Source organism: Phyllobates terribilis, unplaced genomic scaffold (assembly GCF_046119375.1).
Source record: "Phyllobates terribilis strain yellow unplaced genomic scaffold, ASM4611937v1 Scaffold_1__5_contigs__length_1240528914, whole genome shotgun sequence".
Taxonomy (NCBI): domain Eukaryota; kingdom Metazoa; phylum Chordata; class Amphibia; order Anura; family Dendrobatidae; genus Phyllobates; species Phyllobates terribilis.
Genome location: NW_027362761.1, coordinates 787,483,521 through 787,627,699, shown reverse-complemented (window position 1 = coordinate 787,627,699; position 144,179 = coordinate 787,483,521). Strand labels below are relative to the sequence as shown.

The 144,179-nt window shown below is 46.6% G+C and overlaps 1 protein-coding gene across 1 annotated transcript; it reads right to left on the bottom strand.

Annotated features, from left to right (window-relative positions):
* Positions 1 to 80,314: 80,314 nt before the first annotated feature.
* On the bottom strand, positions 80,315 to 136,680 carry LOC141151177 (flavin reductase (NADPH)-like). Its single transcript, XM_073637034.1, has 5 exons — positions 136,595 to 136,680; positions 107,910 to 108,053; positions 88,299 to 88,500; positions 87,462 to 87,626; positions 80,315 to 80,545 (listed from the first exon to the last, which is right to left on the bottom strand). The coding sequence occupies exons 2-5, from the start codon at positions 108,042 to 108,044 to the stop codon at positions 80,385 to 80,387; spliced, it is 663 nt and encodes a 220-aa protein (XP_073493135.1). The 5' UTR covers positions 108,045 to 108,053; positions 136,595 to 136,680; the 3' UTR covers positions 80,315 to 80,384.
* Between the last annotated feature and the right edge of the window lie 7,499 nt (positions 136,681 to 144,179).

Genomic DNA, 144,179 nt, shown 5'->3' with positions numbered 1-144,179 from the left:
GACCGAGCCTGTTCCTGGCTGGAGTGGGAGGGGGGAGGAACATCCCATGTAGTGTAGGGGCAGATAGGGGGAGCAGTCTGGGTAGTGGTAGGAGCTCATTGGGTGCTGGTCACCTGAGCTCACACATAGAGGGATATATAAGGAGGGCACCAACTTAGAATCAGGGTCAGTCAGTCAGCTGCAGAGGACAAGTCAGATGCAGAGAGCAGGAAACAGCAGCCCTGGAGAGAGAGAGAGTGGAGTGAAGAAAGACCCAGAGGGGGACAAAGAAGGGACCCAAGAACCCAAATAAGAACACCGGGTGAGGAGTCAGCAAGAGGGTACCGGAACCCAAGCTGGTGGGGGCAAAGACATTCCCCAGCCAGAGACCGGAGACCGTGGGCAGTGTCTGTCACGGTCACCCACTACATTCACCCTGAAGGCACACCACAGGAAGGGTCAGGGAACCTAAGGCCAAAGGTTGCCCAACAGAAGGCCCGAGGGAGCTGGACTTAGGTGAATCACTGGTGGGGACGGCTGAAGTAAGGACAGAGGGAGAGCTCAGGGCCACGCTCCGGACTTGTTTGGGGGTTGGCCGGATCCAGGACCTGGTGGACGCAGCACGGCTCGGGAGGTCACTTGGAGCTAGAGTGACCAGGAACATCTGCAGTAAGTAAAGACCCTTAACTGCACTACCCGAGTCTGTCATCATTACCGGCTGCACCGCACCACCACAACCCCCATCCTCTGCGCCTGTCCCCTCTGAGGCTATACCCCTCCCGTTGGGGGTTATCCCACCAAGCTGCGCATCCACCATCAGCCTCAGCGGACCCTGCTGCAGCGGCGGCCACAGTGACCGCATCACAACGGGTGGCGTAGTCGACACAACGAACTTTAATAACATCAGTAAAGACTGCCACATAACCCTGAGCTTGACGCCCTGGGCACGGGACCGGGTCACAGCCGCTTGGAGACTACAACCCCCCATCTGATCCGGTGCCGGGTATTCCCCTCAAAAAGGAATATGTCCCAGGGGGCGCGTCAGATACACAGCTGATAGTCCTACTGAATAGACTGTTCGAATTTGTATTATGGCAAGAAAAAAGCAGCTAAGTAAAGAAAAACTAGTGGCCATCATTACTTTAAGAAATGAAGGTCAGTCAGTCTGAAAAATTGGGCAAACTTTGAAAGTGTCCCCAAGTGCAGTTGCAAAAACCATCAAGCGCTACAAAGAAACTGGCTCACATGAGGACCGCCCCAGGAAAGGAAGACCAAGAGTCACCTCTGCTTCTGAGGATAAGTTTATCCGAGTCACCAGCCTCAGAAATCGCAGGTTAACAGCAGCTCAGATTAGAGACCAGGTCAATGCCACACAGAGTTCTAGCAGCAGACACATCTCTACAACAACTGTTAAGAGGAGACTTTGTGCTGCAGGCCTTCATGGTAAAATAGCTGCTAGGAAACTATTGCTAAGGACAGGCAACAAGCAGAAGAGACTTGTTTGGGCTAAAGAACACAAGGAATGGACATTAGACCAGTGGAAATCTGTGCTTTGGTCTGATGAGTCCAAATTTGAGATCTTTGGTTCCAACCACCGTGTCTTTGTGTGACGCAGAAAAGGTGAACGGATGGACTCTACATTCCTGGTTCCCACCAAGAAGCATGGAGGAGGAGGTGTGATGGTGTGGGGGTGCTTTGCTGGTGACACTGTTGGGGATTTATTCAAAATTGAAGGCATACTCTACCAGCATGGCTACCACAGCATCTTGCAGCGGCATGCTATTCCATCCGGTTTGCGTTTAGTTGGACCATCATTTATTTTTCAACAGGACAATGACCCCAAACACACCTCCAGGCTGTGTAAGGGCTATTTGACCAAGAAGGAGAGTGACGGGGTGCTACGCCAGATGACCTGGCCTCCACAGTCACCAGACCTGAACCCAATCGAGATGGTTTGGGGTGAGCTGGACCGCAGAGTGAAGACAAAAGGGTCAACAAGTGCTAAGCATCTCTGGGAACTCTTTCAAGATTGTTGGAAGACCACTTCCGGTGACTACCTCTTGAAGCTCATCAAGAGAATGCCAAGTGTGTGCAAAGCAGTCATCAAAGCAAAAGGTGGCTACTTTGAAGAACCTAGAATATAAGACATATTTTCAGTTGTTTCACACTTTTTTGTTAAGTATATAATTCCACATGTGTTAATTCATAGTTTTGATGCCTTCAGTGTGAATGTACAATTTTCATAGTAATGAAAATACAGAAAAATCTTTAAATGAGAAGGTGTGTCCAAACTTTTGGTCTGTACTGTATATATATATATATATATATATATATATATATATATACATACAGTGGTGGCCAAAAGTATTGGCACCCCTGCAATTCTGTCAGATAATACTCAGTTTCTTCCTGAAAATGATTGCAATCACAAATTCTTTGGTATTATTATCTTCATTTAATTTGTCTTCAATGAAAAAACACAAAAAGAATTGTCCTAAAGCCAAATTGGATACAATTCCACACCAAACCTAAAAAAGGGGGTGGACAAATGTATTGGCACTGTTTGAAAAATCATGTGATGCTTCTCTAATTCGTGTAATTAACAGCACCTGTAACTTACCTGTGGCACCTAAAAGGTGTTGGCAATAACTAAATCACACTTGCAGCCAGTTAACATGGATTAAAGTTGACTCGACCTCTGTCCTGTGTCCTTGTGTGTACCACATTGAGCAAGGAGAAAAGAAAGAAGACCAAAGAACTGTCTGAGGACTTGAGAAACCAAATTGTGAGGAAGCATGAGCAATCTCAAGGCTACAAGTCCATCTCCAAAGACCTGGATGTTCCTGTGTCTTCCGTGCGCAGTGTCATCAAGAAGTTTAAAGCCCATGGCACTGTGGCTAACCTCCCTAGATGTGGACGGAAAAGAAAAATTGACGAGAGATTGGAGAGAGTGGATAAAGAACCTCGACTAACATCCAAACAAGTTCAAGCTGCCCTGCAGTCCGAGGGTACAACAGTGTCAACCCGTACTATCCGTCGGCGTCTGAATGAAAAGGGACTGTATGGTAGGATACCCAGGAAGACCCCATCTCTTACCCCGAGACATAAAAAAGCCAGGCTGGAGTTTGCCAAAACTTTCCTGAGAAAGCCTAAAACGTTTTGGAAGAATGTTCTCTGGTCAGATGAGACAAAAGTAGAGCTTTTTGGGAAAAAAGCATCAACATAGAGTGTACAGGAAAAAAAAAGAGGCATTCAAAGAAAAGAACACAGTCTCTACAGTCAAACATGGCGGAGGTTCCCTGATGTTTTGGGGTTGCTTTGCTGCCTCTGGCACTGGACTGCTTGACCGTGTGCATGGCATTATGAAGTCTGAAGACTACCAACAAATTTTGGAAGAATAATGTAGGGCCCAGTGTGAGAAAGCTGGGTCTCCCTCAGAGGTCATGGGTCTTCCAGCAGGACAATGACCCAAAACACACTTCCAAAAGCACTATATAATGGTTTGAGAGAAAGCACTGGAGACTTCTAAGGTGGCCAGCAATGAGTCCAGACCTGAATCCCACAGAACACCTGTGGAGAGATCTCAAAATGGCAGTTTGGAGAAGGCACCCTTCAAATATCAGGGACCTGGAGCGGTTTGCCAAAGAAGAATGGTCTACAATTCCAGCAGAGCATTGTAAGAAACTCATTGATGGTTACCGGAAGCGGTTGTTCACAGTTATTTTGGCTAAAGGTTGTGCAACCAAATATTAGGCTGAAGGTGCCAATACTTTTGTCTGGCCCATTTTTGGAGTTTTGTGTGAAATGATCAATGATTTGATTTTTGCTTCATTCTCTTTTGTGTTTTTTCCTTGCAAGCAAATTAAATGAAGATAATAATACCAAAGAATTTGTGATTGCAATCATTTTCAGGAAGAAACTGAGTATTATCTGACAGAATTGCAGGGGTGCCAATACTTTTGGCCACCACTGTATATATATATATATATATATATATATATATATATATATATATATATATATATATAAATACTGCTCAAAAAATAAAGGGAACACTCAAATAACACATCCTAGATCTGAATGAATTAAATATTCTCATTGAATACTTTGTCCCGTACAAAGTTGAATGTGCTGACAACAAAATCACACAAACATCATCGATGGAAATCAAATTTATTAACCAATGGAGGCCTGGACTTGGAGTCACCCCCAAAATTAAAGTGGAAAAACACACTACAGGCTGATTCAACTTTGATGTAATGTCCTTAAAACAAGTCAAAATGAGGCTCAGTATTGTGTGTGGCCTCCACGTGCCTGTATGACCTCCCTACAATGCCTGGGCATGCTCCTGATGAGGTTGCGAATGGTCTCCTGTGGGATCTCCTCCCAGACCTGGACTAAAGCATCCGCCAACTCCTGGACAGTCTGTGGTGCAACGTGACGTTGGTGGATGGAGCGAGACATGATGTCCCAGATGTGCTCAATCGGATTCAGGTCTGGGGAATGGGGGGGCCTGTCCATAGTTTCAATGTCTTCATCTTGCAGGAACTGCTGACACACTCCAGCCACATGAGGTCGGGCATTGTCCTGCATTTGGAGGAACCCAGGGCCAACCGCACCAGCATATGGTCTCACACGGAGTCTGAGGATCTCATCTCGGTACCTAATGGCAGTCGGGCTACCTCTGGCGAGCACATGGAGGACGGTGCGGCCCTCCAAAGGAATGCCACCTCACACCATTACTGACCCACTGCCAAACCGGTCATTCTGAAGGATGTTGCAGGCAGCAGATCGCTCTCCACGGCGTCTCCAGACTCTGTCACGTCTGTCACATGTGCTCAGTGTGAACCTGCTTTGCCAAGCGTCCTGCATGGTGTTGGGCTATGAGCACAACCCCCATCTGTGGACGTCAGGCCCTCATACCACCCTCATGGAGTCGGTTTCTAACCATTTGTGCAGACACATGCACATTTGTGGCCTGCTGGAGGTCATTTTGCAGGTCTCTGGCAGTGCTCCTCCTGTTCCTCCTTGCACAAAGGCGGAGGTAGCGGTCCTGCTGCTGGGTTGTTGCCCTTCTACGGCCCCCTCCACGTCTCCTGGTTTACTGGCCTGTCTCCTGGTAGCGCTTCCAGCCTCTGGACACTACGCTGACAGACACAGCAAACCTTCTTGCCACAGCTCGCATTGATGTGCCATCCTGGATGAGCTGCACTACCTGAGCAACTTCTATGGGTTTTGGTGTCCGTCTCATGCTACCACGAGTGCGAAAGCACAACCAACATTCAAAAGTGACCAAAACATCAGCCAGAAAGCATTGGTACTGAGATGTGGTCTGTGGTCCCCACCTGCAGAACCACTACTTTACTGAGGGTGTCTTGATAATTGCCAATAATTTCCATCTATTGTCTATTCCATTTGCACAACAGCATGTGAAATTGATTGTCAATCAGTGTTGCTTCCTAAGTGGACAGTTTAATTTCACAGAAGTTTGATTCACTTGGAGTTATATTGTGTTGTTTAAGTGTTCCCTTTATTTTTTTGAGCAGTGTATATATATATATATATATATATATATATATATATATATATATATATATATATATTTGCACTTTTTTTATTCCAGGGTGCAGCCAGGCCCATCAGTGCGGGCATTGTAAACTAGGGTGTCTGTTCCCAGGGGGTGCACTTGGATAGTACCGGGCAGCCCGCCTAGTCTAATAGTATGGGCGTAACTAATAGGCTGTTAGCCGGATACTGTGCACTACCCTAGTGTGAACAGCACCCTATATAATCCTTTTTTTGTGCAATTTAAATACTAAGGAGTCACCCCCTCCATGAAATGGTAGGCTGTGAGTGATTGTCTCATCAGTATTTTGCACCTGTGTAGTCGCCATCTTTATGTGGGTCTGCTGCATCCTGGCAGTGCATTTGGCTTTGAAGATCTGGGTAGGTAAACATTGCTGCCCTGTTTTGCTGTTTCTTGAATTTTTGGGGGAATTTTAATTCTTCTTAGTGTTGCTTTAGTGTTAGGAGGTTTGGTAGTAGTACTTTCTGTGTTTAGTTTTGTGCAGTACTTGGAGTCTCTAGTTTTGCCTGCTGAAGATTCCTTTATTCCCTTTTTCTTTTCTGCAGCTGCCTCTAGTTTCCTGTTAGGAGGTCACCTGTTTGTTTTTCCCCAGCCCTTAGTTCTTTCAGGGTCTCCTTCCCCTCTTCCTTTAGGTCTTCTTTTGAGTTTAGTCTAGGAAACGTCGGTGGGTCTATTCGCTAGGAATAGGTTGCCCACTCTACCCGAGGGCTTCAGTCTAGACCTAGTACAGGGACTGCTTTTCCCTCTTCTGCCCTAGTGTGGAGTTGCAGTTTCGTAACATCTGCAGCTTTGTCACCATAAAAGGAGGGGGGGGGCCCAGACTCATTTCTTGCACAGGGGCCCCGAGCTGTCAGTGTCCGCCCCTGTTCTGTTGCACAATCCGCAAGCTGCATGTCTCAGACAGTGGCTGTATGATATCAGCCAGGTATATATGAACACATAGGCAGAGACATATCACTTCATGACAGCGAGTGGGGAGAAGCCACCGGGGATCCACGTACCCGACTAGTCTGCAACGCGGTCTCTATCCCAGCTGCTATTAAAGTTTTATGTTTTTCTCTTAAACGCTACATCATTTCAGAGTCAAACATATATGGCTGAAATACAGCTTGTGCCTGATACACGCTGCTCACGGATTGGGCAGCATGTATCATGTTCTCTTTAATTAGGTTTTTTTTTTTTTTTTTTTACAGTGACATCCTATGGTGGTCAGATGCTATTTCATCCAGCAAGATGGTGGCCTCTATCAGATGTATGAATGTATGCATATTACATTAGGTATAAACGTAATGTGCACTTAATGAACCTATACAAGGCCAATATGAATAAGGGTCACTTCTAGTGATGAGCGAGCACTAAAATACTCGGGTACTCGTTGCTCGGGTCGAGCAAATTGGAATACTTGGGTGTTCGACCCGAGCAACGAGCCCAATGTAAGTCTATGGGAAACTCGAGCATTTTTCAGGCGGCTCCCCCCGGCGGTCTGCAGAGGGCCTAAAATTTGCTCGAATCGATGGGAACAGTGCTCAAATGACATGGGAACAGCATGGGGAAGACCCCTGGAAGCATTTCTGACTCCCAGGTCACTGCTGTTAACAACGTTGTCAGAGTATTACGCCACTTTTACAGACTCACAATAAAACATACAAAAACGAAACCAAAATGGATTTTCCTGGGAAATATGTTAAGGAACATCCTTTCCAGGGTAATGACTTGTATAGAAGGCAAAATAAATAACCAAAACCAAAAATACTCCTCCACAGCTTGGGCTATGTTCACACGTTGCGTTTTTGCACTTTTGCATTGCTTTCAACTAAGACAAATGCATTCACCAGGAAATGTAATTTTAACATTTTACAACCTTATCTGGCCATGTGGTGTGTGACACATCATCAGACACATGCGCACAGTGCTGAAAAGACATGGGAACAGCATGGGGAAGACCTCTGGAAGCATCTCTGACTTCCAGGTCACTGCCTAAAAGTGTGCCCATCATAAGTGATCCTTGGCGCATGCGAAGATGCCTCCCGCCATGCACCTGTTGTTGCAGACTTGCAACAATCACCGTCCACGTCCCTGTCCCGCTGCAGCGTTCGGTTGTCCCTACCCCATTCCTTGGAATGCAAGCGCAAGTATGCAGGCAGCCAGCCACTCACCCACCCACAGGCTGCAATACTATACTGCCAAATTTTTGACAGCTGCTTGCACTTGAAATGTGGCCTATTAAGCTCGTGGAGGCGGAAGCTTTTCACAATCTCATGCCGGCGGTGGCCGGGTGTCAATACTTGGTCCCCAGCCGCCACTATATTTCCCGGTATCGCCTCCGCCTTCCACAAGCACGGGTCTCACAACATTACCCGTGCCCTCCCCAGTGCACTTATTGGGAAGGACCGCCTAACCACAAACACGTGGACAGGTGAATGGGGCCAGAGACGGTACGGAGCCAGTCCACAACTTTTTTTTGCTGACAGTTGTATTTAGCTCGGTGAAAGGACTGGCATAGAGGGAAACCCTATCTACCTTGCATGTTATTTCTCACAGGAAGTCCTGTAATGCAGCTTGTTGCAGAAGCAATGGCCAGGGGCGCACATAGGAATCATAGGGCCCCATAGCAGAAGTTCTAATTAGGCCCCCCCAAAAAAAAAAAAAAATGTAAAAATGTAAATATTTGTCGGGGTCACAGAAGAGCTGATCTCACAACCTTCCAGCCTTTACATAGTAATTTTCCTCCTGCTGAAGTCCTAGATCCCTTTTTCATTGCCCATAAAGTGTGGTGCCAACAAAAGTGCCCCCCAAACACAGTATGATACCCCCATGGTGAATTCCTCCACATGCGCAGTATAATGAACCTACTGTACCCCAGCTCACCTCCCAGGGTAAAGTATGATGACACCAACACAGTATGATCCCCCAAATGCCCCACACCTCTCCACACTCCATAGAGTATAATGCACTCGCCATGGTGCTCCACACAGTATAAGACTCTCGCCATGGTCCTCCACGCAGTATAATGCACTCCCTCGTGGTCATCCATGCAGTATAATGCACTCCCTCGTGGTCCTCCACTCAATATAATGCACTCCCTCGTGGTCCTCCACGCAGTATAATGCACTCCCTCGTGGTCCTCCACGCAGTCCAATGCACTCCCCGTGGTCCTCCACGCAGTATAATGCACTCCCACATGGTCCTCCACACAGTACAATGCACTCCCCATGGTCCTCCACACAGTACAATGCACTCCCCGTGGTCCTCCACACAGTGCAATGCACTCCCCCATGGTCCTCCACACAGTACAATGCACTCCCCCATGGTCCTCCACACAGTACAATGCACTCCCCCATGGTCCTCCACACAGTACAATGCACTCCCCCATGGTCCTCCACACAGTACAATGCACTCCCCCATGGTCCTCCACACAGTACAATGCACTCCCCCATGGTCCTCCACACAGTACAATGCACTCCCCCATGGTCCTCCACACAGTACAATGCACTCCCTCATTGTCCTCCACACAGTACAATGCACTCCCTCATGGTCCTCCACACAGTACAATGCACTCCCCCATGGTCCTCCACACAGTACAATGCACTCCCCCATGGTCCTCCACACAGTACAATGCACTCCCCCATGGTCCTCCACACAGTATAATGCATTCCCCCATGGTCCTGTACGCAGTATAATGCAGCCCCCCATAGGGTAAAATGCAGCCCCCCCCCCCCCCACCCGTAGGGTAAAATGCAGCCCCAGTCCTCCAGTATTATCAGTACACACTGATTTAAAAATAAATACATACTTACCTTTCCTCGTTCCCCGCTGCTTCAGTCTCTGCATCTCACCACCTCAGCAGCTGCTAGCTCCACTGTCTGACACAGCGTGGCGCGTCATCATGCTGCTGCGTCAGACGCAGAGGAGGAATAATGGGAGAGGGAGTGTCACATGATGCTCCCTCCTCCAGGTTTTCGTGGGCCCTGGGCGAAAGAGTCTCAGTGGCCCCTTTAACACATCCAACCATTCATGCACAGATACGGCAGAGAAATATATATATATATATATATATATATATATATATATATATATATATATACAGTACAGGCCAAAAGTTTGGACACACCTTCTCATTTAAAGATTTTTATGTATTTTCATGACTATGAAAATTGTACATTCACACTGAAGGCATCAAAACTATGAATTAACACGTGGAATTATATACTTAACAAAAAAGTGTGAAACAACTGAAAATATGTCTTATATTCTAGGTTCTTCAAAGTAGCCACCTTTTGCTTTGATGACTGCTTTGCACACTCTTGGCATTCTCTTGATGAGATTCAAGAGGTAGTCACCGGAAATGGTTTTAACTTCACAGGTGTGCCCTGTCAGGTTTAATAAGTGGGATTTCTTGCCTTATAAATGGGGTTGGGGCCATCAGTTGTGTTGTGCAGAAGTCTGGTGGATACACAGCTGATAGTCCTACTGAATAGACTGTTAGCTGCTTTTTTCTTGCCGTAATACAAATTCTAAGTAAAGAAAAACGAGTGACCATCATTACTTTAAGAAATGAAGGTCAGTCAGTGCGAAAAATTGGGAAAACTTTGAAAGTGTCCCCAAGTGCAATTGCAAAAACCATCAAGCTCTACAAAGAAACTGGCTCCAATGAGGACCGCCCCAGGAAAGGAAGACCAAGAGTCACCTCTGCTTCTGAGGATAAGTTTATCCGAGTCACCAGCCTCACAAATCGCAGGTTAACAGCAGCTCAGATTAGAGACCAGGTCAATGCCACGCAGAGTTCTAGCAGCAGACACATCTCTACAACAACTGTTAAGAGGAGACTTTGTGCAGCAGGCCTTCATGGTAAAATAGCTGCTAGGAAACCACTGCTAAGGACAGGCAACAAGCAGAAGATACTTGTTTGGGCTAAAGAACACAAGAAATGGACAATAGACCAGTGGAAACCTGTGCTTTGGTCTGATGAGTCCAAATTTGAGATCTTTGGTTCCAACCACCGTGTCTTTGTGCGACGCAGAGAAGGTGAACGGATGGACTCTACATGCCTGGTTCCCACCGTGAAGCATGGGGGAGGAGGTGTGATGGTGTAGGGGTGCTTTGCTGGTGACACTTTTGGGGATTTATTCAAAATTGAAGGCATACTGAACCAGCATGGCTACCACAGCATCTTGCAGCGGCATGCTATTCCATCCGGTTTGCGTTTAGTTGGACCATCATTTATTTTTCAACAGGACAATGACGCCAAACACACCTCCAGGCTGTGTAAGGGCTATTTGACCAAGAAGGAGAGTGATGGGGTGCTACGCCAGATGACCTAGCCTCCACAGTCACCAGACCTGAACCCAATCGAGATGGTTTGGGGTGAGCTGGACCGCAGAGTGAAGGCAAAAGAGCCAACAAGTGCTAAGCATCTCTGGGAACTCCTTCAAGATTGTTGGAAGACCATTTCCGGTGACTACCTCTTGAAGCTCATCAAGAGAATGCCAAGAGTGTGCAAAGCAGTCATCAAAGCAAAAGGTGGCTACTTTGAAGAACCTAGAATATAAGACATATTTTCAGTTGTTTCACACTTTTTTGTTAAGTATATAATTCCACATGTGTTAATTCATAGTTTTGATGCCTTCAGTGTGAATGTACAATTTTCATAGTCATGAAAATACATAAAAATCTTTAAATGAGAAGGTGTGTCCAAACTTTTGGCCTGTACTGTATATATATATATATATATACACTGTGTTCCAAATTATTATGCAAATAATATTTTCTCAGATTTTCCCAAATTACCTATATGAATTGCAGTCATTGTAATTTTCCAGTCAAATAACTATTAGAGTACAATTGAAAGTTTTTTGTACAAACTGCCTATGATAACAGTATATTTTTAAAAAAATAAAACACTCAAACTGCACTCAAAATGCATGTTCCAAATTATTATGCACAGCAGAGTTTTCAACCTTTTCATTTTAATAAAGAACAAAAAAATGATCATTTTTGAAATTATAAGCATTAGCAGGTTATTACAAACTGAAATCAAACAGTTTTCAACTCAAAACTTTATTCTAGGTGATGTTACATTTGCACATAGGACCCCTTGTTCGAAAGGAGCTTCTGAACTCTCTCGTCCATTGAATTTGTCAGGTTTTGCATGGTTTCTGCTTCAATTGTTTTGCATGAGGACAGAATACCCTCCCAGAGCTGTTGTTTAGATGTGAACTGCCTCCCGACATCATAGACACTCCTTTTGATGATGCTCCAGAGGTTCTCAATGGGGTTGAGGTCAGGGGAGAATGGGGGCCACACCATAAGTTTGTCCCCTTTTATGCCCATAGCAGCCAGAGATGCAGATGTGTTATGTGCAGCATGAGACGGTGCATTATCATGCATGAAAATGATCTTGCTGCGGAATGCACGGTTCTTCTTCTTGAACCATGGCAGGAAGTGCTGTTTGAGAAACTCCACATACATTATGGAGTTCATCTTTACCCCTTCAGGGATCCTAAAGGGGCCGACAATCTCTCTCCCCATGATTCCAGCCCAAAACATTACTCCACCTCCTCATTGTTGGCGCCGTAGCCGTCCTTGCATGGGGTGTCCATCAACCAGCCATCCTCCACTCCATCCATCTGGACCATCGAGCGTTGCACGGCACTCATCGGTGAACAAAACAGTTTTGAAGTCAGTCATCATGTATTGTTTGGCCCACTGGAGCCGTTTCTGCTTGTGTGCAGTGGATAGAGGAGGTCGACAGGATGGCTTACGCACAGCTGCAAACCTCTGAAGGACCCTGCATCTTGTTGTTCGGGGGACGTTGGAGGCACCAGCAGCTTCAAAAACTTGTCTGCTGCAATGACAAGGCTTTTTTGCCGCTGCTCTTTTAACCTGACGTAATTGCCTGTAGGAAAGAGTCCTCAATTTTCCCTTATCAGCACGCACACGTGTGTACTGTGAATCAGCTACATAATTCTTGATTGTGCGATGATCAGGATAAAGTGTCTTGGCAATGTTGATTGTAGTCATGCCTTGACCTAAACACTCCACAATTTGTTGCTTCTCTGCAGCCGACACATCCTTTTTCTTTCACATTTTGGCAGAAAATGTAGGCTGCTTAATAATGTGGGACAGCCTTCTTAAGTAGTTTTGCCTTTCATTGGACACACCTGCCAAACTAATTAGCACAGGTGTCTGCAATTGCTTACAGTGATATAAAGAGCCCTGACACACATCACCATCAATGAGTTTAACTGACAAACAAAAAAATTCTTACCTTATCACTCCTAAACACTTTTTGCATAATAATTTGGAACACAGTGTATATATATATATATATATATATATATATATATTAGTACAATGCCAAAGATTTCTCTGACTTCTTACATTTCATGAGTGATATCTATTGTAAATTCTACAATAGCTCAGAAACCGGTGAATCCTCACAGCGCACAGTGCAGACCGGACAGTATAGTCCTCCATACAGTGTTATGGCACCACTAAGTCCTCCATGCAATATTATGGGCACCACATAGTCCTCCATACAGTATTATGAGCCCCATATAATGCTCCATACAAAATACTGGATCCCATATAATGCACCATAGAGAATACTACCTGGCCCCTATGTAATGCCCCATGCAGGCTGGGCCCCATGTAATACCATATGCAGGCTGGACCCCATGTAATGCCCCATGCCTCCTGGGCCCCACACAGAACCCCCACAAGCCCGCTGCATCCCCCCCCCCGGGGCCCCCGCAAGCCTGCAGCACCCCCCCAGAGCCCCCACAAGCCCGTAGCATCCCCTCCAGAGCACCCACAAGACCGCAGCATCCCCCCAAGGGCCCCCACAAGCCCACAGAATCCCCCCAGGGCCCCACAAGCTCGCTGCATCCCCCCCAGGCCCCCACAAGCCCGCTGCATCCCCCCAGGGCCCCCACAAGCCCGCTGCATCCCCCCCAGGACACCCACAAGCCCACAGCATCCCCCCCAGGGCCCCACAAGCCCACAAAATCCCCCCCAGGGCCCCACAAGCCCGCAGCATCCCCCCAAGAGCACCCACAAGCCCGCAGCATCCCCCCCAGGGCCCCACAAGCCCACAGCATCCCCCCCCCAGGGCTCCACAAGCCCACAGCATCCCCCCAGGGCCCCACAAGCCCACAGCATCCCCCAAGGACCCCACAAGCTCGCAGCATTCCCCCCAGAGCCCCCACAAGCTCGCAGAATCCCCCTTAGGGCCCCCACAAGCCCGCAGCCCCCCCCAGAGCCCTCAGAAGCCCGCAGCATCCCCTTAGGGCCCCCACAAGCATGCATTATTCCCGAGAGCCCCCTAAGATCTCCACAAGCATTAATTAAACCCACCAGACTTTAACCCCCCCAAATCCCTCACTCCCAAGTATCAAGCCCCCTCACCCCAAAAACAACAAGAAGAAAAGACATCAGACCAGCAATTAATAGAACAATCTCCTGTTTCTCAGCTTAGGATACTGACCTCCTCCTGCAGCTTCACCGGCAGCTCTGTCTCTGCATGAGACTCTGGCGTCTGGTGCTGAACTAGAACACGCCCCCGGAAATGACATCATACCTGGAAGGAGCCCATTCATTCTAGCGTCTAGGGCACGGGAAGAGATAAGTATTGTGCCGGCCGGGGCCCTGAGCAGGCGGGGGGGCCCATAGCACGCCGGGATGCCTGACGGCGAGTAAGCCCACCCCCCCGGCTGCTCAGGGCCCCGCCACTTGCCTGGGTGCAGGAGGGGGACCCAATGCGGGGGTACACAGTGCAGGAGACTGCTATGGGGCCCCCCCAGCTCACGGGCTCCATAGCTGTCGCGTGGCCTGCCGCCATTGGCGGGACGCCACTGGCAATGGCAGCCCATCCAACATCAACTCTCCCTTGTCGGTGGTGCTTTGACACACACACACATCTGTCTTTGCGCATTTAATTTCTTGAATACAGAGTTGGACAATGGCCTGATCTGTAATGCGGTTTGAGAAATAACATGCATAAGCATGGCCGATCCACATTAAACAAGCAGCCATAGAGTGTCCAGGAACCTTCCCCCACACTTTTCTTAGCCAGGGCTGCTTTTCGGCGGGGTTGGACGGGCCCACCAGAGAACCGGAGACTCCTCCGCCAGGCCCTGGCTTCTCCTTCAGGAGAGTTCATAGTGCCGAGGTGAGGCCATGGTGATGATAGAGGCCACCATCTGCTTAGTTGTCTGTTACTTGGAATGCAAGTGCAAGTATGCAGCCAGCCACCCACCCACCCACAGGCCGCAACACTAAACTGCCAGATTTCTGGGCAGCTTTTTGCACTTGAAATATGGCCTTTTAAGCTCGTGGAGGCGGAAGCTTTTCACAACCTCATGCCGGCGGCGGCCGGGTGTCCATACTCGGTCCCCAGCCGCCACTATATTTCCCGTTATCGCCTCCGCCTTCCACAAGCACGGGTCCCACAACATTACCCGTGCCCTCCCCAGTGCACTTACTGGGAAGGACCGCCTAACCACAAACACGTGGACAGGTGAATGTGGCCAGGGACGGTACGGAGCCAGTCCACAACTTATTTTTGCTGACCGTTGTATTTAGCTCGGTGAAAGGACTGGCATAGAGGGAAACCCTATCTAGCCTGCATGTCATTTCTCACAGGAAGTCCTGTAAAGCCGCTTGCACTTGAAATGTGGCCTTTTAGGCTCGTGGAGGCGGAAGCTTTTCACAACCACATGCCTCATGCCTCGTGTCCATACTCGGTCCACAGCAGTCACTATTTCTCCCGGTGTTGTCTCCGTCTTCTAGAAGCACGGGTCCCTGAACATTACTGCTGGTACTTTTCTGGGGGAATTTGCTTGCCTCCTACCAGCCTGGAATATTTCCAGCAAACTATGGTACAACGCCATGGTATTAGCACTGCCCCCAGTACCAGTAGCGAAGCCATCCCCAATTTCCTTCTCAGGAATTTTATTTGGTAGACTGAGTGGCTGCCCAAATACATTCTCTCACAAAGGAGCTGAAGATAGAGTGGCAGTAGGTGCAAGTTTCTCCAGCCTGTTAGATATTAGAGGGTGAACGGCAGCACATTGGATCAGTGGTTAGCACTGAAGACTTGCAGCGCTGGGATCCTGGGTTCAAATCCCAGCAAGGACAACATCTGCAAGGACTTTGTATGTTCTCCCCGTGTTTGCGTGGGTTTCCACCTCAGTAAAAAAGCAGCCATAGAGTGTCCGGGAACCTTTCCACACACTTTTCTTAGCCAGGACTGCTTCTCGGCAGGGTTGGACGGTCCCACCAGAGAATCCAAGTTCATGATAGCACTAACTTTGCAGCTGCTATGGGGCTCTTGAGTGGGGGAGAAAGGTTAGCCCTCAGAATCAAATTCTCTGGTGGGCATAATGTTTTTCAATCTGAAACAGCTTCTCAGTGGGAGTTGTATTTCACCACAGCCATATTCTTTAGCTCGGTGAAAGGACTGGCATAGAGGGAAACCGTATCTACCCTGGCTATCATTTCTCCGTCACCAGGTTCCGCCCATTGTCATACATGACCATGCCTGGCTGTATGTTCAGCGGTGAGAGCCACAGATCAGGCTGCTGTGTTACAGCTTTCAACAACTCTGCAGCGCTGGGCGGTTTGTCAATTAAGCATTAAGCATGTTATCTTCAGCACAGCCTGTTGCCGCTTGGCCAAGGCAGTGCAGCAGTGCTGTCAGCTTGTGACTGATGTGGTCATTTCAGAGATGGAGGAGGAGGTGCATGAGCTGAACAATGTGATTACATTGTTGTTAAATTGGTGACGCTGTTTTTTATACTAAAGAAAGATCCTATTGTTTTGTTTTTTTACACTTTTTTTTTAAGACAGATGCATTCACTGGGAAATGTCATTTTAACATTTTACAACCTTATCTGGCAATGTGGTGTGTGACACATCATCAGACATTTCGTATTTTATTTATGATGGAGGGACTCTGAAAGTCATAAAGCCTATTATTATAGGGACATCAGACGGCCCTTACTATTCTTAAAAGGCCAGCTGTCGGCCCTAGCTATTGTTAGAGAGCCATCAGCCGGCTATGCTTTGTTGTTCCCATTATTAACAAGTGGGTCTCCTATACTGTTATTGCGTATCCAGTGACTGCAAGGGCTGCCAAAAATTTGGACGCAACCCAATACCCCTTTGAAGAGACATAGAGGAGGGTCTCAGTAAAAAAAATGTTCCCATTATAAAGGAGCAGGTCTCCTATAAGTGGTAATGCCCATGCTGTGACTGCAAGGGCTGCCAAAATTTGGGAAAAACCCCACTAAGAATTTAAAGACACATGGAGCAGGGGCACAGTAACAAGTACGACATGTTCCCATTAGAAAGGAGAGAGTCTGCTATACAGTTATAGGGTATGCAGTGAGTCCAACGGCTGACAATTTTAGGAAAAACCGCACTAAGAATTTAAAGACACATGGAGCAGGGCCACAGTAACAAGGTACGACATGTTCCCATTAGAAAGGAGAGGGTCTGCTATACAGTTATAGGGTATGCAGTGAGTCCAACAGGTGACCAATTTTAGTAAAAACCGCACTAAGAATTTAAAGACACACAGAGCAGGGCCACAGTAATGACAAATTCCCATTAGAAAGTAGAGAGTCTCCCATAGTGTTGGCCTATGCAGTGAATGCAAGGGCTGCCAAAAATTTGGAGGTACTCCAATGCCCCTTGGAAGAGACGTGGAGGAGGCCCTCATAAAAAAATGTTCCCATTAGAAAGGAGCAGGCCTCCTATACTTGTAATGCCCATGCATGTGTATGGGCTGACAAACATTTACCCCTGGGGGGTATAAGTAAAGATACTGAATAAAAAAATTTTTTTTACGGGCATCATAAACACCCTTTAAAAAAATTAGGTGGGTGTTGCATCACAGACCACGGTCACCCTTGTGATATGGTGGTGGAGGATGAGGAGAAGGAGGAGGACAAGAGCAAATAGCCAAAATCAGGAAGCGTATACCCATGTGTGGGTGTGAAAAGGTGCATGGGAATACACCTCTCAAGAAAAGACACTGGATTTGAGTTTATGTTACGCTGCTATCATTCGGTGGTGTTGAGAAGTCTGGCCCAATCCAGCCCTTGTTCATTTTTATAAGAGTCAGCCTGTCAGCATTTTCAGTTGACAGGCAAATGCGCTTATCAGTTATAATTCCACCAGCAGCACTAAAAACCCGCTCTGATAAAACGCTGGCGGCAGGGCAGGCCAGGACCTCCAAGGCATAGAGAGCCAGTTCATTCCACGTATCCAGCTTGGATACCCAATAATTATAAGGCACAGCGGGATCATGGAGGACATGGTACAGTCTGCAAGGTACTCCCTCAGCATCTTCCCAAACTTTGCACTCCTTGTGAGAGTACCCCACGCCTCAGGGCCTGTCCAATGGGAGGGTCTGAGAAAACTCTCCCAGAACTTTGACAGTGTTCCCCTGCCTCTGTTGGATTGAAGTTGTGTCTCTCTCGCCTGTACTCCTTGGTTGTCCAACGAAGTGTGCCCTCTGCCGCCAGCGTTTTCAGATGGGAATTTTTTTAATAGTTCCGCAACAAGGGCCTTCTGGTACAGCCCCATTTTTGTAGACCTGTCCGCCTCAGGAAAAAGAGATATAAATTTCTCCTTGTAGCGTGGGTCTAGAAGTGTCACCAACCAGTAATGGCTGTCGCCCAAAATTTTGAGAACGCGAGGGTCATGGGAAAGGCAGCGTAACATAAACTCAGCCATGCGTGCCAGACTGCTAACAGGCAAGACTTCCGGGTCCTCACCAAGAGGATGAATGACCATGCTCTCCTCCTCCTCCTCTCTGTCCTCTGGCCATCCCCCTGAATAGACGGTATGACAGCTGTGCAGGTAGTACCGTCTATAGTGCATGAAACTAGCTCCTGTCCTTCCTCCTCCTGCTCTTCCTCATTGTCACCCAATCCACGTTGGGATGAGATGAGGCTTGGCTGTGTGTAATCACCCTGTATGGTTCATTTCTCCATCTCATCGTGCTCCGCTTGCAATGCATCCTCTTTGATTGTGAGCAGAGAGCGTTTCAGAAGACAGAGAAGCGGGATAGTGACGCTAATTATGGCGTCATCGTCGCTCACCATCTTGGTGGAGTCCTCAAAGTTTTGGAGGATGGTACATATGTCTGACATCCATGTCCACTCCTGAGGTCTTATGTGTGGAGTCTGAACTGAATAGCGACGGCCTTGTTGATGCTGGTAGTCAACAACTGCCCTCTTCTGCTCACAAATCCTTCCCAACATCTGCAGTGTAGAGTTCCAACATGTGGGGACATCACACACCAGTCTGTGAGCCGGAAGCTGCAAACGCTGCTGAAACACTGCAATGGCTGGGGAAGCTGTAGCTGACTTTCTAAAATGGGCACACAGGCGGCGTACTTTAACAAGCAGATCCGGCAGCTCTGGGTAGAATTTGGGAAACCGCTGAACCACGAGGTTAAGCACATGGGCCAGGCATTGTACGTTGTATGAGCTCGCCTCACCTCATGGCGGCCACCAGGTTCCGGCCATTGTCACACACAACCATGCCTGGCTGTAGGTTCAGCGGTGTGAGCCACAGATCTGCCTGCTCTTTCAGAGCTGTCCACAACTCTTCAGCATTGTGCGGTTTTTCACCTAAGCATATTAGCTTCAGCACAGCCTGTTGCCGCTTGGCCGAGGCAGTGCTGCAGTGCTTCCAGCTTGTGACTGATGTGGTCATTTTGGAGATGGAGGCTGAAGAGGAGGAGGAGGCTGAGGAGGATGAGGTGCAGGAGCTGTAGACCGTGGGGGCAACCCTGATTGACCTAGGGCCCGCAATCCTTGGCGTCGGGAGGATGTGTTCTGTCCCAAGGTCCGACTGGGTCCCGGCTTCCACTATGTTAACCCAGTGTGCCGTCAGCGAGATGTAACGTCCCTGCCCACAAGCACTTGTCCACGTGTCCGTGGTTAGGTGGACTTACTTGTAACTGCGTTGTTGAGAGCACGGCTAATGTTTTGGGACACGTGCTTGTGTAATGCGGGGACGGCACACCGGGAGAAATAGTGGCGGCTGGGGCCCGAGTACCAAGGGACGGCCGCCGCCATCAGGTTGCGGAATGCTTCTGTCTCCACAAGCCTAAAAGGCAACATTTCGAGCGCAAGCAGTCGTGAAATGTGAGAATTTAGTAGTGTGGCCTGTGGGGAGTTGGCTGCATATTTACGCTTGCGTTCCAAGGACTGGGGTATGGACAACTGAACGCTGCGCTGGGACAAGGACACGGACGTGCTTCCTGATGCTGCTACTTGAGAGTGTGCAACGACAGGTGCAAGGCAGGAGGTATCTTCGCATGCACCATGGACAGGGGATTGGCTTGCATCCTCAACAGCGGAAGAAGCAATGGTGCCACCCGCAGACACTGTTCCTGGACCCTGGGGTTTGGCCCACAAAGTCGGGTGCTTTGCTGCCGTGTGCCTGATCATGCTTGTGGTGGTCAGGCTGGTCGTTTTGCCACCCCCTGCTGATGCTGGCCTGGCAGGTGGTGCAAATGGCCTTTTTCGGGTTATCGGCAGAGTCTTTAAAAAACAACCAGACTCGGGAAGACCTAACAGTTGCACTGGCAACTTCTTTTGAGTTGGTGTTACGGGGAACGGTTGTCTGCCTTCTGTCTGCGGCCACCACACTGCTTCTTCCTGCCTGTTGGGGTGCTCTGCCTCCCTCCCCCTGTGTGCTGCTGTCCTCGCTCTGCATGTCCTCCTTCCCGGTTGGGTGAGTTACTATATCGTCCACCACCTCATCTTCCACTTCCACACCCTGGTCCTCCTCCTGACTTTCTGGCAATTGTGTCTCATCATCGTCCACCTCTTGTGACACTTTCCCACCGTCGCCTTCGTGTGACCGTGGCTGCTCAAATATTTGGGCATCGCTACACGCGATCTCCTCTTGCCCCGCTTCAAGTGGACCGGGCGAGAGGCCCGAGTCTATAAATGGAAAAGTGAACAGCTCTTCAGAGTGTCCAAGTGTGGGATTAGTTGTCTCTGGGTACTCGGCATGGTGGGAGGAAGGAGGATCAGGGTGAGGAATATGCGGTCCAGACTCACAGCTACTGAGACTTGACCGTGTGGAAGACAGGGTGGTGGTGGTGGCTAAGTGACTGAAAGCATTATCCGCTATACAACCAACAACCTTTTGACACTGCTCTGGGTTCAATAGTGGTGTGCTGCGGTCCCCTAGAAATTGGGACAAGAAGGTCAGGCGAGAAGATGTGGGTGTTTGTTGTGGCACAATTTCGGCTTGCCCATGGCTATCACATCTAGTTCCCCGTCCCTTGCCACGTGCCTTGCCCATTTTGAATGGAGGACAGTATCTTCCACGCTCACTACAAATGACTGAGTGAACTTATATTTGAGCTGTTTGACGGAGAAAACACAGTTTTAAATACCTGGCCTGTAGGTAGGTAGTTTGAACAGCAAACTGCTGTGAATTGCTTCACTGACACACTGAAAACCTTTTTTAATGGAAGCCAGAAATGGCAGTATTTTGTGAAAACGTATATGTGTGGCGCCCTGCTGCGCATTGGTGCTACAGATCCCAGAGGGGTGCATGGATGGACTTCTCCACAAGAGGCCCTCATAGCATTCACACACCTCCACCCTACCACCTCAGACCACCAGAGGGAGCCCGGATAGGGATATATAAACTGGAGGGTGGAGTTAGGCAGGCAGTCTGTTGAGAGGAGCTCCTGCAGAAGCTAGACTGCAGTGGAGCTCAGTCAGTCCAGTCCAGACTCAGAGAGCTCGAGTTAGTGAGCCTAGGGCGTGCCGACGCCAAAAGAGCGGCGAAGCGCAGCGTGCCTGCTGCAGTGTGAAGCCTAGTGAGGGTGCCGAGTGTGGCCTAAGGCGAGTTGAAAGAGAGTTACATAGGGGGCAGAGGAGCTTTACCCGCTCACCCCAAGAACATATACCGGACACCGGGTCCGCGTCTGCAGGGATTCCTTACACCCAGCAGAAACAACCGGAACCCCTTGCGAACTATATGTCCTAGGAACACCAAAAGCTGATTATGTACCAAGGTCAGGAGTCACGGAGGCCCCAGAGACCAGGGAGTGTGAACTCCAATAGAAGGCCCTACCACCAGGTCAACAGGTGCAAGACAGAGACCAAGTTAGGCCTAGCTCCAGGCAGGTCAGAAACTTATCAAGGAAAGGCAAGGAACATAAGGCCCTACACCCGCTCACTGGGGAGAGTCCTGATATGCACCCTTCACCCTAAAGTGCCCTGGATCGTGCCTGAAACACCAGCAGTAAAGGTACTGAAGTGAATTGTCGTGTGTTTGCCTATTCTTCCTCTGACCCGGCTGGGTGCCCTCTGTCCTGCATCCCCTCACCTACGCTGCCCTGAGGCCCCACTCCACCTGTGGGGAGCCGCACCAACTAAGCTGCATAAACACTGGCCTCAGAGGGCTGTCGCAGCGCTGGTGATCCTCACCAGACACCACAGGTGGCGTCACGAACATTTCCCTATCCCATACAACTTCCCCCCTTCTTTTAAGAGTGACCCCAGGGTACGGGCCCGGGAGCCGACCACCGCGACATCCCCCAAACCCAGGCAACAAGGCCCGGGCGCCGAGTCGTCCCCATCCCCTGGGCGCGTCATATGTAATCCGTGTGACGGAGAAAACACAGTTTTAAATACCTGCCCTGTAGGTAACTGTTTTGAACAGCAAACCAGTGTCAAAAACTTTGCTGACACACTCAAAGAAATTTTTAATGGAGGCAAGAAATGGCAGTATTTTCTGACAACGTATATGTGAGCCATGTGACTGAGAAAACACAGTTTTAAATACCTGGCCTGTAGGTAACTATTTTGAACAGCAATCTGGTGTCAATTGCTTCACTGACACACTGACATTTTTTTTTAATGGAGGTCAGAAATGGCAGTATTTTCTGACAACGTATATGTGAGCCATGTGACGGCGAAAACACAGTTTTAAATACCTGGCCTCCGGGTCGGACTGGGGTGCCTGGGGCCCACAGGGGAAATTAACTGTAGGGGCCCACCTACAGCAATATGCAAATATCTGTTATCCTCTATCCCTGTTATAGTGGAGCATTGACTGGCGGCTCCTGCACATCTACTGTGCGACACTCTAACTGGGATGTACATGTTTGCATTAAAGGGCTTCTTTGGTTAAAGCTAGTGTTGAGCGAGTATGTTCTGTTAACCCTTTCGCCGAGTATGCTCGGGCCGAGCTCCGTGTAGTTACAGCTACACATTCCTCACATGTAATAAAGCTGTCAAACAGTTGCAAATCATGCACACGGGACCGATTCAAACATATCACTGAGCAGCTGTAAATACTCGGAGCTCGGCCCGAGCATACTCCGAACAGAACATACTCGCTCAACACTAGTTAAAACAAGTTATCAACGATCCATGGGCTCTACAGGATAGGTGATCACTTATTGAGCATTTGTGTCCGAACAATGGAAAACGCACCTTTCGGAAGAATGGGGAAGTTTTATCCCTGACAAGACACTTATCCCTATTTTAAAAGGCAGCGACAGGTGGGACGTCTGACCGCAGCTCTATTCATTCTCTTAGAGACTTGCAAAAAAGAGCAGCGCTCACAGCCACTGAGAGAATGAATGGATCAGTGGTCGCATCTCACATGCCGCTCCAGTCTAATGGGGAGAAAAGCTCCACATTCTGCCGGTGTGTGCAAGCAGTCAGACCCCCACCAATCAATATTATCACTGATCCTGTGGAGAGGTGATTACTTGTTTTCACCGGAGAACCCCTGTAAGTGCATCTCTGCCACTCTGGTCCAAGTATTTAATCGCTAAGGCCACGGCCCTACTATCAGTATTCGGTCAATATCCGGTCAGTATTTTTTCTCAAGAGTGGGAGCCAAAACCAGGTGATGAACAATCAGAGAAAGAGCTAATAGAAACAAGTCACCAATTCTGCATTTATCAACCATTCCTGGTTTTGGTAGCCACTCCTGAGAAAAATACTGACCAAATACTGATGGTGGGGCTGTGGCCTAATGGAAAAAATCTTTTCCTAGTTAATATCAGCGAGAACAAAATGACCGCCATACACAACACAGTCCACTATATCAACACCAATAATACCACATACAAAAGGGACAAATATCGCCACACCATGACTAGATCACATATTATCACCACATAGTGACCGAATAATACCAGATACAAGGAACAAATATGGCCACACCATGACCAGACCATATCTTACCACCCCAAAGTGACCAAATACTACAATACTGATCATGAATACAAACCACAATACAAACAACACTGTTATTACCACCAGCGACATTATACACAGGAGCTCTGTATATAGTGTCAGTGTATAGGTAATACAGTGATCACCAGTGACATACACAGGAGCTCTGTATATACTATATACACACGTGGTCAGAATTGTTGGTACCCCTCGTTTAATGAAAGAAAAACCCACAATGGTCACAGAAAAAACTTAAATCTGACAAAAGTAATAATAAATTAAAAATCTATGAAAATGAACAAATGAAAGTCAGACATTGCTTTTCAACCCTGCTTCCACAGAATAAAAAAAAAAAATTAAACTCTTGAAATAGGCCTGGACAGAAATGATGGTACCCCTGAAAATAATGTGACAAAAGGGACATGTTAAATCAAGTTGTGTCCACTAATTAGCATCACAAGTGTCTACAATCTTGTAATCAGTCAGTGGGCCTGTATATAGGGCTACAGATACTCACTGTGCTGTTTGGTGACATGGTGTGTACCACACTCAACATGGACCAGGGGAAGCAAAGGAAAGAGTTGTCTCAGGAGATTAGAAAGAAAATTATAGACAAGCATGTTAAAGGTAAAGGTTATAAGACCATCTCCAAGCAGCTTGATGTTCCTGTGACTACAGTTGCACATATTATTCAGAAATTTAAGATCCATGGGACTGTAGCCAACCTCCCTGGACGTGGCCGCAGGAGGAAAATTGATAACAAATCAAAGAGACGGATAATATGAATGGTAACAAAAGAGCCCAGGATAACTTCTAAAGAGATTAAAGGTGAACTTCAAGCTCAAGGAACATCAGTGTCAGATCGCACCATCCGTCGTTGTTTGATCTAAAGTGGACTTCATGGGAGACGACCAAGGAGAACACCACTGTTGAAAAAAAATCATAAAAAAGCCAGACTGGAATTAGCCAAACTACATGTTCACAAGCCACAAAGCTTCTAGGAGAATGTCCTATGGACAGATGAGACAAAAATGGAAGTTTTTGGCAAGGCACATCAGCTCTATGTTCACAGATGGAAAAATGAAGCATATCAAGATAAGAACACTGTCCCTACTGTGAAACATGAAGGAGTCTCTTTTATGTTCTGGGGCTGGTCTGCTGCATCTGGCACAGGGTGTCTTGAATCTGTGCAGGGTACAATGAAATCTCAAGACTATCAAGGGATTCTAGAGAGAAATGTGCTGCCCAGTGTCAGAAAGCTTGATCTCAGTCGCAGGTCATGGGTCTTGCAACAGGATAATGACCCAAAACACACAGCTAAGAACACCTAAGAATGGCTAAGAGGAAAACATTGGACTATTCTGAAGTGGCCTTCTATGAGCCCTGACCTAAATCCTATTGAGCATCTTTGGAAAGAGCTGAAACATGCCATCTGGAAAAGGCAACCTTCAAACACGAGACAACTGGAGCAGTTTGCTCATGAGGAGTGGGCCAAAATACCTGTCGAGAGATGCAGAAGTCTCATTGACCGTTACAGGAATCGTTTGATTGCAGTGATTGCCTCAAAAGGTTGTTAAACAAAATATTAAGTTAAGAGTACCATCATTTCTGTCCAGGCCTATTTCATCAGTTTAATTTTTTTTTAAATTCTGTGGAAGCAGAAAAGCAATGACTGACTTTCATTTGTTCATTTTCATAGATTTTTAATATATTATTACTTTTGTCAGATTCAAGTTATTTCTGTGACCATTGTGGGTTTTTCTTTCATTAAACGAGGGGTACCAACAATTTTGACCACATGTGTAGTGTAAGTGTACATGTAATACACTGACTCACCAGTGATGTCTCTAGGTGAAGTCCTTCATCTTCGCTTTTCTTCTTCATCTGGCACAGACGGCCATCACTTCTTCCTACCAGGAATCATCTCTGCAGAAAATAACACACAGTTATCAATAATTGGTCTCTTTTAGAGACTATTCCCACTCCCGCCCACCCCCGACTTCTACACTACACCAGTTGAAGAAAAAAAGCGATATAGTGCCGCCCTGCACAGTAACAGGACGCCTCTTTTGTCCCATCCCATGGAAAACAATTTCCTAAAAAGTAAATTATATTACAGAAGTAATAATGTTCCTAATTGGACTCTAAAATAATAATGTTCCCCACTGGCCACCATAAACTAATAAAGTATGTTCCTCAATCTGGCCCCAAACAGTAATTAAGTCCCTTGTTCAGCCTGGCACCCCCATATATCCATCCTGGCCCCCCCCTTCCCTGCATATATCCATCCTGACACCCCCCCATATATCCATTCTGGCCCCCATATGTCCAGTGTGACCCCTCCATATATTTATCCTAGCCCACATGTATCGAGCCTGCCCCCTCCCATATACCCATCCTAGTCCCCCATGTGGCCTGTTTGCCTCCCCCCCACATATCCATCCTGGCCTCCATGTTTCCAGCCTGCCCCCCCATATATCTATCCTGGCCTCCATGTGTCCAGCCTGCCCCCTCCCATATATCCGTCCTAAAGCCCCATGTGTCCAGCCTTCCCCCCCATATATTTATCCTGGCCTCCATGTGTCCAGCCTGCCCCCCTACATATCCATCCTGGCCTCCATGTTTCCAGTCTGCCCCCCTACATATCCATCCTGGCCTCCATGTTTCCAGCCTGCCCCCCCATATATCCATCCTGGCCTCCATGTGTCCAGCCTGCCCCCTCATATATCCATCCTGCCATTCCCCCCAGCATATATCCATCCTGACACCCCCCCATATATCTCTTCTGGCCCCCATATGTCCAGCGTGGCCACTCCATATATTTATCCTAGCCCACGTGTATCAAGCCTGCCCCCCACATATATATCCTAGACCCCCATGTGTCCAGCCTGCCCCCCCACATATCCATCCTGGCCATCATGTGTCCAGCCTGCCCCGCCCCCCATATATCCGGCCCCCTCATATATCCATCCCCCCACATATCCATCCTGGCCTTCATGTGTCCAGCCTGCCCCCCATATATCCATCCTGCCCCCCCTTGTGTGCCCAGCCGGGCCTCCCCCCTTGTGTGTCCAGCCAGGGTTCCCCCTTGTGTGTCCAGCCAGGATTCCCCCTTGTGTGTCCAGCCAGGGCTCCCCCTTGTGTGTCCAGCCAGGGCTCCCCCTTGTGTGTCCAGCCAGGGCTCCCCCTTATGTGTCCAGCCGGGCTCCTCCCTCGTGTGTCCAGCTAGGGCTCCCACTTGAGTGTCCAGCCAGGGCTCCCCCTTGTGTGTCCAGCCAGGGTTCCCTCTTGTGTGTCCAGCCAGGGTTCCCTCTTGTGTGTCCAGCCAGGGTTCCCTCTTGTGTGTCCAGCCAGGGTTCCCTCTTGTGTGTCCAGCCGGCTCCCGCCTTGTGTGTCCAGCCAGGGTCCCCCCTTGTGTGTCCAGCCAGGGTTCCCCCTTGTGTGTCCAGCCAGGGCCCCCCTTGTGTGTCCAGCCAGGGCTCCCCCTTGTGTGTCCAGCCAGGGCTCCCCCTTGTGTGTCCATCCAGGGCTCCCCCTTGTGTGTCCAGCCAGGGCTCCCCCTTGTGTGTCCAGCCAGGGCTCCCCCTTGTGTGTCCAGCCGGGCCCCCTCTTGTGTGTCCAGCCAGGGTTCCCCCTTGTGTGTCCATCTAGGGCTCCCCCTTGTGTGTCCAGCAGGGCTCCCCCTTGTGTGTCCAGCCAGGGTTCCTCCTTGTGTGTCCATCAGGCTCCCCCCTTGTGTGTCCATCCGGCTCCCCTCTTGTGTGTCCAGCCAGGGTCCCCCCTTGTGTGTCTAGCCAGGGCTCCCCCTTGTGTGTCCATCCAGGGTTCCCCCTTGTGTGTCCAGCCAGGGCTCCCCTTTGTGTGTCCAGCAAGGCCCCCCCTTGTGTGTCCAGCCGGGCCCCCCCTTGTGTGTCCAGCCAGGGGCCCATCCCATTCTGCATCCACTCATATACATATACATACACACACACACACACACACACACACACACACACACACACACACACACACACAGACACACAGATAACTCTTACCTTCCTGCGCTCCCATGCGGTGTCCTCCTTCTCCGGTGGCTGAGTTGCACACCTCCTTCACAGCAGGCGCATGACGATGACGTCATACGCCGGCCGGCGAAGGGAGACGCGCAGCTTCAGCTGCTTCACTGGGACGTGCGCCGCGGCGGTTCAGGTAATGAACGCCGCGTGCGCGCGACCCTGCATACACTGTGCCTGCGCTTTTAAAGGGCCCGTGCCACTTAAAACCGCAGGTTTTTTTTTTTTTCATTCTCTACTCCCCCTCTCCTCTGCAGCAGGGGGTGGGGCCCACCGGGAAAATTCCCGGTACCCCGCTAGCCCAGTCCGACCCTGCCTGGCCTGTAGGTAAGTAGTTTGAACAGCAAACTGGTGTGAATTGCTTCACTGACACACTAAAGGAAATTTTTAAAGGAGGCCAGAAATGGCAGTATTTTCTGATAACGTATACAGTACAGACCAAAAGTTTGGACACACCTTCTCATTTAAAGATTTTTTGGATTTTCATGTCTTTGAAAATTGTACATTCACACTGAAGGCATCAAAACTATGAATTAACACATGTGGAATTATATACTTAACAAAAAAGTGTGAAACAACTGAAAATGTCTTATATTCTAGGTTCTTCAAAGTAGCCACCTTTTGCTTTGATGACTGCTTTGCACACTCTTGCCATTTTCTTGATGAGCTTCAAGAGGTAGCCCCCGGAAATGGTCTTCCAACAATCTTGAAGGAGTTCCCAGAGATGCTTAGTACTTGTTGGCCCCTTTGCCTTCACTCTGCGGTCCCGCTCACCCCAAACCATCTCGATTGGGTTCAGGTCTGGTGACTGTGGAGGCCAGGTCATCTGGCGTAGCACCCCATCACTCTCCTTCTTGGTCAAATAGCCCTTACACAGCCTGGAGGTTTGTTTGGGGTCATTGTCCTGTTGAAAAATAAATGATGGTCCAACTAAACGCAAACCGGATGGAATAGCATGCCGCTGCAAGATGCTGTGGTAGCCATGCTGGTTCAGTATGCCTTCAATTTTGAATAAATCCCCAACAGTGTCACCAGCAAAGCACCCCCACACCATCTCACCTCCTCCTCCATGCTTCACAGTGGGAACCAGGCATGTAGAGTCCATCCGTTTACCTTTTCTGCGTCGCACAAAGACACGGTGGTTGGAATCAAAGATCTCAAATTTGGACTCATCAGACCAAAGCACAGATTTCCACTGGTCTAATGTAGCATCGGCGTCTCTGCCCCATGCTAGGCAGAGACGCCGTCCCTCTAACCTCCCCGCTCCTGGCGCGGCGTCCTCTAGCGCTTCTCTTCCCACTGCTTCCGGCACGCGCTCCTTCCCCGGCTGTTCCGCGTGCTCCCCCTCTCTTAAAGGGACCGCGCGCGCCGTCCTAAGGAGTCCCCGGCCATTTGCCGGAGGACCTCCCATATATAAGGCACCTCCTCCAAAATGGAGGTGCCCGAGCAAAGTTGTTTGCACTGTGTCTGATCTGTGCTTCAGCCCTCAGGTCCCGCTGCTAGCCTGGCTTCTCGTCCTGACTGCCAGCCTATTATCTGCCCGTTACCTGCCAGCTTGTTCACCTGGAGTGCTCACCTGTTACCTGCCGGTTACCTGCCTTGGCTATCTGTCCGCTCACCTGGGAGCATCCGCCTGCCTTGTCTGTCAGACTGCTTGGGAGCGCCCACCAGTTACCTGCCAGTTACCTGCCTCGTCTGTCTGGCCGCTCACCTGGGAGCACCTGCCTGTTACCTGCCTCGTCTGTCTGCCCGCTCACCTGGGAACGCCCACCTGTTACCTGCCAATTACCTGCCTCGTCTGTCTGCCCGCTCACCTGGGAGCGCCCACCTGTTACCTGCCAGTTACCTGCCTCGTCTGTCTGCCGGCTCACCTGGGAGCACCCACCAGTTACCTGCCAGTTACCCGCCTCGTCTGTCTGCCCGCTCACCTGGGAGCACCTGCCTGTTTCCTGCCAGCCTGCCTGGAGACCCTGCCGTCACTTGCTGTGACCACCTTCCTGGTAAACCTAAAGACTGCTACTTGCCCTGCTTTCTCGAACTGTGACCACCTGTCTGCTACCAGAGACTTCCGCCTGCTTGCCGTGTCCATCCGCCATACCGGTCAGTCCCAGCCATCTGACCCGTGGGAGCCACCTGCTCTCTTACAAGGTCGTCCTCAGAGTAGCACCTGGTCCCTCAGCCCGGATCCTCCCTGGTCACGGTGTCTTTAGCTGCCGTACGACCAGGGTCGGTTCGGGTGGATACTTAGTCACGCCCCTCTGGGTCCCTCCTTGCACCTCGGCACAGAGGTTCCACCACCCGGACCCGTAACAGTTTGCTCGGGCCATGGAACCCGGTGGCACCCAAGCTCCCTCGCTCTCTGACCTATACCAGGATGTCTCCCGTCAGAGATCCCAGCAGGAGTCCATCCTGAACCACCTGCGGAATGTCAACTCCCGCCTGGACACACTGACTGCTCCACCTGCAACCACCGCAAGTCGCATGACTCGCACCCCGGCAGCGCCGCTGCCCACCAATACCATGGCATCCTGCCCCGGACCCTGGCTTTCTGCACCTCCTCGTTTCGGAGGCGACCCTGCTCAAGCTCGGGGCTTCATAAACCAGTGCACCCTGCACTTTGAACTCTTGGCTCACCAGTTTATCTCCGACCGGGCCAAAGTGGCATTCATCATGTCCCATCTCACTGGGGAGGCACTGGCATGGCTTAACCCCCTGTGGGAGAGAGGGGACCCCCTGGTGTCCGACCCGTCGTCTTTCCTCACTGCTTTCCGGAGAGTCTTCGATGAACCGGGACGAAAGACCTCATCTGCCTCCTCTCTGCTACGTCTCCGCCAAGAGAGTCTCACCGCGGGCCAGTATGCCATACGGTTCCGCACCCTCGCTTCTGAGCTTGCCTGGGATAACGAGGCCCTGGTGTCCGTCTTCTGGGAGGGTCTTTCCGGTCGGATTAAAGATGAGCTCGCCGGTCGGGACATTCCTACCACCCTGGATGACCTGGTGTCGCTGGCTACCTGGATTGACATCCGGTTTCAAGAACGCACCAAAGAGACCACCCGTGAGAGAAGGTTTCCCCGCCTAGCTCCTACTTTCCAGAGACCTGTCTCCTCTTCTGTCACTCCCCGGGCGCACTCACCCGAGCCCATGCAGATCGACCAGACCAAGATGGTCAAATCTCGCCAAGACTCACGCCGAGCCGAGGGGAGCTGTTTCTATTGTGGCAGTAAGGAGCACCTGATCCGTTCCTGCCCGGAGAGGCCGGGAAACTCCAGTGTCTAGGACCACTCGGAGAGGTCGCCCTAGACAAAAGTAAGTCCTCTCCAACCCTGACTTTGTCTGTATCTATCTCCTGGGGAGAGAACCGTCACTTTGAACTCGCCCACCTGGATTCTGGATCCGCTGGAAACCTCATCTCCCGATCCCTGGTTGAGAAATACCGTATTCCCACCAAGTCTCTGGCTGAACCATTGTCAGTCGCCTCCGTGGATGGAAGACTCCTTCCGGTGACCATCCTGCTCGTCACGGAACCCATAACCCTGCAGGTAGGAATGCTGCACTCTGAGGTAATCTCCTTCTATGTGTTGCCCGGACTCTCCCACTCCCTATTTCTAGGTCTACCTTGGCTCCAGACACATGAACCCGTGTTGAACTGGCATTCCGGTGAAGTACTCCGGTGGGGGCCGCTCTGCCATAAGACCTGCCTGATTCCGGTTCATCCGGTTCGTCCTCCACCTACCCCAGCTAATTTACCCGGTCTTCCGGCTCCTTACTGGCCCTATGCTGACGTCTTCGGTAAAAAGGAAGCAGAGACATTGCCACCTCATAGGCCATATGATTGCCCGATCGACCTGGTACCTGGCGCCACTCCACCCCGTGGGCGTATTTATCCGTTGTCTGCGGCTGAAACCCGGGCCATGTCTGAGTACATAGAGGATAATCTGGCCAGGGGATTCATCCGGAAGTCTACTTCCCCGGCTGGAGCCGGATTCTTCTTTGTCCAAAAAAAAGATGGCTCGCTACGCCCCTGTATTGACTATAGAGGACTCAATCAGATCACGTTCAAAAATAAATACCCCCTTCCGCTCATCTCTGAGTTATTTGATCGCCTTAAAGGCGCCAGGATCTTTTCCAAGCTGGATCTACGTGGAGCGTATAACCTGGTCCGTATCCGTCAAGGAGACGAGTGGAAAACGGCATTTAATACCCGGGATGGACACTATGAGTACCGTGTGATGCCCTTCGGCCTCTGCAATTCTCCCGCCGTCTTCCAAGAACTGGTCAATGACATCTTCCGTGACCTTCTTTACTCCTGCGTGGTGGTATACCTGGACGATATCTTGGTCTTCTCTCCGGATCTTCCCACACACCGGAGGGATGTTCGTCAGGTCCTGCTTAGGCTCAGGCAGAACCACCTCTATGCTAAATACGAGAAGTGCCTTTTTGAGCAGACCTCTCTTCCATTTCTAGGCTATGTTATCTCCCAGACAGGCTTGCGAATGGATCCCGAGAAGCTCTCTGCTGTACTAAAGTGGCCCCGTCCGGAGGGCTTGAAGGCGATACAGCGATTCCTGGGCTTCGCTAATTACTATCGTCTCTTCATTCCTCACTTCTCGTCTCGGACTGCTCCCATATCTGCGCTCACCTGTAAGGGAGAGAATCCCAAGGTATGGCCACCCGAAGCTGAGGAGGCCTTCCTTTCCCTGAAGCAAGCCTTCTCCTCTGCCCCTGTGCTGCACCGTCCGGACTGCAACAAACAGTTCTACCTGGAGGTTGATGCTTCCTCCTCTGGAGCCGGAGCGGTGCTCACCCAAAAGTCTTCATCCAGGAGAATGGTAACCTGCGGCTTTTTCTCCAAAATCTTCTCCTCCTCTGAGCACAATTACTCCATAGGAGACCGAGAACTGCTGGCCGTCAAACTGGCGCTGGAAGAGTGGCGCTATCTGCTTGAAGGGGCTCTATACCCGGTGATCATCTACACGGATCACAAAAACCTGGCATATCTCCAAAATGCCCAGAGACTTAATCCACGTCAGGCCCGGTGGTCTTTGTTTTTTGCCCGCTTCGATTTCATCCTTCATTTCCGCCCGGCGGACAAGAAAGTCAAAGTTGATGCCTTGTCCCGATCCTTCCTGTCCTCTGACCAAGAGGAGGAGCCTATGCACATTATCAACCCCTCCAAGGTGATGAATGTGGCCTCCTTGGATTTGACTCGTCTACCACCCGGCAAGACATTCGTGGCGGCTCCTGACCGTGAGAAGGTTCTTCGCTGGGGTCATTCTTCTAAACTAGCTGGCCATGCCGGCCAAAAGAAGACCTTCCTACTCATTTCCCGGCATTACTGGTGGTCTACCCTGCATAAGGATGTGGTAGACTCCGTCTCTGCCTGTTCATCTTGTGGCCGCAACAAAGTTCCCAGACACTTACCAGCTGGTCATCTCCTGCCGCTTCCCATACCTGTTGCCCCGTGGCAACACATCGCTAAGGACTTCATTACCGATCTTCCTGTTTCTGCTGGGTGTGCTGTCATTTGGGTGGTCGCGGACCGCTTTTCTAAAATGGCCCACTTCATTCCCCTGCCTGGTCTCCCGTCTGCACCTGAGCTGGCTAAGAACTTTATCCGTCATATCTTCCGTCTCCATGGCCTACCCCTCCACATCGTGTCGGATCGAGGGGTTCAGTTCATCTCACGCTTCTGGAGAGCCACATGTAAACTGCTGGACGTCACCCTGGATTTCTCCTCCGCTTACCACCCTCAGTCCAATGGTCAAGTGGAGCGGATCAATCAGATCCTTACCAGCTATCTCCGGCACTTTGTTAATGCCCACCATTCTGATTGGGTGGACCTCCTTCCTTGGGCCGAATTCTCTTATAATAACCACGAGAACGAATCCTCTTCCAAGTCCCCGTTCTTTGTTGTCTATGGCCAGCACCCCCGGATTCTGTTTCCCGTCTCCGCCTCTGTGGACAACCCTGCCGCGCAGTCTCTTGTCAGCGAATTTTCTACTATTTGGGAGAGCACTAGGACCGCACTTCTTCTGTCCTCCGAGCGGATGAAGAGATATGCTGATAAGAGATGTCTGGATCCGCCTCAATTCCGTCCGGGAGACAAGGTTTGGCTCTCCTCCTAACATGTACGGCTCAAGATACCCTCCTACAAGTTAGGTCCTCGCTTCATCGGCCCTTTCGAAATCCTCAGGCAAATTAATCCGGTGGCCTACAAGTTAAAACTCCCAGCCACCTTACGGATTCCCAACTCCTTTCACGTATCTCTCCTCAAACCCGTTGTCTTTAACTCTTTTTCCAACAATCCAGGTACTCCCCCTGCTCCGGTTTCCGCTGAAGACGTCTTTGAGGTAGAGAGTATTCTGGCCACCAAGAGGGTAAGAGGAAAGACCTTTTTTCTGGTAGATTGGAAGGGGTTTGGTCCTGAGGAGAGAACTTGGGAACCCAGGGAGAACATCAACGCCCCGCTTCTCCTTGAAAAATTTCTTTCTGGCCTAAAAAAGAGGGGGCCTAAAGGGGGGGGGGTACTGTAGCATCGGCGTCTCTGCCCCTTGCTAGGCAGAGACGCCGTCCCTCTAACCTCCCCGCTCCTGGCGCGGCGTCCTCTAGCGCTTCTCTCCCTGCTGCTTCCGGCACGCGCTCCTTCCCCGGCTGTGTGCTTAGGGCGCGCGCACGCGCGCTCCCCCTCTCTTAAAGGGACCGCGTGCGCCGTCCTAAGGTGTCCCCGGCCAATTGCCGGAGGACCTCCCATATATAAGGCACCTCCTCCAAAATGGAGGTGCCCGAGCAAAGTTGTTTGCACTGTGTCTGATCTGTGCTTCAGCCCTCAGGTCCCGCTGCTAGCCTGACTTCTTGTCCTGCCTGCCAGCCTATTATCTGCCCGTTACCTGCCAGCCTGTTCACCTGGAGTGCTCACCTGTTACCTGCCGGTTACCTGCCTTGGCTATCTGTCCGCTCACCTGGGAGCATCCGCCTGCCTTGTCTGTCAGACCGCTCACCTGGGAGCGCCCACCAGTTACCTGCCAGTTACCTGCCTCGTCTGTCTGGCCACTCACCTGGGAGCACCCGCCTGTTAGCTGCCTCGTCTGTCTGCCCGCTCACCTGGGAGTGCCCACCTGTTACCTGCCAAGTCTGTCTGCCCGCTCACCTGGGAGCGCCCACCTGTTACCTGCCAGTTACCTGCCTCGTCTGTCTGCCGGCTCACCTGGGAGCACCTGCCAGTTACCCGCCTCGTCTGTCTGCCCGCTCACCTGGGAGCACATGCCTGTTTCCTGCCAGCCTGCCTGGAGACCCTGCCGTCACTTGCTGTGACCACCTTCCTGGTAAACCTAAAGACTGCTACTTGCCCTGCTTTCTCGAACTGTGACCACCTGTCTGCTACCAGAGACTTCCGCCTGCTTGCCGTGTCCATCCGCCATACCGGTCAGTCCCAGCCATCTGACCCGTGAGAGCCACCTGCTCTCTTACAAGGTCGTCCCCAGAGTAGCACCTGGTCCCTCAGCCCGGATCCTCCCTGGTCACGGTGTCGTTAGCTGCCGTACGACCAGGGTCGGTTCGGGTGGATACTTAGTCACGCCCCTCTGGGTCCCTCCTTGCACCTCGGCACAGAGGTTCCACCACCCGGACCCGTAACATCTAACGTCCATTCCTTGTGTTCTTTAGCCCAAACAAGTCTCTTCTGCTTGTTGCCTGTCCTTAGCAGTAGTTTCCTAGCAGCTATTTTACCATGAAGGCCTGCTGCACAAAGTCTCCTCTTAACAGTTCTTGAAGAGATGTGTCTACTGCTAGAACTCTGTGTGGCATTGACCTGGTCTCTAATCTGATCTGCTGTTAACCTGCGATTTCTGAGGCTGGTGACTCGGATAAACTTATCCTCAGAAGCAGAGGTGACTCTTGGTCTTCCTTTCCTGGGGCGGTCCTCATGTGAGCCAGTTTCTTTGTAGCGCTGGTGGTTTTTGTAACTGCACTTGGGGAAAGTTTCAAAGTTTTCCCAATTTTTCGTACTGACTTACCTTCATTACTTAAAGTAATGATAGCCACTCGTTTTTATTTACTTAGAATTTGTATTATGGCAAGAAAAAAGCAGCTAACAGTCTATTCAGTAGGACTATCATCTGTGTATCCACCTGACTTCTGCACAACACAACTGATGGTCCCAACCCCATTTATAAGGCAAGAAATCCCATTTATTAAACCTGACAGGGCACACCTGTGAAGTGAAAACAATTTCCGGTGACTACCTCTTGAAGCTCATTAAATACACATCGACCAACATACATAGCATCATGGATAGGAGATATAGAAGAAAAACAGCTTATACTCCATAACCATGAAAAAATAGCCTACTCAAAAGTAAATACAAAAACTAGAGGAGACTGAGTACATGGCATCAAATAGAAAAAACTTTATTAAGAATAAAAGAGTCACATTAAAACATACATATCTCAAGTATGTGTGAGTTGCAGAGCATGTCAAGGTAGAGAGACATATGAAAAAATGGCCATAGTCATGCTTCAGTCGTAGGGGAAAAAGGTACCTATACACATAAGTGGTCAGGAAAAAATCCTGATATGTACACCAAATGAAAAGGTCTTCCCAAATCACAGAGTTAGCCAAATCTCCATAAATGATAAAACATGGGGTGGAAGCAAAAAGTGGGTTAATTAGAGAATCAATAGCATTCTGGAAATACAACATTATATATATATATATATATATATATATAGGCTGCTACAAGCATCCAACATTAGGAAAAATAACCCAGATACGCATTGTTTCAGACATAAGTAACTCACCCGTATATATATCAATAGTAATGAAAACAGATGGGGAAAGAGCTGATATGGAGCCCGCAAGCCTCGATGCGCGTTTCGCGTGATATGCTTTCTCAAGAGGCGTTGCTGGTCCAAATACCGGCACCTTTTTAAATGTAGCGCTAAAATGGTCACATGTGCGGTCATGTGACCGGAAGAAGATGGCCGCTGACCGGAAGGCATATCTGGCGCATGCGCGGGGACCACCACAACATCCCACCCCCCGCTGCGTCCGTCAAGACAGCGGCGACGCCCCGGAAGCGCTGATAGAACAACACCCGGAGCGCCGCCGACGCCATGGAGACAGACACGCGGGACCGTAGGAGGGTAAGTAGCCCCGCGCATGCGCACCACCCACCTTCTAAGGCCATATCATACCAGCAATACATCCAAATCTTAAATAAGCACAGATCTATAACATCATAAATATTAGACATAAGAGTCAATATGAATATGCTAAAAATTCATATTTGATGAAATGCAGGGATTCACAGGCTTGGATCTCATAGCAGAGAGTGGGCAGTCAATTAGATCCATCAGGGCGGGTCAGTCATTCCTCTGTATTTTAATTCCCAGGCGCTTTCAATAATTGAGGACATCAGAGCCGGGATAGGGACCATAATTATGAAAACTAAAATCAAAAAAAAGTGAAAGAAAAAGAAGTAAGAACAGTTAAAAGAAATTTTAAAAGTGGGCAATCCACATAAGCACGCCCTGCCATTATAGGTATATATTAAATAGCAGGAACTACAGGAGAGCAAAAGAACAAAAAAAAACAAATACAAATAAACTAAACTATTAAGTCAGATGTGACACGGGGAAGATATCAAACACCCCAAAAATAATGTCACTCATCCCAATATCAATTAAATCATCAAAAGAATATATATAATAGTACATCTGAGACACAGAGCAACACCATGATGGATCATAAAAATGATGAAAAGCCCAGATTTTCGTTCAGACCCCGTGGTGCCAAGGTGTCAAGAGTGAAGATCCATTTTGCCTCCTTTTGTGCCAAGAGGCGTTTGGCATTGCCTCCCCAGGAGCCGAGGCACACTTTATCGATCCCCCGCACCTTAAGTGAGCGAGGGTCACAATTGTGAACAGCCCTAAAGTGCCGGGGTAGTGTCTTCAGCTCCCGGGGATCCGTGGCTGTCCGTGCCGCGCCAATGTCCCGCACATGTTCCCGAACTCTGATTCGAAGCTCCCTAGTAGTGAGGCCAATATATATCAGTTGGCACCCACATGTGGCAAAATATACCACATGTGTGGCGCCGCACGAGATAAAGTGGCGGATGTCAAAATGGCGGGAGCCATCAGAGTTGGGGAATGATGTACAGCGAAGGACATTGGCGCAGGCAACGCAATGGCCACATGGAAATGACCCCACCGTGGGACCGCGGGATCCAAACGGATTAGGCCGGGAGGGGACATAGTGACTGTCAACCAAAATGGCCCTCAAAGTGGGGGAACGTCGTGGTATCATAAGCGAGAAATCACCTATTCGCTCCCGCAGGGAGGGCTCCGTGTTGAGTATATCCCAATGACGAGAGAGGATCCGCTGCATAGTATCCCACTCATGATTGAATGTGGATATGTAGCGGATCCTCTCCGATTTCCCATGCTTAGGCGCAATAGATGGATAGATGAGATGATCCCTAGGGGTATTTCGGGCTCTCCTGTAGCCACGGCCAATACATCGGTTGCTGTACCCCCGTTGATGAAAACGCTCAGCCAGATCTGCGGCCTGTTTCTCAAAATTAGAGTTGGTAGAGCAGATTCGCCTCATCCTGAGGAACTGGCCAACCGGGACAGCTCTGATAGTAGAACGATCATGAGCCGAAGTGGCATGTATTAGGGAATTCACAGCGGTCGGTTTCCTATACACATCAGTCTGGATCCGACAATCATGGTCCACCTCAAGGGTGATGTCCAGAAAGTCGATCCGTGTAGAGTGATGGGCATAGGAAAGCTTGATCGCATATGTGTTAGAATTCAGTCGTAGCATAAACTCATCGAGCTCCTCCACCGTCCCCTGCCAAAAAAATAGAATGTCGTCTATATATCTCATCCATGACACGACATGGTCAGCGCCCGGTACCCCCTCGTCACCAAAAATCTCCCTCTCCCATGCACAAGGAAGAGGTTGGCGTACGAGGGGGCACAGGCCGCACCCATTGCCGTGCCACGCCTTTGGAGATATACAGTATCTTTGAAAAGAAAATAATTGTGGCAGAGGACGAATTGGAGGAGCTCAAGGATGAATTCCCTAGATGGACCGTCGAGGTCAGAGCCCCCCAGGAAGAGGCGAGCCGCAGACAGACCCAGGTCATGGCTGATGCAGGTGTACAGACTCTCGACGTCGGCCGTGACCAGGAGAGTACCGTCTGTCACAAGGGCACTGTCAACCCGCGTAAGGACATCCGTCGTGTCTTTGACATATGACGGAAGTGTACTTACTAGAGGATGGAGGTGGCAGTCAATATATTGACATATCGGGCCACAGAGTCCCTCCAGTCCTGACACGATCGGACGTCCCGGCAGGTTGAGGGCGTCCTTGTGAATCTTAGGTAGAAGGTAAAAAGTAGCTGTCCTAGGGAAACGGACCGTTAGTGCCTCAACGGTCCGTCGATCAATGATGTCATGATCACAGGCACAGACCGCAGAGTGAAGGCAAAAGGGCCAACAAGTGCTAAGCATCTCTGGGAACTTCTTCAAGATTGTTGGAAGACCATTTCCGGTGACTACCTCTTGAAGCTCATCAAGAGAATGACAAGAGTATGCAAAGCAGTCATCAAAGCAAAAGGTGGCTACTTTGAAGAACTTAGAATATAAGACATATTTTCAGTTGTTTCACACTTTTTTGTTAAGTATATAATTCCACATATGTTAATTCATAGTTTTGATGCTTTCAGTGTGAATGTACAATTTTCAAAGTCATGAAAATACAGAAAAATCTTTAAATGAGAAGGTGTGTCCAAACTTTTGGTCTGTACTGTATGTGAGCCGTGTGACGGAGAAAACACAGTTTTAAATACCTGGCCTGTAGGTAACTGTTTTGAACAGCAAACCAGTGTCAAAAACTTTGCTGACACACTCAAAGAAATTTTTAATGGAGGTCAGAAATGGCAGTATTTTCTGACAACGTATATGTGAGCCATGTGACTGAGAAAACACAGTTTTAAATACCTGGCCTCAGGGTCGGACTGGGGTGTCTGGGGTCCACAGGGGAAATTAACTCTAGGGGCCCACCTACAGCAATATGCAAATATCTGTTATCCGCTATCCCTGTAATAGTGGAGCATTGACTGGCGGTGTAATACTATTGTAGGAACTCGAGGATTCTGATAGCGTGGGGCAATGAACAAGCAGAGACGGGTTTCTTTAGTGCAAATAGTGTAAATACACTGGTAAATACACAAGAGATCTGGGAGATAATAGTAAGGCAGCTGGACTGAAGGGAAACGGAAGCAGAATACTCCAGCAAGGAAGCCAGCACCTGAGCTGGGTTTTAAACAAACGAACAGGAAGTAGGGCATACAAAAACAGCAAACTCCATCTTAACAAAGGGCAAAATCATTCACAAGGTTACCTAGAAAACCCGGAATACTGACATTACTCCCCCCCTAAAGATGGCCTCCGGACGGTCCAGGACCAGGCTTGTCCGGGTATCTCTGATGAAACTGAGCGACCTTCAGGGGAGCATTGATGTTACTTACTGGTTCCCAAGAATTGTTTTCGGGAGAGTAACCTTGCCATCTAACTAGATACTGAAGCCGGTTCCTATGAAGTCGAATCAACAATATCCTGTACCACAAATTGCTCTTCACCATCAACCAACACTGGTGGAGGGGGAGATACGATACGTCCCTGAAACGTGTTAGGAGAGACCGGTTTTAATAAAGAAACATGAAATACTGGGTGTACCTTTAAAGTCCGTGGTAGCTTCAGCCGACAGGCAACAGAGCTCACAATCCCAGTGATCTTGAATGGACCGATGAATTTCTGCCCCAGTTTCTGCGAAGGAACACCCAATCTTAGATTCTTGGTAGACAACCAAACCGCGTCTCCTACCTTATACATAGGTGCCGGTTTCCGGCACCTATCGGCCGACTTCTTGTAACGCTCCTGTGCTACGGTCAGGGTGTCCTTTAAAACTTCCAGATTACGTTGCAACACCGCCACTCTATCTTCAACTGCCGGTACCGAAATAGCAACCGGAGACCTAGGCAAAATATTTGGATGATATCCCAGATTGGCAAAAAAAGGCGTTACCTTCGTAGAACTGCTCTGAGAGTTATTGTACGAAAATTCCGCTAAAGGAAGTAGCTTCAGCCAATCGTCCTGCAAATGACTGACGTAATAGCGTAGATATTGCTCCAAGGTTTGATTTGTCCGTTCGGTCTGCCCGTTGGTCTGAGGATGGTATGCAGAAGACAAGCAAACATTAATGTGGAGTGCAGAACAAAATCCTTTCCAAAATCTAGAGGTAAATTGTATTCCCCGGTCAGAAATTATCTCATCTGGTACCCCATGCAGCCGGAAAACGTTCTGGATAACCAGATCCACTGTCTCTGTAGCAGAGGGAAGACCGGTACATGGAATGAAATGAGCAGCCTTCGTTAAACGATCTACTACCACCAAAATAGTATTTTTACCGCCAGAGGTGGGTAACTCCACAATAAAGTCCATCGAAATAGACCCCCAAGGGCGAGACGGTACAGGTAGAGGTTTAAGAAGACCAGTAGGTAAAACGCGAGGAACTTTGTACCGGGCACAAACCTCACAAGAGCGGACATAGTCATTCACATCTTTCAAACAGGTAGGCCACCAAAAAAAATGACTTAAAAATTCCTGCGTCTTCTGTACCCCCCTATGACCAGCCAATACAGAGTCGTGGACCAATTTGAGAATTCGAAGTCTCACAGCCTCTGGGACATAAATACATCGATCTCTAAGCCACACACCATTCCGAAGGACAAGATTCACGTTGTCAGGTGGAGCAGCAAGAAATACGTCACCGTCATAGGCCAGCTTGATCTCCTGCCACAAGTCCCGGTCCTGGAGCACTCCTACGAAATTGGCATCAGACAAGATGGTCTTAGAAGGGGTCCCAGGCACGGAGTCCACCGTATGGATTCGGGATAATGCGTCAGCTTTCCCATTACGTGAACCTGGGCGGTAAGAAATAATAAAATTAAACTGGTTCAAGAACAAACTCCACCTAGCTTGTCGAGGAGAAAGACACCTGGCAGACTTAAGGAATTCCAAATTGCGATGATCCGTGAGTACCACTACCTGTTGAGTTGCTCCCTGCAAATGGTGTCTCCATTCCTTAAAGGCGGAAATAATTGCCAAAAGTTCCTTATCTGCAATATCATAGTTCAGTTCAGCAGAAGATAACCTACGAGAAAAAAAGGCACACGGGTGCAGCAAACCTTTGTCTCCAGTACGTTGTGAGAGGATAGCTCCCAATGCACAGTCAGAGGCGTCCACCTCCACGATGAAAGGCAGTGCAGGATCCGGATGCATCAATATCGGAGCTGTGGTAAAACAAACCTTGAGGCGATCAAAGGCTCCCTGAGCTTGCGAAGACCATACAAACTTCTTCTCCTTCTTGGTGAGAAGAGTGATGGGACGGACAACTTCTGAAAAATTTCGGATGAAACGTCTATAAAAGTTAGCGAAACCAATGAATCGCTGTACCTCTTTAACGTTTCCTGGTACCGGCCAGTCTAAGATTGCCTGGATCTTGCTGGACTCCATATTCAATCCCTGAGGAGAAATAATATAGCCTAAAAATTGGATTTCGGAGCAATGAAATTCACACTTTGAGTTTGATGTACAAATGATTATCTCTCAAACGTCTAAGCACGGTCTTAACATGTTCCCGATGTTCCTGTAAGGAATCAGAGAAGATCAAAATGTCATCCAGGTAAATTACCACATATTGGTCCAATAAATCCCTGAAAATATCGTTGGCTAAATGTTGAAAAGCAGCAGGAGCGTTACAGAGTCCGAATGGCATCACCAAATATTCATAATGTCCATACCGGCATCTAAAAGCTGTTTTCCATTCATCTCCGGGACGTATACGGAGTAAATTATATGCCCCGCGAAGATCTAGTTTGGTAAATACTTTGGCCTGGCGAACTCTTTCCAACAATTCCGGAATTAGCGGCAACGGATACCTGTTACGAATGGTTACCTTATTTAACTCCCGGTAGTCAATGCAGGGTCTTAGAGTCCCATCCTTCTTCTTTACAAAGAATATAGGGGCTCCCGCTGGTGAAGAAGATGGTCGGATAAACCCCTTGGCTAAATTCTCATCTATATATTCTTGTAATGATTTTAATTCCGGAGCCGCCAGCGGGTAAACATGGTCGAAAGGAATCGCTGCCCCAGGAAGCAATTCTATGGGGCAATCATACGGTCTATGTGGGGGAAGTTGATCTGCCTTCCTCTTGTCACAAACGTCCGAGAATTCCTGGTAAACCAGAGGGAGAGTGGATACCTGTATTGCCTCTTCCAAGTTCTGGGTGACTGGAACCACTACCGTTGGACTGATGGTAGGACTACACTTCGGAAGGAAGGATATCTCCTTGGTTTCCCAATTGATGTTTGGATTTTGTGACCGTAACCAGGGAATTCCTAAAATTACAGGAAAATGAGGAGAAGATATTAACATGAATGAAAGTGTTTCTTGATGGTCTGGTTCCATCTTACACTCCAGAAGCACTGTCTCCCGAACTACTGGTCCAGAAACTAATGGGGAACCATCCACCGTTTCCATAGTGACTGGTGAAGCTCTTAGCTGTGTCTTTATACCATGTTTCCTGGCAAAAGAAGAATCCATGAAATTCCCACTTGCTCCAGAGTCTATCATGGCAGAACTTGGTATCCACTGTCCCTCCCACTGAATCTGAATAGGAAGAGAACAATGTGAATATTTCTCCCCTTGGTCTTTAGGGGAAGTCGGCATCAATATAGGGGGAAAAACAGCATCTAGATGTAGACTGGTCTCTGAAACTTCAGACTCAGCGTCAGTGTTGTCATAATCCCCTACTACCGCCAACACCTTGTTGGGTCGCCTGGGACATTTAGGACAATTGATAAGGAAATGGTCTGATTGACCACAATAAAAACATAAGCGCTCACGGAGACGGTATTCACGGCGTTCATTACTCTCACGTTTTTGTAGCGAGTCCACCTGCATAGGCACCTCCTCGGCCTCCCGCGAGTTTTTGCCTGTGGTTTCCCTAGACGGAAGGGAGAAATTAGTGATGCGATTTACAGCTGCCCATTTTTCTTGTCTGCGTTCAGTTAGACGGATATCAATACGTACACAGTGTTGTAAAAACAACTCAAACTCCTGTGGAGACTCTGAACGAGCTAGCTCATCCTTGATTGCACTGGACAAACCCTTTCTAAAGATTGGCAATAAAGCATTGTTATCCCAGTTGGTGTCCACCACTAACCTTTTAAATTCAGTAACATATTCTATGACTGAACGTTTCCCCTGGCGTAAGGAAAGCAAGGCAGATTCAGCGGTAGCACGGCGATTGGGATCGTCGAACATTTGTGCCATGGCTGTCAGAAAATCATCCAAATTATTTAGACGGGTATCGTGACTTTCAACCATAGGATTTGCCCAAGCCAGTGCTCGTGATGTCAACAACATAATAATACATAGAACCTTAGATCTATCAGACCGGTAATAAGAGGCATGTACATCAAAGAATAATATACATTGGTTAACAAACCCACGGAATTGACTTCGGTCACCATTAAAACGGAATGGAGGCATTTTGGGCATACTAGTGGATGATGTAGGCTCAGTAGGTAAGGCCTCCTGGACTTCTAATTTAGTACGTAGATCTTGGAGAGCCTGACCAAACACCTGTGCGTTGTGGTCAACCCGGGATTCCATGTTTCTAATCTTAATGTGTATAGTCTCTATCTCCTGCTGCAAGGAGTTAATTATGGTGAACAGTTTGTCTGCCCGTGTCTCCGTCATTGCCCCAGCAGAATCCTCTTTTGGCTGGAGTATTCTGTAATACTATTGTAGGAACTCGAGGATTCTGATAGCGTGGGGCAATGAACAGGCAGAGACGGGTTTCTTTAGTGCAAATAGTGTATTTGTGCAACAGCAATAACACCCAAAAACAATATGCAGATAACCCGTAGTGACATACAATGAAATAAGTCCAGCAATATTAAGTCTTTGAAACCTATATAGCAAAGTCGGCAAAGTTCTTACGACGGAGTCCTCACACAAATAAGATCAAAAGGAAAGTCTGACACACTGGTGACGTGGCTTGATTCAAACACTGCGGGTGTAGTAAAAGTCAGATCCAGGTATGCAGTAGCCACAGGGAAGTCCAAGAACAAGTTCACAAGTTAATCCTAGATGTGGCGTAGATTCAGGGAAGTCCAGAAACAAGTTCACATTTAAGTAATATTCCAGTAAATAGTTCCAGCAGCCCTCACCGGAGGGAGTGAACGAAGGGTTAAACAACAACACAGTTCAGAAACACAGTTCTTACCGGGTAGAGTGAGCCAAGGGTTAAATTCCAAAGTCAACAGGTTAATGATAACACAGTGAGTGTAGCTTACATAGGCAGAGAATGTCCAGAGCCATGGGCTGCTGCTGAGAAACACATGAAGATTAACCTGGTAAATACACAAGAGATCTGGGAGATAATAGTAAGGCAGCTGGACTAAAGGGAAAAGGAAGCAGAATACTCCAGCAAGGAAGCCAGCACCTGAGCTGGGTTTTAAACAAACGAACAGGAAGTAGGGCATACAAAAACAGCAAACTCCATCTTAACAAAGGGCAAAATCATTCACAAGGTTACCTAGAAAACCCGGAATACTGACAGGCGGCTCCTGCACATCTACTGTGCGACACTCTAACTGGGATGTACATGGTTGCATTAAAGCAGGGTTCCCCAACTCCAGTCCTCAAGGCCCACCAACAGGTCATGTTTTCAGGATTTCCTTAGTATTGCACAGGTGATAATTCCATCACCTGCACAGGCAATAATTACATCACCTGTGTAACTAAGGAAATCCTGAAAACATGACCTGTTGGTGGGCCTTGAGGACTGGAGTTGGGGAACACTGCATTAAAGGGCTTCTTTAGTTAAAGCTAGTGTTATCAACGATCCATGGGCTCTACAGGATAGGTGATCATTTATTGAGCATTTGTGACCGAACATTGGAAAACGCACCAATCGGAAGAATGGGGAAGTTTTATCCCTGACAAGACACTTATTCCTATTTTAAAATGCAGCGACAGGTGGGTCATCTGACTCACTGAAATTTTTTTTTTATAGAGGCCAGAAATGGCAGTATTTTCTGAAAATGTATATTTGATCCATGTGATGAAGAAAACACAGTTTTAAATACCTGACCTGTAGGTAACTATTTTGAACAGCAAACCAGTGTCAAAAACTTTGCTGACACACTGAAAAAAAAATTTAATGCAGGCCAGAAATGGCAGTATTTTCTGAAAACGTATATGTGATACATGTGACGGAGAAAACATAGTTTTAAATAGCTGGATTTTTAGCTCTGTAATATGGAAAGGACCTGGCTGTATTCTGCAGTGCCAACAAGCAAATGGCGCAGAAAAACTGTGTTCTCTGGATTGCTTTTTAAGCAAATTATGAGGATTAAGATGCAAAAAAAATTATTCCTGGCCCCTGAGACCTGGGCCTATTTCTAGAAATATAACAGCAGCAGAAGGCAGAACTGGAATGGAGTCTCTTGTCCTATGTGCACTGCAGTCTGTTATATACCCTGCCTGCTTGCCTATATACACTGCCTGCCTGATATCTCTGCAGATGGATTAGTTAGTCCTCAAAAGGACTGTTTGTTAAGATGGATATGTGTAATGTACGTTTTTTTCTCCCTACACTATTAAATCTCTCCCTGACACAGCAGCAGCTCTCCCTACACTGTCTGAGCCGGAGTGACTGTGACGAGCATGGCGGCGCCAGGTCTTATATAGACCTGATGACGCTGTGCGGCCAGCCAATCACTGTAATGCCACAACCAACATGGCTACGGCATTACAGTGCATGGCAGGCAATCCCTGCATGTTCATTGGCTCTCTAAAGAGTGCCAAACATGAAGGAGGAGACCCGAGTTCCAGCCTGAGCAACCCGGAAATACTCGCCGAGCTTGTCGAGCACCATGATGCTCGGGCGAGTACCGAGTAGTGGCGAGAGCGTTCTCTCATCACTAGTCACTTCCACACAAACGTAACAACCCAAAAAAGGGAAGTGGTGAAGCCCAAGTAATGAAAGTATAACAATCTTTATTTGAAAAACATAGTAAAAACAGTAAAACTTGAGTAAACAAGGGAGAGAAAACAGCAAGAGAAATCCCCCTACATACAGGACCTATCAGTGAATTATATTCGTGTAAGTGCAGTCCTGCACAACATTATTGGCAACCATGAAGTTTAAGTACATAATGTGAAATATCTCCTGAAAAAAATGAATCAAGTGAAACAGTTTTTTTGTATAGAACACTCATGTTAATACAAAAGAGAAAATGATAAACAATAAGTTAAAACAAAAAAAATGGGAGGGAAGAATAGAAAAACCTAAAGTGTGCTGTGTCACTGGTATTGGCACCCTTTACATTAATTTAGTATGCAAACATATTTTGACTCGCCTGTGGTAAATCACAAAAAAGATTCACCTGTGATTAATTGTCGATGCCCATGTCATATGAATTAGCCAATGAATGATGACATCAGTGTTTTAAAAAGCCACATGGTAGACCCTGTTCCTTTGTCACAATCGTGAAGACAAATGAGCTGTCTGAGAACATCAGAACTGCAATTATTACCAAACACAAGACTTCCAAAGGGTATAAGGCTATTTCCAAAGACCTTGGTATCCCAGTTTCAACAGTGCACAATGTTATTAAGAAGTTTGCCAAGCATGGAACCATTCTGAACCTCCCTGGACGTAGGGGAAAAAGGAAAATTGACAAGAGATGTCTTTGAAGGTTGGTGCGAATGGTGGAAAAAACACCACGTCAAACATCCAAAGACCTGAAGGCTAACCTGGAAAAGTTTGGGATCATGGTTCCAACAAGTACCATATGCCGCACACTAAACCAAGCAGAGCTTTATGGGCGAAGGCCAAAGAAGAAACCATTGCTGAAGAAAAGGCATAAAAAGGAACAACTGATCTTTGCCAAAGAGTATCTTGACAAACCACAATCCTTCTGGGAAAATTTTCTGTGGACAGATGAAACAAAAATAGAGCTTTTTGGCAATGCAGGGCAGTAGTTTGTTTACAGGTGGCACAATGATGCTTATAAGGAAAAGAACACCTTACCAATATTTAAGCATGGTGGAAGATCCATAATGCTGTGGGGTTGCTTTGCTGCCTCTGGTACTGGAGGCTTTGACCGTGTCACAGGAATCATGAAATCAGAGAATTATCAAGATATTTTAGAGTGAAATGTCCTACCCAGTGTAAGAAAATTTAGTTTGAGTTGAAGATCATGGTTTCTCCAGCAAGACAATGACCAAAAGCACATATCCAAAAGTAAACAGGAATGTTTTAAAATGAAACAATGGACTGTTTTAAAATTGCCAGCAATGAATCCTGACCTCAATCCCATTGAAAAATTTTTGGGGTTAGCTTAAATCTGCCATTGGGAAAAAGAACCCTGCAAACATTCAAGGGCTTGAACAAACTGCAAAGGAGGAGTGGGAGAAAATTCCAGCTGAGAAGTGCAAGAAGCTTATAGATGGCTATAAGAAATGTTTGGAGGCTGTCAGCAATGTCAAAGGGTGTGCAACCAAGTATCAATTAGGGGTGCCTGTGTTGCTGCAGATGCTATTTATTCTGTTTCTTCTTTGAAATTGCAACATAGAAGTTGAAAAATAATGTTTTATTGTTGCATTACTTTGGACTCCTAATTAAAAAATCCTGAGGATATAACTTTGGTACATTTCCATTTATTTCTGAAGCTATTGTACAGTCTATGAAAAAATGAAGGAGTGCTAATAATGGTGAGCAGCACTGTAATCTGGTAAGTATATATTACATTATCCAAATCCAGACCTCCATGGGGTATTAAATTTGATTTACATTGTTCTCAATGCATTCCACTATGTAATGAACAAAGATTTGCAACTGGAATACTTCATTCAGTGATATCTAGGAACTAGGATTTTTTTGAGCAGTGTGTATATATAGTACAGACCAAAAGTTTGGACACACCTTCTCATTTAAAGATTTTTCTGTATTTTCATGACTTTTAAAATTGTACATTCACACTGAAGGCATCAAAACTATGAATTAACACACGTGGAATTATATACTTAACAAAAAAGTGTGAAACAACTGAAAATATGTCTTATATTTTAGGTTCTTCAAAGTAGCCACCTTTTGCTTTGATGACTGCTTTGCACACTGTTGGCATTCTCTTGATGAGCTTCAAGAGGTAGGTATAATATATATACCGTATTTTTCGGACTATAAGACGCATCGGACCATAAGACGCATCCCAAATTTTAGGGTGGAAAATAGGAAAAAAATTATTTTTTATAAGATGGGGGTCCGTCTTATAGTCTGAATAAGTATCTTACCTGGGGGGGCGGTGGAGCTGGGGTCACAGGAGGCAGGGTCCTTCAGGAAGCCAGTGGAAGTGTAGGCATGCTGGTACCTGGTGGCTGGGGGCCTGGTGCCCTTGTACCTGGGGTGCTGGGGGCCTGGTGCTGGTGCCTGGCCTGGGGTGCTGGGGGCCTGGCCTGGGGTGCTGGGGGCTTGGTGCCGGTGTATTGCTGTGGTGGTGGAGCTGGATCGCAGGGCAGCGGCGGAAGAAGAGGTGAGGCGGGCCGGTATCTGGCTGGGGGCCGGGCCTGGCCGGGTACCGGGGCCGGTGTATTTGACGCACCCCCTGGGCCAGTGTTGTTTAGGGGATACCCGGAGACGGATCAGATGGGGGTTGTAGTCTCCGAGTGGCTGTGACCCGGTCCGTGCCCAGGGTGTCAAACTCAGTGTGTGGCAGTCCTACAGATGTTATTAGAGTTCTTTGTGTCGACTACGCCACCCGTTGATTTGCGGTCAAAAGGCCGCCGCTGCAGCAGGGTCCACTGAGGCTGGTGATGTGTGTGCAGCTTAGGTAGTATAACCCCCAACGGGAGGGGTATAGCCTCAGGGGGTCAGCCGTGGAGGATGGTGGTTGTGAAGGTGCAGCAAGGAGACTCAGAGGCATAAAATGCAGTTCCAGGGTTTTACTTACTGGTGTTGCTCGGGTCACTGTGTACAGCAGTGACCACCCAAGCCGTGCTGCGTCCACCAGGTCCTGGACTCGGTCAACTCCCAGGCAACTCCGGAGTGTGGTCCTGAGCTCCTTTCTGTCTCTCCCTTCTTCTGGCCGTTCCCACCAGGGATCCACCTAAGTCCGGCTCCCTCGGGCCTCTTGTTGGTCAAGCCTCCTCTGGGCTCCCTGACCCTATTCTTGGTCTGCCTTCCGGGTGGATTTAGTGGGTGATCGTGGCAGATCCTGCCCACGACCTCCGGTTCCTGGCTAAGGTGTGCTGTAGCCTCTGCCAGCTTGGGATCCGGTACCCTGTTGCCGACCCTTCACCCTATTAGCTCTCTTATGGGCTCTTGGGGTCCCCTCTGCGCCTCTGGGTCTCTCTCTCTTCTCCTCTGCTCTGCTTCTCAGGTTACACTCTGACAGACTGACGTCTCACAGACTGACAACTGACTGACTGACTGACTGACTGACCCTGATCTAAGATGGTGCCCACCTTATATACTCCCTCTATGTGTGAGCTCAGGTGACCAGCACCCAATGAGCTCCTAACTTTACCCAGGCTGCCCCCCCTATCTGCCCCTACACTACTGGGATGTTCCACCCCCCTCCCACTCCAGCCAGGAACAGACACTGTCGTACCTGCACATTTCTCTAGTGGGAGTACCATCGGTCTGTTCCCCGGAAATGGGATGTGTGTAGTGCATGCAGCCTACTAGCTCAGTTCCACACTCCATCCTTACCCGGGAGTGGAATATCACACCTCTGGGTTGAGGTGCAATACCCCTGTAGCAGCCGAATCCTCAGGGTGCTACATTCCCCCCTGGTAAATCACAGCACGTCCTCGGGCTGTAAAATATAAACATCCAAAACATACAATTTTTTTCATAAACATAAACATAGAAAACATCATATATATATATCAGCAATAAACTTTTCATATAAATAACATTCTTGTTTCTGGTTCCTCTGGTCACTGTGCAACTTGTGACTGGGTAAAGTGCGACAGTCTCTCTTGGAATAAAACAGTTCCCTATAAAACCGGTAGGGGGCGCTTTAGGAAGCGCAACTATATACAAGGGGATATGGCCGCTCTCAGTCCTCGGCCAGGTATTAGGGAGGATTGACCGCTCTCAGTCCTCGGTCAGTACGAATAGGGACACACGGGTTTCAGTTCAATTTGCTGGTCCCAACGGGGACTATATTTTAGCTAGAACAGTTCTTATACCCTGACGGGTAACTATGTACAGTCTCTCTCTACCGTACTCAACGACGGCGTCCTCCTGCTCTTTCTTGTTGGTTGGTTTCAGTTTCAGACCCGTCCGGGTCCTCTTGCTCCTCCTCACACCGCAGCTCCTCCTCCGTCAGGCGATGCACATGGAGGGCGTAGGGTCCTTTGGCACACTTGTGCCGGGTGAAGGTGACCTCGTCCCCTACGTACAGGTCACGACCTCTGTGTCCCTCCGGCAGATGGCTTTCTACGTCTCTGCGGGTCACAAAGACGTCGCCGGGGGTATGATGGTCTCTAATGAAGCCCCACCCATGCTGCATGTTGAATTTTATCACAGTCCCGGTGGCACGGGGACCATGAGCTGCACGGGGTTTCCTCCTGGTCCGGCTCTTCTGCTCCGCGCTCCTTATCTGCGCTTGCTGTTCCCGGACCCGCCTCTCTCTCCGCTCCCTCTCGAAGACCTCGAGCTGCTGCCGGCAGCACTCTGCACGCTCTGCTGCGGCCGCCCGAGTCTCCTGAGTGAACCCCATGAGGTCTTCTCCGGTGGGGTCCCACTCGAACTGTGCCTCCTCCAGCGGGGGCGAGGTCCTCTTTACAGGCTTCGGAGCCGGAATCAGGGGCTCGTCTAGGGGTCTCTCTTTCATGAGTCGGGGATGGTGAAACTCCGGTGGCCATATAAAGGGCTGCCCATCCGGGCACGTATGCTGGGCAAATAGATTTTCACCCAGGTGCGGCACTCGAGATGTTGAGGGCGCGTTGATGGTAGCGGCGCCCGGGTTGACCAGGCCTTGCGACCAGGCCTGGGGCACCTTAAAGGCCAAGGGCACCGTAAGAACGGCGGCGCCCGTGGTTACTCGGCCCTGCGGCCAGGCCGGTGGCTCCGCGGAGGTAGGGGGCGCTGTTGGTATTGCGGCGCCCGGGGGTACTAGGCCTTGCGACCAGGCCGGTGGTATTTCCTGCTTGGCCACGCTCGAGGTCGAGGCGTGTGACGTCACAGGGGTCGCGGCCGCGGTTTCCGGTTGAGGCCTAGTCGGCGGCGGTGACGATGCAGCGACGGGCACGGCAGGGGGAATTTCGGGCTCTGCGACGGGGAGCTGGGGCAGGCACGCGGTTTCCCGGCTCGGGGTAGAGACGTCCCCTTTACCTGCCTCCATCCGTTCAGCTCCCTTCTCAGCGCCGTCTCCTGCCTTCGTTCCTCCTGCGCCATCCTCAGAGGCGGTCTGTCTCCTCGTCTCGGGTGGCGTGCTCCGCTGACGGGTTCCGGTCTGCTGGGCCATCTCTCGGCTCCACTCCGCCAATGTCTCTCGCTGCACCCGGGCCATCCTCCGTGCGAGGCCCTCCAACGCGGTCCGTGCACACTCCCGGTCTCGGGGGAGCTGTGTTAGGATCTCCAGCAGGCCTTCTGGAGTGGCGACCTGCAACAGGCTCCTGACCACTGGGTCGGTGCTGCCTGACTCTCCCTCCAGACGTCTTGTCTCCGGGTGCGCTCTCTCCAGACTGCTCCAGGCGACACCCATCTTTGTTCTCTTGTTCTGTCTCCGCCCACATCGAGGGTGGTCCCGGGGCAACTTCAGTTCCAGGGGCAGTTCTCTTACGCTGATGGACACTTCCAGCATCACAGTCTCTGTTGGTGGGCGCGGTTTCCGCTTTTGGCGCCATTCTTCGACCTGGCCCACGATGGGAGGTGGCCTCTTGCCACCCTCTGGCACGCCCATAATGGCGTCCGCTCTTCCAAGGCGGGAAATCTTTGGAAATGGCGGGAAAAAGCTGCAAATGGCGGACAACCGGCGGGAAACAACCTGTGATGGGGCCCGATGGCGGGGACCCTCCGGAACCGGCGGGAGACTTCTTTTTGAGGTAACGGTGAACTTTTCTTCAGGCACGCAGTACCCGGTTGTTGCGGGCACGTAATCCTGCCGACTACGCCAAAGTTGACGCACCCCCTGGGCCAGTGTTGTTTAGGGGATACCCGGAGCCGGATCAGATGGGGGTTGTAGTCTCCGAGTGGCTGTGACCCGGTCCGTGCCCAGGGTGTCAAACTCAGTGTGTGGCAGTCCTACAGATGTTATTAGAGTTCTTTGTGTCGACTACGCCACCCGTTGATTTGCGGTCAAAAGGCCGCCGCTGCAGCAGGGTCCACTGAGGCTGGTGATGTGTGTGCAGCTTAGGTAGTATAACCCCCAACGGGAGGGGTATAGCCTCAGGGGGTCAGCCGTGGAGGATGGTGGTTGTGAAGGTGCAGCAAGGAGACTCAGAGGCATAAAATGCAGTTCCAGGGTTTTACTTACTGGTGTTGCTCGGGTCACTGTGTACAGCAGTGACCACCCAAGCCGTGCTGCGTCCACCAGGTCCTGGACTCGGTCAACTCCCAGGCAACTCCGGAGTGTGGTCCTGAGCTCCTTTCTGTCTCTCCCTTCTTCTGGCCGTTCCCACCAGGGATCCACCTAAGTCCGGCTCCCTCGGGCCTCTTGTTGGTCAAGCCTCCTCTGGGCTCCCTGACCCTATTCTTGGTCTGCCTTCCGGGTGGATTTAGTGGGTGATCGTGGCAGATCCTGCCCACGACCTCCGGTTCCTGGCTAAGGTGTGCTGTAGCCTCTGCCAGCTTGGGATCCGGTACCCTGTTGCCGACCCTTCACCCTATTAGCTCTCTTATGGGCTCTTGGGGTCCCCTCTGCGCCTCTGGGTCTCTCTCTCTTCTCCTCTGCTCTGCTTCTCAGGTTACACTCTGACAGACTGACGTCTCACAGACTGACAACTGACTGACTGACTGACTGACTGACCCTGATCTAAGATGGTGCCCACCTTATATACTCCCTCTATGTGTGAGCTCAGGTGACCAGCACCCAATGAGCTCCTAACTTTACCCAGGCTGCCCCCCCTATCTGCCCCTACACTACTGGGATGTTCCACCCCCCTCCCACTCCAGCCAGGAACAGACACTGTCGTACCTGCACATTTCTCTAGTGGGAGTACCATCGGTCTGTTCCCCGGAAATGGGATGTGTGTAGTGCATGCAGCCTACTAGCTCAGTTCCACACTCCATCCTTACCCGGGAGTGGAATATCACACCTCTGGGTTGAGGTGCAATACCCCTGTAGCAGCCGAATCCTCAGGGTGCTACATATTGCTCTGACCGGAGTTTGCAGAGCCGAGTGAGCGGCTTCCGGTGGCCACAGCCATGTTCCTGAAGCTGTGCTCTACAGGAAAATGGCCGCCGACTCGGCAGAGCATGCCCGCCTCACCTCTTCTTCCGCCGCCGCCCTGCAATCCTGCTCCACCACCACCGGTAAGTTGTGTTTGGACCATAAGATGCACCCCCCATTTTCCTCCCAAATTTGGGGGAAAAAAAGTGCGTCTTATGGTCCGAAAAATACGGTAGTCACAAACAGTGATTTCATAATTACAATCAATTTATACATAACAATAATTTTTCAATTGAAAGTGCAAAGTGCATATTTTAAAATGACATCCATATTACATACATAATGATAAATTTAGAAAAAAACATTATTTTCCTTCAGTAATACAATCCATAATTCTCATAAAGTGACAAGTGCTTTAATTAATAGTGCCAGGTGTAAGTTATAAATTACCAATACGAGGTATACGACTCACCCAACAGCAACCATGCATAATCATACTTCCTACTTCCTCCACGCTATTCTCGGCGTCTCAGATTTCGATTTGCGCATGTCTCTCATGATGCCCACATTGTTCTGTCAGATGACCGGAGCAGACTGAGTCTGCCCATATCATGACATCACTGGGCATGCGCTTTGTACTTGCGACGCTACGGTCGCCATCTTTAAAGTTGTCTTATACCACACAGAGGAATACCTTCAAATATGAATGAAATATGCGCATAATCAGCGTAATTTGTCCTATCCTCTCCTTTATACCATCGATCATATAAACGCGCACATTCTTTATATCTATATTGTCACGGACACCATACCACTTAAAAGTCTTCATTTACATATATTATTTTAAGGACGGTGTCCATATAGCAATTCCTATGTTCATAATCATAAATGAACAAAGAGATAATATATTAATACTTGACCCATCCACCCTTCCATGGAATTTCCTATCCCTTGGTTCATCCATGGAGTGAGATTATAGGGCCAGAAGAGGAACCTTCTTCAGGTCCCTACCTCCTTTCCAATCTCAGGCGATAATTGGGGTACATCATAATTCAATTCTCTCTATATATAGGAATAATGTTTTACAACATGAAGGTATATTTTTATCCTCACTTAGTGGAAACTTTAATACTTTCAACCACTATTCATATACAATGTACAAAAAAATTATTATCCATTCCCAAAGGAAATTTTCCCCTTTCCTTATATGCATGTTGCTGTAAGTTGAGTCGCCTCCATATGACTTCATAGTGAAAATGAGGGATCTGCAAGAAACAAAAAAATCCATATATAAATATATTAAAATATAAAACTCAATTATATTAAAAATACTCCAACTTCCACATACTGCATTGTTATCAGAGCAAAATCCTAAGGTGATTCCTACTGTGTTGAATTCAACATTCAATCCATTTGGTTTTAATGTATTTAAATTGTGGATCCATTCAAGTTCCTTTCTCTTTAACAATCGTATTCTATCGCCACCCCGTCTTTGCACATGGACCGTGTCTATAATTCTAAACCTTAATTGTGTCATGGTATGTGTTGGCATATGCAACAGATTAGGACTTTTTATAAGTGAAAGGAGGACTTTATACTAACCAGACAGCAGATGGCGATAGTGTGTAAAGTTATATGCTGGCTGTAATGTGGGGAGGGACGCTCTCAATTGTTGGTTGCTTTCTTACTTCCTGTTTTTTCTTTTCTTGAATGTGTTATGTCAGCAGCACACAGACTGTGTGACACTGAATTGTATCTCATGTTTATCCAGTATGAAGTAAATACTGTTTACTCAAGATATCTTGCTGATTGAAGCTCTCGTAAGTACAGTGGTGACTGTAAGAAGATGCACTCTGCGACAGATTTTGGGCCCAGACACTACAAGCCCAGGCAGCAGGATCCCGGTTTATAACCCCAGATAACGGAGCACACAGATAAGCTCTGTAAACAGAAGGAAATAAATCCAGATACAGAGTGACAAAGGAATTCATGATCCCAGCAGCTGGATATAATTACAGAGAATTCAACACAGGCAGGACATACAGGAACTGTCAAGAAGAAGAAAAACAGGAGAATATCTTCAGTACAACTCTCTAAACAAGTAACACTATATAAAGATGATGAGTAACACAGAACTGAAATTCACAGTAGCTAAACTGAATAGTGAAAATTATCAGTTATGGAAATTTAAAGTAGAGATGTTATCTAAGGATGATTTATGGGAAGTAATTGTTACAGAAAGACCAGATCAAGATAATGAGACATGGGATAAGAAGAATAGACAAGCGAGAGCCACCATTAGCTTATTAGTGGATGATGCTCAATTAATACATATAAGGAATGAAGAAACAGCAAAACAAATGTGGGAAGCATTAAGAAAACTGTATGAAAGACCTAGCTTGAATCAGAAGTTATTTTTATTAAGAAAGCTTTACAGTATGAGATTGAGTGCAAATGACGACATGCAGAAGCACATATTCTCAATGATTGAAGTGATATCACAGCTAAGATCTATTGGTGAAGACATTAAAGAAAGTCATGTAGCAGCTATATTATTGTGCAGTTTACCAGATTCGTACACAGCCTTCATAAATGTCCTTGAGACGAGACCAGAAACTGACATTACATTAGATTTTGTGAAAACAAGACTAATAGATGAATATCAGAGAAGAAAAGAACAAAGAAATGATTCTTCTACTGAAAAGGACAGTGGAAACGCTAGGACATAGACACCCTGACAGTATAAGGGAACTACAGAGAAAAGAATTGACAAAAGATTTAAAGATATCAGATTGCTCAATTACCATAACATGTGAAAAAAATCCAAAGCCACAAGGATATCTATTCCAAAAGAAAGTGAGATGAAAAGCGAAAGACCACTTGATTTGGTGCATACTGACGTATGTGGACCCATGAAAGTGACTACATCAGGAGGCAATAGATACATGTTGACTTTTATAGACGACTACTCAAGATACACAGTCACATACTTAAAATAAGAACAAAAGTGAAGTTTTTGATAAACTTGTAGACTATGTAACAAGATCAAGTAACAAATTTCAAAGGAAGCCAATTGTCATCAGAAGTGATAATGGAGGTGAATTTACAGGTCACAGAATAGAAGACTACTTAAGACAAAATGGAATAGAACACCAGAAAACTGTTCCATACACACCTGAACAAAATGGAGTAGCAGAAAGGAAAAACAGAACTCTAACAGAAATGATAAGATGTATGCTGACGGATTCCAAACTATCAGAGAAATATTGGGGTGAGGCAGCAATGACAGCTACATATCTACAGAACCGACTTTTTTCCAGAAAACTGACGAAAACTCCATATGAACTGTGGCAAGGTATGAAACCAAGTGTCAATCATTTAAAAGTTTTTGGATGTAAAGTTTTTATATTCATTCCAACAGAAAAACGTTCCAAACTTCAAAACAGATCCATGGAAGGAATATTCATTGGATATAGTGAAAATTGCAAAGGATATAGAATCCTAGATCCCAAAACAGACAGAGTTACGGTGAGTAACAGTGTGACATTCATTGAAGATTTAAATGAAGACATTATGATTTCAGTTGAAACAAAAAATGAGAAAAACAATAGTGACATAACTGAAGAAATATCTGATGAGAAAGAAGTAGAAATTAATGAAGAACAAAATACTGAAAGTGAAGAATCACAACTACAAACAGACACAGAACCAAGACGTTCAATGAGAGAGAACAAAGGAAAACCACCAAAACGTCTCTCATATAAGACAAGCATAAGAAAAATCTATAAGCCTACCTCTTGGGAAGACATATCTAAACTTCCTGAAGAAGAAGAAGCTAATAAATGGATAGAAGCAACAGAAACAGAAATTAAATCCATGCATGATTCAAATACATGGGCACTAACAGATTTACCAGAAGGAAGAAAAGCCATAGGATGTAAATGGATTTTTAAAGTAAAATACCAAACAGATGGCACAGCTGAAAGATACCGATGCAAGACTCATAGCTAAAGGGTATTCTCAAAAATATGGAGAAGACTATGATGAGACATTTGCTCCAGTTGTCAAACACACTACAATAAGAACTTTACTTACAGTTGCAGCAATGAAACAGATGGAACTGAGACATCTGGATGTAAAGACAGCTTTTTTGAATGGAGATTTAACAGAAAACATTTACATGGAACAACCTCCAGGATTCAAAGATGAAAGAAATCCAAACAAAGTTTGCAAACTACAGAAAAGCATATATGGTTTAAAGCAAGCAGCTTAAGCGTGGAATGACAAAATCACAGAAGTACTTACAAATGAAAAATTTCAAAGAAGCAAAGCTGATCCATGCTTGTACACAAAAAGGTTGATTAATAGATGGATTTATGTACTCATATACAGTACAGACCAAAAGTTTGGACACACCTTCTCATTTAAAGATTTTTCTGTATTTTCATGACTTTGAAAATTGTACATTCACACTGAAGGCATCAAAACTATAAATTAACACATGTGGAATTATATAGATAACAAAAAAGTGTGAAACAACTGAAAATATGTCTTATATTCTAGGTTCTTCAAAGTAGCCACCTTTTGCTTTGATGACTGCTTTGCACACTCTTGGCATTCTCTTGATGAGCTTCAAGAGGTAGTCACCGGAAATGGTCTTCCAACAATCTTGAAGGAGTTCCAAGAGATACTTAGCACTTGTTGGCCCTTTTGCCAAACCATCTCGATTGGGTTCAGGTCTGGTGACTGTGGAGGCCTGGTCATCTGGCGTAGTACCCCATCACTCTCTTTCTTGGTCAAATAGCCCTTACACAGCCTGGAGGTGTGTTTGGGGTCATTGTCCTGTTGAAAATTAAATGATGGTCCAACTAAACGCAAACCGGATAGAATAGCATGCCGCTGCAAGATGCTGTGGTAGCCATGCTGGTTCAGTATGCCTTCAATTTTGAATAAATCCCCAACAGTGTCATCAGCAAAGCTCCCCCACACCATCACACCTCCTCCTCCATGCTTCAAGGTTGGAACCAGGCATGTAGAGTCCATCCGTTCACCTTTTCTGCGTCACACAAAGACACGGTGGTTGGGACCAAATATCTCAAATTTGGACTCATCAGACCAAAGCACAGATTGCCACTGGTCTAATGTCCATTCCTTGAGTTCTTTAGCCCAAACAAGTCTCTTCTGCTTGTTGCCTGTCCTTAGCAGTGGTTTCCTAGCAGCTATTTTACCATGAAGGCCTGCTGCACAAAGTCTCCTCTTCACAGTTGTTGAAGAGATGTGTCTGCTTCTAGAACTCTGTGTGGCATTGACCTGGTCTCTAATCTGAGATGCTGTTAACCTGCGATTTCTGAGGCTGGTGACTCGGATAAACTTATCCTCAGAAGCAGAGGTGACACTTGGTCTTCCTTTCCTGGGGCGATCCTCATGTGAGTCAGTTTCTTTGTAGCGCTTGATGGTTTTTGCAATTGCACTTGGGGACACTTTCAACGTTTTCCCAATTTTTCGGACTGACTGACCTTCATTTCTTAAAGTAATGATGGCCACTCGTTTTTCTTTTCTTAGCTGCTTTTTTCTTGCCATAATACAAATTCTAAAAGTCTATTCAGTAGGACTATGAGCTGTGTATCCACCTGACTTCTGCTCCACACAAATGATGGTCCCAACCCCATTTTTAAGGCAAGAAATCCCACTTTAAACCTGACAGGGCACACCTGTGAAATGAAAACCATTTCCGGTGACTACCTCTTGAAGCTCATCAAGTGAATGCCAAGAATGTGCAGAGCAGTCATCAACGCAAAATGTGGCTACTTTGAAGAACCAAGAATATAAGACATATTTTCAGTTTTTTCACACTTTTTTGTTAAGTATATAATTCCACATGTGTTAATTCATAGTTTTGATGCCTTCAGTGTGAATGTACAATTTTCAAAGTCATGAAAATACAGAAAAATCTTTAAATGAGAAGGTGTGTCCAAACTTTTGGTCTGTACTGTATGTAGATGACATTTTGATTTGTTTTAAACAAGAAAGGGATAAAGAAAACATTCTAAAAATCCTGAAGCAACATTTCAAAATCAAAGACTTGGGAAATGTGAAACAGTACCTAGGAATACAGGTAGAAAGAGAAGAAGACGGAAGTTTCCTACTGAATCAAACTCACATGATTCAAGACATAACGGAAAAATTTGGATTAAAGGATGAAAAAACAGTGAAGTCTCCAATGGAAACTAATTATCTCAAAGAGATGAACAGTGAAAAAAATATGCTACCAAATAATGAAGAATACAGAACAGCAATAGGAAAATTACTGTATCTAGCGACCGTTACAAGACCAGAAATCGCAGCAGCAGTAGGAATCCTGAGTAGAAAGGTATCAAAACCAAATAAAGCTCATTGGAATGCCGGGAAGAGAGTAATGCGTTATTTGAAAGGAACTAGCAATGTTAAGCTGAAATTACCCACAAGTGATAATTGCATTTTAACAGGATATGTTGATGCAGATTGGGCTGGAGATCCAACTGACAGATGATCTACCAGTGGACATATTTTTTTTTCTCTCAGGTGGACCAATAAGTTGGACAAGTAAGAAACAGTCAATTGTGACACTGTCTTCAACAGAAGCAGAATATGTTGCCGCAGCACATGCGAGTCAAGAAGTACTGTGGTTAAGACAATTGTTGACAGAATTAGGACAACCACAGTTGGAACCAACAAAACTGAAAGAGGACAATCAAGGATGTCTTGTTCTTGCTCAGAAGGAAAGAGTCAATCCAAGAACCAAGAATATTGATGTGAAATATCATTTCTTGAGAGATCATCAGGAACAAGGAGTCTTGAAGTTAGAGTATTGTCCTACTGAAGAAATGACAGCAGACATCTTCATAAAGGCGTTGAATGCTGATAAACACCAGAGACTAATAAAAAGTTGGGTTTGATTGAATAAGTCCTTACTGTTGAGAAAGGGTGTTGGCATATGCAACAGATTAGGACTTATTATAAGTGAAAGGAGGACTTTATACTAACCAGACAGCAGATGGCGATAGTGTGTAAAGTTATATGCTTGCTGTGATGTGGGGAGGGAAGCTCTCAATTGTTGGTAGTTTTCTTACTTCCTGTTTTTTCTTTTCTTGAATGTGTTATGTCAGCAGCACACGGACTGTGTGACACTGAATTGTATCTCATGCTTATCCAGTATGAAGTAAATACTGTTTACTCAAGATATCTTGCTGATTGAAGCTCTCGTAAGTACAGTGGTGACTGTAAGAAGATGCACTCTGCGACAGTATGTCCCGCCTCCACAAAATGCTTTGATACTGGTAAGTCCATCCTTTTTTTTCTGATGGAATGTCTATGATTATTCATGCGAGTTTTAAAGTTGCACGTAGTTTCTCCTATATACCAAAGTGAACATGGGCACTCCAACAAATATATTATATGATCGAAATCACATGTAAAAAAATATTTGATATTATATACTTTCTGAGTTTTTGGATGAACAAACTGATCACCTTTTAACATAGACAGGCAGTTAACACATGAAAGGCATGGATAACAACCCTTTCTCCCCCCTACCAGTGATAAATGTCTGAGTCGTAGTTTTGAAGGGATCAATATCTGAATGTATTAATAGATCTTTAAGATTTTTATTTCTTCTATAAGAAAAAAGAGGAGGATTTTTAAATTCCGGCACATTCGGTAAACACTTATTTAGCATTTTCCAATGACTCCTGACTATATCCGCCACCTGTTTACTTTCTTCACCAAATGTTGATATCAAAGGTATTCTATCATCTTTATTACCTTTAGTCGTTGTTTTCAAAATAATATCCCTATTTAGCTCGCTAGCTTTTTTTCTCTTGTTTATTTAAGAGTTTCTGGGGATATTCTCTCATCCTAAGTTTTTTTGTTAGTTTCTGTGCACTGTTATGCAGGCCATCCTCACTACTCTCTATTCTTTTAATTCTTAGGTATTGACTAAAAGGTAACGATTCTATCATACGTTTCGGATGGTGGCTATTATACCTCAGGAAATCATTTCGATCCGTTGGTTTGACAAAAAGAGAAGTCAGTAATTTTCTGTAGTATTGGCGTCTCTGCCCCCTGACAGGCAGAGATGCTGTCCCTCTTACCGCCGGGCGCTCCTGCTTCTGCTGCTGCCGGCGTGCGCAGCTTCCTGGGCACTGTGCTTAGGGCGCACGCTCCCTCTTAAAGGGGCTGCGTGCGACATCCTAAGGAGTCCCCGGCCAATGGCCGGAGGACCTCTCATATAAAAGGCACCTCCTCCAAAATGGAGGTGCCCGTGCAAGGTTGCAGCTTTGTGTGTTAAACTCTGCTTCAGCCTTCAGGTCCCCCTGCCATCCCGATTACCAGTCCAGTCCGCCAGCCTGAGTACCAGTCCAGTCCGCCAGCCTGACTACCAGTCCAGTCCGCCAGCCTGACTACCAGTCCTGTCCGCCAGCCTGACTACCAGTCCAGTCCGCCAGCCTACCAGTCCAGTCCGCCAGCCTGACTACCAGTCCAGTCCGCCAGCCTGACTACCAGTCCAGTCCGCCAGCCTGACTACCAGTCCAGTCCGCAAGCCTGACTACCAGTCCAGTCCGCCAGCCTGACTACCAGTCCAGTCCGCCAGCCTGACTACCAGTCCAGTCCGCCAGCCTGACTACCAGTCCAGTTCGCCAGCCTGACTACCAGTCCTGTCCGCAAGCCTTACTACCAGTCCAGTCCGCCAGCTTGTCTACTCTCCAGCCCGACAGTCTGTCTACAGTCCAGTCCACCAGTCTTTCTATGGGCCATGCCCGCCTGATTACCTGGAAGCACCTGCTTGTTACCTACCATGCCTACTAGCCAGTCTACCTGGAGGCTCCTGCTTGTTACCTGCCGTGTCTGCCAGTAAGTCTACCCAGATCACCCGTCAGCCTGCCTGCCATGCTCATCTGCTGTACCGGTCAGTCCCTGCCTTCTGACCCGTGGGAGTCACCTGCTCTCATACAAGGTCTGGCCCAGAGTAGCACCTGGTCCCTCTGCTCGGTCCTTCCCTGGTCACTGAGTCGATTGAGCCGCCGTACGACCTTGGTCAGTCCGAGTTGATACCTAGTTACGCCCCTCTGGTCCCTCCTTGCACCACAGCACAGAGGTTCCACCACCCGAATCCGTAACACTTTCCATTTTCCTGTGTAATAAGAACATCCAAAAATTGAATAGATTTACGTGAGCTTACCAGTGTGAACTTAATAGTTCTATCAATCTGGTTCAAATATCCATAGAAGTCCTCCAGTTCTTCCTGTGTGCCTGTCCAGAGGAGGAAGACATCGTCTATGTATCGCCACCACACCATAACATGTGACGTTGGTGGATGGAGCGAGACATGATGTCCCAGATGTGCTCAATCGGATTCAGGTCTGGGGAACGGTCGGGCCAGTCCACAGCTTCAATGCCTTCATCTTGCAGGAACTGCTGACACACTCCAGCCACATGAGGTCTGGCATTGTCATGCATTAGGAGGAACCCAGGGCCAACCGCACCAGCATATGGTCTCACAAGGGTTCTGAGGATCTCATCTCGGTACCTAATGGCAGTCAGGCTACCTCTGGCGAGCACATGGAGGGCTGTGCGGCCCTCCAAAGAAATGCCACCCCACACCATTACTGACCCACTGCCAAACCGGTCATGCTGAAGAATGTTGCAGGCAGCAAATCACTCTCCACAGCGTCTCCAGGCTCTGTCACGTCTGTCACATGTGCTCAGTGTGAACCTGCTTTCATTTGTGAAGAGCACAGGGCGCCAGTGGCGACTTTGCCAATCCTGGTGTTCTGTGGCAAATGCCAAGCGTCCTGCACGGTGTTGGGCTGTGAGCACAACCCCCATTTGTGGACGTCGGGCCCTCATACCACCCTCATGGAGTCAGTTTCTTACCGTTTGTGCAGACACATGCACATTTGTGGCCTGCTGGAGGTCATTTTGCAGGGCTCTGGCAGTGCTCCTCCTGTTCCTCCTTGCACAAAGGCGGAGGTAGAGGTCCTGCTGCTGAGTTGTTGCCCTCCTATGGCCCCCTCCACATCTCCTGGTATACTAGCCTGTCTCCTGGTAGCGCCTCCAGCCTCTGGACACTACGCTGACAGACACAGCAAACCTTCTTGCCACAGCTCGCATTGATGTGCCATCCTGGATGAGCTGCACTACTTGAGCAACTTCTGTGGGTTGTAGACTCCGTCTCATGCTACCACGACTGTGAATGTTAGAACCCTCCTGTTTGTTTTTTTCTATCTTGTGGTTTGCGGTCATGTGACCATCTGCCTTTATATTCCAGCTCCGCCCTTCTGGCTGTGCTGGACTTCAGTGTTTGACTGTTTCTCTAGCCTGTTGCTTCTGTGCCTTTCTCTGTCTAGTTCGCTTGGTCCTCTGAGACCTCTAGTACTTTTTGTCAGTTTGTCTTTTTATGTTCTGCAACAACTTCTGTTTAGGAGGTGTCCCATTTTTGTCCCAGTCCTTAGTTCTTTTAGGGACTCCTCCCTTAATTCTATAGGTCTCTGTTCAGACTAGCCGAGGACTAAGGCGGGTCTGTTCACTAGGAACAGGCAGCCCGCTACATCGTAGGGATTCAGCTTAGTCTTACTGTAGGGACTGCTTTCCCCTATCTTTCCTTAGTACATGTTGCAGATCATAACAGTGAAAGCACAACCAGCATTCAAATGTGACCAAAACATCAGCCAGAAAGCATTGGTACTGAGTAGTGTTGAGCCACCCCCGTAGTGTTCGAGTTCGGTTCGGTTCGTCGAACACCCGTGTGTTCGCCGAACTGTTCGTCGAACTGTTCGTCGAACACCTTCGAACACCGTTAAAACCAATGGCAGGCAAACAAAAACACATAGAAACACATAGAAAACACCTTCAAAGGTGTCCAAAAGCTGACAAACTGCTCAGAAGACATAACTAACACATGGAAAAGTGACAAGTACATATAGTCATGCGAAAATAAAAGAGGTGGAGGAGTAAAAGGAGGGGGAGACACAGATATAGGCATGTCATGCCCTTCTAAAATCCAAAAAGTGAGAAGCCGACACGGCCAGTCCGCTCCTGCCCGTGCCACCTCCGTGTCGCCGGGCTTGTGCCAGAGCCGCGGTGAACCCTGATGGCCAGCCCCCCTCTCCCAATACTGGTGCCTGTCCGCTGGTGGGTCGAGCGAGCCCCCCTGTGGTGGAGGCAGCTCTAAGCTTTTTAATTTAAATTGTCTCTCTAATTTGAATAAATACACTTTAAATCCATTTACAAGGATCTATTGGAGGGCAAGTCTCATGCCAGCAGCCGCGTAATTCCAGCTCCAGTAGCGTCCACTAAAGCTGCTGCAGTTAAAAAGCTTTTATAAGGATCGAGCTCGGCTGTCCACCGCAAATCATCCTACTGCCAGTCCCAGCCCCTATGCCTTGGGGTGCCTCCTGATGCTCTTCACTGAGTATCCCGTGGTCCCGAAGCATTTCCTTTGAAAAAATGAAGTGTCCAAACTACAGGTGGTGTAGCTTGCTTAACAGCCGGGATAATCCGCTGACTAGCAGACCCTGCTACTAGGCACAAAGTATTTCCTGGGCTAGATGCAGTTAAAAATTTGTAATTAGATACTCTCATTGGATGCTGAGAAAGCATTCCATAGAGTCTCCTGGCACGCCATATATGATTCTCTTAAAAAGCTTGGGGTAGGGGTCTAGGGGACCCTTTTATAGCCAAAATCACGGCCCTGTATCGCAATACGTCACCTAGGCTGAAGATAAATGGAACTGTAGCACCCTGAGGGCTCGGTTGCTACAGAGGTATTGCACCTCACCCAGAGGTGTGATATCTCACTCTCAGGTAAGGATGTAGTGTGGATCAGGACCCAACACCTGCATGCATTACACCACATTGCCGTGGGGCAGGGCGACCAATATGCCCCTGAGATGGGCACGACAGTCCCTGTCCCTGGCTGGAGTGGGGGGAGGGAACACTGAGGAAGGGGAACCCTGTAGTGCAGGAGCAGGGAGGAAGCAGTTCCTGGGTGCATTGAGAAGGGAGTATAAAAGGTGGGCACCATCTTAGTTCAGTGCAGAGAAGTCTGAGCAGAAGTGGCAGGGAGCAGGGGCTCTGCATGAGCTCTGCTCCGGAGGCGGGCCTAGTAACAGAGGCCCAGGCCTGGAAGAGGGAGAAGGAAGGAAGAGGAGCGGAGAAGGCTCCAGGAACGAGGAACGAAGGGATCTCAGGGGTGCGGACGGGCGAGTCGCCACCGCACGCCAGAATCCACCTGCGTGGAGGGGTCAGGCCAAAGGGGGAGACCGGTCCCCGAAACTAGTGGAGGCAGGAAACGACCCTCAGCTAGAAACAGGAGGCTGTGACATTTTATGTGGCGCAGCCCCTCGCTACACCCGCTAGGAAGGCACCACATAGGGTCAGGGAAACTGGCGCCAAGTTTACCAAGAGGAGGCCCGAGGCAGCTGGACAGAAGGGTTGGTAAGAAAGGCCAGACAAAGGACACACAAAGGGGGTCCTGTGAAGCGCTCCAAAGTTATCTGGGAGTTGTCTGAGCCCCTCACCTGGTGAGCACAGTACGACGTGGGCAGCCGTTACCTGCAGACGTGGTCTGGATAATAAGAACTGTGAGTAAAGGCCCTGGACTGCATCACTGATTCCGTGTCATTACTGGTGCTGCCCTGCACCATCACCCCCATCCTCCGCATACACTGCCCTGAGGCTATACTCCTCCCGTGGGGAGTTATGCTACGCTCTGCTGCACCCACAACACCAGCCTCAGCGGTCTGCCCTGGAGCGGCGGTTCACTCTGACCGCAATCCACGGGTGGCGTAGTCGGACATTTAAACATCAAAACCACATAAATAGTTCCGCCACTGGTTTGACCGCCCTGAGCCACGGAACCGGGTTGCCGCCACGGAGACTACAACCACCAGCATCCACCAAAAAGGGTCCGGCTCGGGGTGTCCCAAGGCCCAGGGGGCGCGTCAGAACATTTTCATCACCTTTCACAATCACCAATGGGACAAGGCAGGGATGTTCTCTGTCCCCTCTCTTATACATCCTAGTGACGGAGCACCTGCTCTCATCAATTCGCCATAACCCCAATATTAGGTGGATTGAGGTGGGAGGCACCGAGTACAAGTGCTCTCTATTTGCTGATGATGTCCTAGTATAAATCACTCAATCACATATATCCATCCATGCTGTTATGGCTGAAATAGATCACTTTGTTACATGATCAAATTTTAAAATCAATGCAGCGAAGTCTGAGGCCCTCGATGTCTCCCTCCCCAAATCCATATAGGATTCCATCCAGTCCAACTTTCCCTTTGCCTGGCCCTCACAGGGTATCAAATACTTAGGAATTCCTATTCATAGAGACCTCTCCCATCTATGTTATCTTAATTTTGGGCCCTTTATTGAACAACTCCATACAGACCACGGTTGGCAAGTTAGAACTGTAAGATTCACTACGTGAACCACTGGTGTTTTGTGGAAAAGCACATGTACACTGTGTTCCAAATTATTATGCAAAAAGTGTTTAGGAGTGATAAGGGAAGAATTTGTTTGTTTGTCAGTTAAACTCATTGATGGTGATGTGTGTCAGGGCTCTTTATATCACTGTAAGCAATTGCAGACACCAGTGCTAATTAGTTTGTCAGGTGTGTCCAATGAAAGGCAAGACTACTTAAGAAGGCTCTCTCACATTATTCAGCAGCCTACATTTTCTGCCAAAATGGGAAAGAAAAAGGATGTGTCGGCTGCTGAGAAGCAACAAATTGTGGAGTGTTTAGGTCAAGGCATGACTACAATCAACATTGTGCGATGATCAGGATGAAGTGTCTTGGCAATCAAGAAGTATGTAGCTGATTCACAGTACACACGTGTGCGTGCTGATAAGGGCAAATTGAGGACTCTTTCCTACAGGCAATTACGTCAGGTTGAAAGAGCAGCGGCAAAAAAGCCTTGTCATAGCAGCAGACAAGTTTTGAAGCTGCTTGTGCCTCCAACGTCCCCCGAACAACAAGATGCAGGGTCCTTCAGAGGTTTGCAGCTGTGCATACGCCATCCTGTCGACCTCCTCTATCCACTTCACACAAGCAGAAATGGCTCCAGTGGGCCAAACATTACATGAAGACTGATTTCAAAACTGTTTTGTTCACGGATGAGTGCCGTGCAGCGCTCGATGGTCCAGATGGATGGAGTGGAGGATGGCTGGTTGATGGACACCCCACGCAAACACGGCTACAGCGCCAACAAGGAGGAGGTGGAGTAATGTTTTGGGCTGGAATCATGGGGAGAGAGATTGTCGGCCCCTTTAGGATCCCTGAAGGCGCTAAAGATGAACTCCATAATGTATGTGGATTTTCTCAAACAGCACTTCCTGCCATGGTTCAAGAAGAAGAACCGTGTATTTCACAGCAAGATCATTTTTCTGCATGATAATGCACCATCTCATGCTGCACATAAAACATCTGCATCTCTGGCTGATATGGGCATAAAAGGGGACAAACTTATGGTGTGACCCCCATGCTCCCCTGACCTCTACCCCATTCAGAACCTTTGGAGCATCATTAAAAGGAGTGTCTATGATGGCGGGGGGCAGTTCACATCTAAGCAACAGCTCTGGGAGGGTATTCTGTCCTCATGCAAAACAATTGAAGCAGAAACCATCCAAAACCTGACAAATTCAATGGACGAGAGAGTTCAGAAGCTCCTTTCGAACAAGGGGTCCTATGTGAAAATGTAACATCACCTAGAATAAAGTTTTGAGTTGAAAACTGTTTGATTTCAGTTTCTAACAACCTGCTAATGCTTATAATTTCAAAAATGACCATTTTTTTGGTCTTTATTAAAATGAAAAGGTTGATCGAAAAGTTTGGGGGATCTAAGAGTGTGGCAACCCAGTAGTCATGATTACTTCGAATTCTGACAATATGAGGGTCATGCTGCAGGTAGTGCAGCAAGAAGGCACTTATGTGTCTTGCGCATCTCGGAGCCCCAAAATTATTTTCCGGGCTAGATGCAGCTAAAAATTATTTTTAATTTTAAATCTGGTGGAGCTTATTATAGATGGCCTAATAGGATCAGTGCTGCACACTGCTACAAAGCCCAAATTATTTTCCAGTCAAGATACAGATAAACATGATTAGTAATTTGAAAGCTTAAAACGGTTGGTAGGGTGATTTTAACCAATCATCAAGCTTTTACTCTACCCAGGATGACACAGGGGTAGAAAAGTCGTTTCGGATCCATGATTTGTTCATCTTTATGAACGTGAGTCTGTCTACATTATCAGTGGAGAGCCGCGTGCGCTTATCTGTCAGCACACCACCAGCAGCGCTGAACACACGTTCAGACAGAACGCTGGCTGCGGGGCATGACAAGATCTCCAAGGCGTAAGTGGCTAGCTCCGGCCATTTATCCAGATTGGAAGCCCAAAAAGAGCAAGGGTCCAGTGACACAGTCGTGGCTTCAATGTTTACTTGGAGATACTCCTGTACCATCGTCTCTAGGCGTTGACTATGTGTCAGACTTCTTGTCTCCTGTGGCCTTGCAAAGGATGGGCTAAAAAAGTGGTGAAATGATTCCGCAAAATTGATGTTACCACCAGATACTGTGGTTCTGTTACGGTTTGAGTGCTGAACACTTGACGGTCCCACGGTTGGCAAGTTGGAACTGTGAGATTCACTACGTGCACCACTGGTATTTTGTGGAAAAGCACATGTAAGATTCTGCAACAGTCTCTGCTGATACTCCTGCATGCGTGCATCCCTTTCTATGGCAGGAATAATTTCTGCAAATTTACTTTTGTACCGGGGATCTAACAGTGTGGCAACCCAGTAGTCAGGATTATTTCTAATTCTCACAATTCGAGGGTCATGTTGCAGGTAGTGCAGCAAGAAGGCACTCATGTGTGTTGCGCATCCAGGAGCACCAAGTCCCTGTTGTGTTGGTGGCGAGGTAACAATCATGCTTCCTTCCTCTGTCCTCTCCCCCCAACCTCGCACAACAGAAATGTGATCAAGGTCTCCCTCATCTGATGAGTCTTCCATCAGTTCGTCCTCCACTTCTTCCTGGGCTCCTGCACCTTCCTCACTAGTTTGACTGCTACCATGCGCCCTGGTAAAACCATCTCCCCCACCCTCACATGCCTGCCGCCTTGGTGCTGCCGACCGTCTGGACCTTGCAGATGTTAGCCCTTCCGCATACAACTCCTCCTCCTCTACTTCCTCCACCTCCTCTTGTGCCACCACCTGACTCCGAATTCTGTTTAACATGTGCTCCCGCATGTAAATCACCGGAATAGTCATGCTGATAATGGCATCGTCAGCACTAAACATCTTCGTCGCCATTTCAAAACTGTGCAGAAGGGTGCATAGGTCCCTGATCTGAGACCACTCCTCCAGCGTGATTTGCCCCACCTCTGAATCTCGTTGGCCCAGGCTATACGTCAGAACGTATTGCACCAGGGCTTGTCGGTGCTGCCACAGTCGCTGCAACATGTGCAGAGTTGAATTCCACCGGGTAGGCACATCGCATTTTAGCCGGTGAAGTGGCAGGCCCAACGACTTCTGTAGAGATGTAAGTCGCTGAGCTGCGGGATGCGAACGGCGGAAGTGAGCACACAGCGACCGTGCCCTCTGCAGAAGGCCATCTAGTCTGGGATAGTGGGCTAAAAATTGCTGGACAACCAGGTTCAACACTTGAGCCATACAAGGCACGTGTGTGACATTGCCCCGGCGAAGGGCCGCACCCAGGTTTGCAGCATTGTCGCACACGGCCTTCCCTGGTTTCAGGTCCAGTGGAGACAACCATTCATGAAATTGGTTCTCCAGAGCTGACCACAACTCCTCAGCTGTGTGACTCACATTTCCCAGACATTTCAATGTAAAAACCGCCTGATGACGTTGAGCCCTACTGCCAGCATAGTAAGGAGGTGTGCAGGATCCCTTCTGCGCAGTTAGAAAGCTTGTGGCATGACCAGACAGGCTTTGGGTGCAGGTGGAAGACCGAGAGGAGGTTGAGGAGGCAGAAGCAGTGGAGGAACTTTGACATAAAGAGGATTGACGCACAACTCGTGGGGACGGCAAGACTTGGACAGCAGCCCCTTGTCCTGCTGTCACCATAGTTACCCAGTGCCCAGTCAGCGACATGTAACGCCCCTGTCCATGCCTACTCGTCCAAGTGTCTGTGGTGAAATGCACCCTGTCACACACAGAGTTTCTCAAAGAAGCGGTGATGTTGTGTGCGACATGCTGGTGGAGCGCAGGCACACCTTTCTTTGAGAAGTAGTGCCGACTGGGCATCTGGTACTGGGGCACTGCGACGGACATAAGGTCTCGAAAATCCTCTGTGTCCACCAGGCGGAAAGGCAGCATTTCTGTAGCCAAGAGCTTGCAGATGGTGAAATTCAACCTCTTAGCTTTCTCATGGCTAGGAGGAAATGGTCTTTTACTTGTCCACATCTGAGGGACCGAGGGCTGGCTATTGTGCTTAGACGGGGTTGATAAGGGTGTCCCCGGCAAACTGCCGGTCTGTGAGGAAGATGCAGGCGGACATGTTAGGTTGCCTTGATCCAAAGGTGGTGCTATCGATGTCGGACAGCGCTCAACACCAGCTGCTGTTACCACCTCCAAAGAAAATGATGACCTGCCAATCACGCTGGCTGTTGCGGGTAAAGAGGTGGCAGGTCTGAGCCCCAAAACAGGTGTGACTGCTGTCCCCCCAGTCACAGAGGATGAAGAGGCCGCGGATGCACAAGATATGGCAGACGGTGGTTGGCCCGGCCGGCTAGGCCGCATTGTAGCACACTGAGCTTCCCACTGCAACTTATGCTTCATGTCCATGTGCCGGTTCATGCATGAAGTACTCAAACTATGTATTTTTTGGCCTCTACTTAGCTTTTGCTGACAAATGTTACAGATAACACGAGTTGGGTCATCTTTATCAATCTGAAAAAATGCCCAGGCTATGCAAGGCTTAGCACCCATGCGACCTGAAGAGCCACCACGACTTGTGGTGAGAGGCAGAGTTGTGTTTGAGGATGCAGTTGTTGACGTGCTTCCAGTACTACGTCTCTGTCCAGGAAGGCGCAACCTGACCTCGTCGTCACTAGCATCTTCCTCCACCTCCTCTGCTGACCTCATCTCTTGGTTGACTGTGGGTTGACAGTAAGTGGGATCTCCAACCTCATCATCATCACCCTGTGTGTTATCACACCCGTCGTCCTCAGAGCCAACCTGTTCCTGCCCTGACAAAAAACTAAAGTTGTCGCTCCAATCAGGTATTTGAGTCTTATCATCGTCTTCCTCATTGTCTCCACCAACAGGAGTTACAGTTTGGGAATGAGGGTCTACATTATGGTCAGAACCTTCTGCGTCTGGTCCTGGATCCGACTCATAAAGATTCTGGGCATCAGTGCAGATCATTTCCTCGTCTGGATTCACAGAAACGCTGGAGTCGACCTCTGATTCCCAGGCTATAGTATGAGTAAACAGCTCTGCAGACTCAACCATCTGTTCTACCTCATACTCAGACGGGCAGCTGGAGATTTGGGAGCTGTGAGGAAGCAAGTGCGATTTGGGTGACACCTTTGAGGACTGGAGTATTTGTGATGTTGAAGTTGATGTGGAGGAGAGCCCACTTAAAGGAGCACTTGATATCCGTTGAAGCACCTGCTGTTTTTGTGCCTCATCTGGAATTTGTAGCGATTGGCGTGGCCGTAAGAAAGGGATCTTATCACATTGTCCGCTAAAAGAAGTAGACATTTTAGTTTGGCTGGAAGATGGTCTTTCTTCTGCAGATGTTACTGTTGCTTTAACACCTACCCCACGGACACAACCTTTTTTCCCCTTCCCAACACGTCTATTCCCCTTTCCACCAGCAGCAGGCCTTTTTCCACTCATTTTGGTGGTTAACTAATTCACAACTCTGGAGTTGTTTGCACAAAAAAACAATGGATGGTAACCGAGCAGAGCTGAGTGGCCAAACTGTGGTATTAGGCCAAAACTATTGGCTGGGTTAGATGCAGAAAAAAATATATTCAGTTTGCAACCTGATGGAGGTCAGTATAGATGGACTAATAGAGAAAGTCCGACACACTGCTACAAGGCCAAATATTTTTTCAGAGGTAGATGCAGAAAAAAATTATATTCAGTTTGCAACCTGATGGAGGTCTGTATAGATGGATTAATAGAACAAGACCCACACACAGCTAGAAGCCCAATATTTTTTCAGAGGTAGATGCAGAAAAAAATATATTCAGTTTGCAACCTGATGGAGGTCAGTATAGATGGACTAATACAACAAGTCCCACACACAGCTAGAAGCCCAAATATTTTTTCAGAGGTACTGTAGATGCAGATAAAAATTATTTTTAATTTGCAACCTGATGGAGGTCAGTATAGATGGACTAATAGAGAAAGTCCGACACACTGCTAGAAGGCCAAATATTTTTTCAGAGCTAGATGCAGAAAAAAATTATATTCAGTTTGCAACCTGATGGAGGTCAGTATAGATGGATTAATAGAACAAGACCCACACACAGCTAGAAGCCCAATATTTTTTCAGAGGTAGATGCAGAAAAAAATATATTCAGTTTGCAACCTGATGGAGGTCAGTATAGATGGACTAATACAACAAGTCCCACACACAGCTAGAAGCCCAAATATTTTTTCAGAGGTACTGTAGATGCAGATAAAAATTATTTTTAATTTGCAACCTGATGGAGGTCAGTATAGATGGACTAATACAACAAGTCCCACACACAGCTAGAAGCCCAAATATTTTTTCAGAGGTACTGTAGATGCAGATACAAATTATTTTTAATTTGCAACCTGATGGACGTCAGTATAGATGGACTAATACAACAAGTCCCACACACAGCTAGAAGCCCAAATATTTTTTCAGAGGTAGATGCAGAAAAAAATATATTCAGTTTGCAACCTGATGGAGGTCAGTATAGATGGACTAATACAACAAGTCCCACACACAGCTAGAAGCCCAAATATTTTTTCAGAGGTACTGTAGATGCAGATACAAATTATTTTTAATTTGCAACCTGATGGAGGTCAGTATAGATGGACTAATACAACAAGTCCCACACACAGCTAGAAGCCCAAATATTTTTTCAGAGGTAGATGCAGAAAAAAATATATTCAGTTTGCAACCTGATGGAGGTCAGTATAGATGGACTAATACAACAAGTCCCACACACAGCTAGAAGCCCAAATATTTTTTCAGAGGTACTGTAGATGCAGATAAAAATTATTTTTAATTTGCAACCTGATGGAAGTCAGTATAGATGGACTAATACAACAAGTCCCACACACAGCTAGAAGCCCAAATATTTTTTCAGAGGTACTGTAGATGCAGATACAAATTATTTTTAATTTGCAACCTGATGGAGGTCAGTATAGATGGACTAATAGAGAAAGTCCGACACACTGCTAGAAGGCCAAATATTTTTTCAGAGCTAGATGCAGAAAAAAATTATATTCAGTTTGCAACCTGATGGAGGTCAGTATAGATGGATTAATAGAACAAGACCCACACACAGCTAGAAGCCCAAATATTTTTTCAGAGGTAGATGCAGAAAAAAATATATTCAGTTTGCAACCTGATGGAGGTCAGTATAGATGGACTAATACAACAAGTCCCACACACAGCTAGAAGCCCAAATATTTTTTCAGAGGTACTGTAGATGCAGATAAAAATTATTTTTAATTTGCAACCTGATGGAGGTCAGTATAGATGGACTAATAGAGAAAGTCCGACACACTGCTAGAAGGCCAAATATTTTTTCAGAGCTAGATGCAGAAAAAAATTATATTCAGTTTGCAACCTGATGGAGGTCAGTATAGATGGATTAATAGAACAAGACCCACACACAGCTAGAAGCCCAAATATTTTTTCAGAGGTAGATGCAGAAAAAAATATATTCAGTTTGCAACCTGATGGAGGTCAGTATAGATGGACTAATACAACAAGTCCCACACACAGCTAGAAGCCCAAATATTTTTTCAGAGGTACTGTAGATGCAGATAAAAATTAGTTTTAATTTGCAACCTGATGGAGGTCAGTATAGATGGACTAATAGAATGATGCTATGCCCAAAAGATTTTACTTCACTAGGTGCAGTAAAAAAATTGGCATTCTATACACAGGTGGTATATCTTGCAGCACAGATAGGCTACTCCACTGACTAACACACTCTGCAATAGGCCAAAAAGGATTAGCTTTGCTAGATTCAGCCAAATGCTGTGAAAAAAACTTGCACAGCACTGGCACAGACCTGCCTGGCAAAAACTGATAGGAACTGATGTAACCTAGTCCTGAAAAGGACTCCAATTACAATTAGTCTTTACTCCCACAACCTATCTATTTAAGAGCACAGACCTGCCTGATAAAAGTCGTAGGAAATGCTGTAACCTAGTCCTTAAAAGGACTGCAATCACAACTATTCCCTACTCCCAAGCTATCTGTATATTTGTGCGAAAATTGGCTTGAAATTAACAAGGTATAGCGCACACAGCAACAGCGGTGCCGTCTAACACGCAGCTGCAGCAGTGAGAAAATGGTGGCGACGGGGAAAATGGCTTGTTCTTATAGGGCAAGGACATGTGACATACACTGCCAATGACACATGCCCTTGCTTGTGTGAAAAAAAGCACTTCGCTCCGTGTGTGCGCTGCTGATAGGCTGACAGATTGCACCTCCCCACTGCAAATGCGGGAAAGAGAAAAAAAAATGGAGATCTTCATTGTTCCTGCAGAGATCCATCCCCTGCCCCTCCCCCCACCCCGCTGTACACTCAAACTGCGTATTAACATTAATTTTCATCATTACTGAGAAAAAATCCAGTTATGATTTTGGTGCACGAACAGTTATCGAAGATAACCTCGAACAGTCGAATTTTTATCAAATTGTTCGTGTTCGCCGAACGGCTCGAACACCGCCCAAAACAGCTCGAATTTGAGATTGGCGAACAGTTCGAGTAGAACAACGCTCATCTCTAGTACTGAGATGTGGTCTGTGGTCCCCACCTGCAGAACCACTCCTTTATTGAGTGTGTCTTGATAATTGCCAATAATTTCCATCTATCGTCTATTCCATTTGCACAACAGCATGTGAAATTGATTGTCAATCAACTGCTGGACAGTTTGATTTCCTCAGAGTTATATTCTGTTGTTTAAGTGTTCCCTTTATTTTTTTGAGCAGTGTATATATATATATATATATATATATATATATATATATCTATATACATATATATATATATATATATATATATATATATATATATAGTACAGACCAAAAGTTTGGACATACCTTCTCATTTAAAGATTTTTCGGTATTTTCATGACTTGAAAATTGTACATTCACACTGAAGGCATCAAAACTATGAATTAACACATGTGGAATTATATACTTAACAAAAAAGTGTGAAACAACTGAAAATATGTCTTATATTCTAGGTTCTTCAAAGTAGCCACCTTTTGCTTTGATGACTGCTTTGCACACTCTTGGCATTCTCTTGATGAGCTTCAAGAGGTAGTCACCGGAAATGGTTTCCAACAATCTTGAAGGAGTTCCCAGAGATGCTTAGCACTTGTTGGCCCTTTTGCCTTCACTCTGCGGTCCAGCTCACCCCAAACCATCTCGATTGGGTTCAGGTCTGGTGACTGTGGAGGCCAGGTCATCTGGCGTAGCACCCCATCACTCTCCCTCTTGGTCAAATAGCCCTTACACAGCCTGGAGGTTTGTTTGGGGTCATTGTCCTGTTGAAACATAAATGATGGTCCAACTAAATGCAAACCGGATGGAATAGCAAGCCGCTGCAAGATGCTGTGGTAGCCATGCTGGTTCAGTATGCCTTCAATTTTGAATAAATACTTAACAGTGTCACCAGGAAAGCACCCCCACACCATCACATCTCGTCCTCCATGCTTCACGGTGGGAACCAGGCATGTAGAGTCCATCCGTTCACCTTTTCTGCGTCGCACAAAGACACGGTGGTTGGAACCAAAGATCTCAAATTTGGACTCATCAGACCAAAGCACAGATTTCCACTGGTCTAATGTCCATTCCTTGTGTTCTTTAGCCCAAACAAGTCTCTTCTGCTTGTTGCCTGTCCTTAGTAGTGGTTTCCTAGCAGCTATTTTACCATGAAGGCCTGCTGCACAAAGTCTCCTCTTAACAGTTGTTGTAGAGATGTGTCTGCTGCTAGAACTCTGTGTGGCATTGACCTGGTCTCTAATCTGAACTGCTGTTAACCTGCGATTTCTGAGGCTGGTGACTCGGATAAACTTATCCTCAGAAGCAGAGGTGACTCTTGGTCTTCCTTTCCTGGGGCGGTCCTCATGTGAGCCAGTTTCTTTGTAGCGCTTGATGGTTTTTGCAACTGCACTTGGAGACACATTCAAAGTTTGCCCAATTTTTCGGACTGACTGACCTTCATTTCTTAAAGTAATGATGGCCACTCATTTTTCTTTACTTAGCTGCTTTTTTCTTGCCATAATACAAATTCTAACAGTCTATTCAGTAGGACTATCAGCTGTGTATCCACCTGACTTCTGCACAACACAACTGATGGTCCCAACCCCATTTATAAGGCAAGAAATCCCACTTATTAAACCTGACAGGGCACACCTGTGAAGTGAAAACCATTTCCGGTGACTACCTCTTGAAGCTCATCAAGAGAATGCCAAGAGTGTGCAAAGCAGTCATCAAAGCAAAAGGTGGTTACCTTGAAGAACCTAGAATCTAAGACATATTTTCAGTTGTTTCACACTTTTTTGTTAAGTATATAATTCCACATGTGTTAATTCATAGTTTTGATGCCTTCAGGGTGAATGTACAATTTTCAAAGTCATGAAAATACAGAAAAATCTTTAAATGAGAAGGTGTGTCCAAACTTTTGGTCTTGGTTTTGTATATATATTTATATATATATATATATATATATATATATATATATATATGTATTGTATATACAGTGGTGGCCAAAAGTATTGGCACCCCTGCAATTCTGTCAGATAATACTCAGTTTCTTCCTGAAAATGATTGCAATCACAACTTCTTTGGTATTATTATCTTCATTTAATTTGTCTTCAATGAAAAAACACAAAAGAGAATGAAGCAAAAATCAAATCATTGATCATTTCACACAAAACTCCAAAAATGGGCCAGACAAAAGTATTGGCACCCTCAGCCTAATACTTGGTTGTACAACCTTTAGCCAAAATAACTGCGAACAACCGCTTCCGGTAACCATCAATGAGTTTCTTACAAAGCTCTGCTGGAATTGTAGACCATTTTTCTTTGGCAAACTACTCCAGGTCCCTGATATTTGAAGGGTGCCTTCTCCAAACTGCCATTTTGAGATCTCTCCACAGGTGTTCTATGGGATTCAGGTCTGGACTCATTGCTGGCCACCTTAGAAGTCTCCAGTGCTTTCTCTCAAACCATTTTATAGTGCTTTTGGAAGTGTGTTTTGGGTCATTGTCCTGCTGGAAGACCCATGACCTCTGATGGAGACCCAGCTTTCTCACACTGGGCCCTACATTTTGCTGCAAAATTTGTTGGTAGTCTTCAGACTTCATAATGCCATGCACACGGTCAAGCAGTCCGGTGCCAGAGGCAGCAAAGCAACCCCAAAACATCAGGGAACCTCCGCCATGTTTGACTGTAGGGACCGTGTTCTTTTCTTTGAATGCCTCTTTTTTTTTCCTGTACACTCTATGTTGATGCTTTTTCCCAAAAGCTCTTGTTTTGTCTCATCTGACCAGAGAACATTCCAAAACGTTTTAGGCTTTCTCAGGTAAGTTTTGGCAAACTCCAGCCTGGTTTTTTTAATGTCTGGGGGTAAGAAGTGGGGTCTTCCTGGGTATCCTACCATACAGTCACTTTTCATTCAGACGCCGACGGATAGTACGGGTTCACACTGTTGTACCCTCGGACTGCAGGGCAGCTTGAACTTGTTTGGATGTTAGTCGAGGTTCTTTATCCACCATTCGCACAATCTTGCGTTGAAATCTCTTGTCAATTTTTCTTTTCCGTCCACATCTAGGGAGGTTAGCCACAGTGCCATGGGCTTTAAACTTCTTGATGACACTGCGCACGGAAGACACAGGAACATTCAGGTCTTTGGAGATGGACTTGTAGCCTTGAGATTGCTCATGCTTCCTCACAATTTGGTTTCTCAAGTCCTCAGACAGTTCTTTGGTCTTCTTTCTTTTCTCCATGCTCAATGTGGTACACACAAGGACACAGGACAGAGGTTGAGTCAACTTTAATCCATGTTAACTGGCTGCAAGTGTGATTTAGTTATTGCCAACACCTGTTAGGTGCCACAGGTAAGTTACAGGTGCTGTTAATTACACGAATTAGAGAAGCATCACATGATTTTTCAAACAGTGCCAATACTTTTGTCCACCCCCTTTTTTAGGTTTGGTGTGGAATTATATCCGATTTGGCTTTAGGACAATTCTTTTTGTGTTTTTTCATTGAAGACAAATTAAATGAAGATAATAATACCAAAGAATTTGTGATTGCAATCATTTTCAGGAAGAAACTGAGTATTATCTGACAGAATTGCAGGGGTGCCAATACTTTTGGCCACCACTGTATATACATTGACCTTGGATATATTTGTAATGGGGTTACATTAAAAACACATACTAGTATAACATGTTGGGTGACATTTTTGTGTCTTATGTCAAATCTCCAGCTTCCAGTCAAACTCAACACTAGAAATATAATGTAATTGTTATATTTATGATTGGATGGTTTTTGCAATAGAAATGTAAAATCCTGTTTACAAAATTATATATTTGATAATTGACATAGAACCAAAGCTGAAACAGAATTGCACTTTGCATATATACCCACATGCCAGAATTGTGCTGTTCACTCAAGAAGCATGCTTTGTCTACAAAAAAAAAGTGACGAAAACCAAATCATAAAAAAGAGCAATTTGTTATAAAAAATTTATTGTGTCTGAAATGTTTAATAAACTCTAATTAATGCATATTCCTTCCCTCATTTACATTTTACAACACATTGCCACTATTGTTCTAGTCCATCTGAGGTCGTTCAGAGTTGAGAGCATAAAGCGGGAAACATCTGCTCGCGATACTATATTCGTAATTGGGTAACCTTTTTCATCCGGGACAAAATATCCTTCATTGGTCAATATTTCTTTGTCTGTAGAAAATACAAAATAATATTTAGCTTCACATATTGAAGACCCATTTCATAAACAAAAAGTACCGGTCAGCTCTTCCGGCAAGCCTGCTTTTCAAAAATTGGGTATTCCCTATACCCAACGTGTATTTTCTTACAGCTTTGTGTTGTGCCAATCCTCTGTAGGTGCAGGAAATGCAATACCTACAGTTAAATATCCAACCAAGTCAAGGAGCTCTAACTTTTACACCCTACTCAAGTGGCTCTGGAGCTGGCCAAATCACTGGATCCGACCAACCTCATTCTTCCAGCGCTTCTCCCATTCTGTAGAAGAAAAGCTTCATCTGTTTGCTTCATGGAAGAGCGCTCTGTTCAGACCGGTGGAGCAAATATGCCGCTGGTCTGAACTGTCAATCTTCCACATCACTCCGCCCCAGGCAAAGCGGTAAGCTAAAGACCAGGACCGGCATCTTCAGACCATGCCTTTAGCGAGCTTTACAAGAAAACTAATAATATTTAGCAAAATCAGAAGCTTCTCCAAAACTGAGCTGAGGTCTACTGATAAGGGAAAAGTTGCTGCCGCTATTGGCGAAAACCCTGGTTTGGCAAAATATCCTTAGTCTTGTTTCAATACTTGATATCTCCTTACTGACCAGGCTCAAAAGGGCCTTATTGACTTGTCAATTTTTAAAGTTTTTCCCTCTCCCCTTTTTCGCAGCCTAATTTTTTTTCTTTTTTCATTGACATGGCTAAATGAGACTGTTTTGTGAACGACAAATATTATATTTTAGCACTACTTTGGGGTACAAATAAATTGGCATGTACTTTATATATATATATATATATATATATATATATATATATATATATATATATATATATATTTATATATATATAATTTTTTTTTTTGCACTGCAAATAAAGAGAAAAAGCTATTTTTGGCAAAATATATTTTTTACTGCCTGACTTCATACCAAATAAGATGTTGAATTAATTCTCCAGGTTATTATAGTTATTTGGAAAACTAATCTGTGTAGCTTTTTTATACAAATATATATAAAATTATATTATACAGGAAAATTATATTGCGTATTTTGGCAATCAGAGATCATAAGAGATCTTGGGGGGATATTTTTTTTTCTGCTTTTTTCCACTGTAACTGGTGCATCCAAAGGATCCACAGTTATGGAGAAAAAACTCCCTATTATAGTGATGGCAGGTACAGGCCGATATAATGTGGGTCTGCTACAACCCAGGAGCACTACTATGCCAAGTTGGTTTTAACACTTGAGAAAGATGCCAGTCGGGCATGGAAACGTGTTGTAAAATAAAAAACGCTTCTTTATATACAGTGAGGAAAAGAAGCATTTGATACACTGACGATTTTGCAGGTTTTCCCACCTACAAAGAATGGAGAGGTCTGTAATTTTTATCGTAGGTACACTTCAACTGTGAGAGACAGAATATAAAAAGAAAAACCAGAAAATCGCATTGTATGATTTTTAAACAATTAAATTGCATTTCATTGCATGAAATAAGTATTTGATCACCTATCAACCAGCAAGAATTCTGTCTCTCACAGACCTGTTAGTTTTTCTTTAAGAAGCCCTCCAACTTTTCTTCTTAATTATCCAGAAGCATAAATGAGTAGGTCAGAAGCATAAATTAGTAGGCCAGGAGCCATACACCTTTATTTTTATGTTGACTTTTGAATTTGTGTTCTTCTTTGTTTGATCAACACAGACTATTGTTTGTATAAACCTGAGCGCTGATCACTGGAGTTGATATATGGTAATTGATGAATGGCTGTTAATTACATCTTATATCAGCTCTTACAACGTATTGTCTGCTAGTTTTGCAATACAGTGACTCAGGATCTTTGAAAAATAGATGTTTGCTAGATATGTTAAATACCATTAAAGGGTGTTTGCCAGTCAACCTTGGGGGATGGGCTGTGAATACTCGAGCCCTGTCGAATAATATCATCATCCTTTATCCTTGACCTGTGGATGTGTGAATGAAAGGACAATTTTAAACTATTTAAGGGGCATATGCCTCTGTATCAAGGAGACTTTACAAAAATAAATCCAAGAGAGACTCTTGAGAACAGGAACCAGAACACATGGCTCCATCAAGAGGAATACAGATCTGCTCCATTGACTATCAATGAACTCTCAGAGACGTTATGATGAAATTCAGGTTGGGACAATCAGGTCACCTGGCCACATACCTCACTTCTCTAATCCAGGCGGGCCAGTGGAAGGGTGAGACTCGGTAACTTGCACCATCTTGTGTATTTGCTGGGACTGTTCTCTATGTTATTGTCTTTTTGGTGGTTCAATAAAATATTGCCACACTGTTTTACCCTCACCCTGTGTTATCTGAGTAGTATTATACCCACGGGAGACCCCTTGTCTCCACATATTGGTGGCAGCAGTGGGATACTACGCAGCCCAGTGTATCTTGGGAAGCTGTAGGGGACTGGTGTCTGTAGACACCGTCCAAGGGCTCCACAACAAGGGAGGCATATAGGCAGACCGAGCAGACCATAGGTGAGGCATGCACAACAGGTTTTGGATGCTACCATGTCCAATCCCACCAGCTCGGCCTTGGGGGGAGGACTGGAGGGAATATACAGCCACAACAATAAACCGAGACTGCAGGAGCTGTGCCAGCTTTGACGATTCGAATACCTGACCACCGACACTCGGTCGGATTTGATACAAGACTTGTTCCATTGGGATGGACCACAGTCTCAAACATTACTGTTAGTAACACACTACGCCGTCATGGAGTAAAATCCTGCAGGGGACGCAAGGTCCCCCTGCTCACACCAGCACATGTCCAGATCCATTTTCAGTTCACCAATGACCATCTGGATGATCCAGAGGAGGCATGGGAGAAGGTCATGTGGTCAGATAAGGCCAAAATAGAACTTTTTGGTATCAATTCCACTCACCGTGTTTGGAGGAACAAGAAGGATAAGTACAACCCCAAGAACACCGTCCTAACCGTGAAATATGGTGGAGGGAACATCATACTTTAGGGGTGCTTTTCTGCCAAGAGGACAGGATGACTGTACCGTATTGAAGGGAAGATGGATGGGGTTATGTATAGTGAGATTTTGGCCAACAATCTCCTTCCCTCAGTTAAGAGCATTGAAGATGGGTCATGGCTGGGTCTTCCAACAAGACAATGACCCAAAACACACAGCCAGTGCAACTAGGGAGTGGCTCCATAAGAAGTATTTCAAGGTCCTGAAGTGATCTAGTCAGTCTCCATACCTGAACCCAATAGAAAATCTTTGCAGGGAGCTGAAACTCATTGTTGTTCAGCGACAGACCTAAAACCTGAAAGATCTGGAGAAGATCTGTATGGAGGAGTGGGCCAAAATCCCTGCTGCACTGTGTGCAAACTTGGTCAAGAACTACAGGAAATGTCTGACTTCTGTAATTGCATGCAAAGGTTTCTGTACCAAATATTAAGTTCTGTTTGTATCAAATACTTATTTCATGCAATAAAATGTATTATTATTATTGTATTATGTATTAATTATGTAAAAATTATACAATGTCATTTTCTGGATTTTTTTGTAAGATTCTCTCTCTCATAGTTGAAGTGTATTTATGATAAAAATTACAGACCTCTCCATTCTTTGTAAGTAGGAAAATTTGCAAAATCTTTAGTGTTTCAAATACTTATTTTCCCCACTGTATTGGATCAAAGATCCTCATTTCGATTAGCGTAGCCCAAAACTGTGAATTGTCTTTTCCTTCAATCATCCTGGTGGAGTTCATCCCCCAGACACGGTGTAGCAGCAACCGTTATTGAGCTTTCACAAGCGTTGTGCCTACTCAACTTGCTCAGGTGAGCAGATTGCCTGGTTTTAATGTATCTTTTTATAAAGGTATCACCCTATGGTTTGGTGCACTCTGTTTCCCTACAGTGTTTTAGGAGAAAATACGGTGACCATGTGATTGACGGACAGGTCCTACAGAAGCTTTGGAAGAAACTCTTGTTCACTACATAAAATTTACTGAGTGCTATGAGAAGATAGAAGCAGTTTTTCCCTGTTTCATTCTTCTCCGCTGTGATTGACAGCCAAGGACCAGACTTGCTCCTTCTAGATTTCAGGAGCTTTTAATTTACATGGTCAATTTTCAGAATATCCCTTTAAGTAGGCAACTAATTACGAATACAAATGGATAGAGATATCACTGCAGATTTACACTGTGTGCAGAATTATTAGGCAAGTTGTATTTTAGAGGATTATTTTTTATTATTGATCAACAACTATGTTCTCAATCAACCCAAAAGACTCATAAATATCCAAGCTTAATATTTTTGGAAGTTGGAGTGGTTTTTTTTTTAGATTTGGCTATCTTAGGAGGATATCTGTTTGTGCAGGTAACTATTACTGTGCAGAATTATTAGGCAACTTAATAAAAAACAAATATAATCCCATCTCACTTGTTTATTTTCACCAGGTAAACCAATATCAGTGCAAAAAATGTAGAAATAAACATTTCTGACATGCAAAAACAAAAAACAAAAAAATTAGTGATCAATATAGCCTCCTTTCTTTATGATGACACTCAACAGCCTTCCATCCATAGATTCTGTGAGTTGCTTGATCTGTTTTTGATCAACATTGCGTGCAGCAGCCACCACAGCCTCCCAGACACTGTTCTGAGAGGTGTACTGTTTTTCTTGAACGATACCGACTTCTTCCTGTACCACTGCTAAAAGAAGTTGTCTTCTAGAAACTGGCAGTAGGTCTGGGAGTTGAGCTTCACTCCATCCTCAACCCGAAAAGGTCCCACAAGTTCATCTTTGATGATACCAGCCCATACCAGTACCCCACCTCCACCTTGCTGGCGTCTGAGTCGGAGTGGAGCTCTCTGCCCTTTATTGATCCAGCCTCTGGCCCATCCATCTGGCCCATCAAGAGTCACTCTCATTTCATCAGTCCATAAAACCTTTGAAAAATCAGTCTTACGATATTTCTTGGCCCATTTTTGACGTTTTATCTTACGTTTCTTGTTCAAATGTGGTCGTTTTTCAGCCTTACTTACCTTGGCCATGTCCCTGAGTATCGCACACCTTGTGCTTTTTGATACTCCAGTAACGTTGCAGCTCTGAAATATGGCAAAACTGGTGGCGAATGGCATCTTGGCAGCTTCACGCTTGATTTTCCTCAGTTCATGGACAGTTATTTTGCGCCTTTTTTGGCCAACACGCTTCTTGCGACCCTGTTGGCTATTTGCCATGAAACGCTTGATTGTTCGGTGATCACGCTTCAAAAGTTTGGAACTTTCAAGACTGCTGCATCCCTCTGCAAGACATCTCACAATTTTGGACTTTTCACAGCCCGTCAAATCTTTCTTCTGACCCATTTTGCCAAAGGAAAGGAAGTTGCCTAATAATTAAGCACACCTTATATAGGGTATTTATGTCATTAGTCAACACCCCTCCTAATTACAGAGATGCACATCACCAGATTTACTTAATTGGTAGTTGGCTCTCAAGCCTATGCAGCTTGGAGTAGGACAACATGTATAAAAAGTATCATGTGATCAAAATACGCATTTGCCTAATAATTCTGCACACAGTGTAGTTTTAGCCACAATGCTGTTTAGACTTATTTATTTAAAAGGTAAAAGTTACTACAATTGCCACAAAAAAATATAATACAAAAGAAAGTGGAATACACTTCTCAATGCTGAAATAACAACACCAATAAGGAAACGTTGTAGAATTACAGAAATCACAGGGTGGAAAGACATGTTAATGATATGTAAATTCTGAAAACAAAAAATTTGCAAAACCTCCCGATTTATTCAGTATCGAGTACAGGCCCCACACGCAGATAAACATGCACTTCCACGTCTTGTCATGCTATCAATGAGGTTATTAATGGTTGTCTGAGGAATGTTCTGCCCTGCGGAATGCACATGGGCATGTGAATTATCAAGATCTGCTGCTGGCTGTTTGCCTTCCAATTGCCAGCCAATGACATATGTGCCAGCCAGATGTGCAGGATGGGAGACAAGTCCAGAGACGCTGCAGGCCATGGTAACACGTTTAGGCCACGCAGTCTGCTCAGGGCACCAAATCAATGTACAGTAACGTTGAGCTGTTTGTGTACCTAAAAAGAAGACTAGAGAGGTCAGCCTATCATACATTATGCCATCCTACACCATACTCTGGGGAAGAGGACCAGTGTGACATCCCTTATGAAGGCTTCTTCATGGCGTTACCCACATTGAATCCAGATGGACACCGGAGACTGGAATTTTGATCTAACCTCTTCAGTAGTGAGTTATGTTTTTGTCTTAGATGCAATTATAGCCAGAGATTGGTCTGGAGATCACATGGGCAATGCCGTGAAGAGTCCTTAGCGAGAGAATATTACACTGGTCCTACTTCAACGTTTTTCAAAATGACAATGCCAGGAAACTTCGAGCAGTTTGTATGGTCTAAACATGATACCATGGCCTGCAGCATCTCCAGACTTGTTTTCTACCGAGCACATCTGTGACATCATTGTTCGACAATCGCAGCTTCCAGCAACGGATCTTGATGATTTGCATGCCAGAACATTCCTCAGACAACCATTAATAACCTCATTGTTAGCTTGACAAGGTGTGTAAGTGTGTGTATTTCTGCAAATGGCGCTCATACTCAATACGTAAAAAATCAAGATGTTTTTGTTTCCATTTTTTAATCTATTGCATATCATTAACAGGTCTATAGAACCTGTGATTTCCAAAATTCCACGACTTGTTCTTGGTGTTGCACTTGCATTATTGACGAGTGTATATTAGCTGAATGTGAACAGAAAATACTGTAAGTTATTTCCTAACACAATTAATCAGTGGTGTGACTGATGCTGTTAGAACTGTGGATTTGGAACTTATCAAAACTTTCAACCTACCTGTCACTGGAGTATTTTGAAGTCCTGGTGGTCTTACAACTGTCCAGTTAAGATCCGAACATTCGTTTTCTAGATATTTTTCCATCTCAAACATGTTTGTGAGGACACTTTTAATTATGTTATAAAGGGTCCTCACGAAGAATGAGGCATTCTGTGCTGAGTTAACTGTTATAAAAATAAATAAATAAATATATATATTAATGTACTGAAGGCAATAAAACATGGCTCATATTTTTGTAGATTTTGATCCATTCCTGGATCACACATCAGCCACATTTACTGTATAGAACAAGCCTGCCGGCAAATAACCAGGTACCCGATGCTGTATACAGCCATATGGATTCTGTAGGTTGAAGCATGCAGCATTAAATTCTGCAGGGTAGAAAATGTCCATGATACATTTTTAGGAACATGATTTATTAATGCCTCTAACTCAGGGATGTAAAAACTCAAAACACACAGAGGGCCAAAATGAAAAACTTGGACAAATCCGCGGGCCAACCAGTATACAGTATAATGGGACCCACACAGTTCTCCATACAAAATATTGGGTCCCATATAGTCCTCCAAACAGTATAATGGCCCCACATAGTTCTCCATACAGTATAATGGCCCACAAAGGGGTGGTGGTTCTGGTGTTGCGGGCCAAATATAATCACCCTGAGGGCCAGATTTGGCTCACGGGCCAGAGTTTGACACGTGTGCTCTCACTGTACAGATGACTAGAGAACATTTCGAATGTATGGAAAAAAATAAATGTAGAAAACACTATATCAAAGGGTTTTATAAAGTGTACTTTTTTAGTAGTCAAAGAAAAATAAGCTTGTAGATACATACTGTCTGTGTACCAGGAAGTCATTGTCACCATTCTATTCACTCCAGTCTGTCGCATGGCACCCACAATGGCAGTCATGGAGTCTGTGTAACCACTTATTGATGAGAACATTTTATATGGGAATCCCAGACAAGATACAACTGCATCCTGTCCTTTGAAATGTTCTGCTAATGAGTCTACTGAAAATATATTTGCTTCTACTACCTAGAAAACAGATGAATACATATTAATAGAATGAATTGCCACAGTATAAGCATAGAGCACGTTCACACGGCACAGATTTACATACGTTGTCAAATATACCGTATATACACCACCTTGAAACTGCACATTTTTTCAATGTGTGATGACGGCCTAAGATACGCCACTGATCGCTCACAAAAAAATGTATGCAACTTCTTAAAACCGTAGTGGATTTCTAAGGTCAACTTTTAATAGTTCAGTTTTTGATGCTTTTTTGGTGGTGTATGGGGGTAGACAGGGTCTAAAGCCGAAAATCCTGAGTTGAAGAAAGGCATAGAGTCAATGTTTAGGCCTAATACAAATGACTATATAAAACCATAACATGGTGCCTATAGAGTGTATGATGCCTTTACTATACAGTACCTCCAAATGCTCCTGCTTTGTTTGTTTTTTGTTGGATGGATACTGTATGCAGTGTCATAAAATGATGGCTTTCATAAACAAAGCAGTGAAGAGCTTTTCTCCCCTACATCATGGCACCCAAAGCATTCTACAGAGGCAAACATGCAGCCTCTCTACCATGTGCATAAGGCTCTATATTTCTTATTCTTATGATTTTGGCTGTAAAATACAATGCAAAATTTCACTGTTTACATCTGAGGACAGGGAGGGAGAAAGGTAATGGTTGAGGAAGTAAGGGTGGCTAGGAATTTAGGAGGCAGCAATGATACTATCCTCGAATTTTGGATTACAAAAGGAGGAAAACCCGCGAGGGCTCAGACTTTGAGGTTGGACTTCAGAAAAGCAGATTTTAATGGACTCAGAAAGAGGGTAGTAAAGGTCCAATGGCTGGATTTTGCTAAATGAAATTCTCAGTGTACAATCAGAAACAATCCCTAAAAGAAGGAAGGATTGGATGTGATGCGCCCCCTGGGCCGTGTGTGGGGGAATGCCTGGAGCCGGGTCTCTGTGTAATGTCAGGGGTTGTAGTCTCCGTGGCGGCGACCCGGTCCCGTGGCTCAGGGTGGTCAAACCAGTGGCGGATCTATTTACTTGGTTATTAATGTTGAAATGTCCGACTACGCCAACCGTGGATTGCGGTCACTGAGAACCGCCGCTGCGGAGCAGACCGCTGAGGCTGATGTTGTGTGCGCAGCAGAGGGTAGTATAACTCCCCACGGGAGGAGTATAGCCTCAGGGCAGTGAGTGCAGATGGTGGGGATGATGGTGCGCGGGAGCAACAGTAATGACTCAGAGTCCAGTGATGCAGTCCAGGGTCTTTACTCACAGTTTTACACTCCAAGCCACTTCTGCAGGTAATGGCTGCCCACGTCATACTGTGCTCACCAGGTGAGGGGCTCGGCCAACTCCCAGGTAGCTTTGGAATGCTTTTCAGGACCCCCTTCGTGTGTCCTTTCTCTGGCCTGTCGTACCCCACAATTGACCACGTTTCTGTCCAGCTGCCTCGGGCCTTGGCGAGCAAACGTATGTTGGTGCCTTCCTAACGGGTGTAGTGAGGGGCCGTAACACGTGCAATGCCACGGCCTCCAGTTACTAGCTGAGGGTAGTTGCTCTCCTCCACTAGATGAAGGATCCGGTTCCCTTTCTTGGCCTGACCCCCCTACTCTGGTAGCGGCGGGCGTACGGCGGCGACTGGCCGGTCCGCACCCCTGGGGTCCCTTCACTCCACTCCTGGAGCCTCCTCCATTCCTCTCCTCTCCTTTCTTCTCCTCTAGGCCCAGGCCTTGTGACTTGGCCTGCCCGCGGAGCAGAGCTCGTACAGAGCCCCTGCTCCCGCCTCCTTCTCTCACTCTGCTCCCACCACTTCTCTCTGACTCTAAGATGGTGCCCACCATATATACTTCCCTATACAGTGCACCTGGGATCTACTCTCCCCACCCACACACTACCGGGTTCCCCCTTTCTAGGTGTTCCCTCCCCCCACTCCAGCCAGGGACAGGGGCAGTTGTGCTCACTCTTGTGAGCATTGTCGCCCTGCCCCCGGAAATGTGGTGCAGTGCATGTGGGTGTTAGGGTCCTGAGCCACACTCCATCCTTTCCTGGAAGTGAGATATCACACCTCTGGGTGAGATGCAATACCTCTGTAGTGACCGAACACTTGGGGCGCTACATTTGCATTTAAAAAGACCAGGATTGATGAACATAGAACTTAAACACTTGCTAAAAAGGAAAAAATAAATGTATGTCAAAGGGAAAGAAGGGGGCATATCTAAAGAAGAATATAATGCTGTCTGCAGGGAATACGGGGCAGGCATTAGAAGTAGTGATGGGTGAGCACTAAAATGCTTGGGTGCTCATTGCTCGGGTCAAGCACATTGGAATACTCGGGTGCTCGACCCGAGCAACGAGCCCAATGTACAGTACAGACCAAAAGTTTGGACACACCTTCTCATTTAAAGATTTTTCTGTATTTTCATGACTTTGAAAATTGTACATTCACACTGAAGGCATCAAAACTATGAATTAACACATATGGAATTATATACTTAACAAAAAATATGTCTTATATTCTAGGTTCTTCAAAGTAGCCACCTTTTGCTTTGATGACTGCTTTGCACACTCTTGGCATTCTCTTGATGAGCTTCAAGAGGTAGTCACCGCAAATGGTTTTAACTTCACAGGTGTGCCCTGTCAGGTTTAATAAGTGGGATTTCTTGCCTTATAAATGGGGTTGGGACCATCAGATGTGTTGTGCAGAAGTCAGGTGGATACACAGCTGATAGTCCTACTGAATAGACTGTTCGAATTTGTATTATGGCAAGAAAAAAGCTGCTAAGTAAAGAAAAACGAGTGGCCATCATTACTTTAAGAAATGAAGGTCAGTCAGTCTGAAAAATTGGGCAAACTTTGAAAGTGTCCCCAAGTGAAGTTGCAAAAACCATCAAGCGCTGCAAAGAAACTGGCTCACATGAGGACCGCCCCAGGAAAGGAAGACCAAGAGTCACCTCTGCTTCTGAGGATAAGTTTATCCGAGTCACCAGCCTCAGAAATCGCAGGTTAACAGCAGCTCAGATTAGAGACCAGGTCAATGCCACACAGAGTTCTAGCAGCAGACACATCTCTTTAACAACTGTTAAGAGGAGACTTTGTGCAGCAGGCCTTCATGGTAAAATAGCTGCTAGGAAACCACTGCTAAGGACAGGCAACAAGCAGAAGAGACTTGTTTGGGCTAAAGAAGACAAGGAATGGACATTAGACCAGTGGAAATCTGTGCTTTAGTCCAAATTTGAGATCTTTGGTTCCAACCACCGTGTCTTTGTGCGACGCAGAAAAGGTGAACGGATGGACTCTACATGCCTGGTTCCCACCGTGAAGCATGGAGGAGGAGGTGTGATGGTGTGGGGGTGCTTTGCTGGTGACACTGTTAGGGATTTATTCAAAATTGAAGGCATACTGAACCAGCATGGCTACCACAGCATCTTGCAGCGGCATGCTATTCCATCCGGTTTGCGTTTAGTTGGACCATCATTTATTTTTCAACAGGACTATGACCCCAAACACACCTCCAGGCTTTGAAGAACCTAGAATATAAGACATATTTTCAGTTGTTTCACACTTTTTTGTTAAGTATATAATTCCACATGTGTTAATTCATAGTTTTGATGCCTTCAGTGTGAATGTACAATTTTCATAGTCATGAAAATACAGAAAAATCTTTAAATGAGAAGGTGTGTCCAAACTTTTGGTCTGTACTATAAGTCTATGGGAAACTCGAGCATTTTTCAGGCAGCTTCCCCCAACGGTCTGCAGAGGGCCTAAAAATTACCCAAATCGATGGGAACAGTGCTCAAATGGCATGGGAACAGCACTGCTGTCAACAATGTTTCAGAGGTATTACGCCACTTTCACGGACTCACAATAAACCATACAAAAACGAAAACAAAATGGATTTTCCTGGGAAATATGTTAAGGAATATCCTTTTCCAGGGTAATGACTTGTATATAAGGCAAAATAAATAACCAAAAACAAAAATACTCCTCCACACCATAGGCTATGTTCACACAAAGCGTTTTTGATGCGTTTTTGCACTTTTGTATTGCTTTCAACCATGACAAATGCATCCACCAGGAAATGTCATTTTAACATTTTACAACCTTATCTGGCCATGGGGTGTTGTGTGAGACATGATCAGACACATCCTGTTTCATTTATGAAGGAGGGACTCTGAAAGTCACAAAGCTTATTTTTATAGGGCCATCAGGCGGCCTTTACTATTCTTAGAGAGCCATCAGCCGGCTATGCTTTGTTGTTCCCATTACTAAAGAGTGGGTCTCCTATACTGTTATTGCGTATGCAGTGAGTGGCAGGGATGCCCAAAATACCCCTTTGAAGAGACTTAGAGAAGGGCCTCCTGAAATAAAATGTTCCCATTATTAGGAAGTGGGTCTCCCATTGTGTTTGCCTATGCAGTGAATGCAAGGATTGCCAAAAATGTGGAGGCACTCCAATGCCCCTTGGAAGATACGTGGAGGTCAGAGGGCCTCTTGAAAACAATGTTCCCATTATTAGGAAGTGGGTCTCCCATTGTGTTTGCCTATGCAGTAAATGCAAGGGTTGCTAAAAATTGGGAGGCACTCCAATGCCCCTTGGAAGACACGTAGAGGACCTCATGAAAAAATGTTCCCATTACTAGGAAGTGGGTCTCGCATAGTGTTGGCCTATGCAGTGAATGCAAGGGCTGCTAAAAAATGGGAGGCACTCCAATGCCCCTTGGAAGAGACGTAGAGGGCGTCATGAAAAAATGTTCCCATTAGAAAGGAGCGGGTCTCCTATACTTGTAATGCCCATGCACTAAGTGTATGGGCTGACAAACATTTACCCCTGGGGGGTATACATGAACATACTGTATTAAAAAAATTTTTTACGGGCATCATAAACACCCTTTAAAAAAATTATGTGAGTGTTGCATCATAGACCACGGTCACCCTGGTGATATGGTGGTGGAGGATGAGGATGAGGAGAATGAGGAGGACAAGAGCAAATAGACGTGGAGGTCAGAGGGTCTCTTGAAAACAATGTTCCCATTATTAGGAAGTGGGTCTCCCATTGTGTTTGCCTATGCAGTAAATGCAAGGGTTGCTAAAAATTGGGAGGCACTCCAATGCCCCTTGGAAGACACGTAAAGGGCCTCATGAAAAAATGTTCCCATTATTAGGAAGTGGGTCTCGCATAGTGTTGGCCTATGCAGTGAATGCAAGGGCTGCTAAAAAATGGGAGGCACTCCAATGCCCCTTGGAAGAGACGTAGAGGGCCTCATGAAAAAATGTTCCCATTAGAAAGGAGCGGGTCTCCTATACTTGTAATGCCCATGCACTAAGTGTATGGGCTGACAAACATTTACCCCTGGGGGGTATACATGAACATACTGTATTAAAATTTTTTTTTACGGGCATCATAAACACCCTTTAAAAAAATTATGTGAGTGTTGCATCATGGACCACGGTCACCCTGGTGATATGGTGGTGGAGGATGAGGATGAGGAGAATGAGGAGGACAAGAGCAAATAGACAAGATCAGGAAGCTTATACCCATGTGTGGGTGTGAAAAGGTGCAAGGGAATACACCTCCCAAAAAAAGACACTGGATTTGAGTTTATGTTACGCTGCTATCATTCGGTGGTGTTGAGAAGTCTGGTCCAATCCAGCCCTTGTTCGTTTTTATAAGAGTCAGCCTGTCAGCATTTTCAGCTGACAGGAGGATGCGCTTATCAGTTATAATTCCACCAGTGGCACTAAAATGATAAAACGCTAGCGGCAGGGCAGGCTAGGACCTCCAAGGCGTGGAGAGCCAGTTCATTCCACGTATCCAGCTTGGATACCCAATAATTATTAGGCACAGAGGAATCACGGAGGACGTTGGTACGGTGGCAAAGTAATCCTTCAGCATCTTTCCAAACTTTGCACTCCTTGCGAGAGTACCCCACGCCTCAGGGCCTGTGCGATGGGAGGAGCTGAGAAAACTCTCCCAGAACTTTGACAGTGTTCCCCTGCCTCTGCTGGATTGGAGTTGTGTCTCTCTCGCCTGTACTCCTTGGTTGTCCAACGAACTGTGACCTCTGTCGCCAGAGTTTTCAGATGGGAATTTTTTTAATAGTTCCGCAACAACGGCCTTCTGGTACTGCCCCATTTTTGTAGACATATCCGCCTCAGGAATAAGAGATATAACGTTCTCCTTGTAGCATGGGTCTAGAAGTGTCACCAACCAGTAATGACTGTCACCCAAAATTTTGATAACATGAGGGTCATGGGAAAGGCAGCGTAACATAAACTCAGCCATGCATTCCAGACTGCTAACAGGCAAGACTTCCGTGTCCATGCTCTTCTCCTCCTCTCTGTCCTCAGGCTATCCATGCTGAACAGATGGTATGACAGTTGTGCAGATAGTATCGTCTATAGTGCAGGAAACTAGCTCCTGTTCTTCCTCCTCCTCCTCCTCCTCCTCGTTGTCACCCAATCCACGTTGGGATGAGATGAGGCTGGGCTGTATGGAATCACCCTGTAAGGTTCCTTGCTCCATCTCATCGTGCGCCGCTTGCAATGCATCCTCTTTAATTGTGAGCAGAGAGCATTTCAGAAGACAGAGAAGTGGGATGGTGACGCTAATTATGGCATCATCGCCGCTCACCATCTTGGTGGAGTCCTCAAAGTTTTGGAGGATGGTACATATGTCTGATATCCATGTGCACTCCTGAGGTCTTATGTGTGGAGTCTGAACTGAATACCAACGGCCTTTTTGATGCTGGTACTCAACAACTGCCCTCTTCTGCTCACAAATCCTTCCCAACATCTGCAGTGTAGAGTTCCAACGCGTGGGGACATCACTCATAAGTCTGTGAGCCGGAAGCTGCAAACGCTGCTGAAACATGGCAAGGGCAGCGGAACCTGTAGGTGACTTTCTAAAATGGGCACACAGGCGGTGTACTTTAAGAAGCAGATCCGGCAGCTCCGGGTAGGATTTGAGAAACTGCAGAACCACGAGGTTAAGCACATGGGCCAGGCATGGTACGTGTGTGAGCTCGCCTCGCCTCAGAGCAGCCACCAGGTTCCGGCCATTTTCACACACGACCATGCCTTGCTGTAGGTTCAGTGGTGTAAGCCACAGATCTGCCTGCTCTTTCAGAGCTGTCCACAACTCTTCAGCATTGTGCGTATGTCACCTAAGCATATTAGCTTCAGCACAGCCTGTCGCCGCTTGGTCGAGGCAATGCTGCAGTGCTTCCAGCTTGTGACTGATGTGGTCATTTCAGAGATGGAGGCTGAAGATGTGGAGGAGGATGAGGTGCAGGAGCTGTAGACTGTGGGGGCAACCCTGATTGACCCAGGGCCCGCAATCCTTGGCGTTGGGAGGACGTGTTCCGTTCCAAGGTCCGACTGGGTCCCGCTTCCACTATGTTAACCCAGTGTGCCATCAGCAAGATATACCGCCCCTGCCCACAAGCACTTTTCCATGTGTGTGTGGTTAGGTGGACTTTCCTGTTAACTGCATTGTTGAGGGCACAGCTAATGTTTTGGGACACGTGCTTGTGTAATGCGGGGATGGCACACCGGGAGAAATAGTGGCGGCTGGGGACCAAGTACCGAGGGATGGCCGCCGCCATCAGGTTGCGGAATGCTTCCATCTCCATGAGTCTAAAAGGGAACATTTTGAGTGCAAGCGGGAATTTAGTAGTGTGGCCTGTGGGGCATTGGCTGCGTATTTGTGCTTGCGTTCCAAGGACTGAGGAATGGACAACTGAACGCTGCGCTGGGGCAAGGACGTGGACATGCTTCCTGATGCTGCTACTTGAGAGTGTGCAACGACAGGTGCAGAGCAGGAGGCATCTTCGCATGCACCATGGACAGGGGATTGGTTTGCATGCACAACAGCGGAAGAAGCAGTGGTGCCACCGGCAGACACTGTTCCTGGACCGTGGGGTTCGGCCCACAAAGTCGGGTGCTTTGCTGCCATGTGCCTGATCATGCGGATGGTGGTGGTCAGGCTGGTAGTTTTGCCACCCCTGCTGATGCTGGCCTGGCAGGTGGTGCAAATGGCCTTTTTGGGGTTATCAGCAGAGTCTTTAAAAAACAACCAGACTCGGGAAGACCTAACAGTTGTACTGGTAACTTCCATCGTGTTGGTGTTACGGGGAATGGTTGCCTGCCTTCTGTCTGTGGCCACCACACTGCTTCTTCCTGCCTGTTGGGGTGCTCTGCCTCCCTTCCCCTGTGTGTTGCTGTCCTTGCTCTGCATGTCCTCCTGCCAGGTTGGGTCAGTTACTATATCATCCACCACTTCGTCTTCCACTTCCGCACCCCGGTCCTCCTCCTGACTTTCTGACAATTGTGTCTCATCATCATCCACCTCTTGTGACACTTTCCCACCGTTGCCTTCGTGTGACCATGGCTGCTCAAATATTTGGGGATCGCTACATGCGATCTCCTCTTGCCCCGCTTCAAGTGGACCGGGCGAGGGACTCGAATCTACAAATGGAAAAGTGAACAGCTCTTCAGAGTGTGCAAGTGTGGGATCAGTTGTCTCCGGGCACTCGGCATGGTGGGAGGAAGGAGGATCAGGGTGAGGAATGTGCAGTCCAGACTCACGGCTACTGCAACTTGACCGTTTGGAAGACAGGGTGGTGGTGGTGGTGGCAAAGTGTCTGGAAGCATTATCTGCTATCCAACCAACAACCTTTTGACACTGCTCCGGGTTCAATAGTGGTGTGCTGCGGTCCCCTAGGAATTGGGACAGGAAGGTCGGGCAAGAAGATGTGGGTGTTTGTTGTGGCACAATTTCAGCTTGCCCATGGCCTCTGCCTCGGCATGCACCATCACCATCACGTCCAGTTCCCTGTCCCTTGCCACGCGCCTTGCCCATTTTAAATGGAGGACAATAATCTTTCACTCTCACTACAAATGGCTGAATTTGGAGCGAAGTTATATGTGATCCGTGTGATGGAGAAACCACAGTTTTAAATACCTGGCCTGTAGGTAACTATTTTGAACAGCAAACCGATGTCAAAAACTTCGCTGACACACTGAAACAAATTTTTAATGGAGGCCAGAAATGGCAGTATTTTCTGAAAATGTATTTGTGATCCGTGTGATGGAGAAACCACAGTTTTAAATACCTGGCCTGTAGGTTACTATTTTGAACAGCAAACCGATGTCAAAAACTTTGCTGCCACACTGAAACAAATTTTTATGGAGGCCAGAAATGGCAGTATTTTTTGAAAACGTATATGTGATCCGTGTGACAGAGAAACCACAGTTTTAAATAGCTGGATTTTTAGCACTGTAATATGGAAAGGACCTGGCTGTATTCTGCATTGCCAACAAGCAAATGGCGCATAAAAATGGTGTTCTCTGTATTGATTTTTAAGCAAATAATGAGGATCAAGATCCACAAAAAATTATTCCTGGCCCCTCAGACCTGGGTCTATGTTTAGAAATGTCTAACAGCAGCAGCAGCAGACAGAATTGGAATGGAGCCTCTTGTGCTATATGCACTGCAGTCTGCTATATACACTGCCTGCCTGCCTATATATACTGCATGCCTGATATCTCTGCAGATGGATTAGTCATCAGAAGGACTGTTTGTTGAGATGGATATGTGAAATATAGTTCTGTTCTACCTACACCACCTAATAAACAAATCAAATCTCTCCCTAGCTCAGTGGCACCTCTCCCTACACTGTCTGATTGCGGAGTAGACTGCCGAGCACAGCGGCACCAGGTCTGATATAGACCTGATGACGCTGTGCAGCCATCCAATCACTGTAATGCCACAACCAACATGGCTGCCGCATTACAGTGAGTGGCAGGCAATCCCTGCATGTTCATTGGCTTTGTAAAGAGTGGCAAACATGCAGGGAGGGGACCCAAGTGTCCGCCCGAGCATCTCGCAAGTACTCGGGGAGCTCAGAGTATCTCGAGTACTGAGATGCTCGGGTGAGTACCGAGTACTTGAGAGAATGCTCGCTCATCACTAGTTAGAAGAGCTAAAGCCAGCAATGAAGTGAGGCTTTTAAGGGAGATCAAAAGCAATAAAAAAAGGATTTTGGGGGTATGTGAAAAGCTAAAGAAAAGTCAAAGATGCTATAGGATTTTAACTAAATGTGGTCAAAAATGATGTTGAGAACTTTTAAATTACTATTTTACATCTGTGTTCTCTAAGAAAGCTAATGTAACATCCAATGATCTTCACTGTGCTATCGAAGGAATAAAATAATGCACGCTATCTATAAACTGAGAGATGGTGAGGGAACACTTAGCTAGTTTAAATTAATTTAAAGCTTCTCGTCCAGGTGAATTACATCCTAGGGTACTGAAAGCGTTAGCAGAGGAAATTGCAGAACCACTAAGCCAGAATCTTTGAAAATTCCTGGAGAACACGAGAAGCCCCAGAAGACTGGAGAAGGGCAAATGTTGTTCCTATCTTCAAAAAAGGAAAGAAGATGGAGCCAGGAAATTACATGCCAGTGAGCCTTACTTCTATACCAGGAAAGATACAGTACTTGAACAAATTGTTAAACAGTATGTATGTAAGTACTTGGATAAGAATACAGTAATTAACGAGAGCCAGCATGGGTTTGTAGCAAACAAGTCATGCCAGACTAATCTAATTTCTTTCTATGATGGAATCACTGACTGGGTGTATTAGGGAAATGCATTATATATAGTGTATTTTGACTTCAGCAAAGCCTTTGATAAAGTATCTCATACTATCTTTATTGAAAAAAATGACCAAGTATGGGATTGACAAGGTTACGGTTAGGTGGATTTATAACTGGCTTAGTGATTGTACTGAAAGAGTGGTGATAAATGGTTGCACATCCAATTGGAAGAGTGTTTCAAGTAGGGTACCATAAGGCTCTGTCTTGGCCCCAGTGTTGTTCAACATTTTTATAAATTATCTAGATAAGGGAACTGAAGGTAAACTAATCAAATTTGAAGACGCTGCAAAGCTAGGAGGGATATCTAACACAAGAGTAGACAGAGAAAGGATTCGGAAGGGTATAGATAAACTTGAACAATGGGCAGCGACTAATAGAATGGAATTTAACAAGGAGAAATGCAAGATTCTACATCTGGGCAAGAAAAACGAAAATTACATCTACAGAATGGGAGGAATAGAACTAAGCAACAGCAGGTGTGAAAAAGACTTTGGCATACTAATAGATCACAGACTGCACATGAGTCAACAGTGTGATGTAGCAGCAGAAAAGGCAAAAACAGTACTGGGGTGTATTCAGAGAAGCATAATCTGGCGTAGATAGGATTTGATGGGTTCATAAATTCCTATTTGTACCTGTCATTTCATTGAAGCTTTTTTCATGGATTCATGAAGAATTAATTAGAAAAATATCCTGGTGTGCACCATCACTTTACATATTACAAAGGTATTCTCTGTGTAGGCACCATACAGTGCCACGCCAAGTGCCTATAGGTCTACAATACACAATGTTAGGGACTCTGTGTGCCACAGTACAGTCTCCATGTGTATGAAGCCTGATCCTCTTTCAAAACTACTTATCGCTTAAAAGCATTCCTAAAACTGTACTGAAGTAGCATTTAAGAGTTTTTCCCATCTAACTTTTTTATCCACATCACTTGCTTTAATTAAAAAAAATCAATATTATCTGTACATAACTCTCCAGCTCCAGCACTCTGCTCCTGCTCCCTGTGATTGGTCACATGCTGCCAAGATTAATTCACTCCTACAGAGCATGTGACACCTTTAACCAGTCATTGGGTTCAGTTACTTGTGTCATCTACATCATATCATGGCTGAACCAAATGATTAGCTGCAGCGATCACATGTGCTGTAGTCGTGATGTCACCACTGGAGCCTGTAAATCAGGCTGTGTGCCCACGATGCGGATTTAATGCGTTTCCGCGGCGCCATTTCTGCCGCGAAAACACATTAAAAACGCATGTTAAGTTGTCTGCCATGTTTCCCAATGATAATCCGCATGTGCTGTGCACATGCTGCGTAAATTTCCACTGTGGATTATCATTGCGGAAAAATCTGCAGCACAACCAATTCTTGTTTGTAAAATCGAAATCGCCGCCATTGACTTGCATTGAACTGCATAACATTTGCATGTATACATGTATGTGTGGCACCCCTGAGGGTTCAGTCGCCACAGAGGTACTGCATCTCACCCAGAGGTGTGGTATCTCACTCTCAGGTAAGGAAGGAGTACAGCCCGGGATCCTAACACCTGCATCCAACACTACACTACTCCAGACCAGCAGGAGGGGCAAGATGCATCGCTTCCCTGCTGAGCCCTGTCCCTGGCTGGAGTGGGGGGAACCAAAGTAGGGGGAACCATGTAGTGGGTGTGAGTGGAGGAAGTAAATCAGAGGAGCACTTTTTAGGAGTAGTATAAAGAGGGAAGCCATCTTGGGTGGAACATTCTAGGGAGAGTTGAGCCAGTCAGTCAGAGGAGGACAGTGAGAGGAGCAGGAGCTCTGCAGGAGCTCTGCTCTAGAGGAGGGCCTAGAGAGAGGCCCAGGACAGACTGAGGAGGAGAGGAGCAGGAGAAAGGCTCCAGGAACGTGGAAGGGACCTCAGAGGTACGGGAAGTGCTGGAGGCCACCCGTACGCCCAAATCTGCCAGGCGGTGGAGGGGTCAGGTCGCACAAAGGGGACCGGTCCCTAAACTAGCAGAGTTCTTTAAGCCTCAACTAGGAAACTGGAGGCTGCAGTATTTCAGGTACTGCAGCCACAATCCACATCTGTCTCACCAAGAAGGTAACCATAGAGGACCCAGGGGACAGAGAAGACGTCGCCCGACAAGGCCCGCGGTCACTGGATTGGGACACTAGGTGTGAGGTGCAGGGAGACGGCCAGAAGGAACACACAGAAGGGGGTCCCGCTATGTACTCTGGAGGTACCTGAGGGTTGGCTGAACCCCTCCCTGAGTAAGCACAGGACGACTTGGGAGGTTACCCTGGCCCAGGTTACTTGGAGTCTGAAAACCGTGAGCTAAACCCTGAAGACTGCACCCCACCATCTCTGTCAGTTATTGCTGAGGCACCATCACTCCCTGCACTACACTGCACCACGAGTGCAACTTCATAACAGCAACATCTACACTGCCCTGGAGCTAAGCTCTACCTGTGGGGAGCTGAACCAACTCTGCTGCATTCACACCAGCTCCAGAGGTCCTGCACCGCAGCGGCGGCTCCATATAGACGCATACCACAGGTGGCGTCACAAACTGTATATAAAAACTATAAATCCGCTGTAAATATCCCCTTTTGATTGACCGCCCTCGGTCACGGACCGGGTCATCGCCACTGTGACATCTCCCCTAGCAACGGCCGGCCCGGCACCGAGTACCCCACGGCCCAGGGGGCACGTCATCTTTGGCGTCACGAACAGGATATAAACCCACCCGTTATCACTGAGTATTGTGCGCCTAGAGACTGTATTGTATACTGAATGTGGTGCCCGCCCCAGATGAACAGGCGCCATTATGTGCGAGATAAAAGACAACAAGAAACCGCCTCCCATCTTGGGCCGGGTTCCAGAATGGCGCCAAAAGCGGGGCCCGCCCCGAGCAGCAGTGACCATGTATGTGGATGTGTCCATCGAGCTGGGGGGGCCGCCCCTAGGTGTGGCCGACAGCAAGCTGCCATGGAACTGACCCCGAAAGGGGAGAGAAGAGAAGAATCCTGGGAAACAGGGAGGAGTCTGCAGCAGTCTAGACAGACCGCACCCGGCAGGCAACATGGAGGAGAGTCTAGAGCAAGTTCCCGTCCGTGGCCTGCAGGGACCAGAAGCGCCTCCACCCTGGAGACGGCAATGGCAGAGCTATCCCTGGAGGATACCGAGTTCCTCCAGGCTGAAATCCAGGAGCTAGGCCGAAGGATGGAGAGGGCCCAGCAGGATGCCATCGCCGGCTGGAAGGAGGAGCTGCTGGGGAAGATCATGACCTGGCAGCAGCCAGCGCTGCGTTCCACCAGCAGCGCCCCAGCCCCGGAGGAGCCTGAACAGAGCCAGGAGGCAGAGGACGGCACAAGCGCGGCCGCGGGAGCAGGTAAGAAGAGACTCCCTGTCCCGGGCGCTGAGAGTGCTGAACTGCTCCTGGGCCCCCTGGCAGAACCTCCGAACCCGGGCGCCTGCTCCGCCGACCTGCTCCTAGGCCCCCTGGCGGAACCTCCGATCCCAGGCGCCTGCTCTGCCGACCTGCTCCTAGGCCCCCTACCAGAGCCACCTGCCCCCGCACCCAAGTGGGTGTACGGAAGCCCCGTCTACGACTGGTCCGCCAAATTCGAAGACCAGCAGAGACTCCCTCTGACACCCGCACCTGCACACCCGGTTACCTGCCAAGAAGGAGAAGAGTTTCGGTGGGACAACTGGGAGGGGGACCTCATGGGGTTCCCGTGGGAGACCCAGACCCAGGACCTCAGGAGGGAGGAGTACTGCAGATGGGATCTTCTGCAGCTGTAGAAAGAGCGCCACGACCGGCAGGTGCGGTGGGAGCAGATGGAGGCCCGGAACATTGCGGCCAAAACTCGGGCCTGCAAAGCAAGGTCCACCACCTCCAGTCCCCGTCTGGAGGGGATAGTGGTGAAGTTCGACCTGGACGCCGGGTGGGGCTTCGTCAGAGAGCCGCAGACGGATCGGGACGTCTTTGTTAATCGACGGGACGTCGAGCGCCATTTCCAACAGGGGCATTCCGGCCGAGACCTCTACCCCGGTGACCGTGTCACCTTTACCCGCCAGAAGGGCGAGCGCGGGTGGTATGCCCTTCAGGTATACAGAGTGGTGAAGGAGAAGAAGGACATGCCCCCGCAGTACGAGGCTGATGACCCGGCTGGGTCAGCCTGCAGAAACCAGGAGTTCCCCCGGAGGGAGCCCCACTGTTAAACTGTTTTAGTTAATTGAACTGTATATAGTTACCTGGAAAGGTACAGCAGAGACACTGCAAGTTGAAAAGTGTTGTGTGTGTTTACTTAGTTACCCGGTAAAGGTACCAAGAACTTGTAGGCTGAGGACTGTGAGCAGCCAAGAACTTAACTGTAAATAGTTGCACTTCTTAAAGTGCCCCTTATTGGTTTTATACAACCAGACAGACCTCAGAATAAAAACCCGTTTGGCGTGGCCGAAGACGTGGTCCAACACCTGGATCACCTATGTCCTGCAGCCATGCCCAGGGCCTATGTTGAGGGTTTTCGGACGGGTCCCTCATGTTGCACCTTACCCACTGAGATGGACACCCAGTTACAGATCTCACTGCAGTTTGCTGAACTTACTTGAAAAGTGATAAAAATATTTTATATGTGAAGAAGAATGTTATTGAAAATACTTTTATAATGTTTGATGTGCTAATAGAAACCAGTAACGTTTAAGAAAATGTGCCTCCCATAAAGGGAAGAAAAGTTATGATTAATCTTATATGTGAATGCATTCTAAAATTTTTGTAAGTCTGAAATACCTTGTTTTTTACTCTGTTCCAGCCCACGGACGTGCTGTATTTTACCAGGGGGGTATGTGGCCCCCCTGAGGGTTCAGTCGCCACAGAGGTACTGTATCTCACCCAGAGGTGTGGTATCTCACTCTCAGGTAAGGAAGGAGTACAGCCCGGGACCCTAACACCTGCATCCAACACTACACTACTCCAGACCAGCAGGAGGGGCAAGATGCATTGCTTCCCTGCTGAGCCATGTCCCTGGCTGGAGTGGGGGGAACCAAAGTAGGGGGAACCATGTAGTGGGTGTGGGTGGAGGAAGTAAATCAGAGGAGCACTTTTTAGGAGTAGTATAAAGAGGGAAGCCATCTTGGGTGGAACATTCTAGGGAGAGTTGAGCCAGTCAGTCAGAGGAGGACAGTGAGAGGAGCAGGAGCTCTGCAGGAGGGCCTAGAGAGAGGCCCAGGACAGACTGAGGAGGAGAGGAGCAAGAGAAAGGCTCCAGGAACGTGGAAGGAACCCCAGGGGTACGGGAAGTGCTGGAGGCCATCCGTTCGCCCGAATCTACCAGGCGGTGGAGGGGTCAGGTCGCACAAAGGGGACCAGTCCCTAAACTAGCAGAGTTCTTTAAGCCTCAACTAGGAAACCGGAGGCTGCAGTATTTCAGGTACTGCAGCCACAATCCACATCTGTCTCACCAAGAAGGTAACCATAGAGGACCCAGGGGACAGAGAAGACGTCGCCCGACAAGGCCCGCGGTCAATGGATTGGGACACTAGGTGTGAGGTGCAGGGAGACGACCAGAAGGAACACACAGAAGGGGGTCCCGCTATGTACTCTGGAGGTACCTGAGGGTTGGCTGAACTCCTCCCTGAGTAAGCATAGGACTACTTGGGAGGTTATCCTGGCCCTGGTAACTTGGAGACTGAAAACCGTGAGTAAAACCCTGAAGACTGCACCCCACCGTCTCTGTCAGTTATTGCTGCTGCACCATCACTCCCTGCACTACACTGCACCACGAGTGCTACTTCATAACAGCAACATCTACACTGCCCTGGGGCTAAGCTCTACCTCTGGGGAGCTGAACCAACTCTGCTGCATTCACACCAGCTCCAGAGGTTCTGCTCTATATAGCCGCATACCACAGGTGGAGTCACGAACTGTATATAAAAACTATAAATCCCCTGTAAATATCCCCTTTTGATTGACCGCCCTGGGTCACGGACCGGGTCACCGCCACTGTGACATCACCCCTAGCAACGATCGGCCCGGCACCGAGTACCCCACGGCCCAGGGGGCGCGTCATCTTCATGCGGATGTTGTGCGGTTCAATGCGCGGATGGTACCCGGGTCTGGAGAAGAGGAGACTCTCATCCAGACCCGGGCACCATTAGTGAAAAAAAGAATTAAAATGTAAAAAGTAAAAAAAATCATTATACTTACCTTTCCGGCGGCGTGCTCTGTCCTCAGCGTCCCGCGGTGTTCTGAAAGGACCTGTGCTGACATCATTTAGTCATGTGATGATCACTTTTTACTATTGATGCTGCATTTAAAGCAGCATAAGTTGGTCACACAATATAAATCCATGCCAGTGTCGCGTCCCCAGTGGGGCCTTACTTTCCGGGGCAATATATATGTATATCACAGTGGCTGGCCCAGGGCGGGCAGTGCGCCAAAAAAGGGGGTTTAATAATATGAAAATAAAAGTTTGTGATGCCACCTGTGGATTCTGGTAAGAGGTTACCAGTGCTGCGACAGTCCACTGAGGCTGATGTTAGTGGCAGCTTTGATGGGACGGCTCTCCACAGGTGGAGCAGGCCTCAGAGCAGTGTAGAATGAATGGGGATGGGTGCGCTGAGCGTTGTGGTGTGGTGAGGAAAGTTGGTGCCAGTAAAGAAACAGACAGAGGCACTTCATGCAGTCGTCCAGGGCTTTACTTACAGTTCTTTAAGGCAATTCACAAGTGCGCTTACAGGTGATAGCCTCCCTCATCGCGCTCCGTTCACCGGGCAGGGGTTCAGTCCTCCTTCAAGCAGCTTAGGGGTGCTTGGCAGAACCCCACTTTCAGATGTGCTTAACTTGACCTTCTTCACACTTGGTCCTTCTCACCGTTGCCCTATGCTGCCCACTCTCAGTCCCGCTCGGGTATGCTGAAGTCCTTCCTGTAAGTCGGAACCGGGACCAACCTGACCCCCTGGGGTTTCGAATGCGGCGAGCACGATCCCTCCTGTCTCCTGGCAGGAGCGGGGCATCCGGGTGCCGTCCTGCACGCGCCGTACGCCCTGGGATCCTTTTTGTAGAATGGAGCCTGCTCCCTGCTCCCCTCCGGGCCTCTATCCTGGGCCCCTGCTGTGGAGCAGAGCTCTGACTGAGCCTCTGCTCCCGGACTGTTCCTCTGCACAGCCCTCACTTAAGAACTCAACTGAACTCTCAAATATGGCTCCCTATTATATACTTACTGTATATGTGCTTCCTGTTTCTACTTCCTCCACCCACACCCACTACTGGTTCCCCCTACCTTTAGGTTCCCCCTACTCCAGCCAGAGGCAGGGCTCAGCAGAAAACTACATTGCGTCTTGCCCCTCCTGCTGGCCTGGAGCGGTGTAGTGTTGGATGTAGGTGGTTGGGGTTCTGTGCAGCACTCCTATCTTACCTGAGAGAAGGGAGACACCACACCTCGTGGTGAGGTGCAGTATCTCTGTGGCGACTGAACCCTCAGGGGCGCCACACCAATTGCATGGATTTATATTGTTTGACCAACTTGTCAAGCACTTTTCCAAGTGATGCTCAAAATCGCTTGGAAAAGTGCTTGAAAAAACACATGCGGAAATGCATGCAAAAACGCTTCACCCTGGCAGAAAAAATGCATGTAAAATCCACATGCGTTTTTTCTGCCAAGGAGATGCAGAAATGCTCAGGAAAATTTCATTCATAGCTGGGAACAGGGAAGGTGAATAAAACTGGCTTATTCATTTTAACTACAGCAGGCTGAAGAAGTTAAAAATAGATGGCCGGAAAACCCCTTTAGCACCTTAACAGCCTATGATGCACATTTTTGTCATAAGTCGCTAGGGAAAGTATGACGTGGGATTAGGACCTTCATACTAAGCAGATGCCAGCTGTGTTACATGGTTGGCATCTGCCTGTAACTGCAGTGACCGTATGTAGTCCCAATCACTGCAGTTTAAAAATGTATTTGCCCCGTCAATCTCCAAGGCCACGTGCACATGTTGAGTATTTTGTTTTTTTACCTCAGTATCTGTAAGCCAAAACCAGGAGTGGAACAGTCAGGCCAGTGAAAAGTATAATAGAAACACATCACCACTTCTGCATATCATACAGACTCCTGGTTTTGGCTTACAAATACTGATGTAAAATACTGACCAAATAATGTATGCACGTGGCCTAACAATGGCATTTAAATGACGCCATGACTCCCATCCCTCCCCGCACGACACATACATTGGGAATCAGTGGGTTACCATAGTAGTCATCTTGGATTTGCTAAATATCCAGCAAAGGAGGCAGGTCACTTGGACAAGAGTGACCTCTCCGTTAAAGACCAGAGACCCGCGGTAGGCAAATAAAAACAGAGAGAGCATAGGAGAGCAGTCAGTGCAGTGCCCACCCCACTACACTTGCAGCTAGAACTTAAGTGCTGGGTTTCTCTAAGGGCTCGTGCAGGCAACCGTTTTTTTTTTAGACCAACTGTGATCCGACAAAACATCGATATTCGGATCGCACTCGGCCATGCACGTGAATGAGGGCATGAGAAACATCAATCCATACTCGTATGAATTTTGAGTGCAGTCCAATTTCCACGGAGTGACAGAATGGAAACATTTTTTTTTTCTCCATCTTCTTCTCATCTGAGAATCGGATCACACTGTGCTCACACTCTGATCCTACTCCTACTGTTGATGATTTTGGTGCATGTTGCCCTAAGGATAGCCTTGCTCATACTTTCATACAAGGTACCATTAATTGTGATTAGAGTGTGTACAGTACCTTTAGTCTCTCATGTTGGATGGTCATTTTTCTGACATTTCTCACAAGAGCCGTTACTTCATGTCCGTCCTGCAGGGCTTGTGTTACCAGAATTGCACCTGTCTGACCGGTAGCTCCAAGAACAGATAGCTTCATTTTCAATTCCTGTTTATGATGACATTGAATATACACTGCTCAAAAAAATAAAGGGAACACTTAAACAACATAATATAACTCTAAGTAAATCAAACTTCTGTGAAATCAAACTGTCCACTTAGGAAGCAACACTGATTGACAATCAATTTCACATGCTGTTGTGCAAATGGAATAGACAATAGATGGAAATTATTGGCAATTATCAAGACACCCTCAATAAAGGAGTGGTTCTGCAGGTGGGGACCACAGACCACATCTCAGTACCAATGCTTTCTGGCTGATGTTTTGGTCACTTTTGAATGTTGGTTGTGCTTTCACACTCGTGGTAGCATGAGACGGACTCTACAACCCATAGAAGTTGCTCAGGTAGTGCAGCTCATCCAGGATGGCACATCAATGTGAGCTGTGGCAAGAAGGTTTGCTGTGTCTGTCAGCGTAGTGTCCAGAGGCTGGAGGCGCTACCAGGAGACAGGCCCGTACACCAGGAGACGTGGAGGGGGCCGTAAGAGGGCAACAACCCAGCAGCAGGACCGCTACTTCCGCCTTTGTGCAAGGAGGAAAAGGAGGAGCACTGCCAGAGCCCTGCAAAATGACCTCCAGCAGGCCACAAATGTGCATGTGTCTGCACAAACGGTTAGAAACCGACTCCATGAGGGTGGTATGAGGGCCCGACATCCACAGATGAGGGTTGTGCTCACAGCCCAACACCGTGCAGGACGCTTGGCATTTGCCACAGAACACCAGGATTGGCAAAGTCACCACTGGCGCACTGTGCTCTTCACAGATGAAAGCAGGTTCACACTGAGCACATGTGACAGACGTGACAGAGTCTGGAAACTCCGTGGAGAGCGATCTACTGCAACATCCTTCAGCATGACCGGTTTGCTAATGTGATCAAGCAAGCGCAGTGCACCTTTTCATTTAGTGGGGTTGAAATTGTGTTCTTCACAGTCTGCAGAGCTTCTTATTGCAGAGCACAAAATCTGTTTTTTTTTCTGTTGCTATTGTAATAATCAAAGCTGTGTGCACTAAAGTTTTTTTAGTGTCAGATACTATTTTAATGGAGTTGAACTTCAGGTGGTTTCAGAGTAAAAAAATATTTTTTTCCCTTGCAACGCCAAGTCCAAAAAATACTTTTTCCTGGTGAGTCCACCAAACTTTTTTTACTGTGGCAAAGTTGATCCAGTTTGCTAAAAGGCAGATCCTATTTTAGTGGCATTGAACTTGTACGGTTTCACAGTAAAAAAAAAAAATTCTCTTACTAAGCCCAGTCCAAAAAATATTTTTTCCTATGCCAAGTCATACAGTGCTATAAGCCAGCTACTACGTCAGTGGCGGGCAAAGTCAGCTGGATGCAGAGCTTACGCAGAATAACCCAAAAATATTTTTTGCTCTGAGTAAAGTGATACAGCTGGCTAGATCTGAGTTTAAAATATTTTGGAGCATATATTCTATGTCATACTGGCCTTATCCACATTCAAAAAAAAAAAATTCCTAATGTAATACAGCAGGGGACATCTCAGTTTGTTTGGAGAATATCTCGTACGTTTTATCGGCCTCATGCATAGAGTTGAGCCACCCCCGTAGTGTTTGGGTTCGGTTCGTCGAACACCGGCGTGTTCGCCGAACTGTTCATCGAACTGTTCGTCGACCACCGTTAAAACCAATGGCAGGCAAACAAAAACACATAGAAAACACCTATGTCCAAAAGCTGACAAACTGCTCAGAAGACACAACTAACACATGGAAAAGTGACAAATACATATAGTCATGCGAAAAGAAAAGAGGTGGAGGAGCAAAAGGAGAGGGAGACACAGATATAGGCATGTCATGCCCTTCTAAAATCAAGAAAGGCTGGAGTAAAAATCTAAAATCAGCCTACCAACACCCAGACGTCGTGATAAGAAAATTAAAAAAAGAAATATGTTTAGGTAGAATGGCGGTTCCATTAAGAACACTTTCCTTACAAGACGTAGTGGTATCCCCGTTGGGAGTTGTGCCAAAAACGGAACCCAATACATTCGGACTAATTCACCATTTGTCATATCCAAGGGGCAGGTCAGTAAACGACAACATCGATGTGGAACCAAGTACAGTAGTATATACTGTACATCCTTTGACAAGGCAATCAGGAGGATCAAGAAGTTGGGAAGGGTCACCCTAATGGCCAAAACAGACATTGATGCGGCGTTCCGGTTACTTACTACCTGTGCCTCCGAACAGTGTCCACCTATTGGGCTGCTTCTGGGAAGGAGCATACGATATAGATCGCTGTTTGCCCATGGGGTGGTCCAGATCCTGCTCACTATTTGAGGCGTTTAGTTGCTTCCTCGAATGGGTTGTAATGGACGTTTCTAAGGGGGCACATATTATCCATTACCTCGACAACTTCTTATGCCTGGGCCCAAAAGATTCGCCACAGTGTGAATACACGCGGTAGTCCACCTGTGAGAAGGAGAGAGCTGGAGGGAGAGCGGACACCACAGAGCCGAGGGGTTAGATGGAGAACGGAAGAAGGAAAGAGGGCGAGGGAGGTAAGGGAGTACAGTGGAAGGCCGACCTGAGCTCCCCCACATTCCTGCTGGGCGGGGAACAGCCCTGGGAAGAAAAGTTGCTTACGCATCCCTTTGAGGTTACGGGTGCAAGCGGGCAGAGGGACTACGCTGAAGTGCGATGCCGACACGGCCAGTCCGTTCCTGCCCGTGCGACCTCCATGTCGCCGGGTTTGTGCCAGAGCCGCGGTGGACCCTGACGGCCAGCCCCCCTCTCCCAATACTGGTGCCTGTCCGCTGATGGGTCGCTGGTAACATCTACAGAAGAAAGACCATCTTCCAGCCAAACTAAGATGTCTACTTCTTTTCGTGGACAATGTGATATGATCCCTTTCTTACGGACACGCCCATCGCTACAAATTCCAGATGAGGCACAAAAACAGCAGGTGCTTCAACGGATATCAAGTGCTCCTTCAAGTGGGCTCTCCTCCACCTCAACTTCAACATCACAAATACTCCAGTCCTCAGAGGTGTCACCCCAATCGCACTTGCTTCCTCACAGCTCCCAAGTCTCCAGCTGCCCGTCTGAGTATGGGGTAACACAGCTGTTTACTCATACTATAGCCTGGGAAACGGAGGTCTGCTCCAGAGCTTCTGATAATCCAGATGAGGAAATGATCTGCACTGATGCCCAGAATCATTATGAGTCGGATCCAGGACCAGATGAAGAAGGTTCTGAGCATAATGTAGACCCTCATTCCCAAACTGTAACTCCTGTTGGTGGAGACAATGATGAAGACGATGATGAGACTCAAATACCTGATTGGAGCGACAACTTTACTTTTCGGTCAGGGCAGGAAGAGGTTGGCTCTGAGGACGACGGGTATGAGAACACACAGGGTGATGATGACGAGGTTGGAGATCCCACTTACTGTCAACCCACAGTCAGCCAGTCGATGAGGTCAGCAGAGGAGGTGGAGGAGGATGCTATTGATGACGAGGTTAGGTTGCGCCTTCCTGGACAGAGACGGAGTACTGGAAGCACGTCAACAACAGCATCCTCAACCACAACTCTGACTCTGACCACAAGTCGTGGTGGCTCTTCAGGTCGCATGGGCTCTAAGCCTTGCATAGCCTGGGCATTTTTTCAGATTGATAAGGATGACCCAACTCATGTTATCTGTAATATTTGTCACCAAAAGCTAAGTAGAGGCCAAAAAATCCATAGTTTGAGTACTTAATGCATGAACCGTCACATGGATATGAAGCATAAGTTGCAGTGGGAAGCTCACTGTGCTACAATGCGGCCTAGCGGGCCGGGCCAACCACCGTCTGCCCCATCTTGTGCATCCGCGGCCTCTTCATCCTCTGTGACTGGGGGGACAGCAGTCACACATGTTTTTGGACGCAGACCTGCCACCTCTTTACCCGCAACAGCCAGTGTGATTGGCAGGTCATCATTTCATTTGGAAGTGGAAACATCAGCTGGTGTTGAGCGCTCTCCGACATCGAGAGCACCACCTTTGGATCAAGGCAACCTAACTTTTCCGCCTGCATCTTCCTCACAGACCGGCAGTTTGCCGGGGACACCCTACTCAACCCCGTCTAAGCACAACAGCCAGCCCTCGGTCCCTCAGATGTGGACAAGTAAAAGACCATTTCCTCCTAGCCATGACAAAGCTAAGAGGTTGAATTTCACCATCTGCAAGCTGTTGGCTACAGAAATGCTGCCTTTCCGCCTGGTGGACACAGAGGATTTTCGAGACCTTATGCTCGTCGCAGTGCCCCAGTACCAGATGCCCAGTCGGCACTACTTCTCAAAGAAAGGTGTGACTGCGCTACACCAGCATGTCGCACACAACATCATCGCTTCTTTGAGAAACTCTGTGTGTGACAGGGTGCATTTCACCACAGACACTTGGACGAGTAGGCATGGACAGGGGCGTTACATGTCACTGACTGGGCACTGGGTAACTATGGTGACAGCAGGACAAGGGGCTGCTGTCCAAGTCTTGCCGTCCCCACGAGTTGTGCGTCAATCCTCTTTATCTCGAAGTTCCTCCACTGCTTCTGCCTCCTCTGTCCTCCACCTGCACCCAAAGCCTGTCTGGTAATGCCACCCACTTTCTAACTGCGCAGAAGCAATCCTGCACACCTCCTTACTATGCTGGCAGCAGGGCTCAACGGCATCAGGCGGTGTTTACTTTGAAATGTCTGGGAAATGTCACACAGCTGAGGAGTTGTGGTCAGCTCTGGAGACCCAGTTTCATGAATGGTTGTCTCCACTGGACCTGCAACCAGGGAAGGCCGTGTGCGACAATGCTGCAAACCTGGGTGCGGTCCTTCGCCGGGGCAATGTCACACACGTGCCTTGTATGGCTCACGTGTTGAACCTGGTTGTCCAGCAATTTTTAGCCCACTATCCCGGACTAGATGGCCTTCTGCAGAGGGCATGGTCGCTGTGTGCTCACTTCCGCTGTTCGCATCCTGCAGCTCAACGACTTACATCTCTACAGAAGTCGTTGGGCCTGCCAGTTCACCGGCTGAAATGCGATGTGCCACACGGTGGAATTAAACTCTGCACATGTTGCAGCGACTGTGGCAGCACCGACAAGCCCTGGTGCAATACGTTCTGACCTATAGCCTGGGCCAACGAGATCCAGAGGTGGGGCAAACCACGATGCAGGAGTGGTCTCAGATCAGGGACCTATGCACCCTTCTGCACAGTTTTGAAATGGCGACGAAGATGTTTAGTGCTGACGATGCCATTATCAGCATGACTATTCCGGTGATTTACATGCTGGAGCACACGTTAAACAGAATTCGGAGTCAAGTGGTGGGACAAGAGGAGGTGGCGGAAGTAGAGGAGGAGTCGTATGCGGAAGGGATAACATCTCCAAGGTCCAGACGGTCGGCAGCACCAAGGCGGCAGGCATGGGAGGGTGGGGGAGAGGGATTAACCAGGGCGCATGGTAGCAGCCAAACTGTTGAGGAAGGTGCAGGAGCCGAGGAAGAAGTGGAGGACGAACTGGCGATGGGCATGGAAGACTCATCAGATGTGGGAGAACTTGATCACATTTCTGTTGTGCGAGGTTGGGGGGAGAGGGCAGAGGAAGGAAGCATGATTCTTACCTCGCTACCAACACAACAAGGACTTGGTCCTCCTGGATGCGCAAGACACATGAGTGTCTTCTTGCTGCACTACCTGCAACATGACCCTCGGATTGTCAGAATTCGAGGTAATCCCGACTACTGGGTTGCCACACTCTTAGATCCCCGGTACAAAAGTAAATTTGCCTAAATAATTCCTGCCATAGAAAGGGATTCACGCATGCAGGAGTATCAGCAGAGGCTGTTGCAGAATCTTACATGTGCTTTTCCACAAAACACCAGTGGTGCACGTAGTGAATCTCACAGTTCTAACTTGCCAACCGTGGGACTGTCGAGTCTTTATCACTCAAACCGTAACAGTAACACAGTATCTGCTGGTAACAGCAATTTTGTGGAATCGTTTCACCACTTTTTTAGACCATCCTTTGCAAGGCCACAGGAGACAAGAAGTCTGACACATAGTCAATGCCTAGAGAGGATGGTACAGGAGTATCTCCAAGTGAACATCGAGGCCATGACTGTGTCACTGGACCCTTGCTCATTTTGGGCTTCCAATCTGGAAAAATGGTCGGAGCTCGCCACTCACGCCTTGGAGATCTTGTCATGCCCTGCAGCCAGCGTTCTCTCTGAACGTGTGTTCAGCGCTGCTGGTGGTATGCTGACAGATAAGCGCACGTGGCTGTCCACTGAGAATGTAGACAGACTCACGTTCATAAAGATGAACAAATCATGCATCCGCAAGGACTTTTCTACCCCTGTGTCATCCTGGGGAGACTAAAAGCTTGAGGATTTGGTAAAATCACCTCACCAACCGTTTTAAGCAACTCTGGGGCAATTGATGCCACTTAAGTGGTGTCTGTGCCACAATTTTTGGAAAAAATGGAGACTCTTTTTGGAGTCCCCTTGCTGTGTTTTACGTGACGTTGGCATTGTCAATTCCAGGTGGGTTGGGTCACTCCCCCCCCTTTTAACCGTAAGAAACTACATACACTATGGCTTGGGGTAACACAGATGGTTGAGTCTGAAGAGCTGTTTACTCAGAGGTCTGCTCCAAAGCTTCAGTGTCTGCTAGTCAGTGTAGTAGCCCAGCTCTGAAGCAAGCTACACCGCCTGTGTATCTAATAAGAATTTTTAACTGCATCTAGCCTAGGCAATACTTTGGTTGTAGTAGCCCAGCTGTGAAGCAAGCTGCACCGCCTGTGTATCTAATAAGAATTTTTAACTGCATTTAGCCCAGGCAATACTTTGGGCATAGTAGCCCAGCTGCGAAGCAAGCTGCACCGCCTGTGTATCTAATAAGAATTTTTAACTGCATCTAGCCTAGGCAGACTGTGGGGACCCCCAACCAAACCCAGACGCTCAGCCCCCCTACCGCCCCCCTTTCCTTGACAATACAATAATGTAACTCTTACAACTGGATGGGTGAGGATCGGTCACAGCTTTATTATCTCTTTATACTCATTCCATTAGAAAGGCATTTTATTTCTAAAATAATTCAGCTTGTTGCAGCATGCCCTGTGTCTCCACACCGGCAAGTTGGCCAAAAAGTGTAACTCTCCAACATGTCCTTTCTATTTCCAGGCCATGGAGGATCCTGCATACTCGTATGCAGGACTCTGACCCCCATCCATCACTCTTAACACTTGTTCCACTCCGTCCTGGAGTCCAGACAGGAATATGTCCAGTCTAATATCCATTAAGTGAACACCGTCGGGCCGTATGAGGCCTGCTTTATCTCCTTCCAGTTGTTGGTGTCGTATCACTACACCGCCTCTGTCTCTTCTAAATTTTGCCATCCGAATATTTATTACCCGCCTTGTCCGTTCGATGGCCGTGATGTCTTGCGCACCTTGCCATACCGCTATCGGCACAATCTCTGACCATACTATAGTTAGTTTTGTGAAAAATTCTCTGAAGCGCTCAGTGTCTAGTTTCATTATTGCCATTAGTTATGCACTCTTGTGATGACCTAGGTCGTTTCCCCTGGCCTGTATAACTAAGATGACCGGACCTCTTGCCTCTCTCCCTACCTTGATTACCTCCATTAGTACCTGTGGCCATTGCAGGCCTCTAATACCTCTCCAGTTGAAATATGTGTTATGAAACTCTAATTTCCTCGCGCCTGGGTGGACTTTCGCCCTTTTCTCTGCCCAATATATATACGAGTGGCCTATCACCCACACTGTTGGCTTAGCATCACCTGTAAAAGAAACAAACCACGTTAGGATAACAAGTCCGGTCTTATGTATCTCGCCAAACACGTGGATCGCCATCTCCCTATCCTCTGAACTTCCGTTTCTGACAGTCCTGCTCTTGCTGCTTCTGTGGCCGTGCCTATGCGGAATGAGTGTGTCCCGTAATCTTTGGGGTGGTTCCCTGCCGATGTTAGGCATTTATTAAATATAGCTTGGAACTGGTATCTTGATAATGGTGTTCCATCAATGTGTGATAGGAAGAAATTACTTTGTGATCTGATGGTTATATATGTTTTTACTATTGTTACCCGACTCAGTGTACCGTTTGTGGGTTGTAGAAGTACCCAAGTGCCCCTGCCCGCTGGAACCTTTTTCGATTTGCGTATGCGTAGACGTATTGCATTATTGGCTATGACTACGCCCTGGTGTAATAAGCCTCCACTGGTGGTAATTTTGGATTGAGGGACTAATTCGCTTATGCATAGCGCCCCGAAGAAAGCGATCGCAAATGCAGTAGACAGTAGTGTTGCTTTAAATTGTGAGTGTCATGTTAATGGTGTTAGGGATATGATGTGAGAAATCAGTTTCAGTGACACGGGACGGGATGTCTACACTCCTGACTTGGCTGACCCCTTTTCCACCCTTTTATGGTTTGTCTGATGATGAATCTCTTTGTCACATCTCCCCAATTCAGTAGTTGGAAGTGAAATGCTACTCCGGTCAGACACCGCTGCGCTGACGCCCCTGATATGCCCCTCATCATTAGCTGGTGGAGAAATTCTATGGTGACTTGTAATCTGGCTTGTTCACATGGGTCAACTGGTCTGCCTGCTACTAGTCGTGTCCACTCTTCCCATGCCTTACCGCATGCTTACCACGTCGACGACTGTTGCCCGATGGGTGGGCGTTGGGGAGGAGCTCTGTGAAAATCTGCCAACTGAATTGTGATAAAGCGTTAGCAGCAGCGTTAGACCCCTCAGCATCGTGGCTAGCGTGGACCCATACATTGTGTTTTAGGCACAGGAATGCTAGCCGGCGTAGCAGGCCTAGCACTGGGAGAGACGATGATGCCATCTTATTAATGCAGTGCGCTAGGCTGGTGTTTTTTGTTATGAAGCGTATATTTTTGTTAGCCAGGCGCGTGCCCCATATTTCTATTGCTACCACTATTGGGAAGAGTTCCAGGAGTGTCTGTTTTTTTGTCAGCACTTGTTCTGCCCAATACGGAGGCCATAAGCTTGTACTCCATTGGTTATTTAGTATCGCTGCATATCCGTACAGATGGGCTACTCCAATGAGTAGCAGACACTGCTACAGGCCCAAAAGATTTTACTTGGCTAGATGCAGTAAAAAATTGTTATTAAATACAAAGGTGGTGTAGCTTGGTACAGATGGGCTACTACAATGAGTAACAGACACTGCTACTATGCCCAAAAGGTTTTACTTGGCTAGATGCAGTAAAAAATTGTTATTAAATACAAAGGTGGTGTAGCTTGGTACAGATGGGCTACTACAATGAGTAACAGACACTGCTACAGGCCCAAAAGTATTTACTTGGCTAGATGCAGTAAAAAATTGTTATTAAATACAAAGGTGGTGTAGCTTGGTACAGATGGGCTACTGCAATGAGTAACAGACACTGCTACTATGCCCAAAAGGTTTTACTTGGCTAGATGCAGTAAAAATTGTTATTAAATACAAAGGTGGTGTAGCTTGGTACAGATGGGCTACTACAATGAGTAACAGACACTGCTACAGGCCCAAAAGTATTTACTTGGCTAGATGCAGTAAAAAAATGTTATTAAATACAAAGGTGGTGTAGCTTGGTACAGATGGGCTACTACAATGAGTAACAGACACTGCTACTATGCCCAAAAGGTTTTACTTGGCTAGATGCAGTAAAAAATTGTTATTAAATACAAAGGTGGTGTAGCTTGGTACAGATGGGCTACTACAATGAGTAACAGACACTGCTACAGGCCCAAAAGTATTTACTGGGCTAGATGCAGTAAAAAATTGTTATTAAATACAAAGGTGGTGTAGCTTGGTACAGATGGGCTACTACAATGAGTAACAGACACTGCTACAGGCCCAAAAGTATTTACTGGGCTAGATGCAGTAAAAAATTGTTATTAAATACAAAGGTGGTGTAGCTTGGTACAGATGGGCTACTACAATGAGTAACAGACACAGCTACAGGCCCAAAAGTATTTACTGGGCTAGATGCAGTAAAAAAAATTTATTAAATACAAAGGTGGTGTAGCTTGGTACAGATGGGCTACTACAATGAGTAACAGACACTGCTACAGGCCCAAAAGTATTTACTGGGCTAGATGCAGTAAAAAATTGTTATTAAATACAAAGGTGGTGTAGCTTGGTACAGATGGGCTACTACAATGAGTAACAGTCACTGCTACAGGCCCAAAGTATTTACTGGGCTAGATGCAGTAAAAAATTATTAAATACAAAAGGTGGTGTAGCTTGGTACAGATGGGCTACTCCAATGAGTAACAGACACTGCTACAGGCCCAAAAGTATTTACTGGGCTATATGCAGTAAAAAATTGTTATTTAATGCAAAGTTGGTGTAGCTTGGTACAGATGGGCTACTACAATGAGTAACAGACACTGCTACAGGCCCAAAAGTATTTACTGGCCTAGATGCAGTAAAAAAATGTTATTAAATACAAAGGTGGTGTAGCTTGGTGCAGATGGGCTACTCCAATGAGTGACAGACACTGCTACAGGCCCAAAAGGTTTGACTTGGCTAGATGCAGTAAAAAATTGTTATTAAATACAAAGGTGGTGTAGCTTGGTACAGATGGGCTACTACAATGAGTAACAGACACTGCTACAGGCTCAAAAGTATTTACTGGGCTAGATGCAGTAAAAAATTGTTATTAAATACAAAGGTGGTGTAGCTTGGTACAGATGGGCTACTACAATGAGTAACAGACACTGCTACAGGCCCAAAAGTATTTACTGGGCTAGATGCAGTAAAAAAATTGTATTAAATACAAAGGCGGTGTAGCTTGGTACAGATGGGCTACTACAATGAGTAACAGTCACTGCTACAGGCCCAAAAATATTTACTGGGCTAGATGCAGTAAAAAATTATTAAATACAAAAGGTGGTGTAGCTTGGTACAGATGGGCTACTCCAATGAGTAACAGACACTGCTACAGGCCCAAAAGTATTTACTGGGCTAGATGCAGTAAAAAATTGTTATTTAATGCAAAGGTGGTGTAGCTTGGTACAGATGGGCTACTACAATGAGTAACAGACACTGCTACAGGCCCAAAAGTATTTACTGGCCTAGATGCAGTAAAAAAATGTTATTAAATACAAAGGTGGTGTAGCTTGGTACAGATGGGCTACTCCAATGAGTGACAGACACTGCTACAGGCCCAAAAGGTTTGACTTGGCTAGATGCAGTAAAAAATTGTTATTAAATACAAAGGTGGTGTAGCTTGGTACAGATGGGCTACTACAATGAGTAACAGACACTGCTACAGGCTCAAAAGTATTTACTGGGCTAGATGCAGTAAAAAATTGTTATTAAATACAAAGGTGGTGTAGCTTGGTACAGATGGGCTACTACAATGAGTAAAAGACACAGCTACAGGCCCAAAAGTATTTACTGGGCTAGATGCAGTAAAAAAATGTTATTAAATACAAAGGTGGTGTAGCTTGGTATAGATGGGTTACTCCAATGAGTGACAGACACTGCTACAGGCCCAAAAGGTTTGACTTGGCTAGATGCAGTAAAAAATTGTTATGAAATGCAAAGGTGGTGTAGCTTGGTACAGATGGGCTACTCCAATGAGTAACAGACACTGCTACTATGCCCAAAAGGTTTTACTTGGCTAGGTGCAGTAAAAAATTGGTATTAGATACACAGGTGGTGTAGCTTGCAACACAGGCTACTCCACTGACTAACACACACTGCTAGAGGCCCAAAAGGATTGGCTTAGCTAGATTTAGCCAAATGCTGTGAAAAACACTTGCACAGCACTGGCACAGACCTGCCTGGCAAAAAGTGCTAGGAACTGCTGTAACCTGGCACTCAAAAGGGCTGCAATTACAACTAGTCCCTACTCCCTAAACCTATCTGTCTATTTAAGAGCAAATTCGCTTGCAATTCACACAGTTACAAAGTATAGCGCCCACAGCAGCAGCGGTGCCGTCTAACACTCAGCTGCAGCAGTGATAAAATGGTGGCGACGGGGAAAATGGCTGGGTCTTATAGGGCAAGGACATGTGACATACACAGCCAATGACACATGCCCTTGCTTGTGTGAAAAAAAAGCAATTCGCTGCGTGTGTGCGCTGCTGATAGGCTGACAGACTGCACCTCCCCACTGTAAATGCGGGAAAGAAAAAAAAAATGGAGATCGGCATTATTTCTGCAGAGATCCATCCCCTGCCCCTCCCCCCACCCACTCTACACTGAAACTGTCTATTAACATTGATTAACAGTATTACTGTGAAAAAATCCAGTTACGATTTTGGTGCACGAACTGTTATCGAACATAACCTCGAACAGCCGGATTTTTTGCAAATCGTTCGGGTTCGTCGAACGGCTCGAACACCGCCCAAAACAGCTCGAATTTGAGATTGGTGAACAGTTCGAGTCGAACACCGCTCATCTCTACTCATACACACTAACAAATTTATTTTGTCTGTTAGTAACGTTATACGCCAGGCCATATCTTACCTTGTCATTTAGTGTTGTTGAAATTCAGGTGTGTGCTGAGCTATTGCACAGGAAAAAAACATATTTTTCTTTAGTTAATTGTGTGCTCCTACCACTGTATCTGACCAACATGAGTGGGAAAAAGAGAGGTCGTGGTGGAAGGAGGAATAGGCTTGGTGTTCAAGGTGTACGTGGGGTACGTGGTAATGTTAGTGAAAGCACTAGTGAACCAACACAAACAGGTCCTATCCAAAGACAACTGATAACTTATGTTAGTGGACGGCCTACTGCATTCCCTTCCTTTGGCAGCCGCACAACGAAATGCCTTGTTGATAAGGCCCAGAAAGAGCAGGTGCTCCAGTGGATGGCAAGCTCTGCTTTCAGTGCCCTCTCCCCTTCTTCCTCCACCTTATATCACATGTAGTACAGTCAACAGAGGTGACACCCCAATAACCCATGCTTCCCCCCACATCACAACTGGCCAACTGCCCAACTGACTGTAGCAAACCACAGATGGGCGAGTCTGTAGAACTCTTCACCCATTCTACACCATGGGCATCGAAGTGTACTCCAAACAGTCACAAAGTAAAGGGGAGGAAAGCACCTGCACCGATGCCCACATTTTTTTTAGCTTGGATTCGGGGCAGGACGAAGTAGGGTCTGAGCAGGTTCCTGACCCTCGTCACCAGACGTTAACCGCAGGGAAGAGAGGTGATCCCGATGAGACTCAGATACCTGAGGCTCATGCGGACTATACTGTGCTGTCAGGGCAACAAGAGGAGAGGGGTCACTCTGAGGGTGAGGAATGGGATAGCACATTGGATGATGACGAGGTTGAAGATCCTACTTGGTGTGAACCAGAGTTACGTAGCCGAGTAGCTCATCTGAGGAGGTGGAGGAGGAAGACGAGGAGGTTACATTTTGCCCTATGGCACAGACACGGAGTGATGCAAGCACGAGGAGCACTGCATCCTTAGCCACAACCGTGGCTGTAGCCAGCAGCGGTCACGGGTCTGCAGCTCGCAGGGGCTGCAAGGGTTGCCTAGCATGGGCCTTTTTCGTCACTGCAAAGGATGAGCCAACTCACGTTATCTGCAAACTTTGCGATAAAAAACTCAGTAGAGGGAAAAACTGCAATAATTTGACTACTACATTCATGAACGTTCACATGCTCAAACGACATTCTTTACGCTGGGAATCTTACCGCGTTGTAATGCGGACCAGCGCACCTCAACAGCCATCAGCTGCCCCGTCGAATGCATCCGCTGCTTCTTCCTCCTCCTCTGTTACCGTGCCAAGTATTGTCACGCAGGTCTCCCATCGCAGAAACTCCGGTTCTTTACCCGCTCCAGTCAGGCTGAGTTACAGCCCGTCAGCTGTAATGTAAGCGGACACGCCTGCTGTGTTTGTTTCACCGAGCACACCGCAAGTTTATCAACCCACCGTAACATCTGCACCTCACTCTTTTTCCACCAGTTTTTCCGGTTCACCATACTCTGCCCTCTCTCAGCACCTTAGCCAGCCCTCGGTCCTGCAGTTATGGTCACGTAAAAGATTGTTTCATCCTACGCATGACAAAGCTAAGAGGTTGAACTCCACCATCTCCAATCTGTTGGCCACAGAAATTCTGCCTTTCTGACTGGTAGATACAGACGGTTTCCGAAAACTGATGGCCGTCGCAGTTCCCCAGTACCAGTTGTCCAGTCGCCATTACTTCCCTAAGAAAGCTGTGCCTGCACTACACCAGCATTTCGCAGACAACATCACCCGTTCCTTGTCTAAATCCACATGTGCTTGGGTGCATTTCACCACAGACACCTGGACGAGTAAGCATGGCCAAGGGCGTTACATCTCGCTGACTGGGCACTGGGTGACTCTAGTGGCTGTGGGGGCAGGTGGGGAAAGGGCTGCTCCACAAATCTTGGAATCTCCAAGGCTTGCAGAAGAAACCTCTGTATTTCCCACTTCCTCTGCTGCTTCTGCGTCCTCCACCTCCTCTACGGCCTCCACCTGCGCACTCAACCTCTGCCTTAACGAGACACGCGTTCCAAGGGTGCGGAGCGAGTACACACCACCTCCGTACTGCGCAGTCAGGGCTCACCGTAATCAGGCAGTCTTCAAATTAATATGCCTTGGAGATCGCAGTCATGCAGGTGAAGAGTTGTGGACAGCTCTCCAGGCTCAGTTTGAGCAATGGCTGATTCCACTGAACCTAGAGCCAGGGAAGGCTGTGTGCGATAATGGTGCGAACCTGTTAGCGGCCGTAGGACGAGGCAAGCTCGCACACGTGCCTTGCATGGCTCACATCCTCAACCTGGTGGTACAGCAATTCCTCCACCACTATCCGGGCCTGGATGAGCTGCTTCACAAAGTACGGAAGCTGTGTGCTCGCTTCCGCCGTTCGCACCCCTCATGTCATCGACTTGCATCGATACAGATGTCTTTGTCCGTGCCAGTTAACAGGTTGATCTGCGATGTGCCGACGCTGTAGAATTCCACTCTGCACATGTTGCAGCGACTGTCCAAGCAGCAACGAGCTCTGACGCAGTATGTCATGACGTATAGCTTGGGGAATCGCAGTACGGACTTGGGGCATATCACGTTTGCGGAGTGGGAACAGATTAAGGACCTCTGCACCCTTCTAAATGGTTTTGAAATGGCTACTAAACTGGATAGCGCTGACGATGCCATCATCAGCATCACTATTCCAGTCATATACATGCTGGAGCAAACTTTGAATAACCTGCGGGCAGGAGGTGGTGGCCCCAGAAGAAGAGGAGGATGCGGAAGGGGTACCAATGTCTCAAATTTCCAGACTGTCGTCACACAGGTGGATGCCAAGTGACGGTGGATTACAGCGATCGAGAGGAAAACTGTTAGTGAAGGTGCAAGAGCCGAGGAACTAATGGAGGAGGGAGAGGTGATGGCCGAGCAGCTGTCAGAGGATGAAGAGGATAATCATCTCCTCTCGTGTGAACATGGTTGGCAGGAGGGGACAGAGGAAACAAGCATCAGTATTACTCAGCCCACAATACAGCCTGGCTTTGGATCTCCTGGAAGAGCCCGACATATGAGTGCCTTCTTGATGCACTATCTGCAACATGATCCCCGTATAGTTAGGATTCGAAATAATGCTGACTACTGGGTTGCCACTTTATCCACATTATAAGAGTCAATTTTGCCAGATGCTTCCCGCCCTGGAAAGGGACCCGCTTATATTGGAGTATCGAAACAAGCTTTTAAGCAACTTTAATAGAGGTTTTTCCCAAGATAACAGTGAGGCACGCAGTGTGCATCGCAGCTGTAGTCTTTCAACCTCCAGCACGTCAGTTCGTCAACGCCAAAACATTAGCAGCAGAGTAAGTGGCAGAAGCAATTTCTGGGAGTCCTTTCACACATTTTTTGCACCAGCTCATGCACCAGCACAACAGAGTACAAGTCTGACACGTGGTGAACGACTGGAGAGGATGGTGCAGGAGTATCTAGAGTTCAATATCAATACCACCAGGGAGGGTTTGGACCTTCAAAAATGGATGAATGGCCTGAGCTCGCCTCTCATGGCTTGGAGGTTTTATCATGCCCGGCAGCCAGCGTTCTCTCTGAACGTGTCTTCGGCGCTGCTGGTAGCGTCTTGACGGATAAGCGCACCCGGCTGTCCCCTGAAAGTGTAGACCACCTAACTTTCATCAGGATGAACAAGTCATGGATCTCCAAGGACTTTTGCACCCCAATTGCAGACTGTACAGAGTAGGCGATGTTGTTGTTTTGAGCATGCTGCATTGATCTTTTGAAATTGCAGTCTGTGATATGGCTTCTGTGCCTGCTCTTGCTGCTGCTGCAGGTTTTAGACCCTAATTTTGGGAAATGAGGATAATTCTGATTGTGTCTCCATCCGTTGGGTTGGCTGTAGTGGGACAGGTTTGGGTCTGCGTTCAACTACTTGTAGTCTGATGACATTGATGCCACTTCGGTGGTGTTAGGCCCTCATTTAGGACAATGTGAAAACTCCTGGTTAGGTCTCCATCTCCTGGGTTGGCTGTACTGGAAGAGGTGTGGGTCTTATTTACACTATTTGTACAGTAGTGAAATTGATGCCACTTTGCTGGCATCTGCCACTAATTTTTTTAAATGTGGGGAATCCTGATTGGGTCTCCATCTATTGGCTTGGCTGTAGTGGAACTGGTTTAGGCCTCCTTTGCAATACTTATACTCTAGTGAAATTGATGCCACTTTGGTGGTGTTAGGCCCCCATTTAGGGCAATGTGAACACTCCTGGTTAGGTCTCCATCTCCTGGGTTGGCTGTACTGGAACAGGTGTGGGTGTTCATTACACTATTTCTACTGTAGTGAAAATTGATTACACTTTCCTGGTGCCTGCCAATAATTTTTGGAAATGTGGGGAATCCTGAATGGGTCTCCATCCATTAGGTTGACTTTAGTGGAAGAGGTTTTTGTCTCCTTGCATTTCTATAGTTATACTGTAGTGAAATTGAGCATTTGGTGCAGATATTATTCTCCCCAAATGGGTACACAAACATGATAAACTCTAAATTGATTTTCAATAAGCAACCATCAGCCATCCCATCAAACACCTCTGCTGCTTTTTCCTCCTCCTCTGTTACTGTGCCCAGTTGTGTCACGCAGGTGTCAGACAGAACCAGCTGTATACCCGCTGCAGTCAGGCTGAGTGACAGCCCTTTAGCTGTAAGTGAAGCGGACATGCCTGCTGTGTTTGTTTCTCTGAGCACACCACACGTTTCTCAATCCACCGTAATATCTCCGCCTGCACCTCACTCACGGTCTATCGATTTGTCCGTTTCACCGTACTCTGCCCTCTTGCAGCATTGCAGCCAGCCCTCAATCCCAATGTTGTGGTCACGTAAAAGATTGTTTCATCCTACACATGAGAAAGCTAAGATGTTGAACTCCACCATCTCCAATGTAATGGCCATGGAAATGGTGGTCTTAGGCCCTATTTTTTTTAAATGTAAACACTTCCGATTGAGTCTGCATCTCCTGGGTTGGCTGTAGTGGGACAGGTATGAGTCTGCGTTAAACTACTTGTAGTCTGATGACATTGATGCCACTTTGGTGGTGTTAGGCCCTCATTTAGGGCAATGTGAACACTACTGGTTAGGTCTCCATCTCCTGGTTTGGCTGTACTGGAAGAGGTGTGGGTCTTATTTACACTATTTGTACAGTAGTGAAATTGATGCCACTTTGCTGGCGTCTGCCACTAATTTTGTTAAATGTGGGGAATCCTGATTGGGTCTCCATCTGTTGGGTTGGCTGTAGTGGAACCTTCCTGTTCTGCAGTCTAAGTTGTGTAAGGTTGCGTACCAGTCCTTGCTGCACTCCTGATACAGACTCTGCCTGCTGCACTCCTGATACAGACTCTGCCTGCTGCACTCCTGATACAGACTCTGCCTGCTGCACTCTGATATGAATAAAGAGAAAGTTTCAGCTCACCCCTGAGATGTAATCCCAGTCTGGCATGGAGCACGGAGTCCTTGCTGCTGCACAGCGCCTGGGTCAATGAGGAAGTGAAGATGGATCCAGCTCAATACACCAGGCAATTGATTAAAATTCAACAATCTTTATTGGCAAATCCTTTTAAAAATTTGTAGAAAAAACAAAAAATGGACATCTCAGACGACAAAGCATATGTCATGGGGTGGTGTGTATAAAAAATTCCATACGCGTTTCGAGTAAAAAAAACTCTTGAACTTAGCCAGTGTTCAAGAGTTTTTTTTTACTCGAAACGCGTATGGCATTTTTATACACACCACCCCATAATATATGCTTTGTCGTCTGAGATGTCCATTTTTTGTTTTTTCTACAATTTTTAAAAGGATTTGCCAATAAAGATTGTTGAATTTTAATCAATTGCTTGGTGTGTTGAGCAGGATCCATCTTCACTTCCTGCTGCACTCTGATACAGACTCTGCCTGCTGCACTCCTGATACAGACTCTGACTGCTGCACTCTGATACAGACTCTGCCTGCTGCACTCTGATACAGACTCTGCCTGCTGCACTCTGATACAGACTCTGCCGCTGCACTCTGATACAGACTCTGCCTGCTGCACTTCTGATACAGACTCTGACAGCTGCACTCTGATACAGACTCTGCCGGCTGCACTCTGATACAGACTCTGCCGCTGCACTCTGATACAGACTCTGCCAGCTGCACTCTGATACAGACTCTGCCAGCTGCACTCTGATACAGACTCTGCCTGCTGCACCATCTAGTCTGTCCTACTGGGTCCAGCTGCTGCGCATCCGTTGGTCTGTCCTGGAGTGGCACCTGACGTTCATCGGGAGCCAAGTTTAACTTCACCATCAGAAGCTGTAGTGGACAGTCCTGTGCTCGCTTAGTCACGCCCCTCCAGGCTCTCCGGGGTCCGTGCCACAGTGGCACCACAAACCACGTCCGTGACAGTGCGCCCTCGCAGGCAGGGTCCTCTCTCATGTTGTACCAATCGGTGACCCCTTTTGACATGTAAAGCGCAACTGAAAAAATGTAGCTGTCACAGTAATAATAATTATAGTACTTGTACTCTGGGTCAATTGATGGCACTTCCCTGGTGTCTACACCTAATTTGATGTGTTTTTGGTCCCGTTTCAAGGTTTTGTATATGCAGTTTTTTGGTCCCTCCATTGACTCCTATGGAATTCGGAAATGTTGGATGAACATTCGGCGAACTTTTCCTAACTGAACATTGAAATGTTTGCTCATGCCTACTGCCTATTTCCTAAAAAGAGACAGAAGATAGGTGCAGGGAAAAGAACAATAACAGCTAAGAGATTAACCCTAGCTGGTCTTTCACTGACTGGCTTAAACTACAGCAGTATGGCTGGACATCCAAATGAAACTACCACCAGCAGGAAATACCAGCAAGGGGGAAGTATATAAAGCCGCACCCTATAGGTGATAGGGCGGATAAATAAGTAAAAACACCTGTCACCCTAGAGAAGCCAACCAGAAAGCATTGGCTCAAGGGTTTGAATCCAGATGCATGACACAAAGACTCTGCACATTTTCAAACAATGAGGGAAAAAACAAACCAGCAAAGCTTCCAATTACCCTCAATCAGGAAACATTTAAGGTCCGTTTACAGGGCCGCCCTCAGGGCATTACTGCCCTTACTGGCGTATGGGGCCCAGTGAGCAGAGAGGGCCCAGTCGGGTCCCCGTTCTTCTGCTCACCGAGCCCCAGCAGCAGGATGCCGTTTTGGTTACTGAACATGCATCCTCGGACGCATGTTCACTTTAAATCTATTGCCGTGCGGGAAGCTTCGCAGGCTGGCAGCTGACGTCAGCACACACGTCGCTGGCATATGACGTCACTGTCATGAGTCACCAACCGTTCTTCGGGTGATGGGAGAGCCTAGTGCCGCTGGAGGTTAGAGTAGAGTAGGGCCTGGCCAGAAGAGTCTACCTTGTCCTGGTGGTGCCTTAAAAAATCTTTTGGCCAAAACAAAAGCTGCTGGCTATGTATGTGATATGGTGTTTGATGGGAACTGTTAACGTGTGATTAGTGAAGACGTGGTGCAGAAAGTAGAGTTTATCCAAGAGTGGACAGTGGGACTGTGGAAGGTTCGAGGGATGAGGCTCAGCTGGGGTGGAGGCGGAGCCTGTGCGCATCTCAAGGGGGCCCGAAAATTTTGCCACATAGATTTACCAGCGGCATGATACAACTACCAATGGGTAAACTGTTAATGATCGACGGTCATTTGACTGACAGTTTACACAGGCAGACTAAAGAAAATGACTCGCACAGAGATTTATAATAGATTGCTCAGTGCGCATAGGCTCCTATAGTTCTCGGCAGTGCAAGTCCTGTTTACACAAGAAAATACACAGTTGAGAACGATGATCTTTTACTCTGCGTAAAACATTATTTCACGGTATGAACGTGCTCGTTCATCGGGTGATTGACAGTCTGTTTACCAACTGTTTTTAAAGGGACTCTGTCAGCACAGAATGACAGTTTAAACTAAGTCCTGCTGCTCGGTGCTTCTTCGCGGGGCCAGTCATTGAAATACTCCTTCCCATCTGCTTGTTTTCCCTGTATCTCCACCCATTCTCTTCTTTGATTGACAGCACTGGCTTTATAGAACCAGAGAGGGGTGAAGATGGAAACCAAGTAGATGAGAAGGTGTATTTAAATCATTGGTCACGCCATGAAGCATAAATCAATTGTATATGGTTTGAACAGTCATTTAGTCCTTTTAACAATGCTCGTTCATGATTATCTTGCAGTGTAAATGCCCCTTAAAAGTGGTTGTCAATTACTATATTTCCACCAGTAAAATAATAATACCAATACTTACCTTCAGTGCCAGCGTCATTCCAGCCTGTCGGCAATGATTCCCCCAGGGATTGTGTGACATTGTTATGTCACACGATCCCTGCAGCCAATCAGCAGCAACTTCACTGACCCTTCCTTTGGATGTAATTGATATTCAGAGATAATAGGAAAGTAGCCACAACTCTCACTTTCTCCAGATGTCTGATTTGTTTGAAGGAGGGGACAGTGAAGCGGCAGCTGATTGGTCGCAGGGCTCAAGTGACATAATGTCACGTGGGCCCCGGGAGAGACAATGCCATTATTGCTGGAATGGTGCCAGCATCAGAGGTGGGTATAAGTGTTATTATTTTCCTGGGGGAAGCATAGTGATGGAGAAGTGGTTGTCTGAGTAGTGGGCAACCCCTTTAAGTCAGGAGTGTGAACAAGCATTGAGGACTCATGACATATGGTAAAGCACATGGAAGGAGCCTCAGTCTGCATCCACACTGTGACTGAAAACCCGCAGCAGCTCTGTGCCACACTGGTCTTTCCACTGTTTCCCTGCACAATCACTTAATCTTGCAGAGAAACAGCTGTTTTTACCTGCAAAACTGGGTGGCCACAACTGTGGTCTTGCAGTTGAAACAGCTGTTTCTCTGCAAGATTAAGTGATTGTAAATGCTGCGTTTGAACACAGTCTCATCGGGGTTATTTTGCTGTAGGTCTTTTCTAACTTTCCTCTACAAAAGTAATTTTGCTTTCTATAATAATGTTTTATGTAAAAAGTGGAACAATATAGACTAATTAAAGCACCACCGACATTTTTTTTTATTGCTTCGCTGGAGTGGTACTACTAATGTAAGGTTCCCACGCTTAGTCTTATATTTATCTGCCGCCATCTACAGGTGCATCTCACTAAATTAGAATATTATCAAAAAGTTAATTTATTTCAGTTCTTCAATACAAAAAGTGAAACTCATATATTATATAGAGTCATTACAAGCAGAGTGATCTATTTCACGTGTTTATTTCTGTTAATCTTGTTGATTATGGTTTACAGCCAATGAAAACACAAAAGTCATTATCTATGTAAATTAGAATACTTTATAACAACAGCTTGAAAAATGTTTTTAAAATCTGAAATGTTGGCCTACTGAAATGTATGTTCAGTAAATGCACTCAATTCTTGGTCAGGCTCAATTTGCATCAATTACTGCAATTACTGGTGTCTCTCGTCTTCCTCTTGACAATACCCCATATATTCTCTATGCGGTAAAGGTCAGGTGAGTTTGCTGGCCAATCAAGCGCAGTGATACTGTTGTTTTTAAACCAGGTATTGGTACTTTAGGCAGTGTGGAGAGGTGCCAGGTCCTGCTGGAGAATTAAATTTCCATCTCCAAAAAGCTTGTCGGCAGAGGAAAACATGAAGTGCTCTAAAATTTCCTGGTAGACGGCTTAGCTGACTTTGGTCTTGATAAAACACAGTGGACCTACACCAGCAGATGACATGGCTCCCCAAACCATCACTGATTGTGGAAACTTCACACTAGACCTCAAGCAGCTTGGATTGTGGGCCTCTCCACTCTTCCTTACAGACGCTGAGACCTTGATTTCCCAAGGAAATGCAATGACTGCCTTCTGGACATCTCGACAGATGACCGCCTTCTGGACATCTGTCAAGTCAGCAGTCTTCCCCATAATTGAGCTTACTGAAACAGACTGAGGGATCTTGTTAAACGGCTAGGAAGCCTTTGCAGGTGTTTTTGTTAATTATTCAAATTTACTGAGATAATGACTTTTGTGTTTTCATTGGCTGTAAGCCATAATCATCAACATTAACAGAAATAAACACTTGAAATAGATCACTCTGTTTGTAATGACGCTATATGAGTTTCACTTTTTGTATTGAAGAACTGAAATAAATAAACTTTTTGATGATATTCTAATTTAGTGAGATGCACCTGTATATCATTTTTCCACGTAGCTCTCTTCGGTCTCCAGCAGTTTGTGACTTGCTGGACAATCCAGTGTTTTCTGGAGTGAGCTGGAAGTCTATGAGAGCCTTGTTCTGACCTTGTTCTGGCTCTCAGACTTGTATTGAGAGCTTGTGACTATTACCTCTGACTTACGGTCAATCAGAAGTTGTGGTCGCAAGATGGCACCATTGAACCGGTGGGCACTGGAAAGAGCTGAAGACAGCGGGTAGTAAGTATATTAATAGGTGCAGGGATCTTGCATTAGTAGTAGCACCACTCCAGCTTTGCAATAAAAATACGCTGGAGTGGTGCTTTAGGTAATACACAGTTAGGTCCATATATATTTGGACAGAGACAACATTTTTCTCATTTTGGTTCTAGACATTACCACAATGAATTTTAAACAAAACTATTCAGATGCAGTTGAAGTTCAGACTTTCAGCTTTCATTTGTGGGTATCCACATTAAAATTGGATGAAGGGTTTAGGAGTTTCAGCTCCTTAACATGTGCCACCCTGTTTTTAAAGGGACCAAAAGTAATTGGACAATTGACTCCAAGGCTATTTCATGGACAGGTGTGGGCAATCCCTTCGTTATGTCATTCTCAATTAAGCAGATAAAAGGCCTGGAGTTGATTTGAGGTGTGGTGCTTGCATTTGGAAGGTTTTGGTGTGAAGTAAACATGCGGTCAAAGGAGCTCTCCATGCAGGTGAAACAAGCCATCCTTAAGCTGCAAAAACAGAAAAAACCCATCCAAGAAATTGCTACAATATTAGGAGTGGCAAAATCTACAGTTTGGTACATCCTGAGAAAGAAAGAAAGCACTGGTGAACTCATCAATGCAAAAAGACCTGGGCGCCCACGGAAGACAACAGTGGTGGATAATCGCAGAATAATCTCCATGGTGAAGAGAAACCCCTTCACAACAGCCAACCAAATGAACAACACTCTCCAGGAGGTAGGAGTATCAATATCCAAATCTACCATAAAGAGAAGACTGCATGAAAGTAAATACAGAGGGTTCACTGCACGGTGCAAGCCACTCATAAACATCAAGAATAAAAAGGCTAGACTGGACTTTGCTAAAAAAAACATCTAAAAAAGCCAGCACAGTTCTGGAAGAACATTCTTTGGACAGATGAAACCAAGATCAACCTCTACCAGAATGATGGAAAGAGAAAAGTATGGTGAAGGCGTGGTTGTCACGGGTGTGTCGCCACGAAGATCGTCACGAGTACACAGCCTGACTTCTCGCAGCTGACTTGTTGGTGCTTTGTGTTTTTCGGCAGTGAGGGAGTTAATTCTCTCTCTCTCTGTGCTAGACGAGGTCCAGCCTCGCCCAGCTGCAATCAATACTGCTGTAGTGAGACTCCTTCAAATGCCTGCTGGTCTGTTTGGGAAGTGTCGGTGAAAGCATTTCATTCAGACTAACAGAGCGGATCGTGGTGTTTGGAGTTTCTGAGATAAGTGTATTTGGAGTGTTTTTATTACAGAATTTACTCCATTGGCTTATCTCTCTGGTTTGCCAATTAATAACCGGGTTATGCTTAGCTAACCAAGGAAGGCCCAACACTATAGGAGTGGGAAGACCCTCCAACACGTAGCAAGACAACAGTTCTTTATGTATCGCCCCCACTTGAAGTTTTACGTCATGCACAGCTTGCAAAAAACTTCCCTGACCGAGAGGCCTGGCATCGATCGAGAATATGGGGATGGGTTTAGCCAACTCACTCAATCGCATACCTTGAACCCGGGCAAACCGAGCATCAACCAGATTAGCCCCGGCCCCACTATCCAGAAGAACAGATATCCTCTCAGTTCTCGTACCCACCACCACCTCCGCCGGTACGAGAAACTGAGATGAACCTAGGGACGAAATACCTACTCCCAGATTGCCGTCCACCACACAACCTGGGATCAACAGTTTTCCGACGACTCTTCACTCTGCAAGGGACGGGATGGACACCCCCCAATAAAATGTCCCTTTCTCCCGCAGAAGAAACACCTTCCTGTCTTATGGCGCACCACCGGTCCCCTCCCCCGAAATGATGTCCCTCCTAATTGCATAGGCTCCTCTGGACTGACCAGGGGAACCACCATATGAGGGGACCTTGTAGGAGGTGGAGTCATCACAGGGGGTAGAGTTATCCCGCACCTCTCCCGAAGCCGTCTGTCAACGCGAATAGCAAGGGCCATAGCGGCTTCCAGTGACGCGGGAGAGTCATACTGTGCCAACACATCCTGTAATTTGTCGGATAAACCATGACAAAACTGGCTCCTAAGAGCCGGGTCATTCCACTGGGTGTCCGTGGCCCACCTACGGAACTCCGAACAGAATTCCTCTGCCGGACGATCTCCCTGCTGGATCCTACGTAACTTAGACTCAGCAAGGGAGATCCGATCTGGGTCATCATATACGAGTCCCAGAGCAGCGAAAAACCTATCCACTGACTGGAGAGCCGGGGAGCCCGGGGGAAGAGAGAACGCCCAAGATTGTGGGTCCCCTTGTAGGAGCGAGATGACAATTCCCACCCTTTGTTCTTCACTCCCCGATGACCGAGGCCGCAGCCGAAAGTACAACTTGCATGCCTCCCGGAAAACAAAAAACTTGTCCCGCCCCCCAGTGAACCTGTCAGGGAGAGCTACTTTAGGTTCTGGTCTGGCTTGCTCCTGAGGATGCAAAACCTTGGACCTAACGTCCGCCAGCTCCATGGACAAACTCTGCAACTGCCGAGCTAGACCGGCTACTGGATCCATGGTAGCTGGAGAAAAACTAAGTGGGTCGGTGAAAATGTCACGCTGTCTCTGTATACTGGAGGTAGGGGGCCTAAGCTGACCCTAAGCTGGGGCCCTGACTAGTCCCTCAACCTGGAGGTACTGTTAAAGGTACAGAGGTCCAGGCCGCCAGCGTAACCCCTACCTCCTGAGGATCCCTGCACCTAAGTAATCTAGTCCTGAGAAGGACCCCGATCACAACAAAAGGGGACAAGTAATAATATGCCCACACACAGTACTTAAACGAACGAGACCGTACAAGGGAAAAACCAAAACCACCTTGCATACAACAACTACACAACTACAACAGAGGGAACACCAACGGGAAAGGAGATAAATGATAAAGCGAGGAAGGGAAAAAACACTCCAAATACACTTATCTCAGAAACTCCAAACACCACGATCCGCTCTGTTAGTCTGAATGAAATGCTTTCACCGACACTTCCCAAACAGACCAGCAGGCATTTGAAGGAGTCTCACTACAGCAGTATTGATTGCAGCTGGGCGAGGCTGGACCTCGTCTAGCACAGAGAGAGAGAGAATTAACTCCCTCACTGCCGAAAAACACAAAGCACCAACAAGTCAGCTGCGAGAAGTCAGGCTGTGTACTCGTGACGATCTTCGTGGCGACACACCCGTGACAGTGGTACAGCTCATGATCCAAAGCATACCACATCATCTGTAAAACACGGTGGAGGCAGTGTGATGGCTTGGGCATGCATGGCTGCCAGTGGCACTGGGTCACTAGTGTTTATTGATGATGTGCCACAGGACAGAAGCAGTCGAATGAATTCTGATGTATTCAGAGCCATACTGTGTGCTCAGATCCAGCCAAATGCAGCCAAACTGGTCGTCGTTTCATACTAAAGATGGACAATTGTGGCGCCCCTGAGGGTTCGGTCGCCACAGAGGTGTTGCATCTCAGCCAGAGATGTGGCATCTCACTCTCAGGTAAGGAAGGAGTACAGCTCAGGACCCTAACACCTGCATCCAACACACCACTCCAGGCCAGCAGGAGGGGCAAGATGCCTCCCACGTACTTGCTGAGCCCCTTTCCTGGCTGGAGTAAGGGGAACCACATAGTGGGTGTGGGTGGAGGAAGTAGTTAAGTGGAGCACATAGAAGGAAGATATAAAATAGAGAAGCCATCTTAGAAAGAGAGATTAGTCAGAGGAGGAAAGTGACAGGAGCAGAGGCTCTGCAGGAGCTCTGCTCCAGAGGCGGGCCTAGACAGTGAGGCCCAAGGCTGAGAGGAAGAAGAGAAGGAGAGGAGAGGTAGCAGGAAGGCTCCAGGAACCAGAAGAAAGGATCCCAGGGGTACGGGCAGTGCGAGAGGCCACACGTACACCCGAATCTGCCGGGAGGTGGAGGGGTCAGGCTGCATACAGGGAACCGGTCCCTCAACTAGTAGAAGATTGCACGTCTTAACTAGAAACCGGAGGCTGCAGTATTTCATGTCCTGTAGCCAACACTCCATACCAGTCTCACCAGGAAGGTAGCTATATAGGACCCAGGGGACGGAACAGACGTCGCCCGTAAAGGGACACTTGGTATGAGGTTCAGGGAGACAGTCAGAGAGAAGACACAGAAGGGGGTCCTGCTATGTACTCCGGAGCTACCTGGGGGTGGACTGAGCCCCTCACTGAGTAAATGCAGCACGGCACGGGAAGTTACTTTGACGTCTGTAACTTGGACTGCAAGAACCGTGAGTAAAGACCCTGGAACTGCACCACCTTGTCTCTGTGTTTTTTGCTGCGACATCACTCCCTGCACTACAACGCCTAGCACAACCTGCAACATCTACACTGCCCTGGAGCTAAGCTCTTCCTGTGGAGAGCCACACCATCCCTGCTGCAGTAACATCAGCTTCAAAGGACCTGCTCCGCAGCGGCGGCTCCCTTTAGCCGCATTCCACAGGTGGCGTCACGAACTTTAATATAAACTCTATAAATCCCCTATACATAACCCCTTTTATTGACCGCCCTGAGTCACGGACCGGGTCACCGCCACTGTGACATTCCCCCAGCATCTACCGGCCCAGCACCGGGTACCCCACGGCCCAGGGGGCGCATCACAATGACCCAAAACATAAAGCCAAAGCAACCCAGGAATTTATTAAAGCAAAGAAGTGGAAGATTCTTGAATGGCCAAATCAGTCACCTGATCTCAACCCAATTGAGCATGCATTTCACTTGTTAAAGACTAAACTTCATACAGAAAGGCCCACAAACAACAGCAACTGAAAACCACCGCAGTGAAGGCCTGGCAGAGCATCAAAAAGGAGGAAACACAGCGTCTGGTGATGTCCATGAGTTCAAGACTTCAGGCAGTCATTGCCAACAAAGGGTTTTCAACCAAGTACTAGAAATGAACATTTTATTTACAATTATTTAATCTGTCCAATTACTTTTGGTCCCTTTAAAAACAGGGTGGCACATGTTAAGGAACTGAAACTCCTAAACCCTTCATCCAATCTTAATGTGGATACCCTCAAATGAAAGCTGAAAGTCTGAACTTCAACTGCATCTGAATTGTTTTGTTTAAAATTCATTGTGGTAATGTCTAGAACCAAAATGAGAAAAATGTTGTCTCTGTCCAAATATATATGGACCTAACTGTATATATACTGTATATTATGTGGTGCACATTGATACAGATTTAGAATGTGCCCACTAGATGGTGCTGTAAACCATAAAACATGGTGCGGGTTAGGCGTGTCTCAGTATTATGCTGGTTCCTGTATATCCTATATACTTGTTTTGCTTTTCAGCCGTGACCTTAGGACATTGATGTTCTCATCCTGTATAAACCCCACTATGGTATACTAACCAAGTATAAGATAAAACAAAGAGCCCCATTCAGTGTGTGTACAGTAGCATTGACTCTAACGTTTGTAGATGATTGATTTGACATCAGAGGCTTCTTCATTTATCTTGTGAACTTTCCTGATACATTTAATGTCCCATTTACCACAGACTATTCCTAGAGACAGCTGGACAAATGAGAAATACTTACCAGAGCAGGCTCGTCCACACCTTCTGTATGGACCGTGGTATTTAGTGTGTTTGTACATAGTCTTGGTTATGCAATCCTTAAAGGGGAGGTCTTATTACACAACCATGTTTAGAGTGTCATGTTACATTCTATGTCTCCAGGGTTTGCGCACAGTTAGAGGACATATTCCTGTAGCCTGGCCTTTAGCTATAAATTGGGAGTAGTAGATTGTGGAGAGAATCTGCACTTTAACCCTTTCACCCCGTAGCCTGTTTTCACCTGACTGACCCTGCCAATTTTTAAAATTCTGACCACTGTCACTTTATGAGGTAATAACTCTGGAACGCTTCAATGGATCCCGGTGATTCTGAGATTATTTTTTGTGACATATTGTACTTCACGATAGTTGTAAAATTTATTTGATATGACATGTTTATTTGTGAAAAAACTGAAATCTGGCGAAAATTGAGAAAATTTTGCAATTTTCAAACTTTTAATTTTTATGTCTTTAAATCAGAGAGATATTTCACACAAAATACTTAATAAATAACATTTCCCACATGTCTACTTTACATCAGCACAATGTTGGAAACATAATTTTTTTGTTAGGAAGTTATAAGGATTAAAAGTTGACCAGTGATTTCTCATTTTTACAACAAAATTTACAAAACCATTTTTTTAGGGACCGCATCACATTTGAAGTGACTTTGAGGGGTCTTTATGACAGAAAATACCCAAAAGTGACACCATTCTAAAAACTTCACCCCTCAAGGTGCTCAAAACCACATTCAAGAAGTTTATTAATTCATCAGGTGCTTCACAGGAATTAATGGAAAGTGGAAGGAAAAAATAAACATTTAATTTTAGACCCATTTTTTTTTACTTTCACAAGGGTAACAAGATGAAATGGACCCCAAAATTTCTTGTGCAATTTCTCCTGAGCACGCCGATATCCCATATGTGGGGGAAAACCACTGTTTGGGTGGACGGCAGGGCACAGAAGGGAACGAGCTCCATTTGACTTTTTCAATATAAAATTTGCTGGCTTAATTTGCGGATGCCATGTTGCGTTTGGAGAGCTGCTGATGTACCTAAACAGTGGAAACCCCGCACAAATGACACCATTATGGAAACTAGACCCCTGAGGGAACTTGTATAGATGTGTAGTGAGCACCTTGAACTCCCAGGTACTTTACAGAAGTTTATTATGTTGAGCCATGAAAATAAATAAAATCAAATTTTTCCCACAAAAATGTTTTAGCGTCATATTTTGCATTTTCACAAGGGTAACAGGAGAAATTGTGCCATGCAATTTGTTGTCAATTTTTCCTGAGTACACATCGCATTTGGAGAGCCCCTGATTTGCCTAAACGGTGGAAACCACCCATAAATGACATCATTTTGGAAACTAGACCCCTCAGGGAACTTATCTGGATGTGTGGTGAGCACCTTGAAACCCTAGGTGCTTCACAGCAGTTTATAATGTTGAGCCGTGAAAATAAAAAAATAAAATTTTTCCCCCAAGAATATTTTTAGCCCCAAATTTTGCATTTTCACAAGGGTAACGAGAAAATGGACCCCAAAATTTGTTGTGCAATTTTTCCCGAGTACACAGATACCCCATATGTGGTCGAAAACTACTTTTGAGGCATAGTGCAAAGCTCAGAAGGGAAGAAGTGCCATATTGGAGTTCAGGTTTTGCTGGACTGGTTTGAGGGTGCCATGTCACATTGGTAGAGCCCCTGAGGTGCCAAATCAGCCAAACCCCCCATAAGTGACCCCATTTTACAAACTACACCTCTCAATGAATTTATCTAGGGGATCATATTGACACCACAGATATGTCACAGAATTTTATACCATTGGGCAGTGAAGAAAAAAATAATTACATTTTTACCACCAAAATGTTATTTTGGAACAGATTTTACATTTTCACACTGGGAAATGGATAAAAATGGCACAATAAATTGTCACGCAATTTCTGCTGAATGTAGAAATACCCAATATTTGGCTGTGCAGTGCTGCTTAGACAAGGGAGGGACGGATCGCTTTTTGCCTCCTGGAGTGCAGATTTTCCTAAAATAGTTTCCATTTACACCGTCCCTACGTGCTAGAAGAGCAGAATTCCCCTCAAGGGACCCCATTTTGGAAATTCTACCCCTTTGTGAATTTATTTACAGGTGTAGTGACGATTTTGACTCCATGGTTGTATTCCATAAGCAAGCAGCAGTGGATTTTGCTAAGTGAAGATTGCAAACGGCCGTTGTAGTGACCAAAACATTACAGTGACCAGTACGTTGAGGTGACCAGTACATTATGCCCAGAGTGTGCTTCTGGAGACATGCACCCATAAATTAAGCAGGCTCTCATCGCTACAGGAGTGCCAAACATGTGGACGCTAACTGTGGTTTAGGCACAGTGGAGCTCAGAAGGGAAGGGGACATTTAGATTTGGGAGTGCAAAATTTGCTGGATTTCATTTGGAAAGTTTTTCCAGAGCCTTTGTGCTACCAATAACGTGGAAGCCCCTTATATTTACGTTAACAGATGACGGACCTGAGTGGGGACTTGCTTTTTTTGTGAATGGAGCTTTTATTGGGAACATTTTACATAACATTTGGGATCACATTTATCCTGCACTCTACACTGAGCACTTATATGGGGTTTGCATCTAAATCTCCCGTGACATGATTCAGATGAAACCCCCGAGGGATCCATTCACTATAATGAGGCAGCAGAGTTAATCTGGACTCCATATGGCCTGAGTTCAGCGTCATCCTTCTTTTCAGAAGTGCACAAAACTGTGGCCAACGGCACTTTTATGCACGCCTAATAAAAAGATGGACACCACCGGATCATAGGCCAGGCGACGTCCACAGTGCTTCCATCTGCCTCATTATAGGGAATCTTCCACCAGGGTTTCCATCTGAATCACGTACTTCAGAGATTTACGCGGAAACGCCGGTATAAGCGCTCACCGCAGAGCACAGGATAAATGTGAGCTGAGTCTTACTGCGATCTTTGGGAGGCAGAATGAACAAATTATCAGAAGGTGAAGAATTAGTTGTATTTATTTTTTACGCCGTTCTTCGTGCAGTGTAAGCGATTAGGTGACTTTATTCTTTGGGTCGGTGAGATTATAGCGATACCAGATTTATATCGGGTTTTTATGATTGGCAGCTGTCACACACTAAAATACACTTTTAATTGTAACAACAAGTTTTTGCATCGCCATATTTTGAGAGCTATAATTTTTTAATTTTTCCATATTTCTGCCAATAGTCATGTGACGGCTTGTTTTTTGTAGGACGAGTTGACGTTTTTATTGGTACTATTTTCGGGCACATGACATTTTTTGATATCGCTTTCTATTCCGTTTTTTGGGAGGGAGAATAAACAAAAGCCAGCAATTCAGGAATTGTTTTTTGGGGATTTTTTTATGCTGTTCCATGTGTATTAAAATTGATAAGGCAGCTTTATTCTTCGGGTCAGTACGATCACAGCAATACCACATTTATATCTTTTTTTATGTTTTGCCGCTTTTACACAATAAAAACTATTTTATAGAAAAAACTATTATTTTTGCATTGCTTTATTCTGAGAGCTATAACTTTTTAACTTTTCCGCTGACGGAGCTGTATGGCGGCTTGTTTTTTGCGGGACAAGATGTCGTTTTCAGTGATACCATTTTTATTTACATTTGTTTTTTTGATTGCGTTTCATTCTCTTTTTGTTTGGCGGTATGATGATAAAGCATAGTTTTTTGCCTTGTTTTTCATTTATTTTTTTACGATGTTCACTGAAGGGGATAACTAGTGTGACAGTGCATGCGGCGGTACCAAATATGCTTACTTTTTTTGCTTATTTATTTATTTTTACACAAATAAGTGTATTTATTGTATTAATATTTTTTCTTTTTTTTTTTTTTGTTCTTTATTTTTTTTGTTTTTTTATATTTATATAATTATTTAATTATTATAACTTTTTTTTTTTACTGTTTCCCATTGTCCCTCTATGGGACATCAATTTTCCCTGCCCTGATCACTGATCTAATACTCTGCAATGCTTCTGCACTGCAGAGCATCAGATCAGCATCTGACAGGCAGGAAGGAGGCGTCTCAGCTCCTGCTCTCTGAACAGGCGCTGACTGCACCTTCCTTCAGGACCCTGAAGGACCCCACAGCCATCTTGGGAACAGGGGTCACCATGGAGACCATCAGATAAAGCCCCGAGGGAGTTCATGCCCTCTGTGATGCCCTGCAATGTCGCTGTCACTATTGACAGCGGCATCATAGGGGTTAAACGCCCACAATCGGAGCTAGCACTAGCACCGATTGTCGGTGTTGCTGTGGGGTGTCAGCTCTCGTTTGCGGCTGCGCTTAGCTTGAGCCCACGCGATTGTGGCGCCATATATATATGTCGATTTGCAGGAACGCGGCTCCCACAGCATCGTATATATATGGCGCAGTCAAGAAAGGATTAAGACTACGCTCACACATTCAGTATTTGGTCAGTATTTTACATCAGTATTTGTAAGCTAAAATCCGAAGTGGAACAATCAGAGGAAAAGTATAATAGAAACTCGTCACCACTTCTGTATTTATCACCCAGTCCTGGTTTTGGCTTATAAATACTGAGGTAAAAACCCACCAAATACTGAACCTGTGAATATGGCCTAAGGCTGTGTGTCCACGATTAGTTTTTTGTGCGTTTTTTGACACCACATATTATCTCTTTGTCAAAAACGCACCATCTTACAGTTCCTTTTACAATAATTTTTATTAAATTTAACCCCTTTACAACTCAAGGTGGTTTGCACGTTAATGACCTGGCCAATTTTTACAATTCTGACCCCTGTCACTTTATGAGGTAATTACTCTGGAACGCTTCAACGGATCCCACTGATTCTGAGACTGTTTTTTCGAGACATATTGTACTTCATGATTGTGGTAAAATTTCTTCGATATCACTTGCGTTTATTTGTGAAAAAAACAGAAATTTGGTGAAAATTTAGAAAATTTTGCAATTTTTAAAATTTGAATTTTTATGCCCTTAAATCAGAGAGATATGTCACACAAAAAAGTTAATAAATAACATTTCCCACAAGTCTACTTTACATCAGCACAATTTTGGAACCAATTATTTTTTTATTAGGGAGCTATAAGGGTTAAAAGATGACCAGCGATTTCTCATTTTTCCAACAAAATTTACAAAACCATTTTTTTAGGGACCGCATCACATTTGAAGTCACTTTGAGGGGTCTTTATGACAGAAAATACCCAAAAGTGACACCATTCTAAAAACTACACCCCTCAAGGTGCTCAAAACCACATTCAAGAACTTTATTAACCCTTCAGGTGCTTCACAGGAATTTTTGGAATGTCGAAGAAAAAAATGAACATTTAACTTTTTTCACAAAAATGTTACTTTAGACCCAATTTTATTTTTTTTTCGCAGGGGTAACAGGAAAAAATGGACCCCAAAATTTGCTGTGCCATTTCCCCTGAGCGCGCAGATACCCCATATGTGGGGAAAAAACACTGTTTGGGTGCACGGCAGGATTCGCAAGGGAAGGAGCGCCATTTGACTTTTTGAATGTAAAATTTGCTTGAATAATTAGCGGACACCATGTTGCGTTTGGAGAGCCCCTGATGTGCCTAAACAGTGGAAACAAGTGACATCATTTTGGAAACTAGACCCCTCAGGGAACTTATCTAGATGTCTGGTGAGCACCCTGGACCCCCAAGTGTTTTACAGAAGTTTATAACATAGAGCCGTGAAAATAAAAAAATCGAACTTTTTCCACAATAATGATGTTTTAGCCCCAATTTTTTTATTTTCACAAGGGTATGAGGAGAAAATGGACCCCAAAAACTTTTGTGCAATTTCTCCTGAGTACGCCAGATAATACAGTGTTTGGGTGCACGGCAGAGTTCAGAAGGGAAGGAGCACTGTGTGACTTTTTGAACGCAAAATTGGCTGGAATCGAGAGCGGACGCCATGTTGCGTTTGGAGAGCCCCTGATGTGCCTAAATAGTGGAAACCCCCCACAAGTGACCCCATTTTGGAAACTACACCCCTCAAGGATTTTATCAAGGGGTATAGTGAACATTTTGAACCCAGAGGTACGACACAGAATTTGATAACATTAGGTCATCATATTGAATAAGTTGTCATTAGTCTTGAGCGCAAGTGCTCGCTACTTGAGTTTGCATCGGGTACTCAGGTATGCACCATGTATCGTGGGTGCTCGAGTGACATGCTCGAGTCCCCGCCCGCATGTTTCACGGTTATTAGACACCCCCAAAAAAATGCGGGGAGCGCTCGTGCATGGCAGGCAATCCCCGCGAGGTTTTTTTTGCCGCGAACCATATGGGGCGGAGACTCGAGCATGTCACTCGAGCACCCGCGATACTCAGTGCATACTTGAGCACACGATGCAAACTCAAGTAACGAGCACTTGTGCTCAACACTAGTCGCCATATCGTCATCTTTTTTTTTTTAAATTTTGAAAAAATCCCAACCCTAACCCTAGCCCAACCTTAGCCCAACCCTAACCCCAACCCTAACCCTAGCCCAACCCTAACCCCAACCCTAGCCCCAACCCTAACCCTAGCCCAACCTTAGCCCAACCCTAACCCTAGCCCAACCCTAACCCAACCCTTACCCTAGCCCAACCCCAACCCTAACCCCAACCCGAGCCCAACCCTAACCCTAGCCCAACCCTAACCCTAGCCCAACCCTAACCCTAACCCCAACTCTAACCCTAACCCTAGCCCAACCCTAGCCCAACATTAGCACAACCCTAACCCTAGAGTTTATTTCTTACGCCGTTCCTCATGCGGTATAAGTGATTAGACGAATTTATTCTTCGGGTTGGTGCGATTACAGTGATACCAGAATCATATCGGGGTTTTATGATTGACAGTTGTCACACACTAAAAGATGCATTTTTTTGTAAAATCTAGTTTTTGCATCGCCATATTTTGAGAGCTATAATTTTTCCATATTTTGGCCGAGTCATGTGATAGCTTGTTTTTTGCGGGATGAGTTGACGCTTTTATTGGTGCTATTTTCAGGCACGTGACATTTTTGATCGCTTTCTATTCCGATTTTTGAAAGGCAGAATAAACAAAAAACAACATTTCAGGAATTGTTTGTTTTAAAAATTTTTTATGCTGTTCCGCATGTGGTAAAATTGATAAGGTAGCTTTATTCTTCGGGTCAGTACGTTTACAGCGGTACCACATTTATATCGTCTTTATATGTTTTGGCGCTTTTACACAATAAAAGCTATTTTATAGAAAAAATATTTTTTTGCATCACTTTATTCTGAGAGCTATAACTTTTTTATTTTTTGGCTGATGGAGCTGTATGATGGCTTGTTTTTTATGGGACAAGATGCCGTTTTCAGCGGTATCATTTTTATTTATATTCGTCTTTTTGATTGCGTGTTATTCCATTTTTTGTTTGGCAGTATGATGATAAAGCATAGTTTTTTGCTTTGTTTTTTTTTTTGTTTTTTTACCGTGTTCACTAAAGGGGTTAACTAGCGGGACAGTTTTATAGGTCAGGTCGTTCCAGACATGGCAATATCAAATATGTGT

Excerpts from the sequence above, each read along its gene's own strand:
- LOC141151177 (XM_073637034.1), bottom strand. The coding sequence starts at position 108,044 with ATGAAGCTATCTGTTCTTGGAGCTACCGGTCAGACAGGTGCAATTCTG. Across the intron at positions 88,501-107,909 it reads TCCAACATGAGAGACTAAAG|GTAGTAGAAGCAAATATATT; the intron begins GTACTGTACACA and ends TCTGTTTTCTAG. Across the intron at positions 87,627-88,298 it reads GACTTCCTGGTACACAGACA|TTAACTCAGCACAGAATGCC; the intron begins GTATGTATCTAC and ends TTTTTATAACAG.